The sequence below is a fragment of the Euleptes europaea genome, chromosome 4 (assembly GCF_029931775.1).
Source record: "Euleptes europaea isolate rEulEur1 chromosome 4, rEulEur1.hap1, whole genome shotgun sequence".
Classification (NCBI taxonomy): Eukaryota; Metazoa; Chordata; class Lepidosauria; order Squamata; family Sphaerodactylidae; genus Euleptes; species Euleptes europaea.
Window position 1 is genome coordinate 89182335 of NC_079315.1, and position 144179 is coordinate 89326513.

Below are 144179 nucleotides of genomic sequence, written 5' to 3' on the forward strand. Positions count from 1 at the left end.
GTAAGTCCTATTTCGCGCCAGCTTTTTCAATTCCGGCAATACCGCAACGATCTACGTATAGGCTTCAGAACATATGTTCTATAATACACATGTAGCCATATATTAGAATACAAAAACAACAACATACCCAGGAGTATCTCAACGAAAATAATCCAACAAGCCTCAAGTATGAAATATACTTGTCCAGTCATACATATCTAAGACCAAGGCATGTAGCCACATATTGCAAGTGGATGGCAATTCTGCGTCATCTGCTAAGGCGAGAATTCCCTCCCATATTTAAAGTGGTGCCAAATTAGAGACAGCTGTCCTATATCCATGATGGAATACAAATCTATCTGTATGTCTAAATACTTACAGTCATAAAGTAAATTGAGTTACAAAATCAAAAGAATTATTCAGTTATGTAATTGAGTCACAAGGTACACAACCACAGATTATAAGAAACTGGACAACTCAAAATGCGTATTTAACCCGTTAGGGTGTAAAAAACTAAAAAGAAATATAAAGCGAGCCTCTTGGGCTAATATACAATCCATATTTTGTATTTGATAGGGTCTACCCCGATATTGCCAGACCACGAAGAACTGCATTTCGTGGTCTGCATGTTTTAATTCTTTGTAATGTGCAGTAAGCGGCGCTTCCAAATTATTATTTCTCACCCTGGACCTATGTTCACCAATTCTCAATTTGACAGGGGTTTTTGTTTTTCCTACGTAGAGCAATCCACATGGGCATCTAATTATGTAAATAACCCCTTTACTATTACAATTACTGAAATGATTAAGTCTAAATTTGAAGCCGGTGCGTGTATCCTGAAATTCTTTAACAGGCAGCGCCTGCGCACACGCTATGCATTCTCCACACCAGAAATGACCAACCGGTTGGTTGCTAGGTAGAGAAAGTGACACGTCGGAATGCACTAGCCGATCTTTAAAGGAACATGTTCTGCTTAAGCCAAATTTAAGTGGCTGTGCACCTGTGCACAACCTGGCAATTCACACACAAGGTGCCAGTGTTTGATTATAATTTTCTGCACATCTCTGGATAAAGGGGAATATTGTAAAGCAACAGTTAAACTATTATGAAGTTATCTCTCTTGCTTTCTGATAATAAATTTCCTCTCCGAGTGTCGTCTGCTTTCTATTTGGAATAATCAATGGTACTTTCCGGGAAGCCTCTGGCTTTCAAAATATTACTTAGATTATCAGACTCGCATTGATAATCTTCTATTCATGTGGAGTTGCGTTTTAAGCAAAGAAATTGTCCAAAAGGTAAGTTGCTTTTTATATGATCGGGGTGAAATGAATGAAAGTGTAACAATGCTCCTTTATCTGTGATTTTTCTGAAAGGTTTTAATGCTAGCTGTTGATTTTCATTTACATAGACTGTCACATCCAAAAAGTTCACTGCCTGTGTACTCTGGGATCCTGTAAGTTTTATGTGATTGTTCTCTAAATTAATCCAATTTAAAAATTCAGCCAAATTGTCTATAGGATAATAAATAAGGAAAATATCAGTGAAATGTTTCCAGGTAATGATATGCTGTGAGAAGGGATTATTATTAAATATAAATTGCTCCTCCTATTTAGCCATATGAATACTAGCTATTAATGGCGCAAAGGCGCAGCCCATGGCCACGCCTTGTTGTTGTAGATCTAGAAACCGAAAAAAATATTGTCAAAAATTAAATCCAACAAGTCCAATAGGAAGTGGGTCAGGGGATTCTGGTTACTGCATTTATGAAGTAATTCATGTTTCCTCTAACGGAACATTCGTATATAATGCAGTAACATCGAGAGTCATCAGTACTGCATGTTCAGGGATCTTTAAACCTTCCATTCGTTTAATGAATTGTTTCATGTCTAGGAAGGTGTCTGTATAGCAAACTCATCTAGGTAATATTCTAAGAATTTTGCAATTGGGTCTAACAAGGAGTTATTACCTGCCACTATGGGATGTCCTGGCGGGGGGTTAATCCCCTTGTGTATCTTCGGTAAAATACTGGTATTTGGGGGAATAGGTTCCTGAGAAAATCTGCCTCCTGTTTGTTAATATAGTCCAAAGATAATCCTTCCTGTACAACTATCTTGATGGACATCATAATGCGATTTGTGGGGTCACTATTCAGTTTTACATACACATGCATGTCCCCAATTGTCTGAGGTTCTCTTGGATATAGTCCTTCCGATTCATAAGGACAATAGCACCTCCTTTGTCCACCTCCTTGATAATTAATTCAGGATCATTGGCTAAGTTCTGAATAATAGCCTGATCCCCCAGTGTTAAGTTATCTAGGGTCACTCTCTTTTTCCGTTCTAATTTTTGTATGTCTTTCAAAACTAAATGCTGGGCGGGGGGAGAGAGACAGAGACATGGGCCTAATCATTATAAGGTCATGGATCACCTCAAGAGTTGAGCGAGATTCTGCTGATGCACCACCATCACCATCGCTCCACAGACTCTAAGGCAGGGCTGGGGAACCTTTTTTCTGCCAAGGGCCATATGGATATTTATAACATCATTCGCGGGCCGTGCATCCTGACCCTGCCTCCTTTAACCCCTCCATTGTCGCCACTTCCGCCCCCAGCCCTCTTGTAGTACAGAGGGAATACATTTCTCCATGGCCCGGGTGGGAAAGGGTTAACAGCTAGCAGCTCCATAGCTAATGACTCTTCTGCAAGGGGGAAAGAAGGTTCCTTTTCTCAGCAAAACAAACTCACATCTGCCTTGAATAGAGGATATTCCTGTCTGGGGGAGGGGGTGGATCGCCAGTCTTAGATCCTTCTGAGCTAGAGATCTGCCAGGACCCACGAAGGGCCAGACCAAATGATTTCACGGGCCTTATACGGCCCCGGGCCTGACATTCCCCACCCCTGCTCTAATGTGTGTTCTGTCTGCTTCAGAGCATGTTTTCCATATATATCACTCAAATTGTCTCCCCACCTGCTTTATTTCCCCTAACTTGCTTATTAACCACAGCAATATTGGCCAAGAAGCCAGTGGCAGAAATCTACCTGTAGCCATTATAGTTCTCCGTTCCATGATCATTCCACTTGGCTTTTAACAGCTGCTTAATCCACAGCCATTAGTGGCCATGAATAGCTTCATTTGCTGATTTCTGTAGACCAGTGGTTCCCAACCTTTTTTTGACCAAGAACCACTAGGACTTTTTTGTTCGGTGCAGGGACCCCAAGGTTCAAAATAAAAAGTCCGGGAATTTGAAAATAAACTTTAATCATAACTGTTAGTTAAACATTAAACTTAGAATTATATTTGAATATATAGATTTTATAATAGAGAACTTTTAGTTGAAAATATTAATTTATTATGGGTTTATAACTTTGTTTCGCGGACCTTAATTTAGTTCTCGAGGACCCCTGGGGGTCCATGGACCCCTGGTTGGGAACCAGTGCTGTAGACCAAGCTACGGTTAAAGGCACATGAGCACTAAAGGTTAGAAGTTTTCTGAGTAAAGCTTAGAAGTTCTACTAACAACATATTTATAATCCTATGGATCCAATGTAATTTTTAAAAATTAACAGAATAGAGCTTGAAGGAACCTAAGTACAGTAAACTCTATGGCTCAATTAAGCAATATATATTATTTCTTTATTCATCTGTAGGCTTTATTCATCTGCCTTTCTCATTGAGACTCAGGGCAAGAGAACGGTTAGAGTTGAGTCCAGTGACACCTTAGACATGAATAAGAGTATAAGCTTTTGAGAGTCAAAGCTCCCTTCATCAGACACCAGTAGAAATTGAGAAATTGGAGACCAAGTCCTATGAGGAAAGGTTGAAGGAGCTGGGTATGTTTAGCTTAGAGAGGAGAAGACAGAGAGATTATATTATAACCATCTTCAAGTACTAAAAGGACTGTCATATAGAGGATGGTGCCGAGTTGTTTTCTGTTGCCCCAGGAGGTCGGACCAGAACCAACGGGTTGAAATTAAATCAGAAGAGTCTCCGTCTAGACATTAGGAAGAATTTTCTAACGGTTAGAGTGGCTCCTCAGTGGAACAGGCTTCCTCGGGAGGTGGTAAGCGCTCCTTCCCTGGAGGTTTTTGAGCAGAGACTAGATGGTCATCTGTCAGCAATGCTGATTCTATGACCTTAGGCAGATCAAGAGAGGGAGGGCATTTTGGCCATCTTCTGGGCATGGAGTAGGGGTCACTGGGTGTGTGTGGGGGGAGGTAGTTGTGAATTTCCTGCTTTGTGCAGGGGGTTGGACTAGATGGCCTTGTGGTCCCTTCCAATTCTATGATTCTATGAACTTCTATGGATCCGCAAAGTAGGTAAGAGTTTCCTCCAGGCTGTGTCCACACAAAACCTCTAAGACAGGGGTGTCAAATATAAGGCCCCTTGAGAGCTATCTGGCCCACGAGCCAGCCGAGGCAGACGCCCTTCTGCACTCTAAATCTGGGCTGACATGACCTGGCTCGGCCCCCACCAAGTGACAAGGGGCTGGACTGGATGACCCTGGTGGTCCCTTCCAACTCTATGATTTTATCTCTGACAGATATGCATGGGTACTTTCACTCACGTTTGCCCCTGGTCTGTCTCAGTTGTTCCTTGGAGTTATGCATGAGTTTTCCATCCATTAGAGATGACCTCGCTGCCAGCCCTCACAAATCCTGAGACTTTCCATCCCTCTATTAACCTGATTCTCCCCTGAGCTCAGCCCCCTTGAAATCTCCATGCATAAGGCAAAGTGCAGGACACTGTGTATCCCTCTGGGAACAGTTGAAAACGTCTGTGCAACTATGTATTGGAAATAATGTATCCTGTATGGGAACTTTATAATTGAGATTGTGCATAGCTGCATTTTCATCCCGACGGAGAATGGAAATGATTTGAGATTTCTGAGTATATGTAGATTGACTTTAACTGTGAGTAGTAGTTATTTTTGGGATCCATTTTAGTGATATATACCTATAGATAAGTAATATAAGATTGTAAATGAATTTTTTATATACAGGAACGGCGCTGAAGAAGAACAGAAACGATCATCCCCCTTGCTACCCCTTGCTACTTTTCTTTGAAGACCTATCTACAATTGAACTTTGATACTTGTACTCTCTTGGGACTGATTATATAGGATCTCCCTGTTACTCTTAAGTGAAGACTATTTTTGATAATTGTACCCTCACGGGACGGTTTATATAGGATTGTATGTGTATATATTTTTGTTTTGTATGTCACTCACTGAACTTAATACACTTTGTTAGTATATATTCGTTGTACTTGATTTATATTACTAGCCTTTTCTGTACTTAGTACCTGGAGGTTGGCAACCCTACCCAGTGAGCTTGCATAGCAGAGTAGGTCTCCCAGATCCTAACCTGAAATTCTAAGCACTACACCATACTAGCTTTCATGGATGGGTTGCTGTTGACCAGTAAGTAGCAAGCACTTCATCTTGGGTGAGTCGTGGAGGTCATATGGTATTAAGTCGCCCAGTGGTTGCTGCCAGACCAGGCCTGATGAGTCATCCTCCAAAGACCAAAACAGCCCTGGAAAGGGCCCTCCCCTCCCCCTCCCCCCTGCCTTTTACTGACAGAAACCAAGGCTTGAAGGCTGGCTATAGTGTTGGGGTTGCCTAGCAAATCCCCCCTGAGCAGGCCTTTGTGTTTTAAGGTTCTAGGTACTGCTTCTATTTTGGGGGGGGGAGGGGTTAACTGCCCCAATGTATTTTCTTTATTATTTATATGCTTATTTGTTTGTTTAGATTTGGGATTTTTCTGCAAACCTGTGGCTTTTTTCAGGCTTGTAAAAAGATCTATCTTGTCTGTTCATGGCTCCAGTCTCTGGATTTAACCATGTTGAGAATTAGATATAACTAATGCAATCAGCATGCTACAAACAATTAGACAATTGAATTATGCAACAACATCCCAGATTAAATATTATTTAATTAAGGTGCTACTGAACTCTTGCTCTTTTTTACTGCTACAGGCAGACTAACATGGCTACCCATTGTGATCTGTTATTTAATAATAAGAGTAACTGATGCTTAACAACACAAGGACTGTGTCTTCAGTCATTTATCGTCTGTGTGAATTTTCTGCTATATATAACTAGTCAGAAGAGGGTGCTCTTGTATTAATGTCTTTGATCTCATTTGGCATACTCTTCCTTTCTACCTTCCACACACAACCAAAAATCTTTTTTTAATTAATCCTTTCCAAACAGTTTTCTCACAAGGAATGTACATTTGTTACACAAAAGCCAAAGGTCTTTGCTTACTTTGCAAAATATTGTATTTTTCATTCCCCAAAGAACAATCTCTTAACTAGGGAAGATGCAACATTTCTGGCATGCTGCATGGATAGCTAAGGTGCTTGCTCCGTGGAATGTCTTTAATGACATAATTGTCAGAGACGCAGTGTCCTATCACCAGTAAAGAAGCGCAGTTCTGATGGTATTTATTTTAAAATGTTATTAATAACAGCACAAATGCCTCATAGTAAAGATTTGACATGCTGTGACCCTTTTGGTTTGCTGTTAAAAACAGTCACCAGGGAATTTTTTTTTTTTTTTTCATTTCTAAGGGAAGGGGAATTGGCCTCAGAAGAATAACAACGCTGGGCATGCATTGCCTACACCTGCTCCAGACCTTAAGCACCTACCCTGCTACTGTATGCAGAATTACACCCTTCTAAACTGATGGACTTAAATGTGTAACTTTGCTTAGGGTGACATTGTTGGGCAGCTAAAAATAATTGAACCCCATTGGGGAGAACAATCAACGGCATTTATTTTATTGTTACCACTGTAACTGTCCTGTGTGGAACGCTGCCTCTGCAAACCCATCCTCAGTAGGTGGGGGGACTTCTTATGACTCAAGCATGGGTGTGGTGGGAGGATGGGGAGGGGTTGTGGCTCAGTTTGTAGAGCATCTGCTTGGCATGCAGAAAGTCCCAGGTTCAATCCCCAGCATCTCCAGTTAAAGAGACTAGGCAAGTAGGTGATATGAAAGACCTCTGCCTGAGATCCTGGAGAGCTGCTGCCAGTCTGAGTAGACAAAACTGACTTTGATGGACCAAGGGTCTGATTTAGGCAGCTTCATGAGTTCATGAGGTAGGTTAGGTTGAGAGAAGAAGACAAGCTCCATGGCAGAGTGAGAATCTGAACCCAGGTCCCCCTGAAACCCTAGTCAGTCCTTCAGTCTAATACCACACTGATTTGTGAAAACACATCTGTTTTCAAAGAGTGTTTAAATAGTTGTATGGAGTTACAGTTGGAGATCATCATCACTTTGACGTTTCAGTGCAGGTTCCTTCAATGCAAAGAAGAAGAAGAGTTAGTTTTTATATGCCGACTTTCTCTGCCACTTAAGGGAGAATCAAACCGGCTTACAATCACCTTCCCTTCCCCTCCCCACAACAGACACCCTGTGAGGTAGGGGAGGCTGAGAGAGTGTGACTTGCCCAAGGCCACCCAGCTGGCTTTGTGTGTAGGAGTGGGGAAACAAATCCAGTTCACCAGATTAGCCTCCGCCACGCATGTGGAGGAGTGGGGAATGAAACCTGGTTCTCCAGATCAGACTCCACCGCTCCAAACCACGGCTCTTAACCACTATACCATGCTGGCAAAATTGACAAACAGAAATATGAGAATCAATGTGTTAAAAAACAAGTCTGTGGATTATATTTTTTTCAGATGTAAGAAAACCAGATTAAGATCTATTAATAGGTTATTAGGAACATGAAGGTAGATCATACAATAACACTGTAATTGCTACAGTAGCATAAAAAACAGCAAAAAGTGCTGCTCTGAAACCAAACGAGGGGGAAAGTGTTAAAACTTTAATGACACACCCATGATATATTTTGTATAGCATGATATGAGAATGCCCTTAATTAGTAATAATCATTTTAAAAACTTGCTGGCTTTTCAGACACGTATTATGGTCCATTTTATCCAAGAAGGGATTTAATTGGCTTTTAAAAGCCAGGGTAAATTAGACAGATGAATCAACAGATGAAATTGGTAATGTAACACTTCTGGAAGATGTGCCTTGCAATTAAACATAATTGGTATCTTGGTATGGGGAGGGGGAGGGATGTAATTGAACCATGGGCTTCTGGAGCCTCTATCAGAGTGTTCGAGATTCCCAGCTAGTTATACTATTCTCAATAACTTTTATGTATTTAGGTCACCATCTAGCTCAATTCACTGTTTCGCTTGTTGAGCAGCTTCCATTCAATGGAGTACATAATGGCGTATGTGCAGGAGTTAGAGAATATCACATTAGATACTTGGAGTGCTTGTATGAGCTTCTGAAAGAAGCAGATGTAATTTTAAACACTGTCTGGAAACAAAATTGTTAGAACACCAGGTACAATTGGATTCCTGTGAACTTCTAATTTTAATGGCTGGTTGAAATTGCATAGGAAATTGAAATTAAGGCTTTCAAAATGTGTGAAGTCAGGAAACAAACTAGGTTACTAAGAGAGGTAAGCATGCATGTCTGCTCAGCCATCACCCTAGAAAAAAGGTGACAAGATTAAGATGTCATGTTCCAGGAGGACTACTTACCGTACCACAAAGAGGTATGGCTCTTGGATACATCAGAACCAGCATCTGTGCCGTTCAGTCTGGGATCCTGGGAGGAGTAAGAGTCTCTTCCCACTTGCCCACCAGTCGAACACTAAGCCAAAAACCTTCACCTGTCCATTTTGCCAAGCACCACTTCTGCAGCGCTCAGAACTTTTAAGGTCAAAGGCAGTGCTGTGAATGAATCCCAGGAATGAACTGGAAGCCAATGAGCTGGTATTAAAACTGTTGTAATATGACCAAAGTGACTCACCCCAGATAGTAACCAGGTGGTCGCACATTGAAGCAACTGACGTTTCAAGAACTGTTCAAAAGCAGCCCTGCTGCATGATTATTGCTGCATGATGCAATAATTGAACTTGGGAGCCATTGGGGAGTTGAACCTGGGAGCCGCTGGGCCACATGTAACTGTGGTTGGGTTGGGCTTCTCCAGGAAGGGCTGCAGATGGTATATCACACTATGTTGGTAAAAGACATTCCGGGCCACAGTCATCCAGGAGCGAAGCTTCATCCAGGAGACAAAATTTAACTTAAATAGGCAACCTATGTATTCTGTAGAAGCTAAATTATTCGACATGGACCATATATAGTTCTTTGAAATAATGGGGTCAGCCATCTTCATATAGCCTTCCAAAAGTTTTAATATGAGGCTCATACAACATCCATTGAACAACCATTCATTGGTTGTCAAACTTCGTTACCATTTAATGACCTTTTTTAAACAATGGAACCTTTTGCTAGTGTTTCACAACCGCTTGCTGATATCACAACTGCATACCGATATCAATGCCAAATTGAAAGCAAGACAATCTCACAAACATGGTCTGAATCCATCAGACAATAAATAATCTATTGCTGTTCTTGTTACCAGATATCAGCTTGAAACACAATAAGCTTTTCCAGTTTCCCAGTAGAATTCCTAAGATTTTATCAAGTCCCCAAGAAGGTGGCTGGACGCAACTCAGTGCAGAATGGCTGCCAAGAGCTCTTCTAGATTCTCTTTCTACCATCTGATTATTATTTTCTACAACAGGCTTGAAAAGGTTTGGGTTTTTTGTTTGCTTTGTTTGTTACTGTTTTATTAATACTCTTATCTGTAAATAAATTTAATTAAACACAAAATTTAAAAAAAGGAATAAATGAAGTGTGTCTTGCTCTCTTTTTTAAATGGAGCCCTATGAAGATGAACCTATGGAACATGAGTGCGAGGACACTCTCAGGAGGGGATCTTTTCCTTCTTCCAGCAGCCCCTTGCCATTCCACAAAAAAAATGGTGCTGGGGGAACTTCATGAGGAAAATGCCACAGGGCATAGGGGGCTGCAGGCGAAGTCACCTTCACCTTCCTCTCCTGCCTCCATTTGAGGCAGCCTCCCTGTGCATTTCATCCATGAGGTTCTCCCAAGTCCTAGTACCAGATTTCAGAAGGAACAAAAAGCTTCTGATAACTACCAAACTTACCTGGGAATCAGGATACCTGATAGACTAGTGTAGTGATTAGAACGACTGATTCGTGAATCCCCACTCTGCTGTGAAATCTTGCTGGGTGACCTTGTGCCAGTCACACTCTCTCAACCTCACCTGTCTCTGCCTGAGACCCAGGGAAAACCATTGCCTGTCTTAGTAGACAATACCGAACTTGTTGGACCAGTGGTTTGATTATGTATGCGGCAGATTCACATGTACCTTGCAGGATGGCTGTTGTTGTGAGGATAACATGGAGAAGGGGAAATGATGTTGTAAGCCACTTCGGGTCCCCATTTGGGGGGAAAGTGGGGTACGCACATTTAAATAAGTAAAACTGTTTACACTGCTGTGACCAGTCAGAGTAGTTTAATATTAGGGTTGCCAGGCTCCTCTTTGCCACCGGCAGGAGGTTTTTGGGGTGGAGACTGAGGGGGGCAGGGTTTGGGGGGGAGGGACTTCAATGCCATAGAGTCCAATTGCCAAAGCGGCCATTTTCTCCAGGTGAACTGATCTCTATCGGCTGGAGATCAGTTGTAATAGCAGATCTCCAGCTAGTACCTGGAGGTTGGCAACCCTATTTAATATGGGATTGATGTCAAACCCACTGAAGTTCACAAAATAGCTCCTTTTGGCCATTGATTAATACATCCAAAGAACTCAGGAGTCCTGGCCTTAAGTTCTCACCTTGGATTCCGTGACCTCCACAAGAGACATGCACTTCTGACAAGACTTGGGAAGACAAGCTTTCTTCAGCTCCCCTTTAGGTAATTCTGAGTACACCAAGAAAGTGCATCAATATTCAGCAAAAATCTAAACTAAAGGGGTATACTAAAAAATGACTTGCTCTAAAATGCTGAAGAATTGCAGAATGGAAAGCCAGAAGCAATTATTAGTTCAGGGAGATTTTGAAAATGTTTCTGGGTAATTTATTTTAATTTAAAGTCTTCTTTTCTAAGTACAAGAATGTCTTTTTGGCAGCCCACTCACTTCCTGTCTCTACTTCTGTTGCTTACTATATAGCTCCTGTGGTTTTTGTTCATTCTCTATTCTCACACAGTAAAACATCAACAACTACCCACAGCATAGAAACAGGCAATGTCATTTTATGTGGGGGTTTTCAGTCTACAGATGGTGTTCAGGTGTTCTTTCTCTCATTCACATCTCTGTAATGTTTTAAGCAGTTAAGAAATAAATATTGATCCCTACTTCATGGCATTAATTTATTGGATCCTCTAGAAAGCTTATTAACTTTACCCAACTGTATGGAAACATGGTGATTCACTTTGGAGTCATAAGCCGCACAGATCTATTCCAGTTTATCCCAGGGAGTGTGTGGAAAGCATGACCTGATGCCTAGAGTCAGTTTTGGGATGAATGAGGGCTAAGAATAGGGTTGCCAACCTCCAGGTAGTAGCTGGAGTTCTCCTGTTATTACAACTGATCTCCAGCTGATAGAGATCAGTTCACCTGGAGAAAATGGCCACTCTGGCAATTGGACTCCATGGCATTGAGGTCCCTCCCCTCCCCAAACCCCGCCCTCCTCAGGCTCCACCCCAAAAATCTCCCACCGGTGGCGAAGAAGGACCTGGAGGCCTAGCTAAGAAGCTGAAACTTAATCCTAACAGATCAGAGGTTGACAGAAGGATCGATCCAGAACTGAGGTATCTCCTGTTCTGGGTAGAACTGTACTCCCCCTAAAGAATCAGGTTCACATCTCGGGGGTCCCGGGCCTCATGTTGGATAGGGTGGCAAAAGTAGCTAGGAATGCCAGCTTTGGCTGGTGAGCCATCTATGGCCTTTGCTGGGCAAAAAAGATCTTGCCACTTTGATGCATGCCCTAGTAACAGCTAGTTAGACTACTAAAAGCTAATTAGACTACTGCAATGTGTTATTTGTGGGGCTGCCCTTGAAAGGTGTCCGGAAGCAATTTGTACAGTAAGGGCAAAATGCTGATTGGAATGGGTCACAGGGACTATATCAGACCAGTCTTGTTCCACCTACACTGGCTCCCAATTAGCTTTGGAAGCCAGCATACCTGAAGGACCTCCTACTCCCGTATGAACCGACCGAACCACTCTGGTATTCTTCGGTGGCCCTGTTTTCAGGTGCCCCCGCCATCTGAGAATAGACATGTGTCAACCCAATAAAGGCCCTTCTTGACTGTGGCACCAAAATCATGTAATTCCCTCCCCAGGGAGATTCCTCTCCCTGTCTTCTGCCAGCAGATGAAGACTTTTCATTTTGTTTGGATTCCCTCACTGACCCTCCTTCCAATTTATGTGTTTTGTTTAATGGTTTTTAATTGTTATATTTTTTTGAAAACATTTTAATGTTTTTGACTGTTCACTGCCTTGGATGGAAAGGTAGCATAAAAATGTTTTACATTCAGCATAAGATATACTCATATCCCATTGTTTTAAGTGGTACTTCAGTGTGCTGTACTCTCCCCTAACTACAGTCCAGAGTCAGCCAAAAGGAAGATGATCAATTAGAATATAGGTTTTTTTAATACTTAATGACTAATTCATTTATTTAGAGTGCCTCCTCTCATCTTGTACCACAGCACAGTCCTAGTACATATGCTTTTTAATATCTACTCCCTATTTTCCCCAATTCCCCCATGATTTCTTTGGGGCAGAGACCTGTTTTTGTTTGTTTGCTTATGCTACAAAGTGCTGTACACATTGAAGATACTGTGTATATGAACAGCCGGATGAAAGAATAAGAAACATAAGCTTGGATCTTATGATTGCCATACTTTCTACAAGTGAAAGAGGTTTCACAGAGTTATATGGGAGGAGGCACTAGAGCCTTAGTTCTCCAATCACTTACTGTAGAGAAATGCCACTGGCTATAGTAGGTAGGGTTGCTAGGTCCCCCTTTGCCACCGGCGGGAGATTGTGGGGACAGAGCCTGAGGAGGGCAGGGTTTGGGGGGGAGGAGGAAGAGGAGGAGGAGGAGGAGGAGGAGGAGAAGAAGAAGAAGAAGAGTTAATTTTTATATGCCGACTTCTCTACCACTTAAGGAAGACTCAAACCAGCTTACAATCACCCTCCCCTCCCCACAACAGACACCCTGTCAGGTAGGTGGGGCTGAGACAACTCTAACAGAGCTGTAACTTGCCCAAGGTCACCCAGCTGGCTTTGTGTGTAGGAGTGGGGAAACAAAACCAGTTCACCAGATTAGCCTCCGCCGCTCATGTGGAGGAGTGGGGAATCAAACCTGGTTCTCCAGATCAGACTCCACCACTCCAAACCACTGCTCTTAACCACCATACCACGCTGGCCACCACTCTTAACCACTACACCCCGCTGGAGGGACTTCAATGCCATAGAGTCCAATGGTCAAAGCGGCCATTTTCTCCAGGCGATCTGATCTCTATCAGCTGGAGATCAGTTGTAATAGCAGGAGATCTCCAACTTTTACCTGGAGGTTGGCAACCCTAGTAGTAGGGCTTCTCTGGAGTAGATTATATGAGAAGATACAACCATGCAGCATTGTAAAGTTGCTTGACGTCTGCTTTGTAAACTTCTAGGGCTGTGTCCCCAGTAGAGCTACCAACCTCCGTGTGGTGCCTGCAGATCTTCCAGAATTACAACCAATCTCCAGGCTACGGAGATCAGTTCCCTGGAGGAGGAAATGGCAGCTTTTGAGGATGGACTCTGTTGCATCACTTTGCTGCTGAGCTCCTTTCTGTCCCCAGGCTCCCAAGTTGGAATTGGCAACCCTTTTGTTTAGCCATAGGCTGGGCAATTCATTTAACATTAGGGAACAAAAGGAACAAATTGTTCATTCTGCATTTAAGATCTGGTATGTTACTGGATATCATTTCCTTGGGCAGACCTGATCAAATATTAATACACAATTAAGCATGATGTCATTTTAATCTGCCGTGAATACACAATTTATTCTTGCATATTAGATTGCTCTTACTCCTATGTAGAGTTGCCAGTTTCTGGTTGGGAAATTCCTGAAGAAGAGTTGGTTTTTATATGCCGACTTTCTCTACCACTTAAGGGAGACTCAAACCGGCTTACAATCACCTTCTCTTCCCCACAACAGACACCCTGTGAGGTAGGTAGGGCTGAGAGAACCTGACTTGCCCAAGGTCACCCAGTTGGCTTTGTGCGTAGGAGTGGGGAAATAAATCCAGTTCACCAGATTCGCCTCCGCCGCTCATGTGGAGGAGTGGGGAATCAAACCCGGTTTTCCAGATCAGACTCCACAGCCCCAAACCACGGCTCTTAACCACTACACCATACTCGTTCCCAGATTTCGGGGTAGCGTTTGGGGAGAGGACATAGGGTTGCCAGCTCCATGTTTGGAAATTCCTGGAGTTTTGGGGGTGGAGTCTCAGGGACTGTGGGATTTGGGGAAGGGAGGGACCCCAGCAGGGTATAATACTATGGAGTCACCACTACAAAGCTCCTATTTTCTCCAGGGGATCTGATCTCTGTCATCCACTGTAATTCCAGGAGATCTCCAGGTCCCACCTGGAGGTTTGCAACCCTAGACAGGAGGGAGTTCAGTAGGGATGTGATGCCACAGAGTCCATTCTCCAAGGCTGCCATTTTTTCCAGAGGAATTTTTCTTGGTACTCTGGAGGTCAGTTGAAAGTCTGGGAAAACTACAGCCCCCACCTGGAGATTGGCATCCTTATGCCAATGTATTGTACACTTCCATTTCTTTGAAGCGATTCCGGCCTTTTCTGGTTTTGACCACAGCACTCAGTGAGGACTTAAAATCTCCTGTTTGAACCTGAACCAGAATATATATATGGATTTGGGAGCTCAAGCAGAGGTTCTCCAGCAACAAAGTGTGGGGATTCTTGGACTGAGGTTTTGTGTAAACTCAGTGCTGTTGTTTGAATTCCTTTAAAATGATGCTGTACAGAAATATTGCTCATGGAAACACCGTATTTTACGGCCAAGCTGAAGTTCCTGGTGCAGGAGGCCTCGGCAATGAGGCCCCGATGCTCAAGGGTCAACATCTGCTTCCTGCTTCTTTCAAGGCATAAATCACGGATCTGGCTTCCACCAAGAAAGTCCAGAATGAAGTGAACGCCGCATGTTCTAATGTGCTGGTCGGCGCTTAAAATTTGTATCTAGCCTTTCCTCTGCTCAAGGCAATTTGCATTTCAACACCAAACCAGACATACTCTCACATCAACCTGAAAAATATGATTAAACAGATACATTGCTAAGTCAGTAAACACATTGTATTTACCCCTTTTGAAAGGTTTAAGGGAGGTGCCATATGTGGTTTTAATAGGCAGGACTTTTAGGCTCCTTCCACATAGGGTATGTACCCCCAGCACTCATACACATGGAATACTGCATGTCCCTGCATTTTTTGGAATTTCCATGCAACATTGTGCTAATGTGGAATGTGCTGCCTCAGAATGTGGAATGCGCTGCCTCGGAGGGTGGTGGAGTCCCTGTCTTTGGAGGTCTTTAAGCAGAGGCTAGATGGCCATCTGTCGAGAGTGCTTTGATTGTGGGATCCTGCATGGCTGGGGGAGGGTTGGGGTCACTGGGGATGTGGGGGGAGTTAGTTGTTAATTTCCTGCATTGTGCAGGGGGTTGGACTAGATGACCCTGGTGGTCCCTTCCAACTCTATGATTCTATAACGTGAAGCCTGACTTGTGGAGCTCCTTTGATCTGATTCAAAGGAGAAAATGTGGGTTGGCTGCAGTCAGGGCGCCCATGTGGGCTCTTCACTCTCAGCTAATCTGGGGATCTAATTTGCCTTGTAGGCACTTCACTCACAGCTAAACTCCACATTCACCCTTCTCCCTTTTAGTCCTCTAGAGCTCTTTCTCTAGCATTAACTGTGGCTCAGGTGGGAAGGGGCAAAGAGGTTTTTGCCAGGCCACAGGGGTGACACAGCACAACAGTTGTCATGTTTGCTTATTTATTTAAATATTTATATCCTGACTTTCCTGGTGACTCCAGGCAGCTTACAAATCACAATTTAAAACATACAACATCAAATATAACCCCAAATATCTCCTCTAAATAAGCTTGCATTGTACTCCCTATTAAAAACTCTAGTAAATAAAATGGCCTTGCAGTGCCTTCTAAACATTTCCAGAGTTGGTGCTCCCCACGCCCCAACCTCAGGGAGCCCATTCCACAAAGTGGGAGCTAGAGTGGAAAAGGCATGAAATCTGGTTGATGCCAGGCTGACTACCTGGCATAGGGGAACAGTAGTAAGGGCAGCCTGAAAACTGTAGTTGGCACACAGAGACACAGGTATGGACAAAAGGAAATACTTCTTTATAAACAAGTGATTAAAATGTGGAATTCACTGCCAGAGGATGTAGTGATGGCCACAGGCATAGACAGTTTTAAAAGGGGATTAGACAGATTCATGGAGTATAGGTCTATCAGTCGCTACTACCCATAGTGACTAAAGGGAACCTCCATGTTCAGAGGCAGTCAACCTCTGAATCCCAGAGCCAAGAGGCAACATCAGGGGAAGGCCTCAGCCTCTATGCCCCGTTCTTGGCCCTCCAGAGGAACTGGTTGACCACTGTATGAGATAGGATGCTAAACTAGATGGACCATTAGTCTGATCCAGCAGGGCTCTTCTTATGTTCTTATGGGAAGATAGTCCTTTAGATATGTGGGTCCTAGGCTGCGAAGGACTTCAAAGGTCACAACCAGCACCTTGAATTGAACTGGGAAACAAACCGACGGCCAATGCAGTTGTTTCAGAAAAGGCAAGATAGGTTCCTGTTAGCAAGCCCCTGATGATAATCAGTGTACCACATTCTGAAACAGTTACAGTTTCTGGGTTGTCTTCAAGGGCAGCCCAATGCAGAGTACGTAATCCACCTGTGAGGTTACCAAAGCATAGATAAGAAGGCTGGCTGAGTCTAAGAAAGAAGACAGCTGGTGAACCAGATGCAAATAAGAGAAGGCGCTCTTGACCACTACGCCAAACAGCTTTGCATGCAGCAAGGCCGGATTCATGGAGCACCATCAAGGTCTAAACCTCTCCTGCAATGTTGGCTCTTCTCCACCCAAGATAATAGGATCCATACCCTCTAGAACAGGCTTGTCCAAACTGCGGCCCCTGGGCTGCACATGGCCCAGGACTGCTATGAATGCGGCCCAACTCAAAATCGTAAACTTACTTAAAACATTATGAATCAGCTATCGTTAGTGTTAGTGTAGCCCTGACCTGGATGGCCCAGGCTAGCCTGATCTTGTCAGATCTCAGAAGCTAAGCAGGATCAGCCCTGGTTAGTATTTGGATGGGAGACCACCAAGGAAGTCCAGGATTGCTGTGCAGAGGAAGGCACTGGCAAACCACCTCTGTTAGTCTCTTGCCATGAAAACCCCAAAAGGGGCCACCATAAGTCGGCTGCAACTTGACGGCACTTTACCCACACACGTTAGTGTATTTTATGTGTGGCCCAAGTTAGTGTTAGTGTATTTTATGTGTGGCCCAAGACAGTTCTTCTTCTTCCAATGTGGCCCAGGGAAGCCAAAAGATTGGACACCCCTGCTCTAGAACATCAGTCTTCCCAATCAGCTTTCCCTCTGTTGTCTCTGTTCTGCCCTGATTTGACAGAAGGGCTGGCAGGGACAGCAGAGAGCAGCGCAGGGACGGGCACACATGTGAAAGCAGTCACGATTACCTAAACCTTTAGACATGCTTTCTGTTGAAGGCAATGTTCCCAGTTTGACTCCCTGAGTTAAAAATCTGACTAAATGGAAGGCTAAATAGATGGATGAAAAGGAATGTCACTGGAACTTATATCCTCCCTTAAGTTTTCAAAGCTAATTGTTATCTTCAGATTTACTGACAACAGATATATAATAAAAAGTATAATTCCTATTCCCTACTTACTTCTTGATCATCGGTCTCCAATTATGAAGCATGAAATAGATTTGGGGGGGGGGCTGGGCAAGGGATAATAATACCTCTTTCCTCAGAAACACCCGAAAAACAGCTCAGTCTGCTTCTTGGATATTGCTTGAGAATTATCTGGAATGAAACGTCAAAATATGCTCATGATTTAATGCCTGTATGTTGACTCATGGCAGAAAACCTCACAGTATTGCTGCTAACAAAACGGAAACATTACCCACAGGAGTTAATGCAATGCCCAGCCCTGAATGAATAGTGTCTCTTTCTGTGTGTTTGCAACAAGAAGACAAAATGGGAGGGATCTCATCATCATTCATTCATTCATTTATTATTATTATTATTATTATAGTTGGTTTTTATACGCTGACTTTCTCTACCACTTAAGGAAGAATCAAACCAGTTTATAATCACCTTCCCTTCCTCTCCCCACAACGAACACCCTGTGAGGTAGGTGGGGCTGAGAGAGCTCTACGAGAGCTGTGACTAATCCAAGGTCACCCAGCTGGCTCCGTGTGTAGGAGTGGGGAAACCAACCCGGTTCACCAGGTTAGCGTCCGCCACTCATGTGGAGGAGTGGGAAATCAAATCTGGTTCCCCAGATTAGAGTCCGCTGCTCCAAACCACCGCTCTTAACCACAAACCACGCTGGCTATTATTATTATTATTGCAAAAAAAGAGCCTCATGGTGACTTTTCATAGGAGAATGCACAAGGACAACTTTCCCAAGGTTGATGTTCAAAGTGTGGTGCATTACCATAAATTATTGAAGCAAAAGAAACTCTTTGCATCTCAAAATAAGCATCCCATTTATTGCTGGTCCTACATTTGCCTTGCATGTGATGCTTGAGAATGTACACTAAATGGAATGAGTCAAATTTCTATTAATGGGAAGCTACAACCTGGAGGCAGGCAGTCACATATCAATATGCAAACTTCAGAAAGCACTTTTTAAAAAGATAGCATTTTATAATTGTATGAACTTTCTTTGAGTTGCTTCACACACACCACTCAAGATTTCATCACCTGATTACTCAGTGCTCAATGACTCACTTTGAACTGTCTCTACTTAAACTCATAAATACAGCGATTAGTCACAGCAAGATATTAATATAGGTGATATCACACAACTCAGCAATTACAATTGTTGTTCCTGAGCAATGAATATGCTGCTCAGAATCCCATGTGTCCTGCCGTTTACCAACTGAGTGAAACAAGAGGACTCTGTGGTGAACATCTAGTATCTCAGGGAATCAGAAAGGCTTTCTTTTGCTTATTTCACAGAGCTGTTTAAGGTTTTCTGGACTTCTGTGTTGATTAATGGAAAGAACATCCATTTCAACACAATCAGCATAATCACCCAGGCTGAGACTTGGTTCAGGGCTTTCTGTTCACTTCATTGCTACAAGCTAGTGAGATGGCACCTAGAAGCATATGATTCTGGGTTCCTTGTTATTTTTTAAAATTATTTTCTTTCTATGCAACAAACACCACATCCATGTACTCTGTTAACGAATGAGTACAGACTTTCACATCCAATTTCTGTACTCACAATCATTTATTTATAGTTTGCAGATATATAAACTTAGGTGTGGCCAAACCCTCAAGCCAAGAGGCAGAAGCCAGAGGGAACTTGGCTCTTGACTTTTAGCCTAAGATTCACAGCCTTGTGTGAACATGCCCAGTGGATCCAGGACCAGCCCAGGCTGTGGTTCAGTGTATTATTTGGGGAAAGGGTTCCTGTGGGTATATTTAAATTGTATTTCGTTCAAACTTATTTAAATTGTATTTTGGCTTTTTTGTAAGCTGCTTTTGGTCCCCCTTCCTGGTTCTTTTAATTGTCAAGGATTGAACAACAGCCTTGAGTTTATGCTTGAATTCAGAAAAGGACAGCAAGTACAACGACAAATACTTTTATTGTAAATGTAGCACAGTGTGAAATAAAGATAGCACTGAACCTGAAGCCATATAGATGTGGTTAGTGTTCATCTACAACAGTGGTTCCCAACCTTTTTTTGACCAGGGACCACTAGGACTTTTTTGTTCGGTGCAGGGACCCCAAGGTTCAAAATAAAAATTCCGAGAATTTGAAAATAAACTTTAATCATAACTGTTAGTTAAACATTAAACTTAGAATAATATTTGAATATATATTTTTCTAATAGAGAACTTTTAATTGAAAATATTAATTTATTATGGGTTTATAACTTTGTTTCGAGGACCTTAATTTAGTTCTCGCGGACCCCTGGGAGTCCACGGACCCCTGGTTGGGAACCAGTGATCTACAAGAAACATGAAGACAGGCTGTGCCTTACCAGCAAGCCACCGAATCAGCTCATTCTCTGAAATGCTAAGTAACAGTGCAAAAAGACTGTCATTCTTCTTCAATAGATTACTGTCATTCTTCTTCAATAGACTAACCAATATATTTCCTTAGTGATGCAAAACTGAACCATTGTGGCTGGATTGTACCTGTGTTCCAGATGCAAAGGGGGATAAGAGGGTTGCATTGAAGAGTGCTTTCCCCCACCTGCAGAAATACCTTTCTCCCTCTTCTATGCAAGCTACACCTGCCAAAATTGCCTCTTCCATAAAAGGCACCTATGTTCTCCTTTTTTGTATTTGGTTCACCTCATCCATCTTGAATCATAGAAGGGTGGAAAGCTCATAGCCTAAGTCCATTGACTTCAATGAACATAGAAAGGTTCAATGAACCTATGAACATAGAAAAGCTTTTCCATTGAATTCTATAGGACTTAAAATTATCTAGCTTGTGCTGGACTGACCTTTCTTTCCTTTTTCAATGTGCAGCTAGGTGTACTTGGGTAAAAATTGTTTCATATAAGGATACCACAGGAGCTTTCAATCTGTGGGATGTATTTGTATGAAAACTAGGTGGAAACAATCTTTTGACAGTATCAGGAAATTGGCAGCATTTCCATAACGGAGTTTCCTTTCCTGTGCTTTAGACATAAAAGCAATAAATAAGACAAAAGAAACTTCAAACATTAGAATAACAGAAAAATAATTGCCCTAATTCTTTGAAGCTGGCAAAAGAAACCACAACCACTACAGGGAAACGATTGCATTTCAGGGATAAAGGCAGCTGCTAGCGAGACACTGTGTATGAGAATGGTTGAATTGTAATGACAAACCTTAATGAACTTGAGGGGTGGGGCTGTGGTTCAGTGGTCAACTATCTGCTTTGCACGCAGAAGGTCCAAGGTTCAATCCCTAGCATCTCCAGTCGAGCCTATTTCAATCAGTCATTGTGTAAATAAGTATTACCTTTTGTACATACTGACCTTGAGCAGCCAATGGAGCCGTAGAGGTTCTCTGGTTCATATGCCTCCTCCTCATACATGACTTGGGTGTTTCCAGATCAAACCAGTGTTTTAGGATGGCAAACTGTGATTTGATCTCATGCTAAAAAACTAAGATTTCAAACCACATTTTAATCTTTGTTTTGGAATCCTGGTTTGCAGGAAAGAGAGCAAACCAGAGCTTGTCATTTCAGTCAGTCTGGACATCACAACCAACTATGGTTTGAAGTACTCATTTGCCAAGCTTGGCACAAGTGGAAGGAGGGGAATGTGCCATCTCCAGAGTTTGAGGACTCCCAAGGCTGTGACCCAAGTTTATCCAATATGCTTCATGGCTGACTTATGTTACTTTTTATGCTGCATACTTCAAACCCATACAAAAGAACCCTTGAAGCTCCACAACTGCACATAACAGTAGCAGTTTACCAGTGGATGGGAACTTTATATAGGTTTCCCAAATTATAAGAAGCTTTAGGTGATACAAGGCATGGTGAAAGAGTGGCATCTGACCCTGGAAAGAAAGAACAGGAAACAGACCCCATAGAACATCAAAGTTCCCACTGAATTCACCTATATTGTTATAGGTGGTGTCATATGAAATGAGTATGCATTTGTAGGCAACACCACAACCATATGAGATTTATTTTGACATTTACAACCATTTTCGATAGCACAAATGTACAATCCTGAACAAATCCTGCATTGTAACAAAATGTCTCAATTGGAACACTAAAACTGGTATTCATCTCCACCACAGGGAAAACGAACACCTTATAGAGATATGACATAGCACAATATTTCAAAGCTGTCTGTCATCACATTTGCTTAATGGTGCCAATTTCCATCAACAAAGAATATCTTTCCCCATATCCTGAACAGATCTGCAGGAGGCACCTGGGGAGTATGCTGACTAATTTCTCCAAAACATTTCAAGGATTGAATCAGATTTCTGCTACAGTCCCGGTCTGTGTGTGTTTTTTTGTACTGGAAGCTCTTAGCAAACAAAAGTGTGAAAACCTCCAGCTGGGAAAAATGTTATGAAATAATTTCCAGTTTACCTAGGATGCTTTGGCACAAAAATGTGAGGTGGACCACTCTAGAAAGGCAAAGACAGACTTGTGCAAATCATCTTCCTTACCTCTTCCAATATATTCTTTGCATGGGCCAAAAAGCTCATTCTTTCCCAGCTGTGCAGAATAAGATGTTCTGGGCCATCCTTTGTGCAACTGCAAGTTCTAGAGTTCAATGAAACCTGCTAAAAAGTTGAAATATCTTTCACGAGAACTTCACCTTAGTTTTAGTTGGTCCGCTAAAGGTACCACTTAATCTATTCTGCAGGTCCAAATATAAAACACCCTAATGTCTCTTGCTCTCCCCTTCTCCATCTGTGAATGAGAGAGAAGGTGCTGTGAACTCATATGGTTAGTTTATTTCCATTTCCTTTGTATCTGGTGTCCATAGGCAAGAAAACTATCCATCATTATCATCAGTTGGAGGAAAGTTGCCATTCTTTCCCCCACAAGCGAGGCTCCTATATCTTCAATAGCCGCAGGAAAGAAATTTAGCAAGTGAGAACTTTTCTCATCGGTGCATAATAATAAGAGCTTCACCCCCAAAATGTTGGTCTATTGCTGTCTTTTGTTTTTAAAAGCCCCACAAGAAACAGTATTAAGTGCATTTTGAAAGTCATTCTTTTGACTCTGGAATACTTACTGTAACATTTGAGGACCCATGCTTTAGCAGTTTACAACAAAAACGAATTACCTGACAAAATATTGGTTTTGATGCTTCTAGACGTTTGCAGACAAGAAGCCATTGATAATTAGCTTAACACCATTATAATCTCTTCCTGTTTCTTATTGTAAGCATTCCATTAAAAACCCATTTATGTGGGACTGCTCACAGAACAGACAATAACATAATGTGAACAGGAAATTTCAAGTTTTACTATATAAATGAAAGTATTATGAGTCTAAAATTTATTTAATAAATTACACTGCAGAAATAGAACCTCTCTTTCTCCATTTTGAATTACACAGGAAACACATCATGAGTCACAGCTGCTGTCAATCTGTGTCGTGTGTTTACGTATTTGTGGGTTAACATATTGGGAACTAGGGCATATTATTCCTTCTCACCACTTGGAATATTCCACCAGATGGCAACAGTAAATTTTCGATCTTTTATGCATGACTGTTTCACTCACCTGTCACCCCTCTGATGACTTCGAGTCTTTGTGTTGATTATGCATGCCATTTCTGACAGTCAGAGGTTGCCTCGCTCTCCCCCTGTTTTGCTCTTGTATTCAAATTCGAGATAAAAATAGGCCCCCCAAAGCATGGGCAAAACACAGGGAAGACACTAGCTTGCTTTCATATTTACACAGTAGCTAATCAGAATACAAGAACAGTACTTTGGCTTTTAGTAAATACTGTGAAATCTGTTTAAATAAGGAAAACCCCAAAGTTCCAGAAATGAGAGTTTTATGCCAAAAAAAAATCACACCACTTCTGTAAAGCAGCTCAAGAAATGACACATATGACCAACTGCCTATATAAACAAATGCCTTTTCCCTGTTAATTGGAGACGTCACTTCTCTAGCCCCCTGCTAAACAGCCTGACCTCTAGTAGGACTGCTAATAGGACTTCTCTTTCTGCGTCTGTTTTGGTGGGCTGCCGGCTCTGAGAACCTGGAACAAAGGGCCTAATTCACCTACAAAGGTCATTTAAGCCTCTTGGGAGAGTTCATAAACAAGACTTCAAAAATGAATTAGGATATTAAACAACATAGGACTTTGGAGCTCTTTTTGTGACTAGCACCACTCCAGGTTTGCTCTGTAATTGAAGGTCTTGTTACGCAAAGAGAAGACTGCTAATATATAGAACTACTTTACCCAGAGTCTCAGCTTTCAAAAGGCTGAGCTGCGTGTTTGGAAAAAATCATATGGCACAGCCCTTCTGAGATTGTACTCCTTCAGAACACAGCTGGGACGTCACTTGCTTAAACACTAGCTCACATCCCAAACTCCTTGCGTGTAAGAAAAGGAACACATCAGCAACAATGGTGTGGGTTGCAGGCACACTACTTGCCCCGCCTCTCTGCACAGCAGAGGAAGGTAAAAGCAGCATGACCATGATCAACACAGTAATTCCTACTCAAGTGGTATCGTGTGTATGCACTCTGCCACACTACACAGTTTTCTGCTTTAAAAGTAAATTTAGCTTAACATTAAAACCTGGTTCACAAGCAAAACAAGGAGCAGGCTGCTTGAAACTGAACCCATGTAGCTGCTGCTCCAGATGGTACGGTAAGCTAATTGTGTGCACTGGCCAAGCCATGTAGATCAATTGCTGGCATGAGTTTCCTCCAAACAATTCAGTAGTTACATGAAGAATACCTACGCCTCAGCAGCAGAACTCACATTACTCAGCAAATTACATTGTACATAGTCTGGAGCCCCAGATCTTTCACTGTTTAAGGACACAACTGTGTCCCGTCTCTATATTTCTGTCTCTTTCAGGTTTTTTAAATGGCAATATTATGCTTGATTACATTATAACAACTGCTATATTCTTCCAGACAGGAAACAGAATAATTTAGGACTCTATTTAAAAATTGTAGACAAAGGTTTATCATGTGTTATAAAACATTTGAAGCATTTTTACATTATACATTTCCCCCCCAAAGGGCCCCTAGTTCAACGATAAAATTCTGTGTATTCCACTGATTTACAAGAAAAAGATGCCAGTGTTTCAATATATGGGACTGTCACATGTCGAAAATAGCAGCTGAATTTGACACGGGGCAGTTTTAATGCCATATATTCAATAACTAAGAGGCAATTACGTACAAAACAAAGATTGGGTAAGGGCTGGGGAATCATTCCACCATTTTTAAGAGCAACTGCCAACAATCATCCAGTTGCCAACTTGGCTGACTACTGGAACATTGGCTCCTGAATGGCATCATGTTAACTAGTTTTGGCCTAAAGTAATTATTCTCTTTCAGACTTTTCAACAGTCCTGGATTTGTATAGATCCTCCATATATTTCTCGAGGTAGTAGACTAAGCGCTCATCATTATGAAAGCTTTCCATGATTTCAATTTATTTAAGCCTTCCAAACTATGTTCCTGAGGTAAAACTATAGTAAAAACAAGGCACAGCTAGGTTTTACCTTAAAGGAAGAAAGTTAATTCCCAATACCTACCTCAGTGTTATTCACTTAGGTAGGATATTCCTTCACTACATTTTTGATCTTGAGGGACTATAATTTGTACAAACATTTCTAAGGTAAAAGGACTTTAAAGGCATTCAGTCCTATAACCTTTCCTCACCTCCTCCAAATAAAGTGTTTATAAATAAATGAATGTACATGTTATATATATATATATATATATATATATATATATATATATATATATATATATATATATATATATATATATATAAGCAATGGAACTGACATCACCCACTGTGTTATATTTCCTCAAGCCCCGATCCTGTACCTCCACTGTAACAGCTTTGCTAATGATGAGAAACAAGCTATTTGGAGGAAAGGTAAGAGATTGAAAATGAAGAGGGGATGCATACCCATCAATGAAACAGAACGGAATGGCCATTTAGGCATGGCTGTTTCCTCACGGTTACCCCACTGACGGCTTCAGGGCTTTGATCATGCTTGCATTTTCCGACCGTCAGAGGTCGCCTCGCTCTCTGCATGCATTTCCACGCATTTTGCCTGCATTTTCTGGATACTGGCTAAACACCAATCCAGAAAATGCAGGCAAAACACGTGGGGAGAGCAAGGCGACCTCTGACGGTGGGAAAATGCAAGCAAAGCCCCGAGGTAGTCGGTGGGGTTGCCACGAAGAAACAGCCATGTATAAATGGCCAAAGTGTTCTATAATAATTAGGGCATTGCTGCATGGATGAAGGAAGCCATGATCAGGTTTACGACCTTTCCCCCTTTAAAAATGCTACACGAGAAATAGCAGTGCAGCAATCAGCCTAGAAAGAACTAAAAGGATTGAAGGCTTGGGGGAAACTGTATGCCTTGTCATCAGTAATTTCCAATGTACTGTCCAAGTGTCCTTCATCATTGTAAAGCATCTCACACATAGCAATGGTGGTATCAGTAGGGAAACAGAATGATGCAATGCCAAATCGCAGCAGTGGATTCCTTGTAATGGTGGCACAACCTGGAGGGAAGATATCTATATCTCATCCAACTGAACCATTACAAGCACAATGTAATCTTAAAAATAATGAAAAATCTGTACAAGCCCTAGGTGGGAATCATACAGTACAGAGAAAGCTCATATCGTCTCTATGCACCACAGGGCTCACAACAGGACTACAACTGAAATATCTGCTGCAAGTTTATTCTGCCTTGGACACAGAAGGAATCTAAACACTAGAAACTCTATTCCAAAGCTATCCCACAGACTTAGGAAACAGACCACCATGAACAACATACAATAATTTGTCACTTCTCAAACTGTGAAGGCGGTCACGCTAATGGGATACATAGAAAGAGGATTCAAATTTCCAGGGATGCCCTTAGCAGAGAACATTACCTAATCCTCATTAGATTTGTGGGTGTGATTTCTTCTCTACCACATCATCTCAACTTAACTTTTTTTTTGGGGGGGGGGAATACTATGTTGTTTTAATTATTGTTTTCTGTGCATTGGGGTGGGTGGGAAAGATATGCTGATAATTTCCTGGAATGCCAGGATGAGCCTCCCATTTCACAAATCTTTGCAGGAATTTACCAATGTTGTTTGGAGAGGGTTAGAAGTTAGAGCAAGTTTAAAAGAAGTTGAGGAAGACTAGAATCACTGGGTAAATACCAACTGAAACACTCTATTACTAACTTTTCATTACTGAGGATGGGGGAATCTCACAATTTCCTCTAGTTTTCCCCGCTCCAACATCTGCTCCATGGGCTCTAAGCAGCTCATCTCATACACCTTCTCTTTAGTTACACAAGTAGAAAGGCAACTGAATCCCACCAAGGTAGATATGAGAAGCATGATGAGCAATGTGTCTCAACTATTCTTTTTCAAGGACTGATCATGGGTGGGTGGTACTGTTGAAACATCTGTCCTGTGTAGAAAAAGATTTTCTGAAGTCAAACTAACCCATTCTTTCTGCCTTTCTGCAAGTTTTTCTGCCAAACATTTTATTAAAACAGGATCTACTTTGGAGTCAAATTTATTGGCAAACCAATGCCCGTAGCTGATGAGCCATCTCAGTTCTGCAGCTCCATAAATGCACACACTACGAAGATGTGTACCAGTGCAAGGAGGATACAGGTGATTTTCAAGGTAGTTCCATTTTACCAAACGTGTTTTGCTCTGAAGATCTGTGATATCCGGAACTGCTCTTGAAACCTCTCCAGGTGTTCCAGGTACACGAACAAGGGTTGCCCAAAAATGTTCATCAGGAGAGTAAGTGTCCTTTGACCATTCAAAAAAATCTTGAACGATGGAACTTTCAAGAACGAACTGTACGAACTCCCGACATAAAACAAAATAAGCACTGCCTACAAAAACCTCAATATTGTGGGGTGGTGGGTCCTTAGATATACTAGTTTTTATAGGCATTTTTGTGTATTCATAAGGCATTTTCTGAAGTTCATAGCGATAAATAAATCGTTCCCTTTTGTTGCTGCTTGGCTTGACTGTCTCCAACATATTTCCTCCATTTAATTTCTTAAGTTCATTTACCAGCTCAAAGTTTGACCGTAAAGGGAAGTCTTGGCCACATAAATTGATTACATACTTCCATGGAACAAAAGACTTAAATAGATCAGACAAACAATTTAAATCTGCCTGAAGCCTTGAAATATGGGCATATTCTACCACCTCCAATTTGGATGCTATGAAAATGTTGGAAAAGCATTTGGCTAGATTGTCCAAAGCATGTTTGAAAGTGCTAGATGACTTTTGGTCATAATGAATACAGTAAACATTCTGACTGCTGTATATTGTATGGATGAGCCTCTCAACCATCATGGCATCTTTGTGAACCACCAAAGAATAGGCTAAAGGGAATTTTTCCTCTTCCAGAGAAACAGGCTTCAGGTGATATTCTCTAATTTTACGGTATACATGACAGTCACTAGTCATTGCTACAACATCATCATCATCTAAATCGATAATCTCTTTTCTCTGAATTTCTAAAGACCTGCCAATCTCTACAGGCTCCTGATTGTAAATGGAGGAACAGTTAATTTCATACTGCATGTGACTTTTGAGATGGGAGTTCTTGCTCTTCAGAAATGACGAGGTGCTCAGAAACGGCTCTACAAAATAAATACCCTTGTGAGGGAACAACAGTTGCTCGACTCTGAGAAGTTTCAGTAGTGAAAGTAGCCATACTGTTAAAACCAAGATCAAGAAACTTTGTTGTGTTGGGTATCTGTAGGACCACTTACATCTCTTCATTCTGTGGATGGATAAAAAAAAGGATATTGCCAAGGAATTACACATTAAAAGCAATTCTTTTAAACTTTCACATATAACAAAGATGGCATATCCAAAACAGTGATCGCAGAAAAGTGCAATTTTCTACTATTTCTCCACTCACCCATGAGTTAGCTTCATAAAGTGAATGAGACAGCATATCAACCATCCTCATTGCTGTAGTAATTTTGAACTAGAGAAGGGCCTGACAATTTGGCAGCTGTGCTGAGTGAGGAAGATTGGGCAATGTCAGCCAGTACAATTTCTCACACCCCTGCAAGATAAGCTACATCTGCCAGAATTCCCCTTTCCACTCAAGTTTTAAAAAACATAATCTTCTTTCACCCTGATAACCTTAGAGCAAAGACAATAAGCAAAAATAATAGAAATGGGTTCCATGTTGCAGGTTAGAGTTAAAGATGGGCTTGTTTCTGAAAAAAACTGAAGACTACTGGTGTAGAATTACCTATACTAAGAGACTATTTGCTATTTTTTTGCTACAGGTTTGTTAGAAACCAGCAAAGCATAAAGCTCTAGGTAGATGCCTTGTGGGAACAAAGAGATGGGCTCTTGAGTATCAACTAAATCAAATTGTGCTAACAAATCTTTTAAAAAACGTAATTTGTAGACTAAAGTAGAGAAAGAACCCACAACTCCGAACAATCTGCCTTAGAATGCTTTACACAACACAGTCTCTTACATTCTTATGAGGAAGGAGACAGAGAGAGAGAAGGAAAAGTTCTCTCAATTCAGGCACCTGGGCATGAAATCACTAGTGAGGGATATAGCAGCCAGCTAAACTAGCTGTTCACATATTTTGTTGAAACAAACAGTTCAGAAACACACCGTCAGCAGAGTATAGGACAGACATGAAAACTGGCAGAGTGATGCTTTGTTCAGCAAAAACTATATACAGAGAGAGGATTGAACCATCTTCACTATGCAGAACAAGTTAAGAGCTGAGGTTTGAACTTGAACAGACTGAAGAACATCTTAGCAGATTAAAAGGATAATTTTTGAACTATTGTAGAATAGCTGTTGGACTTAGGGGTCAAACCAGACAAGACACTGGGCGATCTGTGAATTGTAGTCATCATATGGGGAGTGATTCAGATCAGGGCCATGATGTAGGGAAAGTGGGTGTTTGATCTTTATTCCTCCAACATAATTTCACCATTCAAAAATAACTCTAGCTTTTTACTAGTCTGGAATGAAAAAAGTAGGAAGAGAGAGGGTTCCTCTTTTTCTTCTTCTAGGGCTAATAAAAGCTAGAGAGAAGGGGGTCAGGTTTAAATAAATGAAAAACTGCCGGGAAATTAAAACCTCCATACCAGACCCCGAAGCCATACCGAACCCCAAACCCAACAAGGTTATTTTCCTCTGAAAAGTGCTGTGATACATTCACAAATATCCCACTTTCACACCTGGTTTGGCCTTCTAACATAGATAAACTTATGCAGGCAGAAGAGAAGCAGAAAGCTGACCTAGCACGGTGCTTCACCATATATTCAATTCTGAACTTGACCCCAGAGTGTGGATCAAAACATCTGCACAAAGGTGCTCGGTCCAGAAGGAGAGATGTTTCTACAAACTTGAGGGGACCCCAATTGGTCAGAAAGAGCTCCAAAATACAAAGGGGGGTTAAACCTTCTAGAATGGTCAAGTAACGTGTGCACCTGTACACACATCAAAGTGAAAGCAATAGAACCATTGATAGCTTGTCTTTCCATTATCCTGTCTTCCTTCTTTCCCCATACATTTCTGTCTCACTCCCCCTCCCCAACTTTTTATTGGTGGATACCAAAACAAAAGGACATCTGTTGAAGTGCTTTTCACTCCCCCCCATTTATGTTACATAACTGATGGCAAAATCAGGATCATTATAGTACTTGTGAGTCATACTACGAACTACTATCGTGACAACTCATGCTGAATAAAATGCATATGGTTCTGGCAGATTTTCCATGATCTGCCACAATTCTACCCATGCTATGCCAACAGTGCAATCCTACTCAGAGTTACACCCTTCTAAGCCCACTGGTGCCAGTTGGCTTAGCAGAATGCAACTTTGCTTAGGGTTGCACTGCAAATGTCCCAGTCCTGACTCATACCCTTGTCATATGTTAAGGATTTTCTACACAATAATTGTTCACATAAGAACAAAAATGAAACTTATGTCATTTTTGCTTTGGAACTCCAGTTTTAAATAAGGATGGAAAATAATCACATTGTGCATAACCTAACATTCCACAGTTCTGAATATGAAATGTTTTGGAATAGCAAAAACCATAAAGGTCTTCAAGGAAGGACTATGAATCCTTATCACGTCTTATAAAACTTCAGTTCCCCTAATATACAGTTCAAGAAACATTTCTAGAGCAGTTATATGTGGAAGCAGAGTGGCATATGATCTACTGATACTGAGGGGGTGAGGCATAGATTGAGAGAGAAGAGAGGAGGGTTACTAGGAAGAAGAAGAAGAGTTGGTTTTTATATGCCGACTTTCTCTACCATTTAAGGGAGACTCAAACTGGCATACAATCACCTTCCCTTCCCCTCCCTACAATAGACACCCTGTGAGGTAGGTGGGGCTGAGAGAACTCTAACAGAGCTGTAACTTGCTCAAGGTCACCCAGCTGGCTTCGTGTGTAGGAGTGGGGAAACTAATCCAGTTCACCAGATTAGCCTCCACCACTCATGAGGAGGAGTGGGGAATCAAACCCGGTTCTCCAGATCAGACTCCACCGCTCCAAACCACCGCTCTTAACTACTACACCACGCTGGAAGAGGGATAGGTGAAATCTGGATGGATATAGAGAAGCCCACAAGGCCAAGAGCTCAGCAGCACAAACAACCTGTTAATGACAGCAAGAACGTTCAGTGCATCATTTGCTAGGGATAGTCAAATCACTGTTAGGCCTGGGCACTTTTCCAAAAGGGAGTGTTGTTCCATTAGTTCTGTGGCAGAAATTCAATTTTTTACTTAATTCTGTGTGGTCAGATTTTTAAACTACATTTTATGTCGAAGCATCATTCAAAGCTATAATTTAAATCATGCCACCCTTGAAGTAACCAAGATGGCTGTCAAATTAGTTTGGCAAGAGAACACAAAAACTAAACAGAAAGCAGTGGATGGAAAAATCATACCAGGTAACTGTAGTATTGACTCTCACCATGCCATAACTATAAAAGGTAGGAGGCCTACCTATTCCCTCCTATTTGTGTTGCATTGCATGTGCCCACAGATTGGTACCTGGGGGACTACAGACAGCAAATCCCTGTTTAGCTTATGTTAGTTTCTAAGCGCCAGTAATAACAGGCTGTCATACAGACAAAGGACACCGTATCCACTGTATATTTCAGGGCTGTGATATACATCTGCAGCAACCAGTGTACTAATCTCCTTTCCAAGTGCTGGAAGTCACATTGGGCTGGGTAGGTAATGTTTTGTACAGCCTACTGAGCACAAGGAAAAGGTGCATCTCCACTCTAACCACATTAGGTTACTTCAAACCAATGCAGCAGGTTTTCACTTATAACCAGACAGACATTCGGATGAGTTCACAGCTTCTAAAATTGTAGTCAGGTGGAAAATGCGGTATTTCAGTTTCTAAAGCCAAAAAAAGCCCTATTTATGTTATAAACTGGTAGCCACAGTGCTATTTACTTCTTTTATACCCTGCCTCTCTCCTCCATGGGACCCAAAGAACCTTACATAATTCTATTCTCCTCCATTTTATCCTTACAACAATCCTTTGAGGTAGGCTAGACTGAATGTGTGAGACTGGCCCAAAGTCACCCAGCAAGCTTTCATGACAAAGTGGGGGTTCAAACCATGACACCAAACTTGCTCTCTACAGTGCTCCTAGCGTCATACTAACATTGGGGATACTTCAGTTCAACTTCTTACTCAGTCACAAAGTTCTCTGGATAATGTTGGGCTATTTATTAGCCTAATCTACCTCACAGGGTTGTTGTTGTGAGGATAAATGGGAGGCACCCACATATGTCACCCTGCAAACCCTGAATGAAGGAAGGGATAAAAAATCTAATAATATAATGCATAAAATATGCTTGATATTTTAGTTAGTTTTAGGTTTTAGCTCAGAATAATGCTATAAGAGGGGTAATTATTACAGAGAGTTCAATGGCAATGTGTTTTGGTTACTCCAATTTGCATCCAGTTTTCTCTACCAGGCCAAGTAGATTCTCATCCTCTGCTACATTTTTTTCAACCTGCTACATTTTTTTCCATGGAATTATCAGAAGCACTGCATATTGTAAACAGGCATTTGCACCTTAGTTATTTTTCTGGACGAGAGGTGCTAAATGACATTTTAATCACAGTATTACCTCAGCTGAGTCACAGCTCTTTAAATATCCCATCTGGTACCAGGCAATGTTTCTTCCAATTTCTTTCCTTCAGATTAAGAAAGACATTTTGGGCACATTTTTAATGTATGCGCACATGTGCTTCCAAACATACATATCTAAATGTCTTTCATCAGTACACCCTATCTGTATAAATGTACTAGAATTAACATCCTTATTTATGGACAAGGAAGTATGCAATGTCCACAAAGACAGGAGCCAATCCATTGGGCATTTCACATGGCCCATGTCAAAAGTGATTATGTGTGTACCTGTGTTGGTTTCTTGATGCCCTCTGTGCTCCACGCTATTTTAAAAAATGCATTTCCTCTGTGTGTTTGTGTAGGAAAGATCAAGAGGGTCTCCAAATCCTTGCTGAATTATAATTGTTTATATCCTAATCAAAGCCCACTTCTGTCACGTTAGGATTGTTGTCTCTTGCACGCAAGCTCTCAGTTGCCTATGAATCATTTTTAGCCCTTTCAAGATCTAAGCACTGGTTCTTAGGGGTGACTATCCAAACAGGAAAATCCAGCCATCCTGGATCTAAATTACGACTAACCATATCATTGGCCAATTATCCTTAATGATTACCTATTTTCTGCTTTGCTGTTCCTCAGGTTTTTTTCCATTATAGAAGAAATGCATTACAAAAAATGCTTCCAATGTGCTGGTTTGTTGGTAGGAGTTTGTAATGGATTACTTGAGATTTGAGGGAACCTAGCATTTGGCCTGGTTATTATATATCTGTTCACAAATTGTACAGAACATATACTCTCCCCTCCACCCATCTAGGGTGTCTGGAAAGGTGGTGGGAGAATTCTAGAGTTGTCACAGTACTGTGACCAGGAAACTGCCTGCCATTTGACAGCCATAACCTGTTTGTGGGCTTCCTAGAGGTACCTGGTTGGCCATTGTGTGAACAGACTGCTGGACTTGATGGGCCTTGGTCTGATCCAGCATGGCTTTTCTTATGTTCACGTAACAGTTAAGCCTGATTTAAGTGTGCCCTGACACTGGCTGCTTCCACACAGAGATTTTTCTCCACTTTGGCTTCCAAACTGGAGGTACTGTGTGGGGGAGGGGGGGTTCACATGACATTGTGCTCCAATCATCCTTTCCCTGTCCTTGGTATGCTCTTTCCCAATCTTGCTTTGCTAAGACCTTTTTGGGAACTGCATTATCCAAACGCATCATCACACCACCTGGATAGGAAGGTGTGACCTGTCAAATGGCACAATGGTGCTATTTTCCTGTTACCAGCCTCCTTGCACTATTTTCCCTGCCACACCACCAGAGGACTTTGGTAAAAATAAATAAATAAATAAATATTTGCTACAATTAGTGTTTGTGCTTTAAAAGCCCCCCAGTGGCACGGAAAATTTGCAAGGAAAATGGTACCTGCTGGAGGAAAGCACACAGAGAACTCCTGTGTGGATGTTCTGTTGCCAGTACACATGCTTTCATATTCCTGGCAGTGATGAATGCATAACAGAGAATTCTCACCATATTGATGCACACACGTCTTACCTAACTGAATGACAACATGTGGCTACCTTCTGCCCCTAATTGCTACTCCCTCAATTTTAACTCCAAAGGGTTAACCAATTATCATCCCTTCTTGTTGTTTCCAAACACCTGTGAGTCAGCCCAAATTGGTTTGTTCCTGTTGGAACAAGTCCTGTTGCCGGTAGTGAGTCCATAGGCCTGTCAATACACAATGCTTGTTGAACTGCTGGGACGCTGCACTCCATGTTCCTTCCTCGGGCCTTTCCCAAATTGTTAAGAGCCAAACTCAGTGTTCAGCTCAGGCTTCCCTCAGTTTGCCCAAAATGTTCTCTTCTCAAAATAGCAATTTATAAGTAAAACCTGGAGCCACTTGGTTTTGTACATTGCCTATCAGGGTTTTTTATGGTGCTATTTTGCAGATTCTGTAAAAGGCAATGAACTATCAGCTCTCCTTAGATACTGCATTTCAGAAACTCTGAATCTGAAAGGCATCCTACTATACATCATTTTATGTTTAAAGAAAGCGCTTGCCTTGGTCTTTGCCTATTTTTAAACTCTCATGATACAATGTCACACATAATTATTCCAGTCTAAAAACATTAATTTCAAGAGTAGAGTAACTGCACAGGACTGCATTGTTATTGTCTTTGAAGTTAACATAGCCTTCTAAGAAGAAAAATAATTGTTTAATTTTTGCTAAAGAGCTTTCTTTTGTGGGGTTTGTGCATGTCTCTCCCCCTCCCATCTGCTAGTATGTGGATTAACCTTGATGTCCTTTGCCTTTTAACACACCAAAGCTAATCACAAATGTAGCTAAAATCTCTTATACTCTAACAAAAGTCACTTCTTTGTCTCCCTGTGGTTTCTTCTTCTAAGTTACAGCCTTTCTACAATACATGCACAATTGTTTCCTGTATGCTGCCTGCAGTTCACACCTATATTCTTTAACTTGAACTTTTGTTCTAGTCAGGCTATTTCTAATGTATTTTTTGCAATATTCTACCGTTACATTCAGCGCACTAGATCATACATGTGGAATGTTGCTGGAAGAACATCAGATGTACTTATAGGATTCTATTGGTGATCAAACTAGTAATGAGCAACGTATTATTTCCATAACATTCTGGAGTGCATTTTTCTTTCCACAAGGATTCTTATAAGAAATGTATCTCTTTTGTTCCTTTTTCCTATTAATATGTCTAACAATTCAACCCTGTGCATAATTACTCTATTGAAATCAATGGGCTTAGATTGGGGTAACTCTGCACTGTAGGTATCCCAGTCATAATGTGCACAGTACAAAAAACCACAAAGCTACTAGCAATTCAGAATCACAAAGTTTTCAGACCTACCTTTTAGATGTCTCTTTACTGCTTTTCCTTTCTAACTAAGTATAAAAGGGTTTGCAGTCATCACATAAACCACCTGGTTACTTTCTGAACAGTTCTTCTCCATCTTTAGGATATTTGTAATAACGTTGCTCCAATTCCATGCATTTCTGGTTTATTAAATTTCAGTTAAGTATGCAGCCATCTTTAAGTGATGAAGAAGGAAGTGCACTTCTTTCTGCAAAGGTCGAAGAAAGAAGGGCTAATTTAATATAGAAGAAGAGTAAGTTTTTATACCCTGCTTTTCTCTACCTTAAGGAGTATCAAAGCAGCTTTTAATCACATTACCTTCCTCTCCGCACAACAGCCACCTTGTGAGGTAGGTGGGGCTGAGAAAGTTCTGAGAGAACTGTGACTGGCCCAAGGTTACCTAGCAGGCTTCATGTGGAGGAGTGGGGAATCAAACCTAGTTCTCCAGATTAGAGTCCGCCACACTTAACCACTACACCATGCTGGTGTATGCACACACACAGAGAGCTATTTTCTCAAATAGATACAAACACTAATTCTTCCTCTGAATTCTACTTCAGCAAATAAGAAGCCCTCAGATTTCATACTCATCTCTGTGTTATGTCAATTGAGACATGGTTCAGGCCTATAGTGCAACAATAAATGCCTCTGGTATTACATGAAGTCACAGACTGGCTGGCCAAGTGACAAAATCAACTGTCATTTTAAGAATACACACCTGTTCCTTTGATTCTTAATAGCATTCTTTCTCTCACCTAACTAGTTTGCATAGGAACATCTATTTATACCACTCCTACTGATAGAAAACCAATTAACAGTGAGAGAAAGCATTTCATCCTATAAAACAATTCCCAGTAAAACAAGAAATAAATCCTGGTAAATTACTGGCTTTTTAGTAACACGATTAGAAGTCAAAATATTTTAATACTGTGCCAGCATGATTAGTTACCTAATTTGGAGCAGGGTACCTTGCTGAAATGCGCATATACACAATATAAATGAGTTTTCCTATCACTAGACATAATACTCTGCCCATGCAGCCTGATGCAGGGATAGAACTGAATGATGAAGATTACTTGTACAGTTGTTTTATGGGTGCATATGGCACTTTTTATTATTAACAGAAAGTATCGAATTCAATTTTCCCTTCTCACAGATTTTATTTATGTATAGCCCAACTTTCTTGCTGTAAAAGAAAGGCAGATTACAAAATATAAAAAACAATGCCATTAGACTAGGATTATAGAACTAGAAAACTGTGCAAACAGGAAACTGTTGGCTCTGCTTGCATAGTGCAGGATCTTAAGCAGCGATCTTTCTCAAAGTATTTTTCAGTATATTTTTATTACATCAGCTGTATGTTCATAAAATTGGTATTAACTTGATGTTGAGGGTAGAGCTAATGCTGCCAACCTCCAGGTGGGGCCTGGAGATCTCCACGAATTACAACTGATCTCCAGACAGCAGAGATCAGTTCTCCTGGGGAAAACGGCTGCTGACTCTATGGCATTATACCCGGCTGAGGTCCTTCCCCTTTCCAAATCCCACTCTCCCCAGACTTCACCTGCAAATCTCCAGGAATTTCCCAGAGTTGGCAACCCTAGGTAGTGCATACAATATAGAGCTAGATGGACCAGTGGTCTGGCTCGATATAAGACTCTCCAGACGTATATCATGTAAAGACAGCACAAAGTGGTGGATCCCTGATCAGTGCTCTGCCATTTGAGAGTATATAGGACTTTATGCTACATGTAACCAATTCAGTGGGCGCTGTCTGAGATTTGATTATGTCTGAGTACCATTCATTATTTTTTAGTTTGATCTGGCCTGGCTTCCTCAACCAAATGTTGCTGATGGGGTGATTGAAGCATCTTATGTCTAAATTCCGATTCACAGTTATGCAAGCACACTTGGTTAGATGGCCAATCTAACCAGAAGCCAACGGTCCTTGTAAGGCAAGAGTCGTGGCATTTGAATGTTTCCTCGGTCCTTTCCCTGTTTGTCTCCTTCCATGTGGGGCTGAACTTTACTCTTATAGCGTGCCCTAGAAGCTTTCTAGATGGTTGCCAGCCCTTTTATGGTAGTTGACTACTAGCATTCCAGAGACACTCTATCACCTCCACTTTTAAGACTGATCTCTTCACCCTGCCCAGTCTACCCTGCAGCACCTCTTCAACAAATAGTTATTCTGCAAGCAGCAACCTGCAGAACAAACCACTGTTTGCTGGGGCCAGTTAAGTATCGCTGGTATGTTTGCATTTGTTGTTTAAGATATCTGTAAAATTTCATTTCACTTTTAGTGCAACCCTGAACATTTACGCCCTTCTACTACTGATACAAGTTAACAGTCTGTTCTAAAACTTAATTTATCTCATTTATCATTGCCTTCGGTTATTATGTTACTAGAAGAGCAGTCAAATAGACGTAGTATATGGATCAAGATACCAAAGTCTGCAGTTTTTAAAATATAGGGCTATATAGGAATAGTATTCTAACAAAGAGGTTATGCATCCTTTAGAGGTGACAGGTTACAATTAAGTACTCCAGCAAACTGGTAACACAACTTTATAAACAGGTAACATCTCCATGCTACAGACAGGGAATTTAAGCTGAAAGACAACCTCAGCCCAATAACTAATGAGGCCAGGGTCCAAAATCCAACCCATTAAGCCAGGCTAAATGGTAAGTGTCCTGGGGAAAGGCATAATCCCATTCCATTGCACAAACCTAGCTGACACACATCAGAATCACATCCCCTAAATGCAGACACCCCTTAAAGGACTAGCACAGAGACAGGAGTTGGCTCTTTTTACCCCTGTCCTCCAGGTATTTACCACACCTCTCTATAAAAGGATCCAAGAAAGTAATTCCAAACTTATCAAGGTAGCAAGTGTCTTGCGTCACCTTTTATCTACCAGCAATATATCTCCCATTTTTCAGGACAAGCCTTACATACTTCACACAACAGCTGTCCTTTCTCAACCCTAAAATACCCTGTTTTTTGCTCCTTTCCTCTGAATTGTATTCAGTGTGTCTTCCACTTCCTAAAATATACAAAACTGGATCCGGTATTCCTCCCAGTTACAAACACAGAAAGTAAGTTCACTAGCCAAATCAATATTGAAGCGTATCGTTTCTTCTCAGGCAATTTTCTGCGCCAGCATTGACATCAAGACACCTTATGACTTGAAGCAGTTTAATATTTTAGCTCACACCCTTGTTTACCTTACTGAATGAGACGTTGGACCAGACGTTTATCCCTTGGTATGCATGAACTGTCAGTGTATAAAAAGAACTAGGAACTCTTATGTTTCTGCCATGAGACAGACAAGTACTGTTTGGAGTGAAAGGATGAACGCCCTTTTGCCATGAAGGTTATATTAAATCAGAACTTACTAAAAGCTAAGGCAATCCTGAAAGTCAGATTATCAAGTGTTAAGGGGCAGGATCACACAACAAGAAAACATGTTTCATTTTTTTTCCTTTGCCCTTTTCAGTTTTTTGATAGCTTTTAGGTTGCTTTGATCTCAAATCATGAGTATGAGCATCAGTGGTCATCAATCTTATTCACCATGTGGGTGCTTTTAGAATGCTACCATAGGCAGGAGGCCCCACCACAAAATGGCTACCACAGGGAACTGGACCAATTGCAAAATGGCTAATATAGGGCGAGGAGGCCAAATCAAAACATTAGAAGGCTCCAAGCCAAGCATCCTACAATGGAGACGGATGATTCGACATTGGTGTTCCTGCTGACACAGGTGATACCTCCTGGGCACTTCTGAAACCCCTTCTGCTCCAGTGAGGAGCAAGTGGGTGCCAGATAACGTGCCAGTGAGGCACCATGGTGCCTGTGGCCACCATACTGGGGATCACAGTGAAAGACTACAGAGGTGATAAACAAATCTAGCTGATTGTTTTTAATGTACGGGTGGGATTTACTTGTATATTTGTGGATTTACTTGTATATTTCAGAAATATTCTAAGGCATTATTTGCTGGCAATAGAAAGATTTGATACCAAGCCAAACTGGATCTCCTAGAAAAAACAAAGAGCTGCAGCCTTGTCCCAACACATGCAAACAACATTTTCTTTCTACAATTATGTCAAAATTCAAACTACCTATGTTAACAATTGCAGCAATACTTAGCATTTAAAAGTTTTAAAGGGCTTCCTGTGTAACAACTCTGTAAGGAATACTGGCATTATTTCCATGTGCAGATGGAGAGACCACAAATGGTGATTTGGGGTGAGACTGAAGGTCCTAATTTACAGTATGGTCACTTAGCCACCCAGCTTGCTGGAGGTAAAGGGAAGATGACTGGGGGAGGCACTGGCAAACCACCCCGTAAACATAGTATGCCTATTAAACGTTGTGATGTGATGTCACCCCATGGGTCAGTAATGACCTGGTGCTTGCACAGGGGACCTTTACCTTTTACACTTAGCCATTGAACAACCTATGCACTGAAAGCCTTGTAGCTGATTTTGTCCCTCTTTTATATGGATTCAGATGGCTAGCTTTTCTACTGAAAACTGCTCCAGTTACCAAAGATCTGCATCTAACAGTATTGTAGCAGCAATCAGGATATTTATAACATTGCAGCCAGAGTTCATGTGTCCTTTTATATATATCAGCATAATTGCTGTGATACCCACAATTTGTCCTCACGCCCTATGCAGATTAGCAAGATCAGCATGGGCTGTGCTTGTCTATGGCAAAGCAGGCAGTTTACACACCTCGACACATTTATGCATGGGAGGTTTTGCCTTGAATTTGCCACTCTCCAGATGCACATTTACCCCATCCAAATTCTCAAAACTCTGCACGGGGGCTTATTGTTGCGTTTTGAGAATTCGGATGGGGAAAAACTGCATCTACAGAGTGGCAAATCCAAGGCAAAACCTCCCATGCATAAAGTTTTACTCTCGGCACGCAGATGCACGTGTGCGGCTCAGGCGGATCGTCCGTCTACCATGTAGTTTTTTAAAAGACAGAGGCCATTTATGCACGGGAGGTTTTGCCTTGGATTTTCCACTCTCTAGATGCACATTTCCCCCCATCCAAATTCCCCAAACCCAACAACAAGCCCTCACGCAGAGTTTTGATCATTCGGATGGGGAAAACGTGAATCCAGAGAGAGGAAAATCCAAGGCAAAAAACCTCCCCTGCATCAATGGCCAGAGACTCCACCCCCCCCCCCGAGAAAATGAGAACTCTTGCCTCCGACCTACAATGCCCAAGCTTCTCAGGACGGCTTTCTCCCAAGCGACCTCACCACCACGGGGCGAGAATAATGTTCGTGCAGCGCACGGACGGGTGACGCAGAAGTTGTGCGGCCTGGAGTAAAACTTTCCCACCGGCAAACAGCATCCTCTGCCATCGCAGGAAGCGCTCAAGAGCCGAGTACCATCACTTTGGGGGAGAGGACTCATCATCCACCCACCTACCTACCCCGTCCCAAACTGGAGAGACGCCACGGCTCGGCTCCTCCTAGGAGAGGTGCCAAAGCGCAAGTCGCCCCGCCGGGCCCGGGCACGCGGCGCACGAGACCGTCCAACTCCGCGTTTGCTCTGCGCGGTACTTACGGTCCTCGAGCCGCGTGCAGCCCCGCCGCCGGGGACCGGGACCGGGACAGGTCGCCCGCTTCCCCACGCGGCCCCGTGGCTCTCGTCGCTTTTGGCGGCTTCCTCTTGCAGCCGAGCGACCCCCCTCCACCCCAAGCCCAGGACAACAAGCGGCGGGGGCGGCCCCGGGGCGGAGGGATTTCCTACCCCCCCCACCCCCCAACTTATCCACGAAGCGCTCTGTGGGCCACCGCCTGGAGGGCGGCGGGCGGACCAAGTTTCTCCCCCTCGAGGGCAGCGGCGCGAGGGGCCGGCGGACCTCTCCGCCGGGGGCAAGGGGGGCGGCTCCAGATGTCCGGGGAGGGCTGGGCCAGGCCCCCGCCGCCCTGCGCCGCTCCCTTCTCGGCGCCGCCGCGCTCTGCCTCGCAGGTCTGGGGGGGAGGGGGCGGCTGCGGAGGAGGGGACCCCATGACGTGGGGGGGGAGGAGGGGCGCCCAGGGGCGCCTCCGAGAGAGGAAGGAAGAGCGGGGCGGCCCCTTCCCAGAAGGAGGAACCGAAAGAGCTCCGGCGGGAGAGCTTCCCGCCCGCCACGAGAAGCGCGGAGCTGGCTCCCACCCTCTCTCCCTCCTGTGCGGGGTTGGGGGGGGGGTGGCGACGACGGATGGCTTCCTTGCCTGGGGGAGGGGGAAACGGGGGCGTGTTTGTTTTTTTAATAACATTTTTTAAATTGTTTTTTATATTACAGTAGTTTCCACCACTCATTAAGAGAATTACATGATATAAACAATATTTCTCTATTCTGTATAACTAGTTAATTCATACCTTTACGTTAACGTCCCCTCTCCCTCCTCTGTCTTTTTGATAACTGTATGGTCACCTTTGCATTTAATTTCTAATTCCATACCAAACTTCAGGAACGGGGGCGTGTTTGTTTGTTTCTTATAACATTTTTTTAATTGTTTTTTTATATTACAGTAGTTTCCACCATTCGTTAAGAGAATTACATGATATAAACAAGATTTCTCTATTCTGTATAACTAGTTAATGCATATCTTTACGTTAACTTCCCCTCTCCCTCCTCTTATCTTTTTGATAACTGTGTGGTCACCTTTGCATTTAATTTCTAATTCCATACAAAGCTTCAGGATCGGGGGCGTGTTTGCGACGGCCGCGCTGAGTGGCGCCGCCGAACTCTGCGCTCGGCTCGGCCCCTTGCGCGGTTTGGGGGGCTGGCGGCGCGCGCTCGCGGCGCCCTCGACCCTGTCAGGCTCCCCCCTCCCCCGCCGCCGCCGCCCTGAACTTGCTTCTGCCGTCAGCGCCAGCAAGACCGAGAAGGAAGTGCATTCACAGTGGGTGGCCATGTTAGTCTGTCTGCAGGAGTAGAAAAGGGCAAGAGTCCAGGAGCACCTTCAAGACCAACAAAAATATTTCCTGGCAGGGTGTGAGCTTTCGTGAGCCACAGCTCACTTCTTCAGAAGGAAGTGAAACCGGGGATGAGCTGGTTCCATTTCGCTCTTTGACCAGAACGTGCAGAACCTGTGGTTAGAATCCTTTTTTTTTTCATTATTTTTTTTAGAAAGTTCTCCTTTGAAGGAGATAATTCACAGTGGGTCGCCGTGTTAGTCTGTCTGCAGTAGTAGAAATGGGCAAGAGTCCAGGAGCACCTTAAAGACCAACAAAAATATTTTCTGGCAGGGTATGAGCTTTCGTGAGCCACAGCTCACTTCGAAGAAGTGAGATCAGATTTCCACGTTGTCGCTATTACTATTCTTGCCGCTGTTACTAGATATTTAATCGTGATGTGATTAATACAGTTTCTTGGGCGGTCCTAGCAGCTCCATAGCTAACGACTCTTCTGCAATGGGGGAAAAGGTTCCTTTTCTCAGCAAAACAAACTCCCATCCACCTTGAATAGAGGCTATTCCTGTCCACGGGAGGGGGGCGGATCGCCAGTCTTAGATCCTTCTGAGCTAGAGATCTGCCAGGACCCATGACGGGCCAGACCAAATGATTTCGCAGGCCTTAAACGGCCCCCGGGCCTGATGTTCCCCACCCCTGCTTTAACTGGAGATGCCGGGGATTGAACCTGGGACCTTCTGCATGCCCAGCAGAGGCTCTACCACTGATCCACGGCCTCTCCCCCCAAAACTAGCAGAGGATAGTTTCGATCCATCGATCTCTGGGTTATGGGCCCAGCACGCTTCTGTTGGGCCCATGACTATTCTCTTCACTCCAGCATCCATCCTCACCAAAGCATCTTCAGAAACAGTGTGTGTCTGTGGGGGGGGGGGGGAGAAACAGAACTAACTAGGTGTTTTTTTGAGCTTGAAAATAGGGATGAGGGTGGTTTTCCATTTCCATCTAGGTGGAGGAGAAAGCAGCTAGTGAACTGGGAGGTCATCAGTCACACAGGCTCATTTAGTAGCAGACAGTTAATCCTTTTTGTTCCAACTTTTGCTTTGTGGGGGTGGGGGAAAGTAATTATTTGAGAGTTGAATAAGCTTGCTGGTCTCCAGTTCCACTATTTGGAAAGTGTCCAACATTCTTTTGACTCCTTTTGCAAAGCTGAACTTTAAATTTACTTTTTTGTATGGAGGGCAAATAAGCTTTAAGAAGCCAAACTGGGGGAGTTTGTCCACACTTTGGCTGCCCTGAGGGAGACCGATCAGGTAGGTACTTTGTAAGCATTTCTTAGCAAGTAAGATGTTTTCATTTTGCAAGCCACCTGATTACAACGTGTGTTGTCTAGGTCAGGGGTGTCAAACATCCCTCCCCTTGAGATCTTGTGAGTCAGCTGAGGTAGCCAACCCTCCCAGTACCAATCTGGGCTGGTGAGTCCACTGGTCGCCAGGCAAGGCAGTCCTCCCCCACAGTCCCAAGGTGTCAATTAACAAAGACTGTTAAATAAAAACACTGTAAGAGTGTTATTGTTCTAAGCCTGTTTGTATTTTAAATAAAAAATAATATCATTTATTGGTTTTGCCTGTGTCTTCTATAAAGTTTGTCTCTCCGGTCCCTGGCATTAATTTTTATGGTTCACATGGCCTGGCCTGGCCAAGTGAAATTTATGTCATATCTGGCCCTTGAAACAAATACGCTTGACACCCCTGGTCTAGGTTATTTGGTTCTCGAATTTTAGCAACCCAAGGACTCCAATGTTGATTTTCAGTGTTTTTCGACCGCTACGCTTTCTCTTCCTCCCTCGCCAGCACAATCTGGACAACTCAAGCAACAAATCAGAACATCTCTAGTTAGGTGACTGGGAGCAGTGGCAGCTCTGTGAGCTCCAGCTTTTCAAACGATGGGAAAGGCAATTCTACCCCCTTCCCCTGAGGCAGAAAAGTCCTGCCACAAATCCTAGAAAACTGAGAGGGCTCTCTTTTCACATTACTCAGATGGACAAGAGAAAGGCTGGCCTACCATCTTGGAAGTCCAAAAACAAAACTCATGCAATAATACCTTTTACCGAGATCAACCAAAACAGCAGCACATGGCTACCTGCTTTTTTTGTCCTTAGAAAGAACTGGTGTAACCCCTTGAACAGCCTTGCAGGTCCTAGACTAGGCTGATTACTACTGATACTACTATTTTAAAAGGCTTGTTTTAATAATAAATGATTGGTTTATAAAAGGTTTGTTTATAATATGTTTGGTCAGTGTTCTTCACAAAAGAGATTACACATTCTTGCTAAAATGCAAATTTTGTGTGGGGGGGCAGTTTGTAATAATTATAAATGTAGTTGCTAGCATGTCTTCCTAGTGAGGTCAGTTTTTAAAGACACCCATGGTGCATCATGCTTGGGCCAAGCACCTACTGTTCCTTGCACTTGTTTCCTGTTAAGCAAGCATGATAGGAATGTCTCCTCTTAAGTAAGGGCCCCACTAAATGTTGCATCACATGCACATGATGCTAGTCCAACTTTTTCTTCCCCCATTGTAAAATGCTTTTGGTCAGGGGAAACTTAGAAGAGGAACTGAAAGATTGGAGGAGGTACTTAAAACAATTCACCAACCGTTGCTTTGGCCAGCTGCCAAAGCCACTTTCCCCTCCCATATGTAAGATTCCAGAGTCATGCTTACCTCACATGTCCACCCTCCTAAAGTCTCACTTCCAGTTAAGTAAGCATAGGCTGTGGGAAATAAAGAAGTTTTAAGCAGCTGTAAGGGTGGCTTTCTTGGGGATCAGCGACCAGCATCTTCTAAAGCAGAATACAGTAACCATTTCTTAGAACTTTAGGAACCTTATGGGGGGGGGGAAACCCTCTGTTTTCAGAAGAAACAAGCTTGCCTATTTTGAGTTTGCAATGAAACACAAAATTTAATTACAAGAGATGAGAAAGCAGATAAGCATCAGGGTGGGGGAGAAAAAGAAGAATCTACATATAGATAAGAACATAAGAAAAGCCATGCTGGATCAGACCAATGCCCATCAAGTCCAGCAGTCTGTTCACACAGTGGCCAATCAGGTGCCTCTAGGAAGCCCCCAAACAAGACAACTGCAGCAGCACCATCCTGCCTGGGTTCCACAGCACCCAATATATTCGGCATGCTCCTCTGATCCTGGAGAGAATAGGTATGCATCATGACTAGTATCCATTTTAACTAGGAGCCATGAACACCCCTCTCCTCCATGAACATGTCCACTCCCCTCCTAAAGCCTTCCAAGTTGGTAGCCATCCTGGGGCAGGGAGTTCCACAATTTAACTATGCGTTGTGTGAAGAAATACTTCCTTTAATCTGTTTTGAATCTCTCGCCCTCCAGCTTCAGCAGATGACCCTGCATTCTACTATTATGAGAGAGGGAGAAAAGCTGCTCCCTGTCCATTCTCTCCAAACCATGCATAATTTTATAGACCTCTATCATGTCTCCCCTTAGCCACCTTCTTTCCAAGCTAAACAGCCCTAAGTGTTTTAACAGTTCCTCATAGGACAGTTGTTCTAGTCCCCTAATCATTTTGGTTGCTCTTCTCTGCACCTTCTCAAGCTCTGTAATATCCTTTTTTAGGTGTGGTGATCAGAACTGTACACAGTATTCAAAGTGTGGTCTCACCATAGATTTGTACAAGGGCAGTATGATATCAGCAATCTTATTCTCTATTCCTCGTCTTATTATGGCCAGCATGGAATTTGCCTTTTTTACAGCAGCCGCACACATATGTGGTCAAAGGACCGTAATAAACAATTTATGTATTTATTTATAGCAGCCGCACACTGGGTTGACATCTTCATCGAGTGATCCACTACCACCCCAAGATCCCTTTCTTGGTGTGTCGCTGCCAGCACAGATCCCATCAGTGTATATGTAAAGCTGGGATTCTTTGCCCCAATATGCATCACTTTACACTTGCTCACATTGAATCTCATTTGCCATTTTAATGCCTGTTCTTCCAGTTTGTAGAGATCCTTTTGGAGCTCTTCACAGTCCGATTTTGTTTTAACCACTCTAAATAATTTGGTGTCATCTGAAAAATTGGCTACTTCACTGTTCAACCCCAACTCCAGGACACTTATGAACAGGTTGAAAAGCACCAGTCCCAACACAGATCCCTGAGGGACCCCACAGGTACCATCCTTCCATTGTGAGAACTGACCATTGATTCCTACTCTCTGCTTCCTATTTTTCAGCCAGCTCTCAATCCATAAGAGGACCTGTCCTCTTATCTCATGACTGAATTTTGCTTAGCAGTCTTTGGTGGGGGACTTTGTCAAAAGTCTGTTGGAAATGCAAATACACAATGTCCACAGGCTCATTCCTGTCCACATGCTTATTGACACTTTCAAAAAACTCTAATAGGTTAGGGAGACAGGACCTACCTTTACAGAAGCTATGTTGGGTTTTGTTCAGCAGGCCTTGCCCTTCAATCACACCTTGGCTTTCTATCGTAATGACTAGTCAACTCTTGGGGTAAGCGTTAATGGAGAATTCCCCAAGTCTAACTTTCCAGTACTTTCTCCTCTGAGCCAAGGGCTGTGTGCAAAAATACCCTATGATCTTGATAGGGGACACGCCATATTAGATTTTGAATTAATCCTTTTCTATATTAGATTTTGTATTAACCCATGCCATGATTACACTCTGCCCTACTGGGAAGGAATGTTGTGGGAAAGGAATGCTGACAGGAAAGGCTCCTTGAGAAAATGCCAAAGGGAGCGTGTATAAAGAACAGTATATTATGCTATATTTAGAGAATTTGAGGCATCAACAGAGATATCTGATGTCCATTGTTTATAGAACATCCCAAGGCTAGTACAGTGGGTATCCAAAGGGTATGTTAATGAATGCCCTGAAGTAATGATGACAATCTGACACCTATGCATATCAGTACAAGTGGGGATTTCAAAGAGTGTCCATGCATTTCAAAGAGACCGCAACAGTCAATGCATTCCCAGACCACATTCCAATATATTGATTATACTAACTAATGTGTCATTAGTACATTTTATTATATTAAGCAACGGCTGTATGTCACGTACATGTCATAATGTTGTATTACTACACACCACCCAAAAGGTGTATAGATGACATTTTGCTTGTATTCGATGCTCTCTGCATTGGCAACCTTTGTCTTGCTAGCAATATTGTGCACAATAAACTAAAGATTTACTTTTTGCCTTTGCCTCTGGTTCATTTTGTACTTGGACGAAGCACCAAGGGCCGAACCTTAGCATAACCTGCGGGTGGTGCTAACTGTTTTGGTGAGCCAGGCAGGAGGGGGCGCTCTTGGTCCGGACAACCTGTGACTACAGGTGAAACTCATTTTTGCGCGCACCTTGCCAACTGCAGGGAAAAGTGGGATCATTCATTGGGGCCTATTGGTTAAATTCTTTGGCAGGAAGTTTGAGTGGACATCCCACTTTCTGATAGGTCCAAAAAGGAATTCTGTGCTTCTGAGGAAACCCTTTAAATATTGACCAGGAAGGTACATGCCTGTGACATGCTTTTGCCAAGGCAAGATGCATGGGCAGGTTGGGAGTAAAAGATGAACCATCTCTAAGGAGATGCCTAGAGTCTTATACATTTTGTTATCTAGTAACTATGTGTTTTCCTTTGTTTCCTGTATTTTCATGCTTGGGTGGGGGAGTGTAAAGTGCTGTCCAGTCGCAGATTTATGGTGACCCCATAGGGTTTTCAAGGTAAGAGTAACAGAGGTGGTTTGCCATTGCCTTCCCCAGCATAGCAACTCTGGAATTCCTTGATGGTCTCCCATCCAAATAGTAACCAGGGTTGACCCTGCTTAGCTTCCAAGATCTGATGAGAGTGGGCTAGCCTGGGTCATCTGGGTGAGGGAATGCATGTGGAATAAAACCTCTTTGCAATTTGTGCATTGACTTTGAGAGAGTTTCAGGATTACCTTCCTCCATGAACTGTTTTAATCTCACTCTACCAGAGTTGAGAAACGGAGGTGGAGTCCCTGCTGTTATTGCTCATACACTTCAGATATGTTCAAAGGAATAATTATTAGATGACCTAGAGCCACCTAACTTAAAAAAAATAGTGCAAACCTAAGAACTTTTACCTTGGAGTAAGCACCATTGGATGGACTGGAGTAGGATTCTGAGAATACTTATTTAGAATTGCTCTGTAGCTTTCTGTAGCTGGTGGTAGGGACTGATAAAATGTATCTGCAGAGACCAAGAGGCCTCAGGTGTGTACAGACACAGTGGATTCACAGAAACACAGGGACAAGTATAATACCATTTCTCTAGACAGAGATAGATACTTCCTTCTGCATCAGATGTACTACGCATTTCTAAATCCACTACTTCATAATCTTATTTCAGTAGACATGAATCCAAACAACATGTTGTTGCTAAGGTTGTTAAGTCTACAAATACACACATAATTATTGATTGTGACATAATTGCAAAGAGACCCACTGTTAAGGTTGCTAACCTGAGCACACTTACTTGGAAGAAAGCCATATTCATTCTGAGTAAATATGCATAGCTCTGAGACGCAAACTATTAACAAACTAAATAGCTTTTGATGCTGCCTTTCTGCTATTTTAATGCCTCATCAGTTTGCAGTTTTTAAAATGCTGCTTATATCCAAAGATACAAATGGAAATAATGCAAGAATTTGTTTCACAAACAGTGCAATCCTAAGCAGAGTTACACTTTATGGTAGTCAATTAGGTTAAAAGGCTGTAACTCTGCTTAGGACTGCACTGTAAAATACCTGTGGTTTGTGGTTTATGTTTTAACTCCTTTGGAAAACTGGAATTGTTGGAGCAATAACTGAGTTTGGCTGTTTTGCGTGTATTTTTAAAATTTTCGACTTTCTGTTTACTGTTTATATAGTTACTTGTCATTCTTGTACATGCCTATAAATATGTTCCTAATGTCTTCAAAAAATCACTATTTTTTCATTTTGATTTTGGCTTAGCCTTCAGATTGCTGCAATAAAACCTGGATTTTACCTACCAACAAACAAGACATGCCAGCTGATCTTAGTCCTTGAATTTCATCCCTTGCCTGAGCATGTCACACATACCTGGTGGAATGCCAAGGAACATCAGGGCCCTGCAGGACCTAAGGGAGTTCCGCAGGGCCTATAAGACAAAGCTTTTCCATCAGGCCTACAATTGAGGGCAGCCGCGGATACCATCTTTACTGGCCTCCCCACCCCTCCCCCTTCAGGTTTTTGAAATGGCTTGGTAGAGAGGCAGCCGCCTGTGTGGGCCCTTACAGTAGAGCAGGATTTACACACCATCTCTGATTATTGCTTTAAAGCTTCATTTTATTGTTACTATTATATGTTTGTGAGATTTTTAAAACGATATCTGCCCTGAGCTGGCTTGCTGGGGAGAGCGGACTACAAATACAAAGAAAAAAATTAATAAAAGATTGTATGATATTTATCTCCTGGTAATATATTTTACAAAAGATAGTCTTCCTTTCTGTTTCCAAAATGAAGAAATAGCTGAGTAAATCCAATTATGAAGAAAAATATTTTATAAATAGTCTTAATATATCTGATAGTTAGCATGGCCCCAGCAGCGGATACTTAAATATGTGGATTGGGGCCACATACAAACTAAGGACATTTTCTTGCAAACCTGGGGGACCTCCAGGGTTGTGGCAAATTCTGAAAACGAGGGTAAATGGGGGGTTTAAAACCCCCCAGTGTTGCCTGCATGTGCACAGATACCACCTCTGTCAGAGCTGCTGCTTGATGGCAAGGATAATACTACAGGTTGTCGCAGGTCAGTGGGTTTCAGTGCCTATGCTCTTAGAATCGACTCCTTCCTGAGAAGGAGTATGTTATCTTATTCAGATAGACACCTAATAAGCAGGACTCAACTGCTTCTTACCGGAGTAAGCTTTCTCTTGAAGTGCGCCAATAAATTATGAAAAGGGACATAAATACAGTTTATTTTACATAATGTAGTATATGCATGTAGATGGTTGCATAGTCTTAAAATGTTACACAAGTTCAGACACTATGAGTCTTGAACATGTTCATGTTGCAAGCAATCTTTAACAATCTCTATGCCTCTATATGAGAGTATCAAACCTTAAAACAGTAATAATATTTTCTTCAGAATAAAGGTTACAGAAATCTTGTAAAAATGGTTAGTTCAGTACATAAAATCTGATGTAATTAATAGTATCTTAATTCAAAGTATCTAGAATACCATAATAATAAGCAGGCATACTTTACCTAATCGTGAACCTCCCCAGTACAGCAGGACCAGAGAGATCTGGAAAGTTCCTAAAATAACTGAAAAGTTATTTTAGTATGCACTGTTAGGTGTATGCACAGGTTAGAGAAATATCTAAGTGTTCTCAGCCTATGAAAGGCCTATGAAAGGCCTCTGATCTATGTTGAGATCAGGGAGATTTGTGTGTGTGTGCAAAGCTAAAGTAAAAGCTATGCAAAGCTGAAGTCAGCTATCTGTGGCTATGTGAAAGCTTAAAGCTGTGTAAATGTTCAAGAGTTCTGTGTAAGACTCTGTTCTGATTGTGTAAGACTCTGTCTCTCTGATTGTGCCAATATTAGAGAGATCTGTGTGTGAACCTTTAAGAGCCAAAAAGCTCCAAGGATCTTCATGTAAAGACTAAAGAGTTCTGTGTAAGGCTTTAGTCTGTAAGAACTGAGTTCAGAAACCTCTCTGGTTGTTAGAGAGATTTCTGACTTCATGCATAGAACAAGAAACTCCAAGAATCTCCAGCCCATAGAAGAACTGGAGAGACCCGTGAGTCCATGTCTATAAGGACTAAAAATGCCTATGCAAAGGCTAGATAGATCTTAGTGAACACTTCTCAATACATGCCAGCATTAAGAAGTGCCTCCATACTAAGGATGGAGAGATCTAAGCTCTTAGAATCCACACAAAGGTTGATGGTTTCTAAGAGTCTCCATCTTACTTAAAAGATGGAGAAGTTTGTAGGTACTCAGCCCAGATACCCAGTCCTAGCAAGGGCTGGTTATCTGAAAAGAATCCTCAGTTTAGGGAGTTCGCCAGTCTTATAGGAAGACTTGTAAATGTTGGAGAAATCTGTAAGTACTCAGACCATGCAAGGGCTAAATACTTAGAGACTTTTTAGGCAAGGAAGTCTTAACCCATATGGAAGGTCTGAGAGCAAGAATCCATGCAAGAATCCATGCAAGAATCAAAGTCTCAGAGCCCACATCCCACGCAAGGGATAGAGATATCCATGCAGGCCAATGGGTACTAACCCGTCAGAGACTCTCTGCCTTTTGGCCAGAAGAGCCTCTCCTTTTATATGTTTTTGGGACCCGGTTTTTCCGGATTTGTTCTTATTTTGCCTACAACTATAGCTCCCTTTCCGATTTCTGCAGTTATGCACTATTGTGTGGATTCCACACGGACACCATGTTAGGAGATTCTCTTCCTGGTCCATATAAGGAAGATCCTCTTCCTGTTGATCATAGCCTCACAGCCTGTTCATGGCCTTGTGTCATATCCTGCAGTATCCTGTGTAATCAGGCAGGCTACTGTTTGGATTCCAGGAGTAGTTCACCGAGTGCTCTTGCTTATATTTTAAACAGGGTCAAATGGTCAGACATGTCTAGCCTTGCCAGGTTCCTACTGTCAGGCTTGTAACAGAGGAAATCCTACACACAGCCTAGTATTTCAAGGAAGAAATCTTTCTGTCGTTATTACAAACAACTTATATACTAAATGGTTTAGGCCCAACTTTCTTAATTAAGTATTCTGTTATTGCATTTAAACTTTAAATAGTGAAAGTCTGCAAGATACATGTGCTTCTATTAGCCTAATTGTCTCATAAATGCAAGAGCCCATAACAAGGTAGGTTGGGCAGGCAGAGTGGCAGGGACAAAGTGGAGGAGGATGGTCTACTGATCAACAGAACAGCAGATATGGGGGCAGGAGGTATAGAAGGGAAAAGATGGGAGAAGTTGGTGGCAGTGGGAGGAAAGAGTAGAGAAAGGTTGCTGGGAGCAGGTGTCAGAAAGCACAGGATGAAGCAGGGACTCATGAGGGAGTTTTTCTGTGAGTTCCTCGCAGGTTCCCACTTGTAATAATATGTTTGCCAGAAAGGTGATGTTTATTGCAAAGGAGATTACAGAAGTTTGCTGATTTTTTTAAAGGAAGGCATTTTTTTATGCTGGCAACCTTAGGGTTATATCTCCTGATATCTGGAAATCAGTTCATATCAATCAAAATCTAAGTTCTGTAGTTAAGATGCTGTCAATTTATTAAGTGTCTTGAATCAAAGGAAATTACATAAACAACCAATACAATTATTAGGGAAGTAAATCTAATATTTTGTATATTTCTTCAGAAGTCAAGGCATGAGCAGAATATGAACCACTACTTCCTTCCCACAGATCTTTTAATTAGCTACAACAAAGGTGAAAAAGTAATCAAAACACAAACATCTGTAAGTGCAAATAAATAAACTTTTATTCAGTATTTGATACTAATCAAGACAACTTTGTGATAGTTTTACACTTCAGACTGAAAATTCTTTCAAAAAAAAAAAAAGAATGCCAAAGTCAAAAGCCGAACTTTTCTTCCTAAAATCTTTCACTCATTCTGACAATCCTTCTCTGTTTCCCCTGCATCAGTTACCAATTTCTTCGGTACTGCCAGTTTACACTCTAACTGTATAAGCAGCAGAGACTCCAGGGATTAGGCTGTTAGCAATGCCTATCAGGGCAACCACAAGCTGACAATACACAAATATAGAAGGAGGAAAGATTCTAAATGCAAAGCAAATACAATCGCTTTGACAGCTAGAACACAGCATAAATTAGTGGTCTTAAAGCCCATAGTGATTATTTTTCCAGAAAAAAAAACATTTTATTCTTTTTTGATGTGCATGGATATTGTTGAACAAGGGACTAAAACTTTTTACCTTTGTGAGCTACAAAATACCAGAGTGAGCAAGCACCACTTACTAAGTATTTTTCTTCTCTCAATAGGCCTGTACAAAAGAAACAGTAGTGATCATTCCACCATGGTTAAGATCATGGAAGAAAGCAACAAGCCCATCCTTCTCTCACATCCTTTCTCCCATTAGCTTGGTTAGGGATTTCATCAGTACCAAACCACAGTTATTACTATATTTCTTGTTAATATGGGATTTGCTTACTGTCTTGAAGTCTAATTTTTTTTTACCTTGAGTAAGAGGGAAGCAATGTTGGCATAAGCCATGGGTAAACCAATGGCACAGAGAAATTAGCAGGAAGTTACTGTCTGGTGAGAGAAGGAGTGTGTAATCCCATGGCCAGAATTACATTTGAACAAACTAATGAAAAAGAAATTGCTTTAAAAGTACAATGTCAACATTTTGTTTTAACATTTTGCATTACTCTTCATAGTAGCCATAGTTTTGGAGCTCCATTCTAAAGCAAATACTGTGCTATTGGCAATGCCATCCTAAGCAAAGTTACTCCCTTCTAAGCCCATTGATTTAGGGGAGTCTCTTACACACAGGCTGTTTGATCCAGCTTTGATGTGACTGGGAAGGAGGTTTATGTCAACATCTTTGTGGAGCTTCTGTTCACCTCCTGGGCTTTCCCTATTTCTACTGCACTCTTTCCCAAACCTGCTCTGCTATGATGGTTTGAGAAATGGTGCAGCAAAGCCAGGGCAGGTCAGTACCCATGTGGATGGGAAAGTATGGATCTTCCCAGTCCCACCCACATCAGTACCATTTTGCTGCTCCAGTCCCCCATGGAGGGCATTTATTTCCCCTTGTGACTGCTTTAAAAAAAAGGCAATTGTTGTAATGTTATGACAATTGGTCTATCTGAATTCCCCACTTTCAGTTCTTAAAAAAGCAAGTCATTAGTCCCTTTTGTTGCAAAGATGTGCCCTTCCCCCTTATATCTCTGCAAGAAATAGGCTGGAGAGGTTTTTAAAGTGAAAGCTGGAATTCAGAGCACCTAATAGACTGATTGTAATAACCTTTAGACATTTCCAGGGTTGTTGTTTTTTAAAAAAACTGGAAAAAACACTTTTTTGGCAAGTGGGGGTGGCTGCTGCAAGGGACTGAGGGCCAAACTAGTCGTGACAGCTGCCATGTCTAGTTTGGCCCTGAGGCAGGGAAAATGTGGAAAAACCTGCCCCATTGCTGCTGTTCTATATTGGCAGCTGCAGCAGCAGTGGGGAAGCCACACAAACTAGTCCCCGTATAGAAAACACCATGTACTTAGAAGGGAGTAACTCTGGTTAGGGTGGTACTGTAAGCCACTTTAGCTCTTAATAAGGTTCATAACGGACAGACATGAGAAAAATACTGGTATCTTTGCACTCTCTTATCCAAAAGCAAAATGAAATTATGTTTCAACACACTAAAAGCTTCTAGGTTAAATGGAGATTACAGGCAGAATTTCACAACCACTTTCACTAATAAAGAGCCCAGTCAAAATCGACCACAGAAGTAACTAAACCTAATTACATATCAGTTTTGCATTTAACAGATATGGAAGAAAATATTCCAAAAAACGTTCTTCAAAATCCAAAATTTTCACAATGGATATACAAGTTCCAGTACTGATCCATTGCATGTTGTGGCAGAAGTTCTTCATCCTCTATTAACACCATTTCGTTAAATTGAAGAAATCTGAGTTCTTTTGATGAGATGGGCTGGTAGGGAGGTTCTGTTAGAAACATTAATTTTAAAAAATAAGGTTTAATATAATACAGTAAATCAGATGTAGAGCCTTGTAAAATCAATTTTTTTTAGACAAACCCTGCTAAGTTAGATTAGTTTTAAAATACCAGAAAAACTTTTAAAGACATCAATGTTCTGGCATCACTGAATACAGAATATACACTGCAGGAAAAGGAAAGAACAATCAAGATAAGTGTTGTGGGAACAAAATCAACAGTGTGTAATAGTCTCTCACACCTATAGATCTTATGACCAAATTGTCTACAGAACTAAATTGCCAAATTGTCATTTTGTGAGGTCTCAGAACAAGTTTTACAGTGCTATTCTAAGCATTTTAGAAGACAATGCAAGTGGTACAGGACTAAGGCTGCAATCTTAACAACACTTTCCTAGGAGTAAGACCCCTTGAATAGACCTAAGTAGGATTCTGAACACACCTGGTTCAGTTGGCACTGTAAAACAGATTCAGAGTGGAAATAGAGTAGGAAAACCTTTTTGCTGAACCAGTAAGGGAACAGTTCTATCATAAGTATTGTAAGATCCCGAAAGCTTATGCCACAATACATTTGTTAGTCTGTTATTTGGCTACAGCACACTCACATGGATACCCCTCTGGAATTTGTAACCATGGATGGTTAATTAAGGTATTAGCTAACTGAGTAATTATCAGGCTTCAGCACATATAGGGTTATCTCACTAGTTTAGTTCAGGAGGGGTATCAAAGCCATTACATTTCCAAAGTATGAATCCTGCCTTGTGAACAATTCTAAGACTTCATAACTTAAATCCAAAGCCTTGAGAATGCCTTTAATAAAGAGAGTGCTTTTTGTAATCAGTTTTCTGCACTGTTTATGGTATGTCATGTCTTCTAAGTTGGTGATCTTAGTCTTATTGCTTTGTTTATTGAATGTCTTATACCATATGATTGCATTGTCTTTATATTTTGTAATCTGCTTTGAGTCTAAGCAAGAAAGGCAGGCTATAAATGAAGTAAATAAAAACAAAGATATTGGCAACATGTGAACATGTAGACAGAGCAAGGGGGGTATTTTCATCTAAGACTAATCATAGTTCAGTCTGCACGTACCAAATGGCTTTTTTTGTTGCAATGGTTCCTTAGGAATATGAACTTCAGCATCGATTTTTGATAACAGAGTTCCACAGTATGTGACCTGTAACCAGACGTATCTATTAGGCGCCGAATATTTTATTTACTTATTTTTATGGTGAATCAAGAAATATTAAATCTTGTCAAAATTATGGATCTGATTTCCACAGTTGTTTCAAATGCAATATATGAAAAATAAAAGACAAAGTCAAATGCAGATAATCTACTCTGCAGTTTCTGTACTTAGAGATACAATTAGACTTATGGTTGAAACACAAGCTGTGTATGTTCCACAACTGCTGTGCAAGCCATTTGGAACTGGGTTCATAATTTGACCACCAGTGGACATGATGTAGAGTCACTCCAATCTAAGCCCATTAATTTCAATAACTCTGCATAGGATCCCACTGCGTGAATTTCAGATTTCAAAAAGTTAAACAGTGGTGCGTATGGCTATAGACTTAATGTTGTGTTGGTAATACCTGCTGAAATTTCAGTCTAAGTGGCCCAAACAAGATTTCCAGCTATCTGTATTTCTCTTTTCCACTCCCTGGCCACTCGTCAATATGGCCATTGCAGACTTATTGAAGGACACGTCTCACTCTTCCAGAAACAGTGTAAAGTTTCCTAAAAAATTAAGTTGGCTTTTAAAAAGAAAGAGCGTGCTGAGGGTGGGAGAGGTGGAAGGAGAACCGATGATTTCCTTTAATCCTTTTAAAGGACTTTTATGATTCCATTGTTTTTATTCACCCTAGGGTTTGAGAACAATAAAATATATTTCCCGTTACACATGAAAACCCTACATTGGCTGGAGGGTCAAATTTGAAGTGCCTCTTTTCATGTCATAAGTGAAAAATCCCAAACTAAATGGTATTTTAGGATTACTTGTGAAAGCCCTAATATTGTTACAGTTTGCACTGATCATAACACCACAGTAAGGAAATCCAATGAACTACAGCAAGCCCACCTTATTCCACACATATTTCCAGCTTACAGAAATATCATTTCCCAAAAGTGCTTTAATCCATTGAACTGGACTCTGGTAAACTGTGTTGTTGCCTGTTTTGACTTTGCCATTTCCCAAAAGGCTAGCTTTGTGTTTGGAATCCTAAATTTAAAAAAACAGAAAACCATTCAAAATTAAAACTACACAAGTGAACAAAAATGTATACTTTTCTACTGTTTTTTTACTCTATTCCTTAGGCAGGGATTAAAAAAAAAAGAGTGCTTTAAGTAAAAAGTACATTCAGCCTATATTTTCGACAGTTAATTAAATGGCTTATAGAATTCAATTAGTCCAACCCAGGTTCCAGAAGCTTTATGACAGATTAACTGCCAAGAGACTTTGTTAGTGAAATGGAGTCAGCAGTGTTGGTCAAACACGCTGGCAAACCGCGGTTTCCTACTTCAGGAGTTAGCTTTGGAGAGCCTCTGGCTCACCTGTTCCGTTTCTCCTTTGCATGTGGGAGTCCAATTAGATATTTCCGCTTTTACTGAAAATCTCAGTTTGAAAGCATGTCTGCATTCAGATGTCACACTATAACTGCAATTAAACTGCCATCTGCTGTGACAGGGCATGAAAGCTCTGTTGTGCCTGCAGACCCACCCACCAGTTCCTTCCCTTTCCCATCATGCGCGGCTCATGACAAGCTTTCAAGCAAACTCTAATTGCACGTGATGTCCAGATGTAGGAACCTGGATGGATTCGAGTTTGTTTACCCGCCCATACTGGGATTCTGGGTTGCAATCGTTCCCTGGTTTATAATTCTGATTTGTGGGAAGTAAACAAAACCCAGTGCGTCGTCTTCAGTCAAGTCACCACTCAAGACAGAATCAGGTGGAGGTGGTAGCGATAGCTGCCGCTGCTTGCTGCTCCCTATGGTTCCTCTAGCAAATGAGAGGCAGTGACTGCCAGGAGAAGCAGGGGCAGCTGTGGTGTGACAGGGAATAGGTGACTGAGCGGTGACAGCTGCTGCTCCTACTAACTTCCAGCGTGGTGTGGTTAGGAGCGGCGGACTCTAATCTGGAGAACCGGGTTTGTTACCCCACTCCTACACATGAAGCTAGCTGAGTGACCTTGGGCCAATCACAGTTCTCTCAGAACTCTCTCAGCCCCACCTACCTCACAAGGTGTCTGTTGTGGGGAGAGGAAGGGAAGGCGATTGTAAGCTGGTTTGAGTCTCCTTAAGATAGAGAAAATCAGGGTATAAAAAAAACTCCTCATTTCCTCCTCCTTCCCCTTCTCCTCCTCCATTCGGTTGGCTGAGCCTTTGGGGACAGCCAGGATCAGCAGCCATTACTGCCTTCTCTGTTTTTTTTCTGGGCAGTGAAAGTTGATCCTCATAGCCACGGGCAAGGTCTCTAAAGTGTACTCTGTTTAATCCACAACTTCAGCAGGCAGCAGATGAGTGAGCAACTGGCAACAGCTGCTTGACCCTTTCCTCGATCTAAACTGCAGGAGTGTGGCATCATAGGCAGTGGTGCAGCCGGGTGGCACAACTCTGGGGATGGGGGGGCCTGAAGGTGCTGCTGCTGCCACCACCACAGAAACGGAGCAGGCAACCATAGCTGCCACACTACAACAGACCAGGGGATAGCAGGGGAGTCCTCCTGGGGCACAGAAGGCCTTGGCAGCTGACTGATTATGCTACCTCCTGATGCTAGCCCTGAGCAGTTATGTGCTAATTTTGTTACCCCAGACACAGCCCCCTCAACTACTTTGTTAACAGACTAAGTAAAAATCCCCAGGTTAGCAGCTGAGTGGAAAACTACATCTACTGTTAGAGTTGCCAGGTCCCTCTTCGCCACCGGCGGGAGGTTTTTGGGGCAGAGCCTGAGGAGGGCAGGGTTTGGGGAGGGGAGAGACTTCAATGCCGTAGAGTCCAGTTGCCAAAGCGACCATTTTCTCCAGATGAACCAAATAGCAGGCGATCTCCAGCTTGTACTTGGAGGTTGACAACCCTATCTACTGTGCTGCTGCCACCACTATCCTTCCCTGCCTGTGAAGAAAAGCCAAGGCAAAGAAACACAGTGACCATAAACACTGTGCTGTGTTTCTTTGTCAGCAGTTTAGGTGTGGCCTTGTTGCATCTGTGTTTCATACTATAGCCTCTTCTGACATGAAGCTGAATATCACCACCAAAGCATGACATTATGTTTTCCTAGTTGTGGAAGTATAGCCCTGTGCTTCATGGCAGCTCAGTTCAGTTGGAGCTCTCTCTCTTTTCTGTTAACGTTGGGAGTGACACTTAATGCTGCCCCGTGCTTCCCTTTTGGAATGGGCAGAGGGGCAAAGAGGTTTGCTTGGTAAAGTAAAACAAAAGGTGAAAAATCACCCCCTGAATCGTTATTTCCATTACTAGAATTTTAACTCAATCTAGAGATCATTTTTACATATATTATCCATATACAAAGCAGAAATGCATCTAAGAGCACAATAAAGTTTTCTGTGTTATGTTTTCATCCCAAGCATACTGTACTTGTAATGTTTAATTATAAAATTACTGGAGTCCGAACTTTCAAAATCAAGTTCAGAGGACTATTCAAACATTATTTTTGCTGTTAGCAATGACAGACTTTCCTTTCTCCCTTAGAAGCTCCTTGATTCATAAATCTTGAGCAGCATAAGCAATAACAACCAATGTTAACAAACTAAGAATTTGAAAGCAGCCAACAAAAGTCCTGAAGATTGTTCAGTAATTTAAAGTATGCAAGCCATGGTGAGATGCCACAAGCTACACTGGGGATTTCCAAATGACCCACTGAAGCCCCCGTGTCTCACATTTGTCACCCAAATCTATGTTTTAGAAACCAAAGACAAAAGGCAGTCAAAAGTACAAATGTCCCTCGGCTTTTCTCATATTCAGCACCAAGAGAAAACCAAAACAGGAAGTCAGGCATTGTCAAGAATTGTATTTGGGGCATTTTATACCATCACTTGAAGAAGATGAAGGCTTAGGGTTGAATGCATCTGCCTGCTTGAATGCATCTCTGGTGAAAAGCTCATTGTGAGCCTATGTGACCTTTTCTACACCGCTCGTTAGTTAGACATGTTGGCTGCTTTGTTCTTTCAGAAAATGGCTGGGGGCATGTTCACTTTTGAGAAGACAACTTACCGTATATACTCGCGTATAAGCCGAGTTTTTCAGCCCCAAAAATGGGCTGAAAAAGCCAGCCTCGGCTTATACGCGGGTCAATACGGGGGGAAGGAGGGAGGAGGGAGGGGGGAAACTTACCGCCGTCGCCGCCGCCGGGCCCGTGCCGCTTCCTGCCACTGGGAGCGGCCTGGGGCAGCCTCCTGCAGCCGCAGGATGGCTGCCCAAGGCCCCCCCGCCCCCGCCGCCATTTTTCACGGGCGGGAGGGGCCTTGGGCAGCCATCCTGCGGCTGCAGGAGGCTGCCCAAGGCCCCCCCGCCCCCGCCGCCATTTTTTTCGGGTGGGAGGGGCCTTGGGCAGCCTCCTGCAGCCACAGGAAGGCTGCTCCGGGTCCCCCTGGGCCTCGCCGCCGCTTCCTCCCGCCGGGAGCGGCCTGGGGCAGCCTCCTGCAGCCGCAGGAAGGCTGCCCAAGCCCCCCCGGGCTGCGCCGCCGCCGGACCCTCGCCGCTGGAGAGCCCTGTCAGGTAAGCCTGCGGGGGGGGGGAGGGGTTATAAGCCGACCCTCGGCTTATACGCGGGTGCCTAATTTTTCCCCATTTTGGGGGAGAAATTAGGCACCTCGGCTTATACGCGGGTCGGCTTATACATGGGTATATACGGTAGCCTGGATTGAAAACCCAGATCAAGGGGCTTTCAGCATGTCACATTCAATAGTAGGATCTCTGATGGCCTCATGAATTAGCTGAAAGTGTTCTACAAGTGAGGACCGTTTTAAAAGAAATGTAAACTAATTTGTATTTACACTTTTAAATAACCCAACTTCTTTTACATATCATGCAATTATACTATTGTATACATTGTGCATTCATATTTATGTTGTTTTGCAGATAAGGAGTTTACCTGGAGTGTGAATTCTAGAACATTATCTCCTGGCTTAATCTTTCCTTGTTCAATCAGATCTAGCAATTGGGTTTTTTTCCTTCTATTTGGTTTGAGGTTTAATTGATTTTCAGAATCCTGCCTGGTGGAGCAATTAGAACAATCCTGACTGGTCCTGCTTGGTGAAGGTGCATCAGAAACAATCCCTCTAAGTTCTAAGTTGGCATTAAGTGATGTTCTATTGTTTGGATAAATATTTTTCTGAGAAGTGGCAAGACGGCTGTGTATGGATTCTAAGTCTATTCTTGTTTGTGTTTGGTAAGCCTCATTTATACTTGAACGTTGCTGCAAGGTCTCATTAATGCAAACCAATGCCGGTGGCTGATTGATACTACTGACAGCAATGTTGGTCGCTTCAGAAATATTTAGTTCACAGGTCACTGGTTCTGCAGCTGGAGGTGTGTTTCTTCCTGGGGCCATTGAGTCACAATCAGTTTCCTTTCGGTGTGATTGTTTTGTCTGGATAAGGCAAACAGGTTCTGAAGGCAACATTGTCTGGTCCACAGCACTGGAAAACTCCGGGTCTGATATTGTATCAATTGTATATTCCCTCTTTTTGGAGACTTCATTATGAGGCCCAACAACATTTTGCCTAACTGCTCTTCCATTTCCTTCATCCAGCGATGCATTTGGATACTGGTTGTGCTCTTGGTCTAAAAAGCTGCTTTCCATGACCCAGCTGGATTCCATGCCCATGGCCACATCAGGGCACTGCGGTGTTTTATCAGATGTACCATCTTTTGTGCTGTTTCTTTCACATGAGATGGATGCGCTCAGGATTTGTTTTGCCAAACTTAAGGATTCATTCTTTTCCATCTTATAATTTTGTATTTTCTGGCCTAGTTCTTTCTGTTTTTGCGCCATAAGCAGAAGGCTCTTTTGTCTGGAAACAAGCTTAACCAGCTGTTCCCTCAGTGCTCCCTGTTTAAAAGATTCCACAGAAGCTCTGAAGTAAAAAAACAAAAAACAATAACACCTAAATTAACAAGAACAAAAAAAACCCTTGCTCATAGTTTTTTTTAAAGGAGCCATTCAAGTATATGGCTTGACAACATAATACGTAAACCATTTTTGCCAATATTTAGAAGAATGATATAAACTGCATAGCTGGTGCACTTGTAGTAATACAAATAGAAGGGCTCTGAAAATGCACAAGTTATTCTACCTCACCACAATTAAGTGTATTCAACCACATATTAACCAGCAAGCCTTGGAAGGCTAAATTCTCTATGAAATATACACGCACACACCAACTAATATTTTCAAGTGAAAGGCCAAAAACGCTACCATGTAGTGTCCACTGTGTCTTAAACTAGGCCGTAACACACAGGTTAGTGGAGAAAGCCACCAAAGCCCCTTGCGTATCCACCATACCTTACCTGTTAAGAAGCTAAGCGTTGTAGCCTTTTAAAAATTCCTTCTTTCATTAACCTTCCAGTCTCTCCCCACCCTCCCACCCACACTGAAGACCCATTCCTCCATTCTCCACTATCACAATGTCTATTCCACTCATCTTGTAAGGGTGAATGTTATACGGTGGGATGGGAACTCTGAGACTTACTGAAACAGCAAGGTGTCTGTCTGCTGGGGAAAAAAGAAGGTAGGTTTTGAAGTAGCGCTATTAAAGCCAATGGGCAACTATACAAGGTTTAGAATGCCTACAGGACATCAGGATTTCAGCTGCATATTACAACTGCCTTACAAAAGTAGGTCTATGAAACAACTTTTCTTCTACGCACCTGTATTTTTTAGCAATGTCATCCCTTTCTGACTTCTGTTTGGCAAGCACTTCATTCAGAACACTCTGTATCTGAGACAGATCTTGAATATACAAATCTGTTCAGTATAGATTAAAAATTAGTACTCTAATCTGAAGTTTCTCACATTGATAATTTGTTGCAAATAAAAAAAAACATGTTGGGAAAGTAAAACAATGTGTCAGAGAAACACATCAATATTGTAAGCTCTACGTTTTTGTGGTACATGTCTGTCTACAAATTGCTTTGCAGTACTTTTTAAATACTGATAATTTATATCACGGATACTAGGAAAAAACCCTCAGTATCAATTATTCAAGTTAAGCATGAATGAATTGTGCACAACAAGTATTAAAAGAACTACATTTGCAAGGACTACATTTACATTTCTGAGAAGTACCTCTCATGTTTTCCACACAGGGACTGGCTTGTGTGGTTTTCTTATTGTTGCTGCAGCTCCTGGAATTTTGCAGCAGCGACAAGTTTTCCACATGACAGATTTCCACACATTTTCCCTGCCCAAGCTCTCCCTCCAGGAGTGGTAACACCCCCACACACACCAGGGCTTTTCCAGATTTTTTAAAACATGGCAATTGAATGTCAGGAATCAGGATGTCACTGTAACATTATAACAACCTATGTATCAGGGCCTCTGAATTCCAAACTTTCATTTTAAAAATAAAGGAAGTCTCTAGCCCAAGGGTGTCAAACATGCGGGCTGGATCCAGCCCCTTGAGGGGTCTTATCCAGCCTGCAAGCCAGCCAAAACAGCCACTCCCCCCAGTCCCAATCTGGGCTGGCAAACCCGCTGCAAACTTGCCAACCAAGGCAGCTACTCTCTCCCGCTCCTGATCTGGATTGGTGAGGCATAGCCCCTTTCATTGCAGAGACATTACTTTCCCCTTATATCTCTATAAGAAAAGGAATAGACTTACTTTCTGATTTAAATGAAAGCTGGGAACTCAGATAACTCGATACATAGATTGTTATAATGTTATAACAATATTCAATTGCTGATTTAAAAAAATAACAAAGCCCACAGTGGCTGGGAGTGGGTGGCCAGGCCCTGAACTGCTACAGAATATAATTAAAGTTGTTTAAAAAGATTCATTAGGGCTAAGCATTATAATAATAACAAAGTAAGCAGCTTTGAAACATAACTATTCTGTTACCCTGTGCAAATCAAACTGTGACCCAATTCCACAAGCAACTATGCTGATGCTGAAATATCAGCTCATGAGACCAGGTGAACGGATCATATTGTTGGAACACTGTACAACTCATCCCCTGCTCTCGAACATAAGTACAGTCTCAGCTACTGCAGCTGCAACCACATCATGATGGCAGGCGCAAAAAAACCTGAATGAAGCGTTTACACAGACCTACAAGGGGTTAAGGGGGACAGCAGCAATCTGTTAAGTAACCTGATGGGCTTTTCGAGATATATTTACTTCCTAATTTTTCCCCACTCAAATTCATGAAAAAGATGCAATCTTTTGTGTGACTGAAGAAGTAGGGATGCTTGAACACTTGCCAATTTGGCTCACATCCTGTTTTCCAGTGGTGGGCATGCAGCTGCTTAATCAATGGGCTGTTTAGCTGTTCACATCTATTCAGAGGAAGAAACTGCCTGTAGCCATCAGAAATCAGCTCTCAGCTGGATAGATCAGCTGGGATCTGTCATGTTATCGCCTGCTGGGAAAATTTTGCTCTGACTCCCAACTGACTGGGCAGTTCACATTCTTCTCATCTTCCACCCAGGAAACTTTGCTGTGTCCCAGACTTGCTGAGATACAGCAAATGGGGGAAGGGGTGTCAGCTTGGTATGTAGAGAAAAGGAGATAGTTTCTGTTCTCTGCAGCCGATGCCCCCAGTTCTGGGTGGGGAAGAAACATATCGCTAAAAATCTTTCTCCTCTCCCTTTTGCAATGGGGAGATCGGAAGCACCACTTCTGTCACCACCACGCCCAACTTTGAGGGTAAAGAGAAACAATCTCTTTCTCCTCTCCATGTTTCACTGGGAAGATCAGAAGCTGATGATTTCTTTATCTCCAATATCACTGTGTAGCAGTTTTTCTGAGGTGGAGCGGATCAGGAGCTCGTCAACTGTGTGAGTCAGCTTCTAATTACTCCTGAATGTTCCTGTATCACAGCACAAGGCTAGGATACATGGACGTGCTGGGAGATCAGAACCCAACTGCCAATCAGCTGTGAGTCAACTTCTGACCAACAAGCAGATGCAGGCTTGTTCAGATGTTACTGGAGTTGCTTGATACAAACCACACAAATCCCTGGTCTGCTTATGGTCTGATTGTCAGTGTTGAAGAGGATATTTTGCTACTGGCTGTACACCCTGTGATGAAATTACTCTTCACTCATGCACATGTGGAATGCCTTATACTGAGTCAAACCACTGGCCTGTCAAGGTCAGTATTATCTACTCTGGCTGGCAGTAGCTCTCCAGGGTCTCAGTGAATGTCTTACACAACACCCACTACTTGATCTTTTAAACAGGAGATGCCAGTTAATTTGAGAACTTTTACATTCACAGCAGATGCTGTACCACTGAGCCACAGCCCTCTACACTTAGTGTGAAATCTTTACACTTGGAAAAGAACTGTTTAATTTACACTGTAATAATGCTCAGAGATTAAACTGGAACAGCCTTCTCAAGTAGACATAAGGTTGTAGAACAAGTTTTTCTAGCTATCTCTCAGTCTGCCTGAGTAATCTGAAGAGTAACACTTGATATATTACTGGTAAGGAACCAATGGCAGTAAGACGTTTTTCCCCCTTGTAGCATCAGGTTCCTCACATATGTAATGAATTCCTGGGAATCCTCTGTAGACAAGAGACTATAACTTTCCACCAGTGATTTGTATAAGAGAAACCAAGAGTGCAAGAGATTTTAAGGGGTGTGTGCAAGTGCTGTTAATCTTTCCAGCTGTTCCTTGCCTGGGGGGGGGGGAGACCACGTGTCTTAGCAGAAGAGAAAAGCAGACTCACCTGGACAAAACAAATATTACTCTGATATTACACTGAAAAAGATAGCAGCAAAACTGAGGTAGCTGCCTTGTGGACTGGGAAGTGTCATACACATTGGCATCATTTTCCCTGTTCTACCCCACCCTCCACCAGCTGTCATTTCCCCCCTCACATAAGAGGGCTTATTTTAATCCAATGTGGCTTGATCACTATAGCATTATAACATGGTAACAATCTACTGCAACAATGTATTAGGTCAGAGTTTTTATTTACACAAATAAAATTAACTCTAGCCATTTTCTTTGCAGAGATTTAACGGGCAATATACAGTTTGCACCTTTCCTTTTATAACTCAATAAAAAGTGCTAGCAACTTAGTATTTTAAAAGTGAAAGCTGGGAATTAGGAGGGGTCTCTGGTTTAGGAAAAAAATAGCCGCTACAGGAAACGTGTGCGGCAGAGAAAATATGGGGAAACACACTATGTGAAAGCCTCATTGCCACTACACTAAACTGATAGCTGCAGCAACAAGAGGAAACCCACAGGAAATCACCACTATGCAGGAAACCCTATGAGACCCCCACAGAAATGTCAAAATTTAATAACTACCGAGGAGAAACACACAAAAGGGTTAAAAAAACCCTTCAGTAGAATTTAGCACCTACTGCACAGAACATTGGAGGGCTTAATTTTTGAAAAGATAAGGTAAGTCAGGTTTGACTTTTGCATAGAGGTCTATGCCAGGGACTATTTTTAAAACTCAATTTATACCCCACCCTTTCATGGCCAACAATGCAATCCTGAGAAGCGTTATATTCTCCTAAATTCATTGACTTCAATGGAATGAGAAGAGTGTAACTGTTTAGGACTGTACTTCCAACCTGGTAACTTTAAGATTATCCAGCCATTAACTTAATTACCATGGAATAGGGAGATATTTTAGACCTAAGGAAAGATTGCAGTTGTATTTTGTTTTTATTTTATTTTTGCTCAGTTGCTCAGCTGTAGGAAATCCATTCTCAACAACATGTTTTTTTCCTTTGTGTAACCCATGGTTTTAAATACGTGACGTTTTCGTCTTCATTAAATTAGTGTCTTATTGTGGTCAGTGTGGCCTATTAAAAAGTCTAAACCTATTAAAAAGCCCAGCAAATGCGGCAATGGCTGTAAGGAGCTGTGCTCATGGAATAGGTTTCTTCTGCTTTCTGCAATTCTGCCCTCTATTGTTGTGTGAGCAGAATTGCAGTTCCACTCACAGAAAAGAACTTTGAATCTAACCCCTTTTATATGCTGTTTTTTCAAAGCAGAAACCAGATCTGGCTATCCAGTGTATGAAAGAATCACCTACATGATCAGACTTTTACTAAGTAATTATGAATCATCCTTACCGGCATCTCTTTGACTTCTTAATTCAAAGAGTAAAAGTTTATTCTGCTTCTCTTCTATATCCTGCAATATTTCACTGATAGATTCATGCTGTTAAAAAAAATTAAAACCCTTTTTTTAATTAAAGGACAAAAATCAAACTGGAGCTGAACTAAAAACAAAGAACCCACCTGATATTTCATTACAAGCAAAACAGAATCAAAAGCATTGTCTACTGCACTTCAAATGGAAGTATTTCATTTCATTTACCATCCATTTTATAAATACAAAGAACACACTGATTTTGTTCAAGCCTTTGCTTGCTTTTTCTCACATTTAAATCTAATAAATTAATTAGTTAATAGACTGACCACTTATGATGAACTGAGTAAGATTTCTTTATTTTTTATTCAGGTAAAACCACAAATAAATAATATTTTTTATTTTTTAAAACGATCATAACTTTCTTAACCTGAGACATAAATACAGAATAAGATTGTTAACATTTAGAGCTATTACAAGTTGGATCCAAAAGAAATTGCAGAAGATGGAAAATCAGTCGGGAAATTCCCTGCCCCCTGTCCCACAAGTGATATCTTGTGATAGTGAGACTGCTGAGCTGTGGGGCTACATGAATAGCTCCTCACTTAGTCCTGAACTTTAGACATCTCATGCTACAGCAGCATCACTCTATAGCACTGACTACTGCTTCTCGTGGTCTGAACATAAGCAGTATGGCATGGGTGGGAAGGCTTTTGACCTGCACTTTTAACTCCACTTTCCCTTCAATTCCAGCTAATCTCCCCACCAGGCAAGATCTTTGTCAGGGATGCAGTTAACTTTTCATGATAGCCAACCAAGACCAAAATACAGTTAGCATAGCTGATCACACCTTGGTCCAATAGCCAATTACAAAAATAGTGGTAGAGGAATGAATAAAACAGGGTAAGGAATAGATTTTCAACCTGTTTTTCCTCATAGACCTTGTGTGCATTTAAACAGGCAAGAAATTCAACAGGTACAGCCTTTCTGCACTTTGTCTGCACTAAGCAAAGCAGAACAGTGCTGACGTGCACAGCTGATGTTGTGGACCATCTTCGCACCTGAGAAAAGCTGTGGTGGCCGTGTCAGTCATCCTCCGGACACTCGGGCATCACAGAGTCCCCGGGGCCAGCAGCTGAGGGCGACGCCATACAGCAGGTGGACTCAACGCCTTTGGAAGGCAGAGGGATGGGGGTGGTTAGAAATGGGGAGGGCAGTGGTGTGGTCACTGGAGGCCCTGGGCAAACCTGTGGTGCCATAGTGTCATAGCACATCAGTTTTAGCTCCATTCTTCCACTGTGCAAACGCTTGTGTAAGCGGAAGAATATCATTGGGTTTTGTTTCATTTTTTTTCAAGCGATGATCCATCATGCGGTGCAGAACTGTTCTTCAGTGAGCAGAAGTTACTTGCTGTATGCAGAAGAGCATCTTTGGATCCATGGTTCTGTAGCATCACTCAGGCAACCCTTGACACTAAGAAAATTCAAACAAAAATCATTTAGCTATTTATACTCACTGTCCTACTTTTCTGTCTAGTTGTGCTGAAGCATGCAGACAGGTCATCCTTTCCGTAGCACTCATAACAATGACGGGTTCTTCTAGATTGAGGAAGGCGTAACACTCTTCCACCTAAATCAAAGAAGTTATATTTAGAATTTCAAAATAAGTAATATTGTATTATATTACCAAGTTATTATAATATTACCTTTGCGTACATATGTTAAATGTCTCAAACAACTATAATAATGTGAAGGAAAAAATGTTCAAATTGAACTGAATTTGTCATACACTGCTAGGCTTGAACTGGGAGCCCTAAGGAACAGACACTGGCTCCCTACATCGGGTTTCTAACTGCAGGTGTCACTTTGAAAGATTCCCGGTTGATGACACCACATCCTACAAGACTTGTAAAACCTGTACCAGGGTATATAAAACACTGCTTTACTTGTGTGTCTACATTACAACTGAAATATAAGATCTATGGTTTCTTTTTGAGATCCATTTTAAGCAACATGCAATAGAAAGTGAGCAACCACCTGGTCAGGTTTCTTAAAATATATTATAATGTATACCATTGGGATGTGGGTTTTAAGTTTGCTCATTTGTGACCACTGAAGAAGGCTCGTGGACGAAATGGGTCTGGTCGTTTGTGGTTTATTGTGAAGTGTATGTTTCATCAACTTCGTATGATATATTTTTCTTAATCTCAGCAAGATTTAGGTTTGCAGTTATTTTAATGAAGCCTATTTTCAGGACCTTTGTTTTTAATTAATACATGGAATACGTATTTTCTGTATTTTCAATTGGCCATAGGCATCCAAATGAAGTATGAAACATTCCCATCAACATTCCCTCAAGACAAGATTGATGTGAAGTTCATTGATGTGAAGTTTCTAAACTCCCTCAGTGGTGCAGTTTTAGAGTGGGTAGTACCTACCATAATAGTTCCATTTTTGAAATATAAAAATATCTATTTGCCAATTTTCCTTGCCATTGGATCTTCTAAGACCCAAGTCCATATAAAATTCATTTAAATCAATGGGACAATATGTGGTTAACTGCAAAAAAGATGGAACCAGTGGGCTGGATCTAACCAGCTTTTCTGCTGGTGAAGAAGGAAGTAGCGGTGCCCTGTGACCACTCTTTCCTTTTCTGTAACAGTTGATGCATTTGACGTAAGGTCTCATGTCAAGTCACACTAAATTATTTTTATTTGTTTATTTAAATTATTGTTGTTATAGGTATATATTTTAAGTTCTACTTTAATTGAAATTCCACGTAATAAACACCAAGAAGAATTTTGCCATGGTAAAAGTAATCCTCAGATCCCCATTCTTTAATAAAAATGGTACAATCTTAGTTCTATCAATAGACACTACGCTCCTCAGGATTAGATCCAACCATTTCACTCTCTGTAGGTCACACCATGGGCCATACAAAATTATATGATCCAATGTTGCACACTCTCCCCATCCACATCCCCAATATCTGTCCTGGAATGTGATCTTCATATAGCAGCCCCTCAGAATTGCTGATGGGAGCGCATTCATCCTGGCTAGAAAAAAAGCTAAACTATCGGTGGGAATTGTTACAAATTTTAAATAGGCTGGCAGGGCAGGTGGAGGTCAGAGACAAACCGAAAATAATGAACAAACCCTGTGTGCTCTAGAGAATCCTGTCTTTTTCGGAAGGGAGATTGCTGCAACTTGTCCCAACTCCTGTGGGGTTTCCATTTCTAATCCTAGCATTCTTATTTTTTCATCAATAAGTTGGAACCACCTGCTCCCATAATGGTCTTGCTTTATTCTGGCTAATAACCCAAAGCCATCTATAGAGAAGAGAACCTTCATTCTCATAATGACTACTCAAAAAGTCTGTGCTTGGGATCAGGGGACCCGTATGTACAAAAGCCACACGGACTGGAGTGAGTTAGGTGAAGAATTGGGAAAGAGTAAGACTTGGAAATTGGGCAAAAGTGAGGCTTGGATCCAGACTAGACATTTCCATGGGTACAAGGATTTCCATAAGAACATAAGAAAGGCCCTGATGGATCAGACCAAGGCCCATCAAGTCCAGCAGTCTGTTCACACAGTGGCCAACCAGGTGCCTCTAGGAAGCCACTAACAAGACGAGTGCAGCAGCACCATCCTGCCTGTGTTCCACTTTTTGTAAAGCCATTTTCCTGCCTCCCACTCCTGTGGCAGACTGAAATGATCTCTAAAATCCTGTTCTTGGAGTAAAGGGAATCCCCAGGACCAAGATTGGGGGGGAGGTGATTTCAGGCTGCTGTGGGAAGGGGCAGACAAGAAAATTGCACTCTGTGAGCAGAAATCCTTGCGCCTCCAAAAACATTAGTTTGGACCCAACCTTCTTTATGAAAACTAGATCCAACCCAACATCACAAAATGAACAAATGTCGCAGGTATTCTTAGTAAAAGGATCTATTAAATTGCAGATAATTTGAAGGGGGCAACATACCAGCAACATCATTCATCTTAGAGGACTTTTTGGTTTCAGTAGCACCATAAGACTTTAGAAGTTCTTTCATTTTATCACAGGTGGCTTTATCCATGGCATTTCCCCCACTGTTATCTATCTCATTAGGGTCTGCACCATGATCCAGTAGAAACCGTACTGCCTGCAATACATTTTTTAATTATTATGACTATGACCTAAGTGTAAATTGCTTCAGTATTACAGTACATGACTATCTTTTTGTGACATTATAGCACTTGCAATATTCCAGACACTGTAGACATTAGGCCAGAAAATGACATTTTGTAATTAAAACAAAAGATTATACAAATATGTATTTTTTATTTCTTTTAAATTTTGCTCATGATTGGAATGACCATTGTTCTCCCACCTATTTTTTCATTTTACTTTTTATTCATTTCCTTCATTGCATTTTACACTATTTCTATATTATAAACCATTTTAATGCCATTCATATGCAATTGATGCAAAACAGCTGTCAATTTTAATATCAATATTTTGCTTAAATTTTGGTAATAGACTAGAAAAGAGACAACCAGAGTTTTGTTCCAAGTGTGGAGAAACTATATAAGAAATCTGAACTTTTGGACTAAACCACAGTTGTCATGAAATTTTGCAAAAGCATTAGTTAAAACAGGTAGAATTTCTATAAGAATTATGAGAGAACTAAAAGAAGGAAGAATGAATGTATGAAGCCACACAGAAGTTGCTGGTAAAATGAAGAAGAAGAGTTGGTTTTTATATGCCGACTTTCTCTACCGCTTAAGGAAGAATCAAACCGGCTTATAATCACCTTCCCTTCCCCTCCCCACAACAGGCACCTTGTGAGGTAGATGGGACTGAGAGAGCTCTAAGAGAGCTGTGACTAGCCCAAAGTCACCCAGCTGGCTTCATGTGTAGGAGTGGGGAAAGCAACCCGGTTCACCAGATTAGTGTCCACAGCTCATGTGAAGGAGTAGGGAATAAAACCTGGTTCTCCAGATAAAAACCTGAGTCCAGATAAAACCTGAGTCCACTGCTCCAAACCACCGCTCTTAACCACTACACCACGCTGGCTCTCTGGCTGAAATCCAGAAAAATGTAACAGAATGGAAAAAAGTTGTTTTCCAGTTCTGTGTGCCTCACTTAAAGTCTAACCAGGGAGACTATACCAGAAACAACCTATCCAGGGCCATTGATGTCAAGATACCAAACAAAGTATCTTCTAGGTTATATTCCAAAACCACTGAATTTGTATTACACTTCCAGAAACTTCTCTTTTTGCAAAATATATCAGGGGTCTCTTTTAATCACAGTATGAAACTGATTAACAAACTATGAATAGAGGAACCTCTAGTTTATTTGTCACTTATTACCTCAAAGTGATTGCCTGAAACAGCATCATGAATTGGCAATGCACCATCCAGACCCTTGTTGTTCACCTCAGCGCCTGCCTTTAGTAGTTCTGAGAAGACCTCAACAAATCCCCCAATGGAAGCTTTGTGAATTGCCATCCAGCCTGATAAAATCAAAGTCATATATTCATTTTTTAAAATTCCAATGCTGCTTTCTCTTCTTGGACTCAAGGCAGCAAACAGTGCAGCAACCAACTTGCAAGGAACTAAATAATAAAACAATTAAAAAACTGAAACATATTGCAATATACCAGTTATAAAAAAGGTAAAGGTCCCCTGTGCAAGCACCGGGTCATTCCTGACCCATGGGGTGATGTCACATACCAACGTTTACTAGGCAGACTTTGTTTATGGGGTGGTTTGCCAGTGCCTTCCCCAGTCATCTTCCATTTACCCCCAGCAAGCTGGGTACTCGTTTTACCGACCTCAGAAGGATGGAAGGCTGAGTCAACCTTGAGCCGGCTACCTGAAACCAACTTCCGTTGGGATCGAACTCAGGTCGTGAGCAGAGCTTGGACTATATACTAGTTACCAATTTTAAAACATTTAGGTTTAAAACGCATAAGAATAAAGCACACAGGGGCAGCAAATTCGTAGCCAAATCTACTGGAAAATTCATCCTCCACCATATAATCTCTGGAATTAAGACTGTTTTATATGCCTTCCTAAACATAGCAAATAAAGGCGCCCTACTCTGGCAAGCCATTCCAAAGGATCTCGCTGTAGCTGCATGGACATTTCTAGAGGGCACCTTAAGTAGGAGGCTATCTGAACATCATAACTGGCACAGGGGAGATGTGTTCCAAGCAGCTGACCTCAAAGACGAGCCTTACTGTTGCAATTTGTACCTTACTGTTGCAATTTGTACCAAACGGAGCTTCTGAGATGTCTTCAAATACAGCCCCACATAGACCGTGTTTCAATAATCCAGCCTGGAAGTTACAGCAGCAAGGATAAGCACAGCCAAATCAGCAGGATCTAGCAACAGCACCGACTTGCTTATCCATTAAGAAAGATGGGTATAGAAGCACCCGCAAGTTCTTAAACTGTTCTACTATGGAAAGCGTAAGCTTCTCTAGTTCTAGTATGTGAACTCACATGTTCATGAGTTGCAAGTGTGAGATGCATATGCCTTTATTTCACACAAAAATGTGTGAAAAACATATATTTTAAAAGTCATAGAGTAAACACAATGGCCTAGATCCAAAGACCTCTCCAACTACAAGGGACCTTTGACTGTACATTTCTAGTTGAGGAGCCCCTAATGCCTCATAGCAAATGTATTCTGAAAGAGATGAGAGTTTCAAAAGCAGTTTTGTCATGAGGCATGTTAAAAGTTAAAATTTCCACGTGGCAGGTTCAAGGCCTTTGGCACACGTGAAATGTGTGTGTACATATCGTATATCTATCCATCTACATACATTTGTATAAATATATGTATCTGATGAATACAGCCATAAGGCATAAAACATTCTGAACATTGTTCAATGTAGTTCTCAATAGTAACTAAAAGAAGCTGCTGAAAAAATTGTGAAGAGTTTCCTGGTAACAGCATAACACAGAACTTTAAAATTGTGAACAAGAAGTATCAAACCTGCATTATCTTTTTCATTTACACATGCTCCAGATGCTATTAAAGACTTCACTAAAGACAAATTTCCTTTTTTGGCTGCCAAATGCAAACAGGTTTCTCCTTTAGGATTTCTTTTGTTTATTCTATCTGCTCTAGTATACCGCTGCTGACTGGAAGAAGCTACCTCCTTTTCCTTAGAATGCGAGCAGTCTAAAGACAAATTAAACATATTTTTATTCATTAGCAACTATTGAAAATATTTTGTTAGAAAAACAACTCTAGATCCCACTCATGCCTGTGTGACTGGTATGGCCTAGGAGCAACTAATTCTGTACAGGATTGTGATTTTATGGTCTTAAATTGTGTTGCTGTGCTAAAGAAGTTAACCACAAAAGCATTTTTCATTACATGTCCATCATGCTACCACTGCCACAAGGAAGATGCCTTGAGCCATGAGGGAAGTCATGATATAAATAGTTTAATAAATAAAATATATAAATGCACATATTATAAAATCCAGAAAAGAATGGGATCCAGCAATCTTCCCTTTAAGTATGTGGAATGGCTTGCGGGCATAAAACACAGTTAACTATAAGTGCAATACTAAGCAGAGTTAAACATTTCTAACTTCATTTACTTCAATGGACTCAGAAGGGTACGGCTCTATTTAGGATTGCAATGTAAATCAGGGATCTTTTCTAGATTTCTTTATTTTTTATATGTTCTTCCTTCAGGTTCACTTATTCAATATCATGATGTTACCCTTCATATTTATGTTAATAATATCAATTTATTTTTGCACCTCAGGAATTCAAATATTTCTTCCTATTTTTCTTCTATTTCAGCTTGGATTACTTTTCATCATTGAAACCTCAATATTGCCAAAGTAGAAATCCTAATTATTGCTTCTTCTTTTTTTTAACAATTGCTAGAAAGGCCATTGGCTGAAACATGCCTTCAGATATACATGTGTATTTTGGGCTATTTTCATTCAAATTAGTTTTCACTTTTACTTTCTAATTCATCTAATTGCAATGTGACATCTAGCTTATTATCTGAATTTCCTTTTCCATTGGTCTCACTGTAACATCTTCCAGTACTTTCCTTTCCGATAATCAGTTTCTAGTGCTTTATCTGTTTGCTGGATTAAAAAAGAGAGATGTAAAATTACTGTTTTGTTTTACCCTTTACATATTTCTTTAACAGAGACTCTTCTTAGGAAAGCAGCTAGAGATGCCTGAGAGCTGGTGGAATGAGCATGAATTTGCAGTAGACATTAGATTTCTGCTAATTGATAACATACTTGTTATTAGAAATATAATCCAGGAGGATTACATACATAGAATGTGCAGATACAGTGTGTCCCTATTAAGCACTACTGTAACACAGAAAAAAATGGGGGTCACTTCTAAAGAACAGCAAGTATCGTCTGACATCCAAGAAGATGAACAGTGCAATCCTAAACAAAGTTCCAATCTTCTAAACTTGTTGACTCTAAGTAACTCTGTTTAGGATTGTATTGACTTTTTTATTGTCTCTAGGTTCTCAAAAAATAATAGGCAATATAATATTCTAGTTAATATGAAACTGGGCAAAATAGCCTCTAGACTGGCATTAAAACTACCTTCTCTCTGTAGATCTTAAGGAGGATCATGTGTTAGAACTCTCAGTTCTCTTAGAGGTAATTATAACTAATAATATGATCTTTATACAGCAAAGCTATAAAGAACATATAGCTGAAAGAGTCCAAGGGTTTTAACCCTTTAAGCAACATTACATATAGGCTCCACTGAGGTACTGCAGGAATTACAGGGGAAATTTATTCATGGGACTTTTTAGGAAGTCTTTAGATTGTTTCTGAGCAAAAACTGATTTTCCTTCAGCTTTCCTTTTTTACCTTTTTTGTTCTTCCCTCCTCCAGCTTTATCTTCCATTCTTCCTACCTTTAACTTCTTTTAGTCTGTCTCTCATCCCTCACAAGCCCTATATGAGATTTGGAATCCTCTGCAATGTGGGCTGGGGGGGGGGTCACGTAGCAACCCCCAAAATGTCCACCAAGATCTTACTACATAGTCTTGTGAGACTGCAGTGGCATTCTTATCCGACAAAAGCAGGAACCCAATATATAAAAGAATTATAGAACACTGAACAAAACGTTAAACTGGAAGTCCCTTTTAATAGCAAAGGCAAAGTCATCACAGAGAGAAACTAGAAGTATAATATTCAAATGTGGGGAAATCATCATAGGTATAAATGAGATGCACATTTAAATGATGGCGATGATTCAGTGTTTGTTTTGCCATAAAAAGGAGAAAAGCAAATTTACTAGAATTGAAGAATTAAAATACTATATTCAGAAAAACATTTTCTTGCAGTCGCTGTTTGCAAGGATTTGTTTTATATACAATAAACGTCACAGTGTTGCATAACAGAAATTCCTACTTTAATAATCTAAATGCAAATATACACGTGTTCCTGTCACTTTTTAGTTGAGCGCAATCCATTACACTGTCATAGAGACAGTGTATATAGACTGTCTCTAATGTGTATATAGAGAAAAGGGAAAATAGATATATTCTTTAATGTAAATAAGTGATACAATTGTTTCTTCCTACCTGATGTTGAACTTCTAGTAGACTTAGCTATGTAACTTTCCAATAGTTTCCTCATCTGTTTGTCAGTAGCTTCCTCTAAGGCACACTTCCCTTTCTCATGCTTGAATAATGGATCAGCCCCATAGGAAAGCAGCAACTCTGCCACCTGGAGGAAAGGATGATTCTGAAATTTTAGACAGCTTCATTTTCTATTTCTGTCTTCTTACTCTATAGGAGACCAAAGCAACACCTGTGATAACATATAAAAGCCAAAGCCTCTCCTGTGCCGTGCAGCTTTCTAGTTCTTGTTTTTCAACTGCTGAAAAAGCACACCATGAAAAACAGGGTCAGAAGTTCCTTTTCCTCAGCAGCACCTAGTTTCCGGTTATTACAACTTTCCAAGAAAGCTTGGACTATACTTACCTCTGCAGTTGCGAAGGGGTCATGCCCCCCTTCTCATCTGTCTTACACCTGTGACAGCAAAGAAATGCCAAAGTCTGTCCTGTACATTGCAGTTTTCTTATTATGAATATTGCATATTTTGCCATGTTTCTTTCAAGTTATCCACATACTTGTTTCATTTGAAACAGTTTGTTTGCTGAGTGACATGTTAATGTTCTAGCATTTTGTTTGGCATTCCTTCAATGATCCCTCCTTCCTGACTAATGTTTCAATTATTGGTTTTATGTCTTTGTGTGTATTTTATCTCTGTTTTTAATTGTTTTAATGTTGTGCGACATCATGTATGTTTTAATTTGTTAGTTGCCTTGGTGGCCCTTGCAAGGGCAGAAAGGCAGGATAGAAATTTTGTAACATAAAATAAATATTATGGTAACTGATACATTGAATCTGAGATCTCCTGAACCATATGGAATACCAGGATGATGAGTGTTTTCATCGGTGATCCACTAGATGGTGCAATATTGGAGCTATAAAAATCGAGATGCATAATAAAGCACCTTCGTCAAACAAGAAGTGGTGTGGCTGCTATAAGTAAAGAAAGCGCTGCAGAGGTTTCAGGTGGTAGACACCTCTACCACTTCAAGCATTCATGACGTAAATTCAGTGTGGTGCATCAAGAGTCAGTATGGTGTAGTGCTCAGACTAACAGCCTTGGATCTAGGAGGCCCAGGCTCAAATCCCCACTTTGCCATGGAAGCCTGCAGAATGATCTTGGGCCAGTCATACACTTTCAGCCTAACCTACCTCACAGAGTTGTTGTAAGGATAAAATGGAGGTGGGGAGAATTATATAAGCTGCTGTGGTTTCCCGTTGGGGAAAAAAAGCAGCTTTCTGGGGGTAAAGTATAGATGACTGGGGAAGGTAATGGCAAACCACCCTGTAAACATAGTCTGCCTAGTAAACGTCAGGATGTGACATCACCCCATGGGTCAGGAATGACCCAGTGCTTGCACAGAGGACTACCTTTACCTAAAAAATAAATAAATCACAGAAGTTGCTTTTGAAGGGCCCACCTCCAGAGTCCAAAACAAAGTTTCTCTCATCTGACAGAGGGCACAGTCTACATATATGTTAATATACTTCCTTGGCATAGAAAGAAAACCCTGTTTGCACAGAGGACAAAGCTTTGATTAAAGCAGGAGACAACAATGGGTGCACATTAGGGCCATACAGATATGATCTGTGTGAAATGGGATAGTACAATTACATGCTGTTGGGGGGGGGGGAACAGGACTGCATTTAGCTGTAGTTGATGTTCAGTGGTCCTTTGTACTGTCACATAAGAAAAACCATGCTGGATCAGACCAAGGCCCATCAAGTCCGGCAGTCTGTTCACACAGTGGCCAACCAGGTACCTCTAGGAAGCCCTCATGACAAGGCCAGCTGCACATGACAGCAGAAAGTGACAAGGCCAGCTGCAAGAACTTCTAGAGCTTTCATGGTGGGGCGGGTAGGAAGGTTGTGTTTGTACATCCATTAAGAACCTCACTTACAAGAAGGTGCAATCTTGCTTTTGCATTCATGGCCTCTGTGCAGTGTAATTCTACATTGGGAATTAACAAGCAGATTGATCAGGGAGATGGCTCAAGGCTCTCAAGAGAAATTAGCTATGCAGAACTGGTTTGCTCACTAAAAATCATATGATGGCCGAGTAATCAGAGTATTAATCAAGGAATGGAGTATTAATCAAGGAATTAACATTAATAGCTAGTACTCATGTATTGGATGGGATGCTTCTAAAGCTTTAATTAGAGGGAGAATCACTGCATATGTTTATCATAAGAAGCTTAGAGAAATGACAGAAGTAACTTTGAAAAATAGGTTGAAAGTCAATTTGCCTTATTTCCCGCACCAGAACTTTTTATCGGGAATTGCAAAAAGTTAAACATGAACTAAATAATATACTATTAGTGAAAGCAGAATACATTTTAATTTGTCTGCATCAGTCATATTGTGAAAGTGGTGAGAGACCAGGTAAAATTTTAGTTCATTGTTTAAGACAGCAAAAGAATAAGAGCTATATTCCTTCAATCAAAGATGAAAAGAATACTCCCGGAAATTCTAATTGAATTGAGGCAGAAAACGAAACCGACAGTATTTGTCTATAAATAGTTCATGTTGATTAATAAATATGAGATGCAGAATGAATGGAATAAGGAGCTAGATCACCCTATTTTGCCAAAGCAATGGGTTATGGTCTTAAAGATCATACCTGCTCTCTCAACAGATCTTAAATTGTGACTTATACAATAAAAAGTTATTTTTAGTATATACTGGAAACCATATCAACTCTTTAGCAAAGAATGTGTCTACCTGTTGATGTTGTAATTCACAAGACACATCCTTTAAACATATGCTTGGGGTGTGTCCAGTCACTCAGTTTTACTGGGAGGAAGTTATTACTCATATCAATTTTGTATTAGAATTTTCACTGATTTTTGAGGATGCTTATGTACTTTTAAATTATCTGCCTGTCACTTCAAGGCTAACCAATGGTCAATGAAAATGGATCCTCCATGCCCTTACTATAACTAAAAGACTTGTATTATTACAACATTGGAAACATAAAAGCCCACCTCTGGTAAATCAATGGATTGAGGACTTTAGAACTTATCAGTTTTTGAATGCATGGCATATTGATGACAACTGCGTATGGACTCATTTTTAGATATTTAGAAACCTTTTATGGAAACTTCTCAGTAGATCTGCCATCGTTGTTATATTTTTGCCTCTACTTTATGCATACTTCCCCCCCTTTTCTTTAAAACTGTTTAGTTGCTGGAGTTTGAGGGTTGTTTCCATGTTTTTTTCCTGGGGTTATGTTTTGAAAGAGAAAAGAAAATAATTGGTTTGCTCGCATCAGCATCCGATCTACAGTTCATGTCTAAGTTGTTTGGATGTTGATGTCCATGTTGCCACCTCGTACAAACGTTTTCTATAGACCTCCCTCAAAAATGCAGCTTTGAAAGCTTGGGCTCTAATGCAAGATGCATGCTGCTGTAAAAAAACACTGAACTCCTTCTAATGTATAACATTTTAACTGGAAAATCTATCCAACATGAAATTCCCTTAGTAGAAACCCAATGACCTATCTGTTATCCTGCAAAACCATTAAAAAATTGAGGATCTTTCCTCAATTCTTGAGTTTTTTAAACATAAGATGACTTTCCTAATATCTAAAGAATGTAGGAACTGTACACATATTCTTCAGATCATCAGGGCAGAATATCTTGGTCAATATGAAAGGAGAAACTGCTATAGGTAAAAATTTGGAACCAGAGCGTCACCCTAGCTTTATGAAACTTTTAAAAAGGTTGGTTGTGAAGTACTGCCCTCAATTCATTAACCCTTCATGCCAAAGGGATTGCAACCAAAAACACTATTTTCATGGTCAGGAATTTAAGTGAACATTTTTTCTCATAGTTCAAATAGTTTCAACATTAATTTCAACAAAGCCAAATATAAACTTCATTTGGGATGCAGGTTCCTTTACTGGTAGAAACATTTGCTTGATCTTTCATAAAGTACATACATAGATGATGTGCAAAAACAGATTTGTTTTCTACCAGTTCATGACATGTAGTAATATCTGACAAATAGACTTAAATGAATGATGCAGCCAATGATTACCCTTTCAAGTAGAACAGCTAATCGAAGATAACGACATATCTTTGGACTGACCATTCCCCCTGCTGTTAGCTCTACATTTAGAGGAATAAGATTTACATGTTAGAATGCTCTTAGCTTCCATCGCACCTTCAAAAAATTCTATGCTTAGGGGACCTGAGATGTAACAGACAAGGACAGATCTATGATAGCAAACAGGATCCAGATGACCAGACACAAAGGCATAGTCAACACAGGCAAAGATCAACTCAAAGATAGAAAGCAGGATGCACCAACTAAGCAGAAGTTAAGCTAGCAGTTAATCACCCTAGAGACTAACTGCTTGGACCGAGGAGCAAGGTCTGAGGCTAGATTTGGTATCCAGGCATTGGCTCTGGAGATCTGCTGAGCAGATGCAGCAAATACTGCAGCCTAGATGGCACCTAAGTGGAGCCACTGCATTGTGCAGATCCTGGTGGCAGTACCAAATATTCAAACAAGAACTTTGAAGGCTGAAGTGGAGAAGGGTTCCATGTGAATAGCTACTGAAAATGGGTCGGTCAGTTCTAAGAGATAGACAAGCACTGTTCCTGCCTGACTAGATGGCACTCCTGTAACAAAGATTCTAGTATGCCAAGCTTGTGTGGATTCAGAGTGTGTGAGGTATGTTATGTATGTGTTAGAAGGTAAGCAGGGGGGAATCCTAGGAGCTTGAGTCCTGGGCAAAGGCTCCTAGCCCTGCTCGCCCCATTGGCCGAAACCAGGCCGCGCTATTGGCCCTAAGCCAGCACGCACCATTGGGCATGGGGAGGTTGTTCCCCCCCTATCACAGATCGGGGGGAGCGGCCACAGGCGGCCAGGGGGGCATATAAGCAGGACCATTCCCAATGTATCTCCAGTTCTGTTCTACCCTACAATAAACGTTGGTTGCATTGAACTCCGTCTCCGACCTCTTGAATCCTGCCCATGCAGACTTAACAGTGGCGACGACGGACTGGAAAGCGGCCGGCTGACCTACTGAAATCACTCTCATTCCACCATTCCACAGTGGCCGGTAGGCAGCCCGGTCCACCCTCACTGAATCACACGCCGGCTGGCCCGGAGCTCTCGCCTCACTCCGTGACCTCGCTGTGTCCGGTTTGCAGCCCGGCCCGATTGCTGATTCACTTGGATTCTTGAGGGAGACGGCCATGCACACGATGGCCGGCCATGGCTCCGTGGAAGAGTTTGACGTTTCCCGCCCCGGCGCCTGGATGCCAACGACATCACCGACGCCAGGAAGCAGCTCTCCATTTTCCTCAGTTTGTGCGGGCCACAGACTTTCGAGCTCGCCCAGTCCCTACTGGCCCCCCCTGAACTGAGCGCAACACCTTTTCCCATCATAACCGCGCTGGGGAACCATTTCAACCCCCAGCCAACTCGGGCCACCCTCCGCCTGGCGTTCCACCTGCGGGACCAGGAAGCCGGGGAGTCCGCCGCCGGGTACATCGCCGCGCTCCGCACTGCCGCTCGTTCCTGCGACTTCCCGGATCTCGACGACCGACTGTGCGACCGTTTCGTGTTCGGCCTGCAGAGCGAGAAGGTGCACCGCTGGCTCATAGCCAAGAAGGACCTTAAGCTGGCCACAGCCATCGAGGAAGCCACAGCGGACGAATCCTCTTCATGGTCTGGTCGTTTGGGTGACCGTGCCCCCACGCCGCCTCCTTGAGCACCGGCTCCCGTCCACCACGGGAGCGCCAGCGATGTGACCTCCAGCAACGAGGACAAGGCCCACAAGCTGAGCAAGAAGGGGGCCTCCCGGGGGTGCAGGTCATGAGTCCCTGCGCCCGCCCGTGCGCCAGCTGCGGCGACTTCCACGACCGCCGCATGTGCCGGTTCCGGGATGCAGATTGCCGGAACTGTGGGCGAGTAGGCCACATTGCCAAGGCCTACCGCTCCGCCAAGATGGGTCACCCGCCCAGGCAAGATGGTGCCACTCGGCCCGTCCACGAAATGGCCGACAGCGATTTGTCTCCCCCGTGCCGCGGCCACCACCACATCCAAAGCCTCCTGGAACTCCACAAGGTCCACGGCGTGGAGAAGGTGTTCATCTCACTGCTGATCGAGGGTGCTCCATGTGAGATGGAGGTCGACTTGGGCTCGACCCTCTCCATTGTCTCATCGGACACTTTCCGTGCCCTGGGGTGCCGCACACGCCTTCCCAAGCTGCAGCCGACAGGCATCACCATTGTGGACTATCAGCGCTGTCAGGTTCCGGTCCGCGGGGTGGCCTACGTGAACGTGCAGTTCCAGGGACGTTCTGACCTCCTGCACCTGGTCGTGGTCGACGGCCCCCGCACCAGTCTCCTGCTCGAGTGGTTCCCGGCTCTGGGGCTCCACATCGCTGGCATCCACCACATCGAGCAGACTCAACTCGACGCAGTCTGGGCTGAATTCACGGACCTCTGGCAGGGCCCGCTGGGCCCCTACAAGGGTGCTCTGGTGCACCTGCAGATCGACTCCTCCGCCGCCCCCATCCGTCTCAAGCCCCGCCGTGTTCCCTTCGCGCTCAAGGCCCGGATCAACGCCGAACTCGACCGCCTCATCGCACAGGGTGTCCTGGAGCCTGTCCCCAATGCCCGCTGGGAGACTCCGATTGTCACGCCGCTGAAGGCGAACGGGGAGGTCCGGATCTGCACGGACTATAACTGCACTATCAATAGGGCACTGCAGAGCCACGCTTACCCTGTGCTGGTAGTGAGCCACCTCCTGGCCTCCCTCACCGGGGGCCAGGTCTTCGCAAAGCTGGACCTTGCGCAAGCATACCAGCAGTTGCCAGTGGACGCCGAGACTGTGGAGGCTCAGACCATCGTGACCCACCGTGGGGCCTTCCGGGTCACGCGCCTCCAGTTCGGGGTCAGCACGGCCCTGGGCATCTTCCAGAACTTCATGGAAGACCTGCTGAAGGAGCTGCCTGGCATTGTCCCGTACTTTGATGACGTCCTCATTGCTGCCGACTCCGCCGGACAGCTGATGGACCGCGTCAGCGAGGTTCTCGGCCGGTTCCGGGACGCTGGCCTCACAGTGAAGCGGGAGAAATGACAGCTGGGGCTGCCCCAGGTTGAATTCTTGGGGTACTTGGTCGATGCCGACGGTATTCATCCCATGCTGGCCAAGGTCAAGGTGATCCACAGCGCCCCCTCGCCCAAGAGCAAGCAGGAGCTCCAGCCGTTTCTCGGGCTCCTGAACGTTTACCATGCCTTCCTCCCGAACAAGCCGACCCCTTCACCGCCTCCTGGACAAGTCTGCCCCGTGGGCCTGGGGGCCCATCCAGCAGCGCACTTTCGCTTCTGCCAAGGGACTTCTTTCCGACTCCAGCCTTCTCGTGCATTTCGACAAGGGGCTGCCGGTGGAGCTGACGTGCAATGCATCCCCCTACGGCGTCGGCGCTGTCCTCAGCCACCGGATGCCTGATGGTCGGGATGCCCCGATCGCTTTCTACTTGCGCACCATCTCGCCGGCGGAGCGCAACTACGCCCAGATTGACCGGGAGGCCCTCGCCGTTGTGGCCGGCATGAAGAAATTTCATGACTTCGTCTACAACCGGCCGTTCTTTATTGTGACCGATCACAAGCCGCTCTTGGGCCTGTTTGTTCCGGACCGGCAGACTCCGCAGATCCTGTTGCCCCGGATGCTGCATTGGTCAATTTTCTTGAACGCTGCTGCACTGCCCCGGGAAGTGCATCACCAACGCGGATGCCCTCATATGTTTGCCACTCGACGCTGCCAACCCCGACCTGTCCCGTTCCCGGCGACGTGATGCTCCTGGAGATGCTGCCTGAACCTCCCCTCCACGCGTTGGACATCGCCGCCCACACCGCAAAGGATCACACCCTGGCCCGGGTTATCAACTGGGTGGGGAAGGGGTGGCTGGTGGCCCGGCCAGGCGGAGAGTTCCAGCCATTCGTTACCCATCAGCATGAGCTGTCTCTACACAAGGGGTGCCTGCTGTGGGACAGCCGAGTTGTCGTTCCGGCAAAGCTACGACACCGGGTCCTGGAGGCCCTGCACGCCTGCCACCCAGGGATCATGCGAATGAAGGCCAGGAGCTACGTCTGGTGGCCAGGCATCGATGCCGCTGTTGAGGAGTGGGTCAGCCAGTGCCGGCCCTGCCAGGAGTCCCGACCGGAAATGCCACAGGCCCCGACTCAACGCTGGGAATCGACCCGCACTCCCTGGTCCCACATACATATTGATTTTGCGGGCCCCTTTCAGGGTAAGACTTTCTTGGTCGTGGTCGACTCCTACTCCAAATGGTTGGAGGTAGTCACCATCCCATCCATGACGGCGTGCGGGGTTGTCCGAGAGCTGCGCTGCCTTTTCGCGACCCACGGCCTGCCGGACATGGTGGTCTCGGACAACGGGGCACAATTAACGTCGGCCGAATTCCAGAACTTTATGGCAAGGAACTTGATTCGCCACGCGACCTTGGCGCCTTTCCACCCGTCCACCAACAGCCAGGCTGAGCGGATGGTCGGGACGACAAAAGAAGCCCTGCGGCAACTCACTCACGGAGACTGGGACGCAAACCTGGCGGACTTTTTACTAGCCCAGCACGTCACCCCAAGCTCACCGACCAAGAAGAGCCCTGCCGAGCTCCTGATGGGTCGCCGACCTAAGACGCTGCTCGACCGCCTACACCCAGACCTTGCACCGATAAAACCGGCCGAGAGGCACCTACAGCTGCCCCGAGGGTCGTCGAGCAGGAAGACCCCGTCTATGCCCGGAACTACAGGGCCGGGCCGGCATGGATCCCGGCCACGGTCCAGGAAGCAACCGGCCCGGTATCATACCAGGTCGCCACCCCGGAAGGCCGAGTTCATTTCATTTCATTAACCTTTATTGGCATACCAAAAGACAGAGATAGAAAAAAACAACAATATACCTCCAAAGGGCAATACATATAAGTTACAAGTCGGGTTAATAAAACGTTTCTTGTTCTTTAAGAACTCCTGTAAGAAATTCAGCCACGGTAGCCGTAATTTTAGGATCATGGTCACTCAAAAGAAATTTGCATTTCACTTCATTACTCCTGTATGTCTTGTACTGGAGCAAAGTAGATAGCAGTTTATCCCGCAGAGTCACATAGAAGGGGCAATCTAAAAGGATGTGGTCAATTGTATCTAACAAGTTTAAACCGCATGTGCATAGGCGTTCATGTCTAGGGATCTGGAGGTATCGGCCTAAGAGCATCCTAGATGGGAATGCATTAACCCTTGCTAATAGAAAAGTGCGGCGTTGAGAAGGTATCTCTAGGTTATCTAGATACCTAGCCATTTTACCCGATCCATTATTAAGGCCTAGGGCCGCCGGAGAGCAGATGGGGGGAAGAGCTGGGTTAAAATTCTGCAATTCTACATCAAGGAGACGTTGCTTGATTCTTTTAAAGATGTAAGATTCATTGGCCAGAGCAAGATTATCTAAATCAATTCCAATTTGGCAGAGTCTAGATCTAATCAATATGTCCCATGAGAAATAATGAAGTTCACTTTTCAAGAAATATAAAAGGGAGGAAGGCCGAGTTTTGAGGCAGCACATCGACCAACTGCGCCGCCACCCGGCCGACCTCAACCCCGCCATGGTGACTCCAGCGCTCCCCAACATCGCGGACCTGGAGGTCGCCAGAGCGGCAGACTGTGAGCTGATAGGTGAGTCACCAACAGCCTCAAGGACGGCATTCCCCGAAGCTCGGGCGGCGGAAGCAACCACCGCCTCGGGCACGAGCAGCGCCGTGATCCCGGATCTACAGATGCCCCCAGCTCCAGCAACTCCTGTTCCCGCTCCCCGCCAGTTGCAACGGGCCCGAACAAGACCGGCCTATCTCGAGGACTTTGTATGCTCGAGCATTGTCCGGACTTAGGGGGGAGGGGTGTTATGTATGTGTTAGAAGGTAAGCAGGGGGAAATTCTAGGAGCTTGAGTCCTGGGCAAAGGCTCCTAGCCCTGCTCGCCCCATTGGCCGAAACCGGGCCGCGCTATTGGCCCTAAGCCAGCGCGTGCCATTGGGCACGGGGAGGTTGTTCCCCCCTATCACGGATCAGGGGGGAGCGCCCACAGGCGGCCAGGGGGGCATATAAGCAGGACCATTCCCAATGTATCCCCAGTTCTGTTCTACCCTACAATAAACGTTGGTTGCATTGAACGTCTCCGACCTCTTGAATCCTGCCCATGCAGACTTAACAAGGTACATATAGAAAGGTACTATAGGTACTATAGCTAGGCTGCTGGAATCTCTAGTGCAGGGCCATCTTCAGTGTCTTATGCTTTCAGTCTCATTTTTCACAACAGTCTGTTAATTAAATGTGGAAAGCACTTGGAAGGCATTACATAATGATTAGGGATCTTGCACTGTCACTGAGCAAAAATCAGAACACTTTTCATGGAAGAAGGTTGCAAACAGGTCTAACTTCAGGAAACACCAGTCTTCTATTATTGGTTTAATATAGGGAACCTGCTTAATCAATCCACTAGGATACAGTCTGCTCCTGCAATATGAATTGTTTGCAACACCACTTTGTAGGGAGAGAACTAACTGCCCCCCCTCCAAGGGAAGGGTACAAATGCTCCAAATACACTAAAAAGTACAACACAATTTCATCACTGTGAGGGGGACAAGAATTTGCCAAGGGAGCACACCCAGTTCACTGCCAAGCAGGTGCCAAACTGGTGATGTGGAAGAAGATGACTGCTGGTACTTAACCCCTTTCATGTCACCACTGCTTTGGTTCCATCCAAGCCTGGATACACTTCTGGATCCAGGACAATGACACAAGGGGAGGCTTGCACCTGCCGTCACTACCTCCCACTGTTTTGGCACTCCAAGTGGCAACCCAGGTTGCTTGGGTGGTGAACTGACTCTGCCTTCTTGCCTAAATCTTCCTCCTGTTACATAAATGCTGATGTGATGGCACGGGAGGAAGAGGATGGTAGCACTTAAGGTGGCTCCCTAGCTTGAGCTGGCCCTGCAAGGGGGAAGGACAGATGCACAGGGAAGAGCAGGAACAACAATAGGCAGCTCAGAGAGCTGTGCCAAAGCTCTTAACTTAACGGGAAATAGAATTTAAGTTGGGGATGTGAAAGAGAGATGTGGCAACATTGAACTGACCATCTGAAAACAAAACTCACCTTTTGACTATGTAACGATGTCAGATACAAAAAAGAGGGGAATGGAAGACCAAGACTGCTTTTATGCTGGGATTTTTCCCCACATGGAAAGCAGGAAGCTTCCAGATTAAAGAGGAACATCCACATGATGTCTTGAGAGGGAGGGCAGGGATGGATGAATCAGTGCTCAGCTCTTGTGACCCTTTCTTACATGCCCAGGGTAATGCCGACTGCTACTTTGGAGTCAGGAATAAATTTTCCTCCAGGCCAGATTGGCCAGCGGATCCTGGAGGTTTTTGTCTTCCTCTGAGTATACAGCATCTGGGCATAGAGGTCACTGGGGGAGTGCGGGGGGGGGGGTAGTTGTGAATTCCCTGCATTGCGCAGGGGGTTGGACTAGATGACCCTTGAGGTCACTTCCAGCTCTATGCTTCTGTGTCCATTCCAACCACAACTGTCAGCACTCAGAGATTTTTCCTTTAATCCAGAGGGAAAAAACAAACCTGTTTCTAATGGTTTAAAGGGAAACCATTGTGGATCCTCTCTCCATTGTCACTGCAGGTAAGGCGGTGGAGCTGTGCTCTACTTTAAAAATAGAATAGGGCAAGTGTCTCCTGCATGCCTTTTATTCCCCATTCACTGCCCTTTAAAGAGCTTTTTTCACATTCACTGACAAGCTGCGCCATGGCATTAAAGTGTGGGTCAGGAAAGAGCAAGCGAGGGGAAAGAGGGGTTTCAGGACTGCAGGCAAGATGGGCAGCACAATCACTGCTCCACCTTTGTTTTGGAAGAAAGGAAAGGAAGAAAATGGGGGGGGAGTTGGGATGATGGCAGCAGCAAGCAGCATGGGAATGAGGGTCTCTTGATGCTAAAATTTCCATGCTGCTTGCTGCTGCCATGGCAGGGGGATATTTTTGCCCATAATACAGACCTCACATTCCACAGAGCACCACTCTAACCCTATAGTCTCAGAGACAGACGGACACATGGTTGGGGGGGAGGCAGCCAGCCATACAGAGATCCAGCCATATAGATTCGGACTGAGCAGATTTTACATGGAACTATAGCTTACTGGAACAGTACCAATTTAGCATCCATTAAAGTCCAGACAAACCCTGAACGCTAGGACAGATTAGGAGGAGTCGAACAAAGGCACCCTTCAGATAATGCAATGAAAGAGCTTGTCAGAAGGAGTGGTACATGGGCCAGCATCCCTACCTAATTAATTCCCTGGCTCTTACATATTTCAGGAAGCCTGTAATTTTGTACAGTCCTCTTTATCTCATCCAGCCACACCTCCCCCACAATCCTCTGACTGATAGCCTTTGCCTACTTATTATTGTTCCAGTAGCCCATATTATCCATCTTCCTTTTGTCACACTTCATGCAGGTCAATTACTCTGTTTATATAAAAACAGTACATAGGGGAACACTACATTGTTAGGAACCTGCCCTCTTATCCTTGCTGTAGCTCAAGGCCCCAGGATGTTGTTGCTATGTGGCCTCCATCCTTACACTTTCATGACTGAGAACAGCTCCTCTTTGCCAGTCAAAGGAGATCAAGAAAACAAGCTGTGGGCAAATTCCGAGATGAAGGCTGAGCCAGCAGAATCAGGGCAGGATCAGGCATCACCTAACATTGATCTTATCGTGCTCACTCAAGGTAACAGAAGCTCAGACAGAAACCCAGCCTTTCCCTTAATCTAGCCCTCAAATCATGAATCAGGTCCTATCCATTTATTAAAGATACAGCTAAAGAATCCTGCTGCACTCCTGCCATGGTTGATCACAATCTCTTGGACCACCGCCTTGCCAACATTGGGGTTCGGGCATAGCCCATCAATGGTTGTACTCCTTCCACCAAGGTTGGGGACAGAGGGTGGTGCTTGGGGAAGAGGTTTCGCAGCGGCATCCTCTGGTATGTGGGGTGCCGCAGGGTGCGATCCTCTCTCCTATGTTGTTTAACATCGACATGCGCCCCCTTGCCCAGTTAGTTCAACGTTTTGGGCTGGGGTGTCACCAGTACATTGATGAAACTCAGTTTTATCTGTTGATGGACGGCCATCCGGATTCCACCCCAGACACACTGGCTAGGTGCTTGGATGCTGTGACTGGATGGTTGAGGCAAAGCCGGCTGAATCTGACGATGACGGAGGTCCTGTGTCTCGGTTGGGGCGGATTGGGGTTAGGGTGTCAGCTCCCAGCTCTTGACGGCATGCAATTATCATCTGCACCTGCTGTCAGGAGTCTGGGTGTGGTCACAGCTGTGGTCAAGGCAGCTTTTTTCCATCTCCGCCGGGGCCAGCAGCTGGTGCTTTACCTCTCCGGCTTTATCTAGCCATGGTGATACATGCGACAGTCACCTCTAGGCTAGACTACTGTAACTCGCTCTACGCAGGGCTGCCCTTGAGACAGATTTGACGGCTCCAGCTGGTGCAGAATGTGGCAGCGAGGCTCCTTACTGGGGCTTTGCACCGGGAGCATATACGTCCAGTGCTTTACCAACTGCACTGGCTCCAGCTGGAGTACCGGGTCAGGTTCAAGATGCTGGCTTTGACCTTTAAAGCCTTACGAGGGTTGGGACCCTCTCCTGGTATACCCCCCAAAAGACATTAAGATCGTCCGATGAGAACTTGCTGGTGGTCCCTGGCCCTAAGAGTGTGTCCTCGACAAGAGCCAGGGCCTTTTCGGCTCTGTCTCCGGCCTGGTGGAATGCTCTGCCAAGGAACATCAGGGCCCTGGGGGGCCTAAGGAAGTTCCACAGGGCCTGTAAGATAGAGCTTTTCTACCAGGCCTACAATTGAGGGCAGCAGTGAATACCATCTGTACTGGCCTTCCCCAACTCCTCCTTCAAGCATTTGAAATGGTTGGTTGAGGGGCAGCCAGACGCCTGTGTGGGCTCCTGCAGTAGAGTGGGATTTATATGCCATCTCTGATTATGGTTTAAAGGTTTGATTTTATTGACAGTTTTATTGCTATTATTATATGTAAAGTTTTTTAATGATGTTATCGGCCCTGAGCTGGCTTGCTGGGGAGGGCGGACGGACAGATAAAATGCATTTGGTTTCCCTAAATACACTGTAGAATACACATGGCACTTCATTTTCAAACACAGAAATGTTACCTTGTAGTGACCCACTTTAACTGCATCATGCAATGGTGTTACTTGTTCATGTCCTTTACAGTTAACATCAGCACCTGCTTTTAAAAGTTCATTTGTCGCTTCAAAACAGCCAGCTAAACTGGCTTCATGTAGAGCAGTCCAGCCTGAAGGACACAGGGGAAAAAAACACCTTTCCTCAAATGGAGCACAGTTCAGAATACAAACTTTATAGAATATTTTCTGTTGGCCCAAGTTTCTAGTTCACCTAACATAGTTTGCGTCAGTTTCATTCATTTTAAAGTATGTCTGCATAATAGCACCACCTCAGACTCTCATTTAAGAACTGCACAAACAACCCATGTCATCAGCAGGACCGACCTTTCAGCCAATCTAGCACCAACTGATGTGGTAACAAGACAACCCAGCTTTTGGCAAATGCTCCTACACGGCATAAACTTGTAAAGTAATTCTTCCTGGTTACTCAATAAGAAGGGGGAGAGGCCCCTAAAAACAGCAGTTGCCATTGCAATATTACTCCAGATGTTATGATGGCAGAACTCAGGAAAGCCAGTGCAACATAGGTTAAAGAGTTGCACTAAAACCTGGGGAACACAGGTTCAAATCCCCACCATGCCATGAAGCTTACTGGGCAAACCTAGGGATACTTACTCTTTCTCAGTCTAGCCTACCTCACAGGGTTCTTATGAGGAAAACTGGGGAAGTAGAACTATGTACACCACTCTAAGCTCCTTGGAAGGAGGACAGGATAATAATGAGACAAACAGAAGTTTTCATAATGGAATAGGAGGTAGGGTTGCCAACTTCTTGGTGGTACCTGGAGATTCTCTTGCTATTACAACTGATCTCCTGGTGATCAAGATCAGTTCCCCTGGAGAAAATGGCTGCTTTAGAGGCTGAAGTCTATGGCACTAGACCCTGTTGAGGTCCCTCCCTTTCCCAAACTCCGCCCACCACAGGCTCCACCCACAAAATCTTCAGGCATTTCCCAACCCGGAGCTGGCAATCCTAGGTAGGGGCCATGTTTTATTTAACCGGCACTTAAGCATCCAAGAGTGCCTGAGGCAGGCAATCAGATTTTTCTCAGCTGGTGGGCTATTGGTGGATCAGATTTGGAGATGCATTTTGGTTCATTAATGTGAGAAAAATATGAATAGATGTTTCCTCTCTGATGAGATAACGTGTTTATAATGGGATATTTTTTCATGTTTTTTCCCACTACTGGAGAGGAACAGACTGTGAAAGCAGGACTTCTAGATTAGGACCCATAACAATTTTACAGAAGTCTACAGTGAAACCCTTCTTATAGTCAAACAAGAGTGAGTGTTAGTCAAATTCTTCAGACTTGTAGCTTCAGAATAAGTGGGAAATACCTGCTTGTGAAAAACTGAGAAAAAGCTGTCTGCATTTGAGCTGTACCTACTTCTCTTTATTTGTTCATTATTATTAATTAATAATGAATTAATAAGTTCACAGAACCCTAATTAATGAAGGTTCCTTCCACATGAGAATTTTTCCCACTATGGAAAGCATGAAATCCAGATTAAATGCATATATCCACACGATGTTGTGCTCATTGTGAACACATGAGGTTCCAATTTCCCAGGGCTTTCCATTTAAACCAGAGGGGGAAAGATAACCCATCTTTCTCTGTTTTACAGGGGAAACCTCAGCAGTGGTTGGGGGTGGGTATCCATGTGGATACTCTCTCCTTCATACCACTTTATGGAAGTTGCCATAAACCATTATGGCAAAATTATATTCACACACACATATGTTTTATGCTTTTTAACATTTACATTAAAGGTAGAACTTACCTGCATAGTCTTTAGCATTAACATTTGCACCAGCTTTTATCACTGCACATACACGATCTATGTCATCTTGTATAATAGCTCTATGCAATAATGTCTGACCAAAAATATCTCTTCTGTTAATACTTGAAAGTGATATATAATTAGATGCTGAGTCATTGAAATGATTCTTAGAAGTGGTTTGCTTCCCTGAGACACAAAATATTCAATAAGAAACAAGTACAGTTCTTTGACTGACATGTAAGGTCTGCTTTAAAAGATTTTAAACAAAGAACATTTGTTAATGGGAATCTTCATCGGCTGCTCGACTAGCTTAAAAAAAGAACACTTCAGAAATATAACTGAAGAATTTCAATTTAGAACCTCTATTGTTCCAGTTGACATATACAGGAAGGTCTTGAAAGCAAAGATAATGAGCTAACTGCACACACAGTTAGACAGGCAGAATAATTTATGTCACATGTTGAAGACATTTAAAAACAGTGGAACAAACTACTTAGTCGTGCTTTCTTGGATAAATTAAAAAATATGTAAGAGAAGGAAGGACGGCAGAAGAAAATATGTTTGTAAAAACCTGGTCTTTACTCAACGTTATTGCTGCATCATGAAATTCCTATAGTTTTAATGCCTGTGATTACTGATAATGTGAGTTATATATTTAAAGTGTAGCAAAATTGATAAAATATATTTCTTCAGACATTTTCCTTTCTACTGCTATATTATACCATATCTGTATAAAACCATAACCAAAAAAATCAATGCACAAAATCTTCAGCAGAGCATAAAAATCAACAACATAGAAACCCCTTTCACATGAATGGCAAGTTGCAAATTTTGACATATATCTATTGAGCCCTTAATTTACAATGACTCACATTTTGATACTTGCAAGTTTATAGTACCAAAACCAAAATGAAGAGTGAAAAAGGAAACACTGGGCATGAGTATCAAAATTGCTTTATAATGTTATGCTTTCAATTTGTACTTGCATTTCTCATGTTGAAAATAAGATGTTTGGAATTTTAAATTGTATGCAGGTGAATACAGCAGGCCTATTCCCAACTAGCAGCTGATTTACCGACGATAAACTTCACATGTCCCCCACCTGAATATGGACATATTCTGGCCATTCCCAGTGGAAAGTTAATTCCCAGGTATGTGTGGGTTTAATTTGTAATGGGACCACTGTATATGAGAAGATGGGGATTCAGCCTTACCCCACACTTGGATGCCATCTTCCCAACCTGAAATGACCCCATGGAGCTATTTGACCATTGAAGACAATTACATGTATTGATGGCTACACATATGTTTCCCCAATGTGGCAAACAGTGGCTTCCCAGGGTCATTTCAGCTCATGAAAATGGCGGGATGGGAGTGGGGTAGAGGCTAAAATCCCTTTTCCTATCCAAACTCTCCTATCCAAACTGGGCCTGTGTACACCTGGGAATTTTCCTAACACAGACCTCCAGGAACACAACTTGCCCAAATTCCTTGTGAACTTGGTCACTTTGCAGCATGTACCCATAAAGGAAAGAAGGAAAAATTTGTTCTATCCTTGTTATATGTGAAGTTTTTTGTACAGTTCCAATAGCTATCATGGATTTTTTGACAGCATTCCTGAGGTGGGGGCCAAATCTCCTTAGGAGGCAACGTCACCCCAATGCCAGCATCCGTACCACTTGCGCCATGCAAACTGACACGGACGTGGCATAGTGCCGCTTGCGCCATCTGGATGGCATTGGCAGCACGTCCCTCAGACTCCGGCTTGGCCTCTCGCTGGCATCCTGCCAGTGCAAGTCCTCATGTCGGTGTCCTGGGAAGTGTTCCAGGAGGTGGAGCTGCTTCCTAACCCCTTTCAGTCTGGGAACGCCCCCTTTTGTAACAGGGGTGCTGCGCCAGCTTTTTGTTGGCATAGTGTCGCTGTTCTCTATGGGGCATTTTTCACCTTTAAAAAAAATAGGGGGGAATACCCTTTTTTTTCACCTGCAGCAGCCGCGAAACCTCTGTGGAGGTGCAGTGGTGGCAGCGCAGCCAGGCTGTCCCCGGCCACTGCAGGTTTCAGGAATGGGCTGTAAGAAAATAATGTGGTCCACATTTTCTCTTTAGAGTAGTTGAGAAGTAGCTCTAAGGGCAGACGTAGAGATTGAGGAAGTATGTTCAAGCCCAGTAGGAAGCATGAACTGGGATTCCCCTTCAAGTATGACTAGGAATCATGAGGGTGTGGCTTTTAGACATGAGAGGGACGTCAGACTAGTGTTGTAAACTGCAAGAGTAAAAACGTGTCCCTTGCATTCGTTCTCAGTTTAGAACCAATTCAAGCCTTTTCTTGCCCTGATGATTCTTACAGCTGAAATAATTTCCTACAGAACAGCAGAGAGTTCTAAAGGCTGGATGTAGACTTTTGAGTTAAAGCTGTAAATGGTCACAAGAATGGTGTAAGGCTTTCCAGCCCCCCTGGGCAGTTTCCATAAAATCACTTGCTCAGATGACCATTCAGAAACAGGTAAGTTTATTTGAACGCTTCAGGTATGACTAGGCCCTACAGGGTCAAAGTTGCAAGTGCTAGCATTTCCAAAAGGGCAAGACTATAACCAATTCTACACAGCAGATGTCAGTTACATGTTTTGAGAACCATGAGATAACCGTGTCAGGCCATGCCTTGCACAAGAACATCAAAAGGTCCCAAGAAGCTCGTTATTGCAATCTACAGAAGCCAAGGCCAGGGGAAGCAGGAGAGAGGTAGGGAGGGAATGGGAGTCAGCATGACATTCCAGCTTGGGGCCTGCTTAGGGTTTACAACATCACCGGCCTGAACCAAAGTTAGCAAAGGTCTGCCTTGCTGCTTATATGAGCAAAAACAGAAGCACACAGAAAAGGAGCATTACAGTTCTTCACAAATGGGAGGCACTCTCCCAAAGTGATATATTAAGAGACAAGTTATGGACATCTGGTTATAAATTTCAGATGATTAGATTATAAAAGCATCACTTACAATTTTTCTTGGCAATCCTTTGGCTTTTCCTCATTTGCTCAACTCTGCCATTCATATATGACAATGAACCATGGGATGATGCAATTCTCAGCTGTGAACGCTGATCCCCTTTATCTTTAAGGCCAGATTCACATGCTCTGCAGACAGAGTGTTGTAAATTACCAAAATAATATTCTCCACACAAAAACAATGTGATCAAGTTTCTATGATTTTACATTTCAAATAAAAATTGAGACTATTTACAGTGTTCTCCTAAACAGAGTTACACCCTTCTACAGCCATTGACCTCAGTGGGCTTAGGAGGTATGACTCAGCTCAGGACTGCACTGTTCATATTCTGCAAATTATTAATTTTTTGTTTATTTGAAAGATTTGTCTGTTGCAAGACATCCTTGCAAAAAATTGTATCTTGCAATTGTTTCTCAGATAAAAGCAAGAATGATTAAAAGAGATCAACAAATTAGCATTAGTAAAAACAAACAAAAAAACCCCCATCATGGCAATCAATAACAGCCATCTACTAATTTTACTTAAAATTCATTTAAGAATTGTACTTTTTAGAACATAAGTTTTATAATGACAAATTATCTTCAATGTAATCTTTATTTCCATTAACCATAATCAAATTGCATAGCGTACTCAGAATTCTTAGAGGGAGGTCTTTTTCGAGCCTTATAACTTTGTTTCTTCTGATACGATCCTTCTAGAAATCTGTGACTATTGAAAGTAGCATATACACCATCAGTAGTATATCTTCTTTTCCTGGTGGATTTCCTTAATGTATATGACATTTCTTGGCTAGTTTGTTCAGATGAACTGATTTCATTTAAAATGGCTGGTCTGTCAGAAGACAAGATGCTCTGATGTTCTGAAAGGACTAATTTGTAGGTATGCTGGTAACAGAAAGCAATTACAACAGGAAATGGTTAAAAATGGATTGAGCCTGGTTCCTATCAGGCCATATTCAGAGGCACTCCTTTCCCTAGCACACCCCAACCCAGCACTCCCCTTTGCAATTCATTTTGCTACTTCACAGATGAGCATGGGAAACACTTTGAACCAGCAGCAAAATGGATAGCTAGAAGTCTAGACAACCACTTCCATACTCCACAGAACAGCAAGAAGAGGAGGAAGAAGGGGAAGAAGGAGAAGAAAGAGGAGGAGGAGAAGAAAAGTTGGTTTTTATATGCCGACTTTCTCTACCACTTAAGGAAGAATCAAAGCGGCTTACAATCACCTTCCCTTCCCCACAACAGACACACTGTGAGGTAGGTGAGGCTGAGAGAGTGTGACTAGCCCAAGGTCACCCAGCTGGCTTCGTGTGTAGGAGTGGGGAAACAAATCCAGTTCACCAGATTAGTCTCCACCGCTCATGTGGAGGAGTGGAGAATCAAACCCGGTTCTCCAGATCAGAGTCCACCACTCCAAACCACTGCTCTTAACCACACCATCACACTGGCCTTAGTTTGGTACCTCAAGTATTAAAATACACAATTTGAATTATAATTCAAATGACATACTCCCTCCTAAAATATATAATTTTAAGAAAAATTCTGGGTGGTCAGGTTCTTGCATTGTCCAATGGATTAGCAGAGGAGCAGAATTTAAAAGTGAGCAGCAAGCAGCCCCCGCCCTGCATGGCTTAATCACAGAGGGAGAGGCACACCTGTCTGAATTCAAGGCATTTTTACAAGTTTGAGGAAAGCCCCTCCCTGAATTTAAGCAAAAAAAAAAAAAATGCAACAGCTACCATCAAGGAAATCTTCAATCAGGTTCTGTAGCTGTAAAAGTTAATGACAGGAGGGATCTTCATGACCATCCTGCCCCCACTCTGTGCAGGCTGCAGAGGTGGAAGCTACAGAAGCTATTTTACAGTATGATTGCCTGCAGCCCTCCTCACCATACATACAGCTGCTGATCAGTCTGCCTGCATAGTACTCATCTGGCCTTCTGTTTGGCTACAGCAACAAATGCCAGCAGTTGATAGTCACCCAATGGCCCACTCAGATAAATGGACCTGAATACATTCAAGAAAGGACTGGAGTGACTTGGGCCACTCTCACAGTATCACACCAAGAAAAGAAAAGAAAAAAGAAGAAAAGTTGTCTACTGGAATAATCAGGTGAATTCTTTAGCAAAAGTTGCAACTTTTACTAACCTTGTCAAAGCCCCAGAGATCCCTGAATGCCCTGTATCCTTAACCCCAGTTGTATCTAAGAGTTAAAGACTGGGAATAGCAGTTACTATGATAGACTTCCATTTGCAGGAAGTGACAGGGAAAATAAATAATCCTATCCAAGCTGGTAAGGATCTCACAGGCAAACTCAAAGGCCCAAGGCTAAACAAAAGACCTTACAACAGTAAAGTATACTAGTTGGGCCTACATGAGAAAAGATATAGAAGATTGGTGGGATAACTCCATTAGCCTCCACCCACTATGTGTGTGTGTAAAGTGCCGTCAAGTCGCAGCCGACTTATGGCGACCCCTTTTGGGATTTTCATGGCAAGAGACTAACAGAGGTGGTTTGCCAGTGCCTTCCTCTGCACAGCAACCCTGGTATTCCTTGGTGGTCTCCCATCCAAATACTAACCAGGGCCGACCCTGCTTAGCTTCTGAGATCTGACGAGATCAGGCTCGCCTGGGCCATCCAGGTCAGGGCCCACCCACTATAGCATGCAGCAATAAATATTGCATAGTAATTATCAATCCATTCTCAGAATGGGTTGAGTCATTCACACTAATACAGACAAGCAAGACTGCTGTATCTGTCAATAGTTCTCTAATTTTGTCCTCATGAAGCATCCTGTGCCCTACTTACAATTTTGTTGCAACAAAAATAACCAGTAAAATGCTAGCTAGTTAATACCTATGATGAATGAGAATCATAGGTTTTGTTATAATAGCAATAGCTATAATGAAATAAGGACCCTAAACCTTGGTTCAACCAGGCCATTGGGGGGAGGGGGCTATAAGTAGTTAATGGTCTCTGCATTTATTCCCAATTAGATTCAAATTTTACATAATTACATTTCATCCTGTACTTCCTGCATTCATGGTTCTTGACACTGCTGGGGGTTTTTTTGGTTTTCTAACAGCCCGTTCCTGAGAGCTGCAGCGGCCGAGGACGGCGTGGCAGTGGCAGTGACTCCAAGGACGTTTCACTGCTGCAGCTGGGGGAAAGGGGCTATTTTTAAATTAAAATAGGAAAGGGGGGGAAGCCCCATTGAAAACAGCGATACTACACCAACAAAAAGGAGACGCAGTTCTGCCGTTGCTTAAGGAGGGGTTCCCAGGCTGAAAGGGGTTAGGAAGCTGCCGCCGCAGTAGAATCCGGCCCCGACCATGCGAAACAGGGGCAACTCCAGCATGCGGCTGGACGGCTACGCCTGGCTGGTGCAACAGACCATCCTGTGCCACCAGGTGGGCGAGTATACCACCGGTTGGATGCCTGCCTGCTTGCCCACATGGGGGGGGGTCATCTGGGCAGCTGCCTGCTTGGGACTTGTCCCTCTCCCTTCTGGTTCTTTCACCTCTAAGTCCTGCAAAAGACAGGAACGTGTAGGGCGGGAAGGTGCCGGATCGGGGCGCTACTGGACCGGGCTCCTTTGCCTACAAGCCCCGAGCGGCTTGTCGCTCACTCCATCTTGTGTTTGCTGCCCTGGCTGAATCTCTTGGGCCCAGCTGGGGACGGCAGAGCTCAAAAGCGAGTTGCTCTACATGGCAGACACTCGGAGCCGTCTCCGGTCATGCCTCTTGGCTAAATGTTTGACCAAATATAGCAGGCTAATTTTTAAGTTGATAATTTTGTATGGCCTGCGAATGATGTTATAAATACCCAAATGGCCCTTGGCAGAAAAAAGGTTCCCCATCCCTGGTCTAAAGGCACCACAAGAATCCTGTTTATTTTTGCTGCAACGCTTCTGAAATTATATTTGAAACTAATACTACTTTAGACCACTGGGTTATCCAGTCCATTATTTTAAACTCTGGTGGGTGGTATTCTCTATGGTCTCAGCCACAGGTTCTTCCAAAGGGCCAAAAGGTCCTTTTGTCTGGGTTAATGTTGGGTGTCAGATTTGACTTTTAACTGGGATGGAGGAGGGCTTTTTACATGTTTCCTATAGCCTGACAATGTGCATATAGATTTTAAAAAATATGTAATATCCCTGGTCTGAGCCTTAGAGATACAGACCAGCCAAATTTTTAAACAAACATATACAGAGGAATCAAAGAAACAGTGGTAATCCCAGCCTCAGTCCTGATATTTTAATTGCTTCTATCTGAGGTCAATTTCACAAACTGTTTGCAAAGCATCTATTTTGCAATCTGCTTATACACTTGCACAAAAGAAGATAAAGCTTTCATACACAGGGACTAATTCTAGAAACACATATGCAAATACACATAAGCATATGTCTATGTTAACAAATGGAAACGTTGGTTTAATTCTATTTTTAAAACCTTTTAGGTTTGCTTAGATACTACAATAATGATGGATTTATAAACAGATAAAGTATACAAAAGAATAGGGAAGAGGTCAATATGCTTATGCTAACAGAGAAGCTGATATCTCATAGGACATTATACATCTTTAAACAATAAGAAATGGTAATTAAAATAGACACTGCTGACCTAAGAATATTATAAACAAAGCAAAATGGCTAAGAAAATTGGCCCATAAGATGGTTTAAGAGAAACATAATGTCAATATAAATTTAAAATTTAAATCATATACACCTGTTGCTCTGAATGACATGATAACTTGGTTGTTGCTGAAATTTCTGTTTCTTCATGTTGCTCCAAATGAAATTTAGGCTCGAAATTTGTGTCTGTTATTTGTGTGCAATCATCTGTTTGGTCTGGTGTCAATTGTTTCTCTCCAGTGCTGGGCACACTTTCCTTTCCCACTACTTGGTCACCATACCCTGCAAAAGATTCTGGCAAGCAGTTTAGTGCCGTAAGAAGCTCTACTGGCAGGGCACAGCTTTCCTCATTTCCTGAAGCATCCATACAATGAGCATCATTCTGGTATTCCAACATGTCCATCACAGGGCTCATGATTTGGGAGTCAAATTCACTGAGTGCCTCTCTCACACCTTTAACTCCATATGTTCCAGCCATTATTTGGTCTTTAGTTATATCAGATGCTGCTATTTCAGGAGATTGATCATTTTCAATTATACTCTCCTGGTTGATCATTGTGATACTTGATATGTCTGTACATCTTGGCATCGAATCTCTTCCTACTTTTACTGCATCCGTACCAGAACACAGGCATATTTCTGAAGAGTTATCACCCTTTAATATCTGTGGAACCTAAAAAAACATGCTAACGTAAGTATATACAATTTTATGCACAATCAGGTGGCGTTTAAAGCAGCACTTACTCTAGGCTTTTTAAGGATATTTATGTTTAATGACACCCTTTTGATACTACAAGTAGAAAAGAGCAAGAGTCCAGTAGCACCTTAAAGATTAACAAAATTTCTGGCAAGGTAACCTGCAAGAAATTTTGTTAGTGTTTAAGGTACTACTAAATTCTTGCTCTTTTCTACTGCTAGTGGCAGACTAACATGGCTACCCATCGTGACCTTTTAACACTGGCACCCTGCTTTAACCAAAATATAAAGATATTCACTAAGGATTATTATTTGTCACATTGTCCATAAAATATTGTCGAAGGCTTTCACGGTCAGAGTTCATTGGTTCTGTGTGACCATGGTCTTGGTATTTTCTTTCCTGATGTTTCGCCAGCAGCTGTGGCAGGCATCTTCAGAGGAGTAACACTGAAGGACAGTATCTCTCAGTGTCAAGTGTGTAGGAAGAGTAATATATAGTCAGAAAGGGGTTGGGTTTGAGCTGAATCATTGTCCTGCAAAAAGTATAAAAGGTAATGTGCTAATCATTGTCCTGTAAGTATCAAGATAATGTGCTATGAGGGTGTGGTATGTTAATATGGAACCATTGTATCCTGAAGTGATCTGTTAATGTGTGAAATCCAAAGCTAATCCGCATTACTATTGTGGACTGTAGTCTTTGTTAGTCTGGAGGTTTTCAGGACAGGAAGCCAAGCCTTATTCATTCTTAAACTCTCTTCTTTTCTGTTAAAGTTGTGCTGAGGTTTATGAATTTCAATGGCTTCTCTGTGCAATCAGACAAAATAGCTGGTAGAATTGTCCAGTCTTTCAGTGTCTTGGAATAAGACCCTGTGTCCTGTTTGTGTCAGTCCATGTTCAGCCACTGCTGATTTCTCAGGTTGGCCAAGTCTGCAGTATCTTTCATGTTCTTTTATCCTTGTTTGTATGCTGCGTTGTGTGGTCCCGATGTAAACTTGTCCACAACTGCAAGGTATACGATATACTCCTGCATAGGTGAGGGGGTCTCTTTTGTCTTTTGCTGATCGTAGCATCTGTTGTATTTTCTTGGTGGGTTTAAACACTCTTTGTAGGTTATGTTTTTTCAAAAGTTTCTCCATCCTATCAGTGACTCCTTTAATAAATGGCAAGAATACCTTTCCTATGGGAGACTGTTTGTCCTGAGTTTTCTGATTTTTGTTTGGTTTAATGGCCCTTCTGATTTCATTTCTGGAATGGCCGTTTGCTAGCAGTGCATGATTTAGATTATTAATTTCTTCCTTGAGAAACTGTGGTTCACAGATCCGTCTTGCACGGTCCATTAATGTTTTGATTATTCCTCTTTTCTGTCGGGGGTGGTGGTTGGAGTTTTTGTGTAAGTAGCGATCTGTGTGATCTTTACCAAGGTTCTTTACCAAGTTTCCAGTAAAAGACACAATCTCATTGATTAACCAGATTTTTCCGGAAGATATAACAGCCTTATTTCACCATTGTTTGACAACAAGTTATTTCCTATGGGATAAAGAATTTTATGAACAAATTGCTGGAGTAGCTATGGGAAGTCCTCTCAGTCCAGTAATAGCAAACTTTTACATGGAATATTTTGAAAAGTCAGCATTAGAATCGGCACCTTACAAACCTACAGTCTGGTTCAGGTTCGTAGATGATACATTTACTATTTGGAGCCATGGTGAAGAAAAATTAATGGACTTTCTAAACCATCTCAATAATACCATCCAAACATTCAGTTTACCATGGAAAAGGAAATTGAGGGTAAACTCCCATTTCTTGATACCCTTGTCATCCGTAAAACAAACTTTCAGTTAGGTCACAAGGTCTACTGGAAACCAACTCACACAGATCGCTACTTACACAAAAACTCCAACCACCACCCCCGACAGAAAGAGGAATAATCAAAACATTAATGGGCTGGGTGAACTAACGGACCCTGATGAAGATCTGGGACGCATGGGAGTTCCCATGGCTCTTGGACAGATAGTTCTCTCAGGCTGGGAAACCAAGGTCTCCTCGGTCACAAGGGCGCAATGAGGATGACATTCGCTCCCTCCTTTCTGATCTTATCACTCTGGGGAGTATGGGGATAGGAGGAAAGGCAAACAACAGCTCCTTTGGCCATGGGGCCATAAGGGCATCCATGTCCTCCGCTCCCTGGTGAGCGTAGCGTGTGATAAATCTCGGGAGAAGGTGATTGCTTCCTGAAGCAAACAGATCTACCTTGGGCTGTCCGAATCTCTCCGCGATCTGGTCGAAGACTGAAATGTTTAGGGACCATTCCCCTAGGGTCTGCCAACTCAGCCAGTCAGCTTGAAGGTTGAGGACCCCTCTGATGTGCTCTGCTGAAAGAGACAGAAGATTTATTTCTAACCAGGAGAGAATGATCTCCACTTCCTGATGTAGTCTGGAAGATTTTGACCCCCCCCCCCTGCTTGTTGAGATACGCTTTCGCAGACACATTGTCCGTGCGGACCAATATGTGTCTGTGACGTATGATGGTTTTGAAGCGTAACAGGGCCAATCTGATTGCTCTTAGCTCCAGTACATTTATGTGCATTTTTCTTTCCTTTGGCGACCACCAGCCCTGGGCCATTTGACCTTGGCAGGTGGCCCCCCAGCCCTCTAGGCTGGCATCCGTGTAAATTTGAATCTGGTCCTCTACGACAAAATTCATTTCCTTGTTGAGGTTGTGGTTCTGGCACCACCAAAGGAGGGACTGTCGGAATTTTAAGGGAAGGGGTATGGTCTTTTCCCTGCTCTGTGTGATGAGGCTCTGATAAGGTTGCAAGATCCCCTGTAGGGGCCTTGAATGAAATCTGGCCCACTGCACTAAGATGGGGCAGGCTACCATCTTTCCCAGTAGCCTGGAAAGGAACATGATCCTGCCGTGGCTGGAACTGATTAAGTCCGAGTCATTGATTGAATTTTGGAAATTTTTTCCTGGGGAAGACAAATCAGGTTCTTGTGAGTATCTATAATGACTCCCAGGTGTTCTAATCTCTGGGTCGGGGCCAGCTGACTCTTCTCTAAGTTGACGAGAAAGCCGTGGTCTGTGAGCGTCTGGACAACTTTGGCCGTGTGAGTCAAGGATTCCTCCTTGGATTTGGCACAAATTAAAATGTTGTCCAGATAAGGAAAAATCGTTATCCCCTTCTGGCGAAGCAGCGCCACCAGCATCACCAGTACCTTGTTGAAGACGCGGGGAGCAGAAGCCAGACCGAAGGGGAGGGCTCTGAATTGGTAATGTTACTTGACATAACAAAATCTGAGGAATCTCCTGTGAGAGAGATGTATTGGAATATGAAGGTATGCCTCCTTCAGATCCAATGATGTTAGAAATTGATCCACCTGAAGAGCCTCCATAATAGACCGGAGAGTCTCCATGCGGAATTTCCTGTACCTGACCCTTTTGTTGAGGTGTTTTAGGTCCAAGATAGCCCTCCAGTCCCCATTTTTCTTTGGTACAGTAAAGAAAATGGAATATACCCCTTTGCCAATTTTGGGGTGGGGAACTGGCTCTATTGCTTGAATTTGCAGCAGGTGTGCTATGGCATCTAATGTTCGCTGGTGTTTTTCCCGGCAAAAAGATTTTGGTGAATTTACGAATTTGTCTTTGGGGTGGGCTGTGAATTCTATGAGATAACCTATAGAAATCACCTGGTGGACCCACACATCCGTGTAAGCCCTTTCCCACCTGTGGCGGAATTGTAGGAGCCTCCCCCCCACTGGCTGAGACCTGGCGTCACTGCTTAGTGTTCTTGGGGAATTTGTCTCCCTTGTTGCTGGAGAATTGTTGGGCTTGTCCCTGGGAGGGACGAAAAAACCTATTTCCCCCTCTCCGAAAGGAACCCCTATTCTTGTTCCAGGAGCCCCTATGCTGTTCGGGCCTGAAGGGTGCCAAGGCGTGGGAAGACCTAAAATTGGGAAAGGAGGAAGCTTGTCTCCCTTCCTTCTTGTAGGATTTTGGAAGAACCTTCTTTTTATCTTTGTTTTCTATGAGGATCTTCTCAGGTCTTTCCCTGAAAAGCTTGCCCCCAGTATAAGGGTATGACATGGTTAAGGTCTTTGTTTTGATCTCGTTTTGCCAAGGACGAATCCAAAGGGCCCTCCTAATGGCTATGTTGGAAGCTGTGGCTCGAGCTGCAAAGGACATGGCATCAAGTGATGCGTCTGCCATGAAGGCAGAGGCCTTGAGCATCCTATTAAGACCCTCTATGACTTTACGGTTTTCTCCGTCATATAGCTGTGAAATTTTCCTGAGCCATACAATGGATGCTCTGGCCATAATAGAAGTTGCCGCAGAAGCCTGGATGGCCAAAGCGGAGGCCTCGTGGACTTTCTTGGAAAGAATCTCCGTTTTCCTGTCCAGCGGGTCCCTAACCAATCCCATCCTATCCTCAGATGGGAGGTCCGGGGAATGGACGGCCACCACTGGGGCGTCAATTAAATGGAGTTGGAAGAGAGACACGACCTGGGGAGCCATGGTGTACAGCCTCCTTGTGTTGGCAGAGAATTGTCTATTGGCCAGGGGCTTGTCAAGTTCAGCTTGAACCTGATTTTCAAAGAATTCTGGGAACGGGATCTCCCAAACCCGAGGCTTAGTACTTGGGAAAAACTCTGTAGCGCCCTTTTCCCTAGATTTAGGAGTGGCATCAGCTGCGGGGGTTGGATCTTCATTGAGGTCTAGAGCCAGCAAGGCCTTACTTAATAGCCCCTGAAAATCCTCTGCTGAGAATAAGCGAGGATGTTGTTCTTCCACCAGAACTGGATTGTCCTCGTCGGAATCAAACTCCCCTTCTTCTCTACCCTCCGTTTCAGAATTTACTGAAGAGGCATCTTCCAGGGACTGAATGACCAGAGGAGGGGGAGGAACTTTAAGTGCCGCTTTAGTGCGCCATTGTAGGTTAGCTTGATCCTCCTGACCCTGCTGTGGGCGTTGGAGGGCTTTAGGTACAGGATTCGAATCCGTGCCCTGAATGATTGGGGTTAAGAAGTCCTTAAGGGCCATCATCATTTGGGCTTGCCTGTCTAAGACTCCATTAAACAACTCTACCATTTCCCTTCGAGTGAGAGGCGCCTCAGACTCGGAAACTGATACATTACCCCCTGTAGAGATTCTGGCACAGTAGGAGAGCTTTCCAGGGAGGCGTCCCTTGTCGGGAAAACCGCAGCACGCCGCTCTCCACGTTTTGCACCATTTTGGGACGGTTCGGCCGAACGCGTCTTTTTTGGCGCTGAGGGACCGTCCGCGCCCTGAGATATGGCGTCGGAGCTGCACCCGACAGAACGTTCCCTTTGCCGCCGCCCTGTCGAAGCGACGAGGGCTGGGTCATGGTCCTCCTCAGAGAGGAGGTCCAAATTGGAGTCCCTTTTAGCATCCGCCATCTTGCCCCACGGGCAAAGTGGGGAGCGGTAGAAACACAAGGCGAGGGAAAACAAACAGCGGGAAGGCGGGAGGTCTTGCGGCTAAAGCCGAGGCGCGAGGCAACAAGAGGAAGGTGACTCAGTTATCAGACAGGGGTAAACGAACGGACAGCACACAAATAGAAGGACAAAAAACTAGTTCAAAGTCGGAGTTCGCAAACAAAGCTGCCACCCTGATCAAGGCAGGACAGAAACTGAGTCTCCCGCCTAGGGGACAGGAAGTGGATGAAAAAATCCTTTTTGGTCCTGCCTCCCTGGGCACGTGATAGTAATACCCGAGAGTGTTCAAGATGACCTTCACCCAGAACGAGAACAAGCAATGCTGCACTATTTGAAGGCAGCATCGAGGAGAATTCAGATAGGAGTGTGGGAGTAGGTGGCAACTGGGTGGAGTACCAGGTGCTGAAAGGAGAGAGAGAGAGAAGATAGGGCATACTCCACCTGTTCGGAAGTGCATTTGTTGCCTTGGCAGTGTAGAAGTCTCGAGGAGGAACCTAACCTAAAACCTGGCTGGAAGTTTATCCTGTTTCCTGCCTTTGGGTGGGGGTTTTGTGGTAGTTTTAGGGGCTCAAGAATGACTTCACTGGAGGATGTTCTGAGGCAATGTTAATTTCAACAGAAGAGGAGTTAATTTTGTGATTAAGTTATGGAGGATGTTATATTGATAGACTAGGTATTGTTTTTTTGGGGGGGTTGACTGAAGTGTTCTGGACAGCCTGTCAATGTCTTAAAAGCCTCGACTATTCTCATGTGACAGGAGTCTGGACTGATTTCATGGAGCAAAGAAGTGAGCCCCTGGCCTGGATTGCATATTTCTCATGGGACAACTAATTGCCTCGCCTGAGATGGCATGTCCTGGGGTTTAATTTCCTTGTGGGAAGGTGGTAGGATCTGTTCCTTATCCAAGGTCAACAGAGCAATCCTAACTGGGGAGGTAGTTAGGTGACAGCTGGGGACGGCACAGATGCGCCACCTCCTAAGAGGCTTCCTGGCCAGAAAAAAACAGCAAAAAATGCATTTTAAACAAAACCCCGTGAAACTCCTCCATTGAATTTCACGGTGCTACACCAGGTATTTTTCAGGTGTAACTCAACACCTGCAAAAAGGGGCATTCTAGGGGCAAAAGGGCTTTGTCAGCTCCCACCCCAGGAACGCCCCCCTAGATGCCAGTGTAGGCACTTGTACCAGAAAAACACTGAGTCTCATGCTGCCACGTCACTCCCTGGAGCTGGCGTTAAGTCACCCTGTGCTGGTGTCCGTGCCATTCTGGACGGCACAAGTGGCACGGACGATGGCGCCAGGGTCACGCCAGCTCCTAAGCAGCTCTGACCCCCTCACTTCAGGATTGCACGGGAAGTCTCCCTTTTGGTTTTAGGCTCTGGGGAAAGGGGTTGGTTCGCAGTGCTATTTCCCCCTATATCCTATGGCACTGAGGTGCCCCAAGAGTCCTACAGTTTCTGTGGTGACCCTGCTGTGGGGAAAGTATTCCACAGCCAAGGGACCATCAAAGGCTCTCATTCTGATCTCCACTAACTTTCATTCAGAAGTTCTTGTAGGTTATCCGGGCTGTGTAACCGTGGTCTTGGTATTTTCTTTCCTGACGTTTCGCCAGCAGCTGTGGCAGGCATCTTCAGAGGAGTAACACTGAAGGACGGTGTTACTCCTCTGAAGATGCCTGCCACAGCTGCTGGCGAAACGTCAGGAAAGAAAATACCAAGACCACGGTTACACAGCCCAGATAACCTACAAGAACCAATGAACTCTGACCGTGAAAGCCTTCGACAATATTTCATTCAGAGGTTTGGACACACAGAACAGAGCTTCAGATGCTGACTGTAGGTGGTGGGCAAGTTCATACAGGAGAAGATGGTCCTTGCGGTATGCCGAATCTGTTATTCAAGAATTTAAAATTAAGAACTAGCACTCTGAATTGTCCTGAAAAAGGGACTGGCAGCCAACAAAATTAGTTTAGAACTGGTAGGAAATGAACTGTATAACAATTTCACTGACACATTCTGCACGCATTTAAAGTTTTGGAACATTCTTCAAAGACAACTCCAAACACATATTTACAGTAATCTAACCCGAGTTACATCAGTGTATCTAATCATCACATTTTGTGAATCAATAGTAAAAGATGTAGAGAAGAATTAATCAATCAAAAAAATAAAACCAATTGGCTTGAATCCACCAGAAGGTTTCCACAGAGCAATTTCCATCTGTGGAAAATGGTTTCCCAGCTTCCCCCCATCTAAAGCAGTCCACAATACCCCCTAAATGCTACTCCTGGGGGACAGAGGAACCCAAGCAACAGCATGAGGGGGAGTATGCTACAAGAGAGGGGAATCAAAGCCCCCTTATGCTCACAGAAATCCTCCAGTGGATACAAGCCATCATACCTTAAGCCACAGTCAGTCTTTCAAGCAAGTATGCAAAAACCCCAGTCGATTGAATTCTGTGTACAACTCAATAAATGAAACTGCCAATTGAATTATAATAATAAAAGGCCGATGTACAGGGAGGTGGGTAGAACTGATGGTCTCCCGAGGATGGATTGAACAAACTTTGTTTAAAAAGTGACACTATTATCTTCATAGTTGTAAGAATCAGAAGTCAGGTTTCTGTAAAGTTCAACTGTCTCTCGAGCTGGTTTCTGACTCATCAGGAAAGAAGGAAATTGGTTTCTTTTCTTTATTAAACATTTATTATAAATTTCAGTAACCATAAACGACTGTTCAGAAACCTCTGCAAAGTAATATACTATTACACTGGTTTTTGTTTCACACTAAACACAAATTCATAAGGTTTACTATCGAATGAAAAACAATCCTATGCTTCTGTAGAATGGGCATTCTACCCAAGTTCAGGCAGTAAAACACAGAGCTCATATTCCTTTGGCTGAAAGTACATGTGAACTATAGCAGCTTGCTTGGAAATCCCACTTCAAAGCAAGTTGAGCTACAGAGCTGCTCATTTCCTCTCTGTCTCCAACAGTAAATCCAAGTCAAAAAAGACTTCCTTCTACCCTACTAACCCAATTTACCCACCTGTTTAGTCAAGTGCTTCCTGGGAATTGTAATTCCCAGAAGGCCAACACTAATCATAAAATGTGGTAGGCAATTTAATTCCCATAATATAAAGGGAAAATCAAAAGAAGTTGCAAGCAGAGAAATGCCCAGATTTAGATGAATGGATTAGCAAATTAACAGAATACGCAACTATGGCAAAATTGACATCCTTTAATAGGCCAATTTTGGGGGAAATGGAATGTCTTATTTAATTATGTAGCTAGAAATTTAGAACAGAACTGAACCAAACATAGATAAAATAAAAGTTTCAGGTAATAAGTAATGTGATAACTGATATGGAAGAATATGCGATAAAGAGTAATGTACTGTATTTTTCGCTTCATAAGACGCACTTTTTTCCTCCTCAAAAGTGAGGGGAAATGTCGGTCCGTCTTATGAAGTGAATGTGCGGGCCCCCGCCCCTCCACCCAGCCGGCTGGGCGCACCCGAACGCAAGCCGGCGTTCTGCTGGGACAGCCAGCTGGGAGGCGGGGTATTTAAACTGCTCTCCCCCGCTTCCCGTTCCTGAGTAGACCGAGGGGGGGGTCTAATTGAGCATAAGGCAGTTTAACAAGGAGGGGCCCGTGGCTCAGTGGCAGAGCCTGTGCTTGGCATAGCAGGAGGCCCCCGGTTCAGTCCCCGCGGGGCACCTCTGCTCCCACCCGCCCCCACCCGCCCCTGGCCCCGGCGAGCTCGGACCTGCCCGGCCTCTGCCTCCCCACCCCACCCCACTCACTGCACGGAGGCCGGGCGGAGAGCGAGGCCGGGTCCCGCCGCCGGGACGATCCGCGGGCCCTCCCTCCTTCCCTTCCGCTCGCCCGGCCTCCGTGCAGTGGGGATCGCCAAGGGGGAAGTGGGAGAGGGAAGAAAGGAAGGCCGGGGGGTCGGGGCGAGCGGAAGGGAAGGAGGGAGGGCCCGCGGATCATCCTGGCGGTGGGACCCGGCCTCGCTCTTTGCCCGCCCCGCCTGGCCTCCGTGCAGTGAGTGGGGGGGGGGGAGGCAGAGGCCGGGCAGAGCCAAGCTCGCCGGGGCCAGGGGCGGGAGGGAGCGGAGCCGCCCCGTGGGAACTGAACCGGGGGCCTTCCCCCCCCACTCACTGCACGGAGGCCAGGCGGGGCGGGCAAAGAGCGAGGCCGGGTCCCACCGCCGGGATGATCCGCGGGCCCTCCCTCCTTCCCTTCCGCTCGCCCCGACCCCCCGGCCTTCCTTTCTTCCCTCTCCCACTTCCCCCTTGGCGATCCCCACTGCACGGAGGCCGGGCGAGTGGAAGGGAAGGAGGGAGGGCCGGCGGATCGTCCCAGCGGCGGGACCCGGCCTCGCTCTCCGCCCGGCCTCCGTGCAGTGAGTGGGGTGGGGGGGGGGAGGCAGAGGCCGGGCAGCGCCGAGCTCGCCGGGGCCAGGGGCGGGTGGGGGCGGGTGGGAGCGGAGGCGCCTTGCGGGGACTGAACCGGGGGCCTCCTGCTATGCCAAGCACAGGCTCTGCCACTGAGCCACGGGCCCCTCCTTGCTAAACTGCCTTATGCTCAATTAGACCCCCCCCCCCTCGGTCCATCTACTCAGACCGGCAGCGGCTCTCCAGGGTCTCAGGCAGAGGTCTTTCACATCATCTACTTGCCTGTTCCCTTTAACTGGAGATGCCGCTGGGGACTGAACCTGGGACCTTCTGCATGCCCAGCAGAGGCTCCACCTCTCAGCTCACAGCCCCCTCCCCATGGCTCTCCAGGGTCTCAGGCAGGGGTCTTTCCCATCACCTACTTGCCTGTTCCCTTTAACTGGAGATGCCGCTGGGGATTGAACCTGGGACCTTCTGCATGCCCAGCAGAGGCTCCACCTCTCAGCTCCCTCCCCATGGCTCTCCAGGGTCTCAGGCAGGGGTCTTTCCCATCACCTACTTGCCTGTTCCCTTTAACTGGAGATGCCGCTGGGGATTGAACCTGGGACCTCCTGCATGCCCAACAGAGGCTCCACCACTGAGCTCACAGCCCCCTCCCCATGGCTCTCCAGGGTCTCAGGCAGGGGTCTTTCCCATCACCTACTTGCCTGTTCCCTTTAACTGGAGATGCCGCTGGGGATTGAACCTGGGACCTCCTGCATGCCCAGCAGAGGCTCCACCTCTGAGCTCACAGCCCCCTCCCCATGGCTCTCCAGGGTCTCAGGCAGGGGTCTTTCCCATCACCTACTTGCCTGTTCCCTTTAACTGGAGATGCCGCTGGGGATTGAACCTGGGACCTCCTGCATGCCCAGCAGAGGCTCCACCACTGAGCTCACAGCCCCCTCCCCATGGCTCTCCAGGGTCTCAGGCAGGGGTCTTTCCCATCACCTACTTGCCCAGTCCCTTTAACTGGAGATGCCGCTGGGGATTGAACCTGGGACCTCCTGCATGCCCAGCAGAGGCTCCACTACTGAGCTCGCAGCCCCATCCCCATGGCTCTCCAGGGTCTCAGGCAGGGGTCTTTCCCATCACCTACTTGCCCAGTCCCTTTAACTGGAGATGCCACTGGGGGTTGAACCTGGGTCCTCCTGCATGCTAAGCAGAGGCTCTGCCGCTGAGCTCACAGCCCCCTCCCCATGGCTCTCCAGGGTCTCAGGCAGAAAGGGTCTTTCCCATCACCTACCTGCCTGGTCCCTTTAACTGGAGATGCCGCTGGGGATTGAACTTGGGACCTACTGCATGCTGAGCAGAGGCTCCGCCACTAAGCTCACAGCCCCCTCCAAAATACACATGAACACATGAAGCTGCTTTCTAATGAATCAGACCCCCCCCCCCAATTCAGTATTGTCTACTCAAACTGGCAGCAGCTCTCCAGGGTCTCAGGCAGGGGCTCTTTCACATCACCTACCTGCCCGGGCTCTTTAACTAGAGATGCCGGAGATTGAACCTGGGGCCTTTCAAGACCCCTCCCCCAACCCGGCTTCCAGAGAGTCCCTAGAAGCTGGGCGGGTCCCTGCCCAACAGCTGAGCCTTGGACCGGGAAGGGGGGGGAGATAAAACTGTTCTGCGCTGCCTAGGCAGGAGCGCAGAGCAGTTTAAAGACCCCCGCCCGGCTTCTAGGGACTCCCTGGAAACCGGACGGCGGTCTTTATTCGGCAGAATATTTTTTCTTGTTTTCCTACTCTAAAAACTAGGTGCGTCTTATGGTCAGGTGCGTCTTATGGAGCGAAAAATACGGTAATTCAATGAGGTTGACAATAGAATTGTAATTTTGAATGGCAAGTTTCATATACATTGTTATATTGAGTTTATGTTTTAATGTGTTTATGGTTGTTTGTCTGAGTTTGTTAAAATAAAATTGTGGAAGAATAAAATAAAATAAGAAGTTACAAGTAAAAAAGATTTGGCAAGCACATATGTGAGTTTGCAACTTTGACTTCTTACAAATACATAGAGGAGAGGGAGCGAGTACAAGGTTCCCTCCATCAGCCTGCCAGGCCAACTATCATCTTTCAGACTGCATGAATGGCTAGTCACTCTGCAGAGAGGGAGAGAGAACAAGGCCCTGTTCACTGAACAGAATATTTTGTTATGTTGGAGTAAGCATAACTGAGCCATTAGACTGGGATGGAAAAGATGCCATGGCAAACTGCCTCTGTTTATTTTCAAAGAGTACATGATACTATATCACATAAGCCATCTTGCTAATGTGCTTCATGACAACCGCCTTGCTTTTAGGTACCTTATCAATGTAAAAGTCCCAAGGGCATGCTAGGTAATACCCTAGCAAAAATCTTTCTGGTTTTAGATGTAACAGTTATATACTTCTGCCTTTGAAAAATACTCTAAAAATATGAAGATGCAAAGCTGCTCTGGCTGCCTTAAGCCTGGGCCAATGAATGACATTGGCCATTTATGCATGACTGCTTCCTTGCGGTCACCCCGCCGAGTTCTTCGGGGCTTTGCTTTGATTATGCATGCATTTTCTGACCGCCAGAGGTCGCCTTGCTCTCCCAACATGTTTCCACGCATTTTGCCCACGTTTTCTGGATTTGTGTTTAGGCAGCATCCAGAAAATGCAGGGGAAATGTGTGGAAACGCGTAGGGAGAGTGAGGCAACCTCTGACGGTCAGAAAATGCATGCATAATCAAAGCAAAGCCCTGAAGAAGTTGCCGGGGTGTCCTCAAGGAAACAGCCGTGCGTAAATGGCCATTATCTCCAGCTCAGTTTATGTCACCAGGTAATAACAGCATCATGTATTGCTGAGTCCAGAAGGGGCCTGAAGCACGTTAGGTCAAGCCCTGGTTGGCAGTAGAGGGTGGAGCCAAAGAATTGAAAGGTCGGACTTTACTCATAAGGGGCCTTATAATCTACCATTGGCTGACTGGAAGGAAGAGAGGTGGATGGGTCACAATCCACTGTTAAATTGTGGAACTCCCTGCCCCAGGATGTGGTGTTGACTGCCAATTTGGAAGGCTTTAAGAGGAGAGTGGACATGTTCATGGAGGAGAGGGGTATTCATGGTTACTAGTAAAAATAGATATTAGTCATGATGCATGCCTATTCTCTCCAGGATCAGAGGAGCATGCCTATTAGATTAGGTGCTTTGGAACAGGGCAGAACAATGCTGCTGCAGTTGCCTTGTTTGTGGGGCTTCCTAGAGGCACCTGGTTGGCCACTGTGTGAACAGACTGCTGGGCTTGATGGACCTTGGTCTGATCCAGCATGGCCTTTCTTATGTTCGCTGGGCAAAGAGTGCATGGAAACAGCAGCCTGTTCCTCCTGTTTGGGCAGGGCTCTGACTCAGCTGGAGAGGAGTTCCCTCCTGTGACAGATCCCTGCTAAAACTTCATCTAACGTCACCAGCAAATTGGAAGAACAAAGTATCTCTTCTCAGAAGAAGTTGGCAGACTTAAAAGTCCTTTGGAATAATCAACCTGGAAGAGTGATCAGTCTGAAAGAGATAGGTGAGGAGTTCTTCACTTAAAGAACCCTCATCCAAATAGAGACCTGCATTGAATTCCGCCTCTCATGTATGACTAATTAGAGGGACTACAGAATCACTAAAGCTAGACATTCCATCAGAAAGCAATGATCTTTTCAGGAAAATATGTGTTTTTATCTTTCCAGAGAAAAAATGTTCCATAATATGTAATTAAAGTGAAGAATTTACAAACAGGGAAATGGTAGAAGGCCTACATTTTTCTCTGATGTCTCCAGAAATCCAGTCATCTCCAAATCTAAACCTGTAGCAACAGTAAAGAGAATTTGTAAATTCTTAAACATCACATTATTTAATGCAGAGGGCGTCTACTGAGGTTATCAACAGGTTTGTTGACGAAGAATTCGAGGAAGTAATCCTTTGGCAGATGAATATAAAATGTGTCTCCTGATGATGTGCAGGACTACCCTTAGCCTACCGATGTCATGAGCGCTGCCTGGGATAGAGGGAAAGGATGACCTATGGCCAAACTAGACATGATGGTGTCCATGGGTCCGACCTGTGGATGCTGCCACCATTTTAAAGCAATTTTATAATGTAGCAAAGGCTCAATCAGGTCCACAGCGTGGTGGGCTGAGGCGCTCTTGTCCCCTCCCCCCATGCCTTTTCAAATGCCCAAACAACCACCTCCCCCTGCTGTTTCACAACTTGAAAATGGTAAGGGGGGGAATAAGAGTGCCTCAGCCCACCATGCGGGCATTAACATGGTGGTGACATTCACAGGTCAGACCTGTGGACACCATCATGTCTACTTTGGCCCTTAATCCCACGGAGCCACTTAAAGGCTGCTTCTACATGGCTTGGCTGGGAATGAGGGCGGGCTATAAATGTGAAAAGATAAATACATAAATAATATACGGACGGTTTGCTCCACCGTAGCTTCCCTACTGCAGCACTGTTTTCAGGAACATCCACATGACATTGTCCCCTAATTGTCCTGCTTTTGTGCTTTCCCCTGCTTTACTGCAATCTTTCCCAAAAACACATTTGGTATGATTTTTATTTTAAGAGTGCAGACTTTGAGCTCTGTGAGGACAGGAAGGTGTGCAGTTTTGCAGTCCTAGCCACAAGAGTGCTATTTTCCTTGCCTCAGCCCCTACAGCTGTCGTTGCCCCCACAAGCCACCAGACAGCTTTTTTCATTATTTACAAAAATGCCAATAAACACATTACAATGACATTATACTGATCTACTGCCATGATCTACAAGTTCCCAGCTCTCATTTTTTAAGCCCTTTTTGTTGTGGAGTTAATGCACAGAGCGTAACATAGATCTATAGCATATATATAAATACCCAAGTTCCTTTTAAAATATTTCCATCAAATGTAATTATACTTAAAAGAGTAACTATCTATTATATAAACATACAAATAAAATGGCTATCCCTTCTGTGTAGTGTAGCAGCTGATGGACAATCAGATTGGCAAATATCTGTAGAGATGACTGGACAGGTTATCCCGACTCTGAAACAAGCAAAATGACTAGTAATCAAACAGTTTTCAAATTCAAGAACGCTGCAATTTGGGCATGATTTTAATCATGCATTCACAAAAAATCAGTACAATTGGCTCACAAGGAAACATAAATTCCCTAAGACACGGCCAAGTTTTCAAAGAAAAATTATAAACTAGAAAATCTTTATAGTAAAGTGCGTTTGTTTATTCAGACCTTTAATTAAAAAAGTACTACAGGCCCTTCCTTGCTCCTATAGCAGCTCTCTTATCAGAAAGAATCTACCAAGCCAGAGCAAGAAACTGAGATAAGCCCACCTCTCTCCCAACTATGTCTGAAGAAAATGGGATCAAACAACAGAGGACAGCAACTGTCTACATTACCTGCCTGCAGTTTTCCCAGGAACATCTGGCTGCTCACCATTAGAAACAGTGTATCGAAACAGATAATCTGTTGATCTCATCCATTAAGGCTATTCTTTACATATCCTGTGATGTTAGGGTTTTGTGCCCATGGCACTCTCACACTTCTACATGCATTTTATTAAATCAAGAATTTATACAGTGAGTAGGACAAAAACTTTAATTCTGGCATCTAAATCCAAACCAGCTGAATAAAATATGGTAATCTAGGTGCTGGAAATGTTATAATGCAGCTTTGGGGGGGGATCTGCTGTAGGCAGTTAGTCACATGTGTATAGTACTGATGAATCCTTCTGTTGGTTTCAAAGGACGGAGCAATACAAAACGGTCTCTATGAAGTAATAGATCAATTTTCATAGGGAAGATTTTTATTGCCAGCAAATGACCACATTCTAATGATCCTTCGTTAAAAGGTTAATTGGCAAAGAGTAAAAGGTTGTTGAGATGGCAAAGTTGACCTAGTTTCTGCAACTGAGGGACAGGAAGACACAAAATACAGAAACTTTTTCAAACTATGCAACCTTTTGGTTCTTGTAGGTTATCTAGGCTGTGTAACCGTGGTCTTGGTATTTTCTTTCCTGACATTTCGCCAGCAGCTGTGGCAGGCATCTTCAGAGGAGTAACACTGAAGGATAAAAGACCATGAAAGATACTGCAGACTTGGCCAACCTGAGAAATCAGCAGTGGCTGAACATGGACTGACACAAACAGGACACAGGGTCTTATTCCAAGACACTGAAAGACTGGACAATTCTACCAACTATTTTGTCAGATTGCACAGAGAAGCCATTGAAATTCATAAACCTCAGCACAACTTTAACAGAAGAGAGTTTAAGAATGAATAAGGCTTGGCTTCCTGTCCTGAAAACCTCCAGACTAACAAAGACTACAGTCAACAATAGCCATGCGGATTTGCTTTGGATTTCACACATTAACAGATCACTTCAGGATACAATGGTTCCATATTAACATACCACACCCTCATTAGCACATTATCTTGATACTTACAGGACAATGATTAGCACATTACCTTTGATACTTTTTGCAGGACAATGATTCAGCTCAAACCCAACCCCTTTCTGACTATATATTACTCTTCCTACACACTTGACACTGAGAGACACTGTCCTTCAGTGTTACACCTCTGAAGATGCCTGCCACAGCTGCTGGCGAAACGTCAGGAACGAAAATACCAAGACCACGGTTACACAGCCCGGAAAACCTACAAGAACCAATGAACTCTGACCGTGAAAGCCTTCAACAAGCAACCTTTTATTAACTACATGAACCTTACATATAATAATGGGTACCTATTTATTTTATTCATTTTTATTATTATAGTGTATATTTGTAGACTGAATAATATTGTTTTAAAAAGTAAATGATAGCAAAACAGACAAAGGACAAGACTCAAACCTTAAGACAGACTTAAAGCCAAGTTGTAGGTTCTTGAAAAAAAATCAAGAATTCACTTCAAAATGAGGTGGCAATCCTGGCATATAAATTCTGAAAATGAAAAGTTTCTTATTTCTAAGTAGACTGTCAAGATGTTGTATAGAAATCTATTTGTGGGATTCAGTCTTAGCAAAAATAAACCAGTTGATGAACTCTGGCTTCATATATAACTGAAAAGGGTTAGACTTCTTTACGTATATTATGAGTATTTGTAAATTGCATTGCTTCTTTTTACATATATGAATACCAGCAATATGCAGTTTATCAAACACTCATATATCACCTTGTCCTTTTATATATATGAATACCAGCAATATGCAGTTTATCAAACACTCATGTATCACCTTGTCCTTTCCTCAAGAGGGCTAGTCCAGTTGCTGCTGCTGCCTCTACTCATACTCCTGATGGGGATAAAGTGCTCTGTAGCTCTGACTTGGATAGCCCACCCAGGCTAGAAAACAGCAATGTGCCGTCAGGAAGGAAGCATGGTGCCAGAGATTAAAGCAGTGCCAGGCAAAGTCATTCTGAACAGGAGAAGAAAAGGAGGAGGTAGCAGCAATGGGGTCGTGTGGAAGAGCGAATTACTAGCGTACAATTTGATGGTACGCTACAAACCCACTTACAAAAAAGTATCACAGCATTGTGAGCTTGCAATGAGTTCTCTTTTTCAATTTCAGCTGTACACTAAGGTGTGTTTTTTTTACTGCAACATGCCAACACTCAACAGAATGCTGTATCCAGCTGATAAGCTAGTAGAAATATAGAGTGCAAGCCTAAACAGATTTTCAGGGTATAAGCTTTTGAGAGTCAAAGCTCCTTTTGTCAGATAGTATCTGATGAAGAAACCTTTGCCTCTCGAATGTTTTTAACCCAAAGATCTTCTTGGTCTCTGAGGTCATACTGGACTTGAATCTAACTGTTCTACAGCAGACCAACACAGCTACTCTTTGAAACTATCCTAAACAGAGGTACACCCTTCTAAGTCCAGTGAAGTCAATGGGCTTAGAAGAGTGTAATTCTGCTTAGTATGGCACCATTAGATATTAAAATTATAGCTTACTTGCGTTTTTACAGGATTTCATTACACTTACTGTAGTACAGACTGAGATTCTTCCTTTTCATTCTCTGAATATTGCTGGAAGAAAAATGTTCATCATCATCAAAGGATTTGTCCTGTGGAGTGCCACAGGGCCCCATTCTTTTCAATATTTATGAGGCTGCTGAATGATATCATCCAGAGCTTTGGGACTGAAAATCATCAAAATATAGATGCCATCTACTTCTACATTTCATTATCTAAGCCTCCTAAATACATCTACTTCAATTCCGAACCAGTGTATTGAGGCTGAGGTCGTGGCTACAATCAAGCAGAACAAGCTGAATCCAGACAAGACCAAAGTAACACTGGTTGGGAAGGCTTTGGAAGGACTGGATCCACTTGTGGTGGATTAATTAATTAATTAAAATCTGCTTGGTGAAAACAAATCACAGCTTTTCAGTGTCATTGTGTACCAAAGCTACTGTTCTACCATCAATTGCTAGATACGGTAGACTATAAATGCCCGGAAAATAGTTTAGATTAGATCAGACAGATTAAAATGAATAAAATCAGTAAGCTAAACGAATTAAAAGAAAATAGCTGGCCCTTGAAATTATACTTCAGACTTTTAACTTTCTTACCTCTTCCACCAATGGAGTATCACAGTACCCAGAAGATGTACAAAAGAAATAACACATTTTTAGCAGTCCTATTCCTGTGCCACTTAAGAACCTGTTATTCTTGAGAAATACATGAAATTTGTTGTGCCTATTTAGTTAAAAAATATGATGAAGTCCAGAGCACTATTGGGACATAAATGACTACAGTTAGAATGAACATGATGCACTCAGGCTTATTTTGAGGCCAAACACATTGTACAATTTTGTCTGATGTCATAACATGCTATTAAATATACACACAGAACATTTTCTCAGTGCCCTCACTTAGAGATGCCAGCTTTAGGCTGGGAAATATCTGGAGATTTTTAGGGTGGAGGCTGAGGAGGGCAGGATTTGGGGAGGGGAGGGGGTTTCAACAGGTCTAATGCCATATAGTGCACCTGTCAAAGCGGCCATTTCCTTCAGGTCAGCTGGAATTCCAGGAGATCTCCAGCTACCACCTGGAGGTTGGCAACCCTACCCTCACTCCAGGTAGAAAACTTCAGTTACCAGCTTACACGTGTAATTTATCTATATGTATGGCTATGCAGCTGTTGTCACTATAATAGCATGAATTTTCAAAGATTTTTTTTTAACTTGCAAAGTTGCGTCTAAAAATCCTATCTGGCAGAAGGGATCATTGTGACTTTATGGTACTTAGCTAAATTACTGCTACTAACATCTCTGCAGCTTGCAAACTGAACTGGGTTTATTTTGGGGTCACCTTGAAAGTTATCTGCTGTTAAGCTAAGGTTTTGTTTTGCAAACAGAATTTTTCAGGGCAGGAGAAGAAAGAAAAAATTTCAGAGGTTAGTTTTCAACACAAGCAACTGTACTGTTTTAAAGCAGCCCACAGTTATAAAGTTGCTTCAACTGTTATAGTCTTCAATTAGGTTTTATGCTTATATAAAACCATATTAAAGATTAAGTAACACTAAGTTTTGAAAATCTTGTTAATAAAAAGATTAACTTCAGCTACAACCGCATTCCTGCTGAGACTGACTGTTTACATGGTGGGGAACTACTACTATGTTGCAACTGTATTTCATCTCACCAAGTAATACTTTAATTGTTTTATGCTAAACTGGGATAATTTCAAAATCAATTAAAATTATTGTGACATTTGGCATATATCTTGTCCCAACCACTAATTAATGCAGCAGTTTCTTAAGGTGAAAGAGCCAGCAAGGTGTAGTGGTTAAGAGCAGTGGACTCTGATCTGGAGAACCGAGTTTGATTCCCCACTCCTACACATGAAGCCAGCTAGGTGACCTTGGGGGCTAGACACAGTTCTCTCAGAACTCTCTCAACCCCACCTACTTTGCAAGGTGTCTGTTGTGGGGAGAGTGAAGAAGATTGTAAACCAGTTTGATTCTTCTTAAAAGATAGAGAAAGTCAACATATAAAAACCAGTTCTTCTTCTAATGTATGAAGTTTAAGTTCAAAGTGATTATTTCTTTACTCAAATGCAAGTCTGTTTTCCCTATTTGTTTCCCTTTCTTGTATTCCTTTCTTTTCATGAAGAAAGGGCCTTCCAAACAATTCTTTTGGTACACTATCAGGCTCTGACGGCCAAGCCCCAGTCATTGTGGGAAGAGGAGGCTCGGATCCTCTCCTCCAAAGTAGAGGTCTGGCCTGTCCTTCTTGGCTATCCTGCTTCCTGCCTTTTAAAGGATTTACTGGGTTCCTTTGAAGCCCCATGAAAAAGGGTGTGGTCCTGCTGGGTGTGAGTAACAGAGGTGGCTGCGTTCCCAGTCTAGGCCTTCCCTTACTATACCTCTCCTTCCTCAGCTACCTTAGAAGGCCACTCCTCTGACCTATGCTGGCCTGAGAGGGGTGTGGATGCTATTGGCCTCATCTGTGGAATTGTCTGCAGGCGCTGCTAGGCAGCAAGACCCACTTGCCTTCTTTCCTCTTATCATACAAGGTAGTTACCTGCCACCACTAAAGCTTATTTGCCCTCTCTTGCTGACAGCACTCTGAGGCACTGGCAGCAGCAACCTGCATGCATGTCCTGGCTACTACACACTGCCCTCACCCTGCCTGCTAGCCCTCTAGCCCACTCAGGTTATTTGGTCTATGTGTGGATTAATGGCCAGGTTCGTAAGAACTTTCTGGCCACAGTCTGAGATCTTTATTTACTAACATACATCTCTATTCTTTAGTAGCACAGGAGCATAGGAAACTAGTATCAGAACATTAGCAGAAGCGTTACAGACACATAACAAAAAGAAACAAAACTAGACTGTACAAGTCACTGGTTTTACCTTGACATTCCCTTCAGAGGAATGGACACAAGCCTAACTAAAACTTTGAAACAGAGGCAGACTTCTCTCCATTTGTCCCTGTTTCCAGACTCTTGGCTTGCGTTCCTACTCATTGAATGCTAAACTTTTTAACTCTTTCTTTCCCTGGTACGAGGGCTCCTCTCTGACCTATCCTGAAAGGGGGTTGACTCCACACACTCCCTGCCAATCCCTTTACCCAATCATATTCAGAAGCATTTCCTCAATGTTTATGGCTCTAACTTAAGATATCCCTACAGTGCTCCATTTTGCCTCTTCCTGGCAGGTGAGCAAATGGTTATGACTTCCATGCCTATCTGTCTCCATAAAGGAGGATCAATTCCTCTCAGCCAGAAACCTGAGCTGGATGGAAGAAAGGCTTTCAACCCAGTTGCTTGGCATTTTGTGAAACTTCCCTTCATGTTGTGATTAGCCCAAACCATCATGGCAGCCATTTTGATATAGTACCCACTACTTGCTCTCAAAATTCCCTTAATAAGGGCTTAATAAGGTTGGAGAATGCTGCTATAGAGGTATTAAAGATGAAATAATTGCTCCACTTTCAACCACTGTATCAGGCCTTTCAGCAGAAGATATAGCCAATCTTTTTTGCTGGAGATAATACATACATATATATATTACGGAAATAATAGTTTTTTAAAAGCAGCCATTGAGGCTAGGTCCTGGATGCCGAAGAAACTATTACTCTTCTACAAACACAATTAATTGTCGATATTAATGACTGCTTTGTATTACTGAAAGAGGTCAGTTGACTGCGTGAGTTAGTTAACTACCTAACTACAGCCAGAATAAGCCATGGGCACTCTAGTGCCAGAGAATAAATTTACTGCAAGTTTTAAAAGAGTAAACCTGGAAATAACTCTTTCTTTTGCAACAAGGTTACTTTAGTTAGCTAGCCATTGCAGATGTGTAGAAAAATAATTATGACTTTATGAAGGAAATTAGATCTCCTCATAATGGGAAAGCTGTTTCTAGGTGTTCAATTAAAATGCTGAGCTGTTGTGTGGAATACCTAATAAATACCAAAATAATGCTAACAAAGGAATATTAGTTCCTGAGGTTTTCAGAAACTACAATCCAAAAGCTGCTCTTCATCTCAAGTTTTTCAGATAGTATTTACAATTGAAACAGTTAAAATACTGAAGCTGAACATGTATCTACTTACCAGAATAATTTCCTCTGGATGTTTCAGCATTTCTGTGTAAGTGCTCTGTTGACAAACAAGCTGACTCTCTGAAGATAGTTCTATAACCACAGATAAGAAAAATAATGAAACTGACTACAAATTGACTACAAACTACTAAAAGCACCAAATGAATGTCTACCCATTAATTTTTAAAAGGATTTTTCAAAAGTATAAAATGGCTCAGGAATGTGATCCTTGGTGACATCATCAGGGGTATAAATGTTCTAATGATGTTCACAGCCCTATTCTGTTCAGACTTGAAAAGTGGTGTTTTTCAAAGTTCAGCTCTCAAAAGACAAGTTGTGTTTGACTGAATGCAGTAGTAGTACTTCCAAAGCAGTGCTGCTACTTTAAGAAGTTATATACATCTTCAGTCTTGAAGATGGATTTAAATGGACTAGGAACTCTGAATTCTCAGTGTATCTTACACTCTGAGTTTGTCAAATGATCAGCAGCAGCTTATGCCCGAACACAGTAATTTAAAAACATGACAATTTCAAGTGCCACTTGAAAGAGCTTAAAAACAATAAAGAAGAACAGTTGGTTTTTATATGCTGACTTCCTCTATCACTTAAGGAAGAATTAAACCAATTTACAATCACCTTCCCTTCCCCACAACAGACACCCTGTGAGGTTGGTGGGACTGAGAGAGTGTGACTAGCCCAAAGGTACCCAGCTGGCTTCATATGTAGGAGTGGGAAAACAAATCCAGATCACCAGATTAGCATCCACCGCTCATATGGAGAAGTGAGAAATCAAACCCAATTTTCCAGATCAGAGTCCACCACTCCAAACCACCGCTCTTAACCACTACATGCATATATAAAAACACATGAATTTATCGCGCACGATTGTTACAAAAACAAAATGAGGGAGAGACATTAGCTCCTTGGAAGAAGGATGGGATGAAAAAGTAACAGGCAGATAGAAAGTGCCCTGACCTGGATGGCCCAGGCTAGCCTGATCTTGTCAGATCTCAGAAGCTAAGCAAGGTCAGCCCTGGCTAGTATTTGGATGGGAGGCCACCAAGGAATACAAGGGTCACTAGAAGAAGAAGAGTTGATTTTTATATGCCATTTCTCTTTACCATGTAAGGAGAATTAAACTGGCTTACAATCTTCTTCACTTCCTCCCCCCACACACACACACACAACAGACAGCTTGGGAGGTAGGTGAGACTGAGAGAGCTCGAAGAGAACTGTGACTAGCCCAAGGTCACCCAGATGGCTTCATGCGTAGGAATGGGGAATCAAACCCGGTTCTCTAGATTAAAGTCCCCCGGGCTTAACCTCTATACCATGCTGACTACGTAGAGGCAGGCAATGGCAAACAACCACTGAAGGTCTCTTTCCTTGAAAGCCCTACGTGGCGCCATAGGTCAACTGCAACTTGTTGGCAAAAAATTAAAAGATAGAAAGCACATTGATTTCGATTTTTGGTCCAGCAATCTTAGTACTCTCAATTCTGACTGGCAGCAGGGCTGCATCCATACACCATTGGATAGTGTGCTATTGTTTCCCTATAGCAACCCTTTGCAATTTTAATATTCTCTTACACACAGAAAAACCCAATGGTGAATGATTGCTATAGCGCAATATCCAACAACATACAGAGGCAGTCCAGCTCTTCAACCTTTCAGAATAAGAAAAGTCTTTCCTAATACCGGCTTTCTGAGATCCTTTTAACTAGAGATGCTGGGGCTGACCCTAAGCCCTTTTGTATGCAAGACATGTGCACTACTGCTGAACTACATCTACTTCACATAGAAACACACTCCTGGTATCTTGAAAAAAAGGCATAAGCTTTCCATTGGTAGCTGAAGCCTATTTATTTATTTATTTACTTATTTATTACTACAGAGTGAAAAATAATTTGGCTAGTTATCCATGACAAGTTCTAGGAGTGCTAGACCACATACGATTCAATTCTACAAAGTAAGCAGCCATTGTTTAATTTCAAATTGTAGAACCAGTATTAAATTTCATTTTAATGAAATAACCATCCTAAAACAAAATATACCATCTGATGAGGAAAAAAACTCTTACCTTCATTTATGTTCATTCTTTCTGTAGCAACGTTATTGTGTGTTGTGAATGCCACATCCTTACCAATTAAAGATAACCTAAAAATATAAACCACAAACCTTATTACTGACTTCAATTACCAGCACAAGTATTAACTATGTGAAACCAACAGAAAAGGCATTTATGCCCTAGTTACAGTTGCACATACCTTTGTAACATTCAAGTTAGACTACTGTAAACAGACTTTCATGGGACTGGCTTTGAAGACAGCTCAAAAGCTTCAGAATGTGACAGCCAGCAACTGGCCACAGGAAGCATATTACATTGGTTGTTATGGTGCTTATGGGCCCAACACAAGGTGCTTTAAAACACTAAGCTGCTTGGTCCCAAGGTACCTTGCGGATCTCCTCCACTAGTGTTTACTGGCTCATCAGCAGGAAACCACTGAGGTATTTCTTGACAGCCAACTCTGCTCTTTGCAATTCACTTCCCACTACACTACAGATAGTTCCTTCCAGCATTACCTGAAAACTTTTTTATTCCAGAAGGTCTTTTTCTGTTAAATCTATCTCTGGCCCTTGTACATGTGTAACAGCTACTATCTATTTTTAACTGTTTTATATGGGGTTTTAATACTGTAAGCCACATTCAGTACTCTGTTTTTTAACAGAAAGATAGAATATAAAATATTCTAACAAATAAAACTTACTTAAGATACTATTACTGCATTTAACATTTTTGCTTATTACAAAGGATAATCAAATCTGTCACCCGAGGACATAGCAAAGCATAGAACATAGTAGTGAACAGGACTAAACATATGTTTATCTCAGTCAAAATGGGAAAGATAGTCATGTTGTGTAGGATGACCAGTTGCAAAGGAGGACAGGAAGTCTGTACTTTTTAGTTAGGTAGAAGAAAGAATTTCAGGAAGTACAGTTATTCTCCCCTCTACAGGATGAGATGCATCTGCCAGAATTGCTCCTTGTGTACAATTATTAAAGTTACAGGCTCCCTGTCCTCTTTTGAATCCACATCCTGTATTTATCTCAAATAATTAATTCCACATTAGTATTTCATACATGACTTCTGGATTGGGGGGGAATCGCCGCGGCCGTGCGACCGATCGCGCGCTGGCTTGAAGCTGCCAGGGGGCAGGGAAACCGCCCCCCCAACACCTGGCAAGTGGCACCCCTTGAATAAGAGGGGATGCTGAACAGGACGCCGGTGAGCTCCCTGTCCTAGGAGCGGCTGTTGCTGCGCAAGCGGCGACGATCGCTCGGACGGGTGAGCCGAGGAGCGGGCGCCATTACAGTTCAAGCAGCCGGGAAGAGCGGCGGGGAGACCCTGATCTAAAAACAGCAAGTGCTTTTTTTATTCTATTAATGTTCAACAAATACCACGACTGAGGTGTCTGACAGTTATTGCTCTAAAGAGAAAGTACTCTGGACTTTACCTATAACTCTCTAACATGCTTCAAACTGAAACTTGGCTTTTTGCCAGCTGTGGCGCACTTGAAATTCAATCTTGCCAGCTTAACTAACCATCTTACCATCTTAATCAAGCCTTTTGCAGTGAATAATAGCTAGCAAGAGACAGCAAACTAAAGAAGATGTTGTGCTAAAGTGCTCTCTAAGGTCTGGACTACAAACCAAGTCTGATTTCCAGTTTTCTATGTAAACTTTAAACTGATGTTTTAAGCAACAAGTGCCACCCCCCACCCCTGTGGATTATAAATTGCAGCCAACGCAAGCTTTTTGGAATGGGAGACAAAGACAAAAAAGATACAGAAAAACACCCGAAAGGACTCATTAAAGACCCTAAACAGCTCCAGATTCAGCAAACTTTGATATCCTAGAGAAGAGCATCTGCATCCAATATAATTGTCCTACCAGCCACTTCACCAGTTTTGACAGGGATATCTGTGGCTGCACAGATGACTCCTAAACAAAAACCTAAGGTCACACTGAATTCTTTACATGAACTGATGACCAAAACACTTCAGGAGGTGACAACAGTAAAACAAGAACTGACTCAGAACACAGTGGCTATTGCACAAAATGCAGTGGCTATTGGACAAAATACGGCCGCCATTTCTGCTCTGAAAGATAGCATTTCATCTTTGACGGTCCAGCAGGACAAGATGGAGGCCAAACTCCAGAAACATTCACAGGATAACAAAGATACCAGAAAAAGGGTTGACACTTTGGAAATGTCAATGGAAGCAAGCCAAGAGAAGAAAAACGTGACGACTACACCGCGATGCTGGAATTAAAAATAAAGGAAAACTGCATTCGTATACGCGGCCTCAAAGAAAAATCTGAAGGGAAAGATTTAAAAAATTTCCTAAAGGTATTGCTGGCTGATTTTCTCCAGGAAGATGAAGCAATTGTGGAAGGAATGATTATAACAGCTTACAGGATTAATTCTGCTTATGCAACTAAAAATAATGTTCCAAGGGACTGTTTAATCCAACTTTTTTCCAGAAGTTACAGGGATCTGATCCTGAACAAACATTACTCAAATCCACTTACAATAGAAGGTACACCGGTGAGATTAATGAAAGAGATTCCTGGAAAACTACTTAGGAAAAGAAAGGATTTTTCAGAAATTGTGGAACGGCTGAGATTCAATGGGATTCAACACAGATGGGAATTTCCACAAGGCAGTTCTTTTCTCTTCAAGGCCAAAAGATTCAAGATTACAGACACCACCAAGGCTGAACAATTTCTAAGAAGATATGACAGAGATCTTCCTAAACCAGCATGTCGTCCATCCAAAGATCTCCCTGAAGAAGACAAGGAGGCAGAACCAAGCGGAGGGCTAAAGTTTCCAGAAACATCCGAAGAGAACTCACAGTCAGATGATGGCTTAAATATAAAAAATGATACTAAAAGCAGTAATGGGGGGGAGGGGGTTAAAGTTAAGCAAGGGTTAATGATATGGGGTTAATTGAACGTTAATATGTTACAAGTATTGTCACGGAATGTTAACGGTTTGAATTCTCCCAACAAAAGGAAGAAGATATTTGCCATTTACAAAAATCTAAGGCTAATATTTTTTGTTTACAGGAAACTCATATTTTACCAAAGGATATTATAAGATTGGAACAACAAAACTGGGGAAACCTTTTACCTCATGTAATGAAAAGAAAAAAATTAATGGAATTGCTATGTACCTTTGATATTGGAACCTAAGATTTTATATAAAGATAATGATAGAGGATCCTGTTGATAGAAATTGTAAGTGGTTTTCAAGAGATATTGTTGGTGGGTATTTATGCTCCTAATATAAACCAAAAAATATTTTATAATAATTTAGCATCAATATTAGCTGAATATGCTAAAGAAAAAATGATTTGGATGGGAGACTTTAATGGTGTGATGGAACCAAAGTTAGACAAATCCGCAAAAAAAGGGGGGGGGAATTGTGAGGGTAAATTACCTGGTATTTTTAACCATCTTATAGATCAATGGGAAATGTTTGATATATGGAGATTGGTAAACGGTAACAAAAAGGGATATACTTATTTTTCATCTAGACATCTCACTCATTCAAGAATAGATATGTTATGTCTTTCTAAAGGAATTATAAACCTGTCTGAAAATCCAGATATCCTACCCAAGATATTATCAGACCATAATGCTGTTTCAATTAGAATTAAGATATGCGACAAAAGGAATAAATCATGGTCTATAAATGAATTTTTACTAAAAAATAAAAAATAGTAGATAAATTAAAAATAGATATACAAAATTATTTTTTAGAGAAAGCAGATAAAGACGTTTCAGATGAAGTAGTATGGGATGCTGGTAAAGCAGAATTTAGAGGATTTATGATTCAGCAAAATATAAGATGGTATAAAGAGAGGGAGGCACAAAAGAACAAGATATTAGAAGAAATTAAACTGGGAGAGAGACAGCTAAGAAAATTATAAGATAAATCACTCAAACAAGTTAAAAAAGTTACAATATCAATATGAATTTTTAATAACTTCAGAAATAGAGAAAAAATAATGTTTAACAGAGATTTTTTGAACATGCCAATAAACCGGGTAAGCTATTAGCTTGGCAGCTTAAAAATAAAAAGAAGAAATTGCCAATATTAAAAATTTAAAAAGAGGGTAAAAGAACAACAGATAAACAAAAAATTATGGAAACCTTTATAGATTATTATTCAAGTTTATATAGCCAAAATTTTGTGTCAGAGAAGGAAATGGATGTTTATTTGAATCAATTTGATTGGGATGGAATATCGCAAGAGAATAGGGAATTATTGGATTCTACAATAACTATGGAGGAATTAAAAACTGCTATGGGTAAAAGTAAATTAAATCTCCAGGAGCGGATGGATTTACAGCATTTTATTATAAAACGTTTATAGAACAATTATCTCCACATTTATTGAAGGTGATGAATCACTGCTTGCAGAATGGATCCATACCACAAACCTGGAAACAAGCAAATATAGTCTTAATACCAAAACCAAACTCGGATTTATTGGATGTCAAAAATTACAGGCCTATCTCATTATTAAATAATGATTATAAACTTTTTGTAACTATTTTAGCTACTAGATTAAAAACAGTATTAAATCAGATTATACATAAAGATCAAGCTGGATTTCTCCCAGGCAGATTGATTAGCCAAAATGTTACAATGGTAATAGACCTTTTAGAATATGCAGAATCTGTCACAACTCCTATAGCAATTATATTTTTAGATGCAGAAAAAGTGTTTGATAATGTAAATTGGAAATTTATGGAAAAAATATTAGAGTATATGGGTTTTGGAAAGAATTTTAAGTCAACTATTGGAAATATATATACTTACCAATCAGCTAGGTTGCTGATTAATGGTACTTTAACATCACAATTTGAAATTCAAAAGGGCACCAGACAAGGTTGCCCTCTTTCACCGTTGTTGTTTATTTTAGTGTTAGAAGTTTTATTGAAAAAGATTAGATATACTCCAGATATAATAGGATTTCAATTTGGGAGAAATCATTTTAAAGTTAAAGCTTATGCAGATGATTTAGTATGCTTTTTGACTTCTCCTAATAATCCAATTGATAACTGGAATAAAACGGTGGAGGTTTATGGAAAACCTGCAGGATTTAAGATAAATAAAACTAAAACTAAATTGATTCTTGTAGGTTATCCGAGCTGTGTAACCGTGGTCTTGGAATTTTCTTTCCTGACGTTTCGCCAGCAGCTGTGGCAGGCATCTTCAGAGTAGTAACACTGAAGGACAGTGTCTCTCAGTGTCAAGTGTGTAGGAAGAGTCAGAGAGGGGTTGGGTTTGAGCTGAGTACTGTCCTGCAGACATAATGTGCTCATCATTGTCCAACTATTTTGTCAGATTGCACAGAGAAGCCATTGAAATTCATAAACATCAACACAACTTTAACAGAAAAGAAGAGAGTTTAAGAATGAATAAGGCTTGGCTTCCTGCCCTGAAAAACCTCCAGACTAACAAAGGCTACAGTCAACAATAGCCATGCAGATTTCACACATTACCAGATCATTTCAGGATACAATGCTTCCATATTAACATACCACACTCTCATTAGTACATTATCTTGATACTTACAGGACAATGATTAGCACATTATGTCTGCAGGACAGTACTCAGCTCAAACCCAACCCCTCTCTGACTCTTCCTACACACTTGACACTGAGAGACACTGTCCTTCAGTGTTACTACTCTGAAGATGCCTGCCACAGCTGCTGGCGAAATGTCAGGAAAGAAAATTCCAAGACCACGGTTACACAGCCCGGATAACCTACAAGAACCAATGAACTCTGACCGTGAAAGCCTTCCACAATAAAACTAAATTATTGGTTAAAATATGACTTTTTTTGCAGCAGCAAGACTTATCAAAAAAGACAGGCTTTTCTATTGAACATAAAATAAAATATTTGGGTATATGGTTAACCTCAAACAATCTTAATTTATTTAAAAATAATTATATTAAGGTATGGCAACAAATTGTATATAGACTTAAAAAATTGGGGGAAAATACCCTTATCGTTATGGGGTAGAATTTCGGTAATCAAAATAATGGTATTACCTAAGATGCTTTTTTTGTTTCAAAATTTACCAATTAAGAAGAACTTAAAATTAAATACTGGTTTATGTATTATAAATTAAAAGATATATTTAATAAAGATAAGTTAGTTGGATTTAATAAAAATAAATCTAAATTAGAAAATATATTAATTAGGGGAAACAAAGGACTAATAGGTAGGATATATAGATTATTAATTGAAGTAAATTTAGAGCAAGAAAGAATTAAACCAGTAATGGTGAAATGGATGAAAGACAGGATATAATATTGATTTGGAAATATGGGAAAATTTATGGAAGAAAGAATTTAAATTTACAATCACTAATGAAATTAGAGAGAACCAGTATAAAATGTTTTATAGATGGTATATAACTCCCGAGATGATAAGCAAAATGAAAAAAGGAGATATGGATTTATGCTGGAAATGTGGTAAGGAAAGAGGAACTTTTATGCATGCATGGTGGATATGTAAAAAAATTAAAAGTTTTTGGAAAAAAGTAATAAGAGAAACTAATAATTTGATTAATATTAGTGTTAAAAGGAATCCCGCATTTTGTTTATTGGGGATTCCACAAGATAAAATGGATGGAAATGATAGGGTCATATGTCAACACAGTTTTGCTGCTGCAAGAATTACAATAGCCAAAGTTTGGAAGCAAGCAAATAAACTTTCAATTAATGACTGGAGAGAGAAATTATGGATGTACCGTATATACTCGGGTATAAGCCGACCCGAGTATAAGCCGCCCCCCAAATTTGAGGCCAGAAAAGGGAATTTCTTATTGACCCGCGTATAAGCCGAGGGTCAATAAGAAATTCCCTTTACCGGCAATGCTGCGCTCTAAAATGGCGGCCGCCATTTTAGAGCACAGGGCCCTGCCCCAGGTCGCCCTCCCGCCGGCCTCCCAGGCCCTCCCGCCCCACCCTACCCCCAGTGCCATTCAAGGGGGGAGGGGGAAGAGCCCCTTACCTGGAAAGGTGGCAAAGCGATGGCGGCGGCGGCGGCGTGGCCTTCCTGGGCTGGCAGGAGGCCCCCACCGGCCGGAGGAAGGCGCCCAGGCGCGCGGGTGGCGGCGGTGCGGCCGGCGGGGGCCTCCTGCCTGGGCGGGAAGGCCCCCCCCCCGGCCAGAGGAACGCGCCCAGGCGCGCGGGCGGCGGCGGCGTGGCCGGCGGGGGCCTCCTGCCTGGGCAGGAAGGTCCCTGCCGGCCAGCCGAAGCTCCCAGGCGCGTGGGCGGCGGCGGCGCGGCCGGCGGGAGCCTCCTGCCTGGGCGGGAAGCCCCCCCCCGGCTGGAGGAACGCGCCCAGGCGCGCGGGCGGCGGCGGCGTGGCCGGCGGGGGCCTCCTGTCTGGGCGGGAAGGCCCCCCCCGGCCGGAGGAAGGCGCCCAGGCGCGCGGGCGGCGGCGGCATGGCCGGCGGGGACCTCCTGCCTGGGCGGGAAGGCCCCCCCCGGCCGGAGGAAGGCGCCCAGGCGCGCAAGCGGCGGCGGCGCGGCCGGCGGGGGCCTCCTGCCTGGGCGGGAAGGCCCCTGCCGGTCGGAGGAAGGCGCCTGGGCCCGGCGGCGGCGGTGATGGAGGTAAGTTCCCCCCTCCCTCTTCCCCCCTCCCCTCTCCTACCGTATTGACCCGCGTATAAGCCGAGTTCGGCTTTTTCAGCCCTTTTTGGGGGCTGAAAAACTCGGCTTATACGCGAGTATATACGGTATATGAGGATGGCCAAACTAACAGAATTCCTACATGGAAAAGATATGGAAGAATTTAAAAAAAACATGGATGAAGGCCATCACATATTGGGATAAACTGGCGAAAATGGATTTTAGTACTTTAGTTAATGAGTTATAGAAATAAGATTTATACTTTTATGTTATTGTTAATATCATAATTTCTAAACTGTTCAGACACTTCTCCGGAAGTCTGGTGATGGGTCACTTTTTATAGTGGGTGGTGGGGAAAGGGTATTTTTGAATTTTGATTGTAATTAAGTAGGTTAAATAATTGATACAATAATTAAAAAAGCAAATAATACAAAAGAGTATGTGTTTGTTTTGTTTTGTTTTATATTTTATGTTATAAAAATAAAAAAATATTTAAAAAAGTATTTCATACATAAACTCAGAATCATTCTACTTAGAAGAACTGCTGAACTCAAAACTTTAAAATATTACAGTGGTGATATCTGCTTCAGAATATCAGTGATCAGAAATTCATAGTCATACTTGAAGGGAGCAATTTAATCATGCCTACACATGGATCAATCTACTTTAGTCAATGGAGCTTACTATCAGGAAAGTGCTCTTGGGACTGCACTGTAAACCACTTTGGTTCATAACTGGTTATTCAAAATATATAATGGTTTGAGTTTGTTACATGCTTGCAAATAATATTTTATGGATATAGTAGTCATTTAAATCTATATTACTAATTGTGAGACCGCTCTCAATTATTTCATAATAAAAAGAACATATTAACTGATGCAGGATGGTCAAAAAAAGTAGTCTTGAAAAGAGTGATTTATAGTGGCCAATAAATCAGCCTCTAGTCGAAAGTACCGCAACAGTACTTTTCTCTCCCCTATCAGCTTTTTTCAAAAAGAATTCCCTATTTCTCCCCACAACCAAATTCTTTTTACCCTTTTAATCTGGATTATGCACAATAATTACCACTGTATGATGCTGAACAATTTTAGAATTGCATTTCACCCACTAGCATGCAGCAAAAGAATGAAAAATTTACTCAGCCATTAGAACAAATAACTAGACAACTAATCCCATGAACTAATGTCCATAAACATTCCAGGGGAATTTTCTAGGAAACCAGGTTATTTTTGTCATATATCTAGACAGTTGTTAGGTTTCTTATAGCATAGGATCCAGCTCTTTTACCTAAAGGTAGTATTTCTTTTATGGGAATATTGCATTTTTGCAGACACCCAAATATATATAATTTGGCTAGAAAAAAAAATGCAATGTTTCCTCCAACAAGCAAAACTATTATGAAGTGTGGCTGCTGGATATGGGCACGCGACATCAACAGCAATGAGGGACACATTTCCATCATCCCCAACCAGTGTCATTTTGTGAGCATTTTAACATTTTATGTTTTGAATGGTTTTTTTTTTAATGTCTTTAGAGGCAGAGTGATTCCTTGCTGTATCACTCCAGTACAAGAACACTCCTCCAGCCATTTAACAATTTTGGCCATCTGTCAGCAATGTCAATCCTATGACCTTAGGCAGATCATGAGAGGGAGGGCATCTTGGCCATCTTCTGGGCATGGAGTAGGGGTCACTGGGCGTATGTGGGGGGGGAGGTGTAATGCCCAGATATAAGGGCTGGTTTAGAACACTATGTATTCATACGCACACACATGGAAGCTTTGGGAAGTTGGCATCCGGGAGCCATGAACCAACAAATCATGCTCACCGTGCCTGGTACGGCCTCTCACCGGTAGAGAGCTCTGAATTACGTTCATCTTCAGGGATGTGGTTTCGGGTTACCGAGCTCACAAGAGCAGGCACTCACTAAGTTACGCCTTCAGCCAATGTCTATAGGTTGTGCTGGTTGGAGTGGGGTGGACACTTAATGTGCATTGGTGCTTTTGTGTATCAATCTGCTTGTCAGCAGCCATGGGCCTGCCCCCATGCGAAGGCATAAATGACCCTAAGCTTCCTTTGTTTCTCGGGTGAGTAACTCTGCACCTTATTTGTGGGTTATTTCACCCCCAGGTCTGCGTTTAGCTAAATAAAGAACTGTTGCTCTTTTTAACCTCCTCTTCATTGGACTCTATAAGACAACCAGGGCACTTCAGAGGTAGGGGGTTGGACTAGATGACCTTGGAGGTCCCTTCCAACGCTATGATTCTAAGGCGATGATGCTCTTCTTGCCCTTCAGCCGCCCCGGCACCAGAACTGCGGCCAGAAAGTCACAAGGCCGACATAATACAACGGTCTTTATTTAACTTTGAATGTAAGGAACCGCAAGTTAGGCACCCGTTAAGTGTTTAAAACAAGGGTGGAGCGGGCCTGCGCGCATCTATTTTGTCACCTCTTAACGTACAGCTCCTCTTCTCCCGGGTCGCTCTCAGCCACTGAACCCTCAATTATTGTTTCATCACTATCGGTATCAGAAATACCGCCCATCTCGGCCATGGTGGGGTTTTTTCCTCCTCCCTTCCCGCCCCGCTCAGGAACGCCTGTTCGCCATTGTACGGGGAGCTTTCTCTCACTCACACCAACCTTACGAGGGGTGTGTGTGTGTGTGGAAATCACCTCATACAACACCTCCCGCCCTCAAGAGACCGCCGAACCCCCGACCCCGCTGCATTCTGGGGATTGTAGTCCTTCGTGGCTGTGGCCTCTATCAGCCTAAGAATAGCGTTATTCAAAGGTCAGAAGGCAACAATACATACCATGGAAATCCCAGCCACCACCCTGATGTCTAGAACGTATGGAATAAACAGGGCAGGAATAAGTCAAATCTGGGAAAGCAGCCCCTTAAAAGAACACACATCAACAGACTATTATCTGCTCTGATTTACAGTAGCTCTGCGGGGTCTCCGGTCAAGGTCTTTCACACCACCTGCTAATTGATCCTTTCAACTAGAGGCACTGCAGATTGATCCTAGGAGTTTCTGCATGCAAAGCAGAGGCTCTTCTACTGAGCCGCAGCCTGAAAGGTAAGGTTGGGCCAAAACCCCTTTCCTGTACATGGACAGATAGGAGCTCAATACATGCCAGTTTCTATGGAGAGAGAAGATGATCTTGTTAAACTTCATCCTGTTGTTCAATTGTTAAAGACACAGGTGATGTGACAGAAAATAAGCAAGAGGATTCAGGGAGCCCCAAATCTGAGCCTTTTTTTAAAATTGAAAACAAAGCACTGATTGGATTTTTACTCAAATCTTCTTCAGAGTTGAGTGTATGAATAAGTTTTTCCCAGATGTAAATTAACACTGATAGCCTTAGGGCCTGTTAATATTTTTAAAAAATCAGAATGGTGGATCATACTTGGGTTGATGAAATTTGAGAACTTCTGATGTAGATAATGTTATATGTTGCTATAGAAAACCTGCTATTAATAGCAGTCAATAAAGCTGTGTTAAGAAAGAAACCTTACAAAATAAATCTACCTTTCTCTTTGATAAAACACACTGTAGAAAAATTAAGCACATGATTGAACACAGAAAGCTACATTATATGACATCACATCCTTGGATATTGAGGACAGTATTGTCTATTCTAACTAGTAGCCACTTCCCAGAACACCAGATTCCACAGAGAGATATTTCACCTAATCTCCTACCTGATCTTTTTAATTGGAGATGCTGGAGGTTGAACCTGGGACCTTCAGCATGTAAAACAGATTCTGTACCCCTGAGCCACCACCTCTCCCTGTTAATACAATACAGGTTGGATCCCAAGTTCTCCTTGCACAGAGGGGTTCCACCATAGGCTCAACAGACGGTTGACACTACATTTCTACCCCTGTTGGAGGACTGCTTGGAAACAGCCAAAAGAGTCACAAGGACAGTAATGAGTAATGTTCAACAGATTTAACACATTAATTAATTAATTAACTTCATTCGTACTACACCTGTCTCCCCAAAGGAGCCCAGAGCAGCTTACAATATTAGAGTAAGCTTTCCAGCCAATCAGATGGCTGTACAGAAACCTGATAGCATCTTTAAATAATGTATTATTGTAGAGTAGGCCTCCTTCTATGTCCCAAAAGCTTGTGTTCAAGAACTACAAGTGGAACACAGAACCTCTTTCATGAATCATACCACGTACCTAATTCACACAGATATAGGCATAGATATTCAAAGTCTGAAGATGAGTCTTACCTATTTTGTTTAAAGAAACAAGCCAGGGTGCTACTCTTTAAAAGCCCTTGGAGGCTTCTCTGGTGTAACCTTGGACATTCTCTTCTCAGTCACCCCACCGACTATATAAACAAATTAACTTTTAACACATCAAATACTTACATTCAATAAACTAATTTCTCAATAAATTAATTTAATTATTAGTAGAGATACTTTAAGTTTCCTCTACACTTTCAGCCCAATCCTAAAGTGGGGAGCAAACCAGCTTAGCTGGCGTGATCCCATCATTGGCATTAGTGCCACTTGAACCAGCTAAAGCGGCACTAATGCAGGCGTGGGGGCACTTACACCAGCCCTGGGGAGCAACGCGGCAGTGCAAGCTTCAGGCGCTGGCGCAGCCTTGCCAGCAGCGTTTTCCCGGCGCAAGGGCTTGTGCCGGCATCAAAGGGGGCATTCCCATAAATACATGAAGCTGCCTTATACTGAATTCCCGGGCGCTTCTTAACCACCATCCTTAGGATTGCTCAGTTAATCTTGCTCCATTGTATAATAAAGTTCATAATGATTGTCAACATTGTAAGAAAATTTCACGGGACCAGATTTTCTTTTCCCAAATCAATTTAAACCTTTGCATCTTATCGGTGAACATCTTGCATCTTACCACTTTACTAACATTTCCAACACATAGGAGAAAATGTAATCATAATACTCTTCTATGAGAATACCATCCGTACAAATGTTTTAAAGGGTTTCCACTTCTCTCAACATTCAGTGAGGTCTTATTATAATGAGAAATTCCCTCCCGCATTAGAGGACCTGCACTAAACAATTTTCAAGGCATTGTATGTGCAAAATTGTTTAGCTGCAGAGGTCTAATACAAAAGAGTAAGGAGGCTGAGTTCGGTTCTTTGAACTATTAGTCAGCAAACCAGACAGAGCAGCTCTAGAAACTTTTATATTTTATTTATATAAGAAAATATTATTTTCATTGAGCAAGACAGAAAAAATTCAGGCATAAAAAAGTTTATCCTACACTTGAGTGTATAAAGTGCCATCAAGTCGCAGCCGACTTATGGCAACCTAGAAGGGTTTTCAAGGCAAAAGACTAACAGAGTTGGTTTGCCAATACCTGCCTCTGCAACCCTAGTATTCCCTGGTGGTCTCCCATCCAAGAACTAGCCAGGGCTGACCCTGCTTAGCTTCTGACATTTGATGAGATCAGGCTAGCCTGCGCCATCCAGGTCAGAGCATTCCTACAATTACTCTGAAGATAAATACAAAAATTATCATTAAGCATTGCTTAATCATAATATAGCAAGTATTAGTTTAAAAAGAAAATCAGGTTTCAGCTTTTGTCTCACTGCTTTAAGGGATTATCAGAAGCCCAAGATATCTCACCTAGTCTTCTTCTGAGACTTCCATCCAAAGAAGTCTGATTTTCTTGTCACAGGAGTGCATATCTATAGCAAATATCATTCTTATCTTTCTCTAAATCTGTTCTACCATAATCATATGGTTATTATCTAGATAACTAGTTCATAACTAAATACCGTATATACTCGCGTATAAGCCGAGTTTTTCAGCCCCAAAAATGGGCTGAAAAAGCCGACCTCAGCTTATACGCGGGTCAATATGGGGGGAGGGAGGGAGGAGGGAGGGGGGAAACTTACCGCTGTCGCCGCCGCCGCCGGGCCCGTGCCGCTTCCTGCCGCCAGGAGCGGCCTGGGGCAGCCTCCTGCAGCCGCAGGATGGCTGCCCCGGCCCCCCCGGCCCCCGCTGCCATTTTTCCCGGGTGGGAGGGGCCTTGGGCAGCTTCCTGCAGCCGCAGGATGGCTGCCCTGGCCCTTCCCGCCCCCCCCCCCCGCCATTTTTCCTGGCCGGGAGGGGCCTTGGGCAGCCACCTGCAGCCGCAGGATGGCTGCCCCGGCCCTCCCGGCCCCCGCCGCCATTTTTCCCAGGCGGGAGGGGCCTTGGGCAGCCTCCTGCAGCCGCAGGATGGCTGCCCTGGCCCTTCCCGCCCCCCCCCCCCGCCATTTTTCCTGGCCGGGAGGGGCCTTGGGCAGCCTCCTGCAGCCGCAGGATGGCTGCCCTGGCCCTTCCCGCCCCCCCTGCCATTTTTCCCAGGCGGGAGGGGCCTTGGGCAGCCTCCTGCAGCCGCAGGAAGGCTGCTCCGGGTCCCCCTGGGCCTCGCCGCCGCTTCCTCCTTCCGGGAGCGGCCTGGGGCAGCCTCCTGCAGCCGCAGGAAGGCTGCCCAGGCCCCCCCGGGCCGCGCCGCCGCCGGGCCCTCGCCGCTGGAGAGCCCTGTCAGGTAAGCCTGCGGGGGGGGAGGGGTTATAAGCCAACCCTCGGCTTATACGCGGGTGCCTAATTTTTCTCCATTTTGGGGGAGAAATTAGGCACCTCGGCTTATACGCGGGTCGGCTTATACATGGGTATATACGGTATGGGATAATCAACATAAGTGCAAATAAGTCTTTTAGCATGTGAATATGAATTACATCTGATACAGCAAGATAGGAAGGCCAATCTCAACTCTTAACCTCTATTAAAAAGCAATTAATCTAGCTTTTCTCTAACTGTTTCAGTTAACTGTCCATGATGAAAGCAACTTTAAGTAAACAAGGTTCATTGACAGTTGAGAAATGCATACTCTAATTGACTTGCAAACTCAGCAAGAAAAGAGTAGTGACATTATAGCTACTGCTACATGATGAACTTCCATATTTCTTGTGATGGCACCAAATTATCATTTCTCAGAATTCTAAAAGTGTCCCAGGCTAAATATGGTTGGGAATTCCCATGTTAAATGATGTAGTTAGCTTGAAGAATGTATATTATCTCTTTGCCCTTATTTCATCAGAACAGAAGGTAAATTGTTATCTTGGTTAAATAAATGTTATTTTATTTAAGTTTGATACTATTGGTTTTGCCCGGTGTAAACACTGGTTCTTTAGATTTTGAGGGCTATTAATTTTTTTGGTTTGCATTATCATATCTAATTGTTCTGGGGCTTAATTCATTTCCACAGCCCAGGTGCGATACTGCTATATGTGAGTAAGGAACAGTGTTTGACCCAACTGCAATGAAGAATGAGTAATGTTATGTATGCAGCGGAAAGCAGCATCTATACCAGTGATGGCGAACCTTTTAGAGACCGAGTGCCCAAACTGCAACCCAAAACCCACTTATTCATCATAAAGTGCCAGCACGGCAATTTAACCTGAATACTGAGGTTTTAGTTTAGAAAAAACAACTCATATGTTAACATCTTATGCTCACAAGCATAAAATGATCCAAACAAAGTAAGGAAAGCAATCCCAAGTGCTTTCATTGATTTAAAATTATTTGGCAGAGAATTCCACACTTTAAGGATTTCATTTTCAGAACTAACTACTATCCTTTGTCATCCATAAAATTAAATCATGGCAATGACTGACAAACACCATTTTCCCCAACTGCATTCTCAAAACTCTGCAGGGGGGCTTATTGTTGAGTTGTGCATCTGAGTGGCAAGTCCAAGGCAAAACCTCCCATTCACAAATAGACAACAAACCCCCCCCCCCCATGCAGTTTTGAGAATCTGGATGTGGGAAATGTGCATCTCAGTGGCATGTCCAATGCAAAACCTCTCTTTCACAAATAGACAACAAACCCCCCCCCCATGCAGTTTTGAGACTCTGGATGGGGTAAATGTGCATCTCAGTGGCAAGTCCAAGGCAAAACCTCTCTTTCACAAATAGACAACAACCCCCCCCCCCATGCAGTTTTGAGAATCTGGATGGGGTAAATGTGCATCTCAGTGGCAAGTCCAAGGCAAAACCTCTCTTTCACAAATAGACAACAACCCCCCCCCCCAATGCAGTTTTGAGAATCTGGATGGGGTAAATGTGCATCTCAGTGGCAAGTCCAAGCGAAAGAGCCGCCCGCCGCCAGCCTCCCGCCAGCCTCCCGCCGCCCCGCTCTGCCTCAGCAGCAGCGCCGCCGCCCCACCCAGGCGCCGCTCTGGACCCTCCGCTGCCGCAGCCGCTCATGCTCGGCCCCGAGGGCTGCCCTGCCGGCCGCCCCGCTACGCCCGCCGAGTCGCCCCCGCCCCTCGACAAAGTTGGCTGCGGCGCGTCGGAAAATTGTACCGAGGCCGCGAGGAGGGGCGGAGGAGGGGGACGGGCAGCCAAGGGGGCGGAGGAGGGAGTGGGGGCGACTCGGCGGGCGTAGCGGGGCGGCCGGCAGGGCAGCCCTCGGGGCCGAGCATGAGCGGGCGGCGGCGGGTCTGGAGCGGCGCCTGGGTGGGCGGCGGCACTGCTGCTGCTGCTAAGGCGAAGCGGGGCAACGGAGGCAGATGGCGTCGAGGCCGCCAGGAGGGGGCGGGGGACGGGCAGGGGGGCCCGGCGGCTCCACGCGTGCCCATAGAAAGGGCTCGGCGTGCCGCTTGTGGCACGCGTGCCATAGGTTCGCCAACACGGATCTATACTAAGCTTGGAGTTTCTCCAGGCTCCTGAGCTGCGTGTTCGTATTGGCTGTAAGACTGTAACTGTCCAATCACAGACTCGAGTGCTTGTGTGTTCTCATTGGCTGCAACAGCTGTAGCCGCCCAATAGAGTACTAGGGTGTGTGTGGCCTGCGGGGCTGAGCAAGCATGTAAGCAGGGTGCGTACTGAGTTAGCTAGCTGTAATCACAATAAAGCAATGTTGTAGTAACTCTGCCTCCTGACTCGTGTATCGCCCACGCGACTTAACAGTGGTGACGAGGATGGGATGTAGGCGCTGGTAGGCAACCCATTCCATCCCAGCTGAAATCACTTGAGGGCTAATAAGCAGCTCGGCTCGACAGCTGAATCACTACCGATACACGGGGGGAGTCGCGGAGCAAGACGCAATGGCTACCCGAGGGAAGTTCGAGGCGTTCAACCCCACTGCTCCAGAGAAGTGGGAGTCTTACGCTATGAACCTGAAATTCTTCATGGCAGCCAATGACATCACAGGTGCCGAAAAGAAGAGGTCGACCCTCCTCAGCAGCTCGGCCTGCCCACGTTCGAGATTGCCCAGGGACTCCTGGCCCCCGTGCAGTTGGACGCAGTCACGTTCGACAACATGGCCGCGCTGAAAGCCCACTTCGCACCGCAACCGTCCCTACTCGCCAAGCGCCACGCATTCCAGCTGTGCCAGCAAGGGCCCACGGAGTCGGTAACCGAATACGTGGTGACGCTCCGCCAGGCCGCCCGAGGGTGCGAGTTTGCAGATATCGAGGGTAGAATCCGAGACCAGCTGGTTATTGGCCTCCAGGACAAGAAAACCAGGCAGCGACTATTCGCTAAGAAGGCCCCCACGTTCGCAACGGCCTTGGAGGAAGCCATGGCAGCCGAAGCCGCCGAGACGGTACCCCGCCATGTGGCCCCAGCGGCCATTACGCCGCCGCCCCCCGCACAGCGCGACTTAACAAGTAACACTCTGCAACTGAGATTGTTTGTGCTCTTATGTTCTCATCTCTTCTTTTACCAGGAAAAAAGATGTGATACAGAGGTCCTCCTTTGAGGGATGTTCTCTCTCTCTCCCTTGTGATTTTGCATTGGTCACATCTGCTACTGTGGCAGCCCATTCCTGAAGGAGGAGGCGAAGCTCCTTAGGAGCCGGCGTGACCCCGCATTGGTGCCACCTTATAATGGAATAAGGTGGCACCTATGCTGGTGCAGGGGCTAACACACCAGCATCTGGGCGCCACTGGCCCCCGACATTAGTGCAGCCACGTCGGCGTGAGGGGTGTTCTTAGGGGCGGAGCTGCCTTTAGGCAGCTTTCACAGCCCTTTTGCCCTGGGAACGCCCCCTTGAGCAGCGCCGCCGCTGTGCCACCTTTTCTGGTGGTGCAACCTTGCTGCTAGCTATGGGGCATTTCCCCCCTTTTTAAATTTTAAATGGTTAAAAGGGGGGTTGCCTCTGTGACGGACAGGAAGCCTTGGAGGAAAAGGCAGCCCACTGCTCCCAGCTGCCGTGGATCCATGCCGCCCTTCAGGATAGCACTAGGGGTTGTGCAGAATACAGTGGCAAGAGAAGAAAATGCAGAAATTGTAGCTCCCTGCTTTTTTTCTTTTAAAGTGTGAAATGGTAGATGCATAGCTAATGGCTGTTAAATCTAGGGAAAGAAATGGTAGCAGCTGCTACCATCAGCTGCTAGTGTCAGGTAGTGAATTAACCTTTAGCAAATATGCATTCAGTGGACAGAAGGTAAATGATTTATTATATGTGAATGCTAGATAATGGGTGTTATCACCTAGACCAGTGGTCGGCAAACCGCGGCTCTCCAGCCGCATGCGGCTCTTTGGCCCCTTGAGTGTGACTCCTCCGCATCCCCGCGCC

The 144179-nt window shown here is 43.3% G+C and overlaps 2 protein-coding genes across 2 annotated transcripts; both read right to left on the minus strand.

Annotated features, from left to right (window-relative positions):
• Nucleotides 1–27278: 27278 nt before the first annotated feature.
• GCNT4 (glucosaminyl (N-acetyl) transferase 4) lies at nt 27279–35987 on the minus strand. Its single transcript, XM_056848414.1, has 2 exons — nt 35930–35987; nt 27279–28680 (listed from the first exon to the last, which is right to left on the minus strand). Exon 2 carries the CDS (start codon nt 28677–28679, stop codon nt 27279–27281), a length of 1401 nt encoding a protein of 466 aa, XP_056704392.1. The 5' UTR covers nt 28680; nt 35930–35987.
• Nucleotides 35988–55454: 19467 nt separating this feature from the next.
• On the minus strand, nt 55455–95525 carry ANKRD31 (ankyrin repeat domain 31). The gene is made up of 15 exons (XM_056849023.1): nt 95289–95525; nt 94827–94872; nt 93613–93798; nt 91799–91941; nt 77486–77630; nt 74892–75080; nt 73259–73401; nt 71886–72045; nt 69424–69536; nt 67889–67976; nt 63499–63595; nt 61721–62705; nt 57693–57833; nt 56705–56789; nt 55455–55603 (listed from the first exon to the last, which is right to left on the minus strand). Exons 1-15 carry the CDS (start codon nt 95523–95525, stop codon nt 55455–55457), a joined length of 2907 nt encoding a protein of 968 aa, XP_056705001.1.
• Between the last annotated feature and the right edge of the window lie 48654 nt (nt 95526–144179).

What these genes read in the sequence shown, in the direction of transcription:
- GCNT4 (XM_056848414.1), bottom strand. Translation starts at nt 28,679, where the DNA reads ATGAAGAGATGTAAGTGGTCCTACAGATACCCAACACAACAAAGTTTC.
- ANKRD31 (XM_056849023.1), bottom strand. Translation starts at nt 95,525, where the DNA reads ATGCCAACAAAAAGCTGGCGCAGCACCCCTGTTACAAAAGGGGGCGTT. An exon ending in AAATGAAAAAGATAATGCAG is followed by an intron (nt 73,402 to 74,891) that starts GTTTGATACTTC and finishes TGATTTTATCAG; the next exon opens with GCTGGATGGCAATTCACAAA. An exon ending in CTAGACAGAAAAGTAGGACA is followed by an intron (nt 67,977 to 69,423) that starts GTGAGTATAAAT and finishes TTTTTTTAACAG; the next exon opens with CATGAATCTATCAGTGAAAT.